This window comes from Ursus maritimus, unplaced genomic scaffold, assembly GCF_017311325.1.
Source record: "Ursus maritimus isolate PB19 unplaced genomic scaffold, ASM1731132v1 scaffold_15, whole genome shotgun sequence".
Classification (NCBI taxonomy): Eukaryota; Metazoa; Chordata; class Mammalia; order Carnivora; family Ursidae; genus Ursus; species Ursus maritimus.
The window spans coordinates 24078260-24222438 of record NW_024423897.1 but is presented as its reverse complement, the minus strand read 5'-3'; the positions used below and the strand labels follow the sequence as shown (position 1 = coordinate 24222438).

The following is a 144179-nucleotide window of genomic DNA, read 5'->3' as shown; positions in this document are numbered from 1 at the left end:
CATGGTTTTTCATGTTTGTCAAGTCAGATCTACTTGTTTACCTTTGTGATTTTCTCTCTTTTCTGCTGTGGAAGACCTTCCTTACGCATGGTTCCGATCATTGATCGTGTCTTCTCATTCTTTTATTCATTTGCTTATCTTAGCTGTTTGTTTCAGTCTGTGGGAATGAACTTAATTTTTTTATTTCAAATTGTCACTGAGTTGTTTCAGTGCTGTTTATTGGCATGCATTCTCATGTCATTATTTTGAAATGCTTTTTTATTATGTACCTTAGATAAAATAAACTTAGTTTTGTCTCTGGGTACTCTGTTCTTGTTCCAGTGTTCTGTCCTCTCTCTTTATTCTTCACAATTTCCTTGGCTAGTCAAGCATTTCTCATTTATTTTTATAATTTTTAACAATAATTTCGTCAAGCTCCAAAAGCAAATCTTGGGATTTTTTTTTTTTTTAATTCCATTACATTGATCCACTGAAAAAATAATTGTCATTTTTACAGCACGGAGTCTTCCTATTTAGGGACTGTTTTGTCTCTCATTTTGTCTTTTGTCTCTTAGTAAATGTTTGAGTTGTTACTGTTTGGGGGAGGGGGTTGTTTTGGTTTTGTTTTTAGTATAAATACTTCATATTAACCCTAGGGGGCTTTGACTTCTTTGTTGTCTTGCACTCTGCTATCCTCTTTACCATTTCCTTCTGACTTGTTTCAGGTCTAGAACTTCTCTTAGGTTAAAGAATTCTCTAGAAATTAAAAAAAAATCAATTTTACTTTTTTAGATAAATTATATCTTGCGATTTTTTTTTCAGTTGGCGATTTCTACTGTGTATGTAGCTAACTGTACAGTAGGTAAATTATTGCCTCATTTTTTCAACAATGCAAATGTCCATTTACTTTCAGTGACAACTTCTCTGGAGAGATGTCCAAGTGCTGATTTTAGTATTCTCTGGAGCTCTTGTGGAAGGAACAAGTTATTTGAATACAGCTTTCAACTTGCTATTTTTGATCTAGCATATTTTTGATATCCCTTGGCCATTCTGCTCTTTGGATTTTTCTCCTTAAAACTCTGAAGTTTAAAAGTACAAAAGCTTGATTGAGTGTTATGAATTTTTTAAAAATCACTTTTTCAAAGAAAATGTTTGAGTTTTTAATTTGGTTTTCAATTTATGGCCTTCTGTTGTGTTAAAACCCTGTTAGAAGCTAACATAGTTATCTTGTGGATTCTTATTTTGGGAATAAATACCTGTAAGTTGTTGTTTGTACCCTCATTGTATACTTTATAAAATAAATATCACAAAAATCACTAACTGGATTATCAAAGAATAGCATTTAAGATTAATATGGTATGGTTCTCATAAATACTAATCTCTTTCTCTGACACCCCAAGACTGAATTGGTTTGTTCTCTGTGTTTCTGTAGCACCTTCTACGCCAATGTTAACTATACTGTGTTGTAATTCCATGTTTTACTGTCTGTCTTTCCAATAGACTGAGCTCCATGAGGGCAGGGACAGTGTCTGCTTGTTTGCCATTTTATTCCCAGCTTCTAGCACAATGTGTTACGTGGTATGGGGCTCAGTGAATAATTGTGAACTTACTAAGTGGTAGGAACCAACATATGAGGTATGTTGATGCTGGTGGATGTATGGAATCACTAAGAATTGTCCCTAAACAAAGAGGGAGGTATAAGAAAAAAAAATGATGAATTTTTTACATCGGGAAGCCTTTGTTTTTAGTGCTTATCTACATGTAAAATGTGACTCCATTTTATAACTTCTCTTAGAAAATATGAACTGCCAATTTGGGTACTCTGGAGAGCAGGAAATTTAACTTTGAACCCCATGTTCTGATCAGTTAAGGGGGAGAGCTTTCCAGGAAGGTGAAAAGTTTGAAAATCAGATCATAAAAAGAGAATGCTGCAGAAGATTCTAATTTCAACACTGTCGTAAAGGAATGGAGGCAGACGTGTTTTTTGTTTGTTCATTTTCATTTTTCGGGTACTGGGAGACAAACCAGTTCCTCTTATTGGTTGTAACAGGTGTGTGAATTTATCTGTCACGTGAAATGTGCTGCCTTTAGCAGATTCCTTGTCAGTAAAGGTAATTCGATTTTGCATGAAGTTCCTTCAGAAATACTGTGAAAGAAGCCCTTCAGTGGGTTGGCTAGATCAATAGTTCTCATCTTTTTCCAGAACCCCAGGGTTTTGTTTGGGTTCAGGGTCTTCAGAGGAAGTTTGATGGGTAGAACTCCTAGGCTCCCTTTCAGCTTTCAACCAGAGTAGCTGCTTTCAATTGGTTTGCATAGTTAAGATTTCACAAAGGTTTCAAATTGTAGAGGAAAGGGTCTGGTGTGTAAAAAAAAAAAAAAAAAGGCACTTGAATTCGATCTCTAGAGTTCCCATCTATCTAAGCCAAGCCTTTGGGAATTTGCAGTATTTGCACCTTGTTTCCTGTCTTTCTTTCTAATCTTCATTTGAAGTTACAGAACTACCAAGTAGGATGTTTGTAATCTAGTAGTGGTGTCCGAAGGCAGTGTGATGAGATTTAATTCATAAAGATCAACCTTACTGCATTCAATAAATGCTCTGCTACGGAATGCTTGTCGAAAAATGAGGACAGTGATTTTTTAGCGTATTGTCTTAGAATGTATATGTGCTTGTTAAAGTTTTAGAGATAAATTTAGACCTTGCCTTTAAATAAAATCAACGCAGTGTTGTTTGCTCTTATAATTGAACTGTCAGGTTTGAGAACAGCACTAGTAAATGAGTTAGGGTCTTACTAACCAGGAGCTGGCCAGATAGGACTACAGGTTTTCTAACATAGTGACTGGTGCCAGATTGCCTGGCGTTGCCTCCAGGTTCCAGCACTTACCCGATGGCAAGCTGTTCTACCATTCCGTGTCTCTGTTTGCTCCTATGTAAAACTGAATAATCTCTCTCAGAGGGCTTTTTTAAGGATGAAATTATTTATTGCAAGTAAAACCCTTAAAAAAGTGCCTGGCACACAGTAAGCGCTCAGTAAATATTGGCTACTCTTGTTGCTCCATTTCCGTAGCTGTAATGCACTCATTCATTCAGTGAATGTTGAGTGCCAGCTTGTTCGGTAAATGTTCGTTTTAGATCACTGCTAGCGGCTGACACTGACACGAAGGTGAAATAAGGCAATGTTGTTGCCTCCAGGGAACTTTTCGTTTAAGTGGAGAAACAAAATAAATATACAGCGAATTACGGAACTGCTGATGAGGTTTGGGGGCCCACGTGGTTTGTTAGAGCAGGTGGTATTTGAGCTGGACTTTCCAGGAATGGGTAGAATTTCAAAAAGTGAGGTCAGGAAAGGTTCAAGGCAGGAGCTAGAATGATTTTAGTTTCAGATGGCTCTGGCGGTGGCAAATGTCTGGGACATGGTTTGGAATAAAATTGAGAATAGGTATCAGGCCTTGAAACAGATTTACTAAGCAGTAGTTAGTAATTTAAAGTTGTTCAGCAGCAAAGTGGTGAGTTTAATCCACCAAGGGTATTTAGGATGGGTTGGTAACTGGAGATAGGAATGCTAATTAGATTGTTGGTATGGCCGAGGTATGAGAAGAAATATCGTATTTGCTGTCGACCGGCTCGAGATAATGGAGGGTGACCTCGTTTTGGAGTAGTCAGCTGGAAATAGCGGTCTTATTCTGTTGGGATATAATCTGATGATACTCTGTTGGGAACCAGGCCATAGATTTGAGAGTTGCCTCGATAGAGTTTTATACGCTGTGTGCAGTTGAATGTGTTCTCATGACGGAAAGGAAGCTAAAAGCTAAAATTTGGATTTTCCTCTTGCCTTTTTCTAGAGGTTGCCAAAACAAAGCCGCGTCATGCCATGAAGCGGAAGCGGACAGCAGATAAGTCCACCAGTACCAGTGACCCTGTGATTGAGGATGACCATGTGCAGGTGAAGGAAAAAACCCCACTTAACTTTCAGTTCAGCCAAGTTCCTGAATAATGACTAAAGTTTCCATCTTTGTAATTTTTTTGCCCTAAAAGAAGAAATTGGTAACAGCTGCTTCTTAACTTGTGCCAGTGAAAACATTTAAGCTTTAAAAAAAAAAAAATCTGCAGAAAGACACATCTTTTAAAATGTTTCTTCTCGTAGGTCCTTGTATTAAAATCCAAAAATCTTGTTGGAGTCACTATGACCAACTGTGGAATCACAGATCTTGTGTTAAAGGACTGTCCCAAGATGATGTTCATCCATGGTATGTATTTAGGCCTGTGTCATACAGAAGCATCACGAGGGAGCTTAAAGCATTAAGGACTCACTCATGAGTACTACAGTAACACTTCTTAATTTTTTTCAAAGGAATCATTACGTTGGATTCTTTCTAATTCTGTCCTTGTTCTGTAGTTCTCAAGCAGTTCCTCCGTAGTGTCTGTGAGGGAGCACGTGCAGAGACTTCGTCTTTTAAAACAGCCCCTCCTTTGCTTTCCTCCAAATGGTAATTGCTACTTGATCTGACAGAGTAGATTCACAACATGGGTTGGCCTTGGAGTTACGCAGATCTCAGCTTGAATCCTGTCTCTACTGGTTGCCACGCTGTATCATGTTCATGTTTTGTGTTCGTGTTTTTGTGGGGACTGCACCTTATGTGCTTAATGGCTCTAGAATTGATTGACATCGTCGTCGATCAGAACCTCAGTTCCTGGCACATTATCCTTAGTCCAGACTTCTCCTTTCAGTCCCATTGTCCTGCGTTACCAATCCCATCAGCCCCGACCGTCTCTACTCATGCCTTTAATCTGCGTCCTTCAGTACTTTTCTACTTACATACGTATTGACCTCTGAACAAGTAAGAGGGTAGGGTATTATTTTGTGTGAGCTTTTAGAATTTCAGATCTGTGGTATGTGCATTTCTCTATTTTCACTCAAAATTATGTTTTTGATACCTATCCATGCAGAATTATGAAGATACGACATGTTTTTTGCCTTGCTCAAGTTATATATTCTCTGTGTTCCATTTTTTTCAATTTGTGAAGTGTACATAATTATGCCCACCCTATAAACACATTTTTGTGAAGAGTAAGTACAATAAGTGCGTGTGTGTCCATGTGTGTATGTACGCATATACGTAGTGGAGGGTCTGACCTCTAACTAAAAGCTTACCTTATGTTAGCTTGTATTATATTTGTACTGCAGTATTAGGGGCTTTCTTTTCTTTGCACTTCTGTGTTACTACTAGTAAGCAAAGCAAGGAAATCCTTCCCAAACAGTTTGTCATACACTAGGAGAATCCCAGAAAGAAGAGATTAAAAAAACTAAGATTGAAACACTACCTCTCTCCTGAATTCTAGAAAGTTCTAGACCCTATGTTCATCCTTAAGATGTGGTACTTTACTCCATTCCAGTCAATGAAGTCTTAAAATGTCTACTAAGTGACCATCTCCTGCTGGACTTTCCTCCTAAAACAGAATCGGGGCCCTGCAGAAGCCCAGAGGTCATAACAGCAGGAGAGCCCAACCTGGCTTAAGGCAACATATCAGCACTCTTCCCTCTGAGGTCTGAGAATCTGCCTTGCAGCCTTTCAGCTGCTTTCACTTCTATTTTCTCTGTTCATCTCTTGGAGAATCTGACTGCTTTTCACCTCTGTGCACTTGACTCTGAGGATTCATTCTCTCCATAGCTTCTCTAAACCTAAGTGATGGATCACATGGCCTCAGGCCCTGCCTTTTGTTTGCCCTTAAACCGAATTGTTTAGCTCAGCTTATTGCGAGACCAGGGATCCTAGATAAGTAGCTCCCCTAGACACCTGCTGATTGAGTTACTGGTAGGCGAGATGACTAATGAGGTCCGAACTGACCTCAGCCTTGTCTGGTTTTACAGTGCAGAGCCACTGACCCCTTATAGCCATCTGGTCCTCTCTCTTTTCCTCCTTTCTGATCGCCTGCCCTGCTTCCCCTTCCTCCTGCCAGGTCACAGAAGGAGAAAATGAGTCAGAAAGGCAGAGATTTGCTTCGCCCTCCAACATCAAGTTAGTTACAGGGCTAGATTGCTCAGGAAGGTGATGACATTGTGTCAAGGAGGTTAGAGAAGATGTCTTTATGAAATGTTGAAGAGATCAAGCATATCAGCCTTATGGTTTTATCATGTCTTCCGTCTGATTCTCCCTTGAGTTGGACCAGGTTGAAATCTATAGTAAAAATTGGATCAGAATGAACTTTGAGATTAAAAAAACAAGGAGCGGGCTATTTTTCTGAAGTTAGCATACTATTACAGTTAAGTGCATTTATCGTAGAGCAACTGTTTTTCTCTATAACCTGACACGTGTTAAGCAGGGAGCATATATAATCATGTTTCAGGCCAGCATTTTTAGTAGAACTCTCTGCGGTGACGGAAGTGTTCTGTATCAGCACTGTTTGGTATGGTAACCACTGGCCCCATGTGACTATTGAACACTTGAACTGTGGCTAATGCCTGAGGAACTAAATTGTTAATTTTAATACATTTTAGTTAGTAGAAGTTTAAAAAGCTACAGGTGGCTAGCGCCTACCACATTGGACTACACAGCTTCAGACCAAAATATCCAAAAATTTTGGGTCTTTTAAGGTTTTGCTTTTATGCTTATGATAGGAATTAAAATCAACTCTGCCCATTCGTACGGGTGACTGTGTGATCATATTTGTAAATCATTCTAGGTTTATTTGAACATTACCCATTAAAGCTGTATAATTTAATAGTTAGCATCATTCATTCTTTTCAATAAATATTTTCTAAACAGTTGCTATGTTTAGGGAAGTTATTCTCTGGAACATAGACTCCTTGCCAGTAAAATCTTAGATAGGAAAAAGTACCTTGACATTCCTTCACCATCTTTTGAACAGGACAGAATGACATTTTCTTTCTTCCTTTCTTCCTTTCTTTCTTTCTTTTCTTTCTTTCTTAACAATTTTATTTATTTGAGAGGGAGCGCACGCACACGAGCACCAACAGGTGGGGGAGAGGGAGAGAGAATCCCAAGCAGACTCCACACTGGGTGGAGAGCCCGATGTGGAGCTCAGTGTCCCAACCCAGAGATCACAACCGGAGCTGAAACCAAGAGTCGGACGCTTAACTGACTGAGCCACCCAGGCGCCCCATGACATTTTCAAATCATTTTGATAACTGTTGTACTTTGTGACAGTACTTGCCCTAGGTTAGAGATGTTCCCGTCTGCAGTATTTGTTGCTAATGTAAGTTGGCCCCGTCCTCCAAAAATGATTCCAGATGGGCTATACGCGGCTATGTTATTTTGTACAAAGTATTTGTAGAGCTCACCCTTGTTTTCGTTTTGCAGCTACCAGGTGCAGGGTACTGAAACATTTAAAAGTAGAAAATGCGCCGATCGTGAATCGCTTCGACTACGCACAGTGCAAGAAACTGAACATGGATCAAGTACTCGATCAGATTCTGAGGATGCCTCCCGAGAGGAACCGCATCATATACCTGCGCCCAATGCAGCAGGTAACCGGCTCGCTCCGCTCTTTTCGGAGGAGTAGTGCAGTGGCTTTTTTTTCTTTTTTTTAGTCTTCTACCTTTTTGGACTCAATTTATTGATTTGCTCAACGTGTAGTAATGAGTCTTTCCATTCTACACAGTGCTTTTCACCAGGCTAGACGACCTTGCCAGTCTTCGTCCTTAATGCTTCTCTGGTTGATTTGTGTGGGTTTTTAGCAAGCTAGATGATGAGGGCAGTTGTTATCTAAGTCTTTATACTTATGAAAAGTTGCCTGTGCTTAAGAGCACAGACTGGTTTCAGACTGCCTGATTCAAGTTCTCGATCACTGACCGGGAGCAGATTACTTTCACTTCTTTGTCTTATTTCTTCATCTGTAAAATTAGAATAAAGACCTACACTTATGATAGTTAATATATGTAAAGTACCAGAACAGTTGGTGGCATGTAGTAAGTCGTCCTATGATAGCTGCTGTTAATATTATTAAGAGGAAACTTTTTATCGTTATCTGCATAAGAAGATGAATATTGGCTGAACCTATTATAGTCATCATTTCACAATATATGTAAATCCGACTGTCATGCTGTATGCCTGAAACGTACACAGTGATGTATGTTGGTTACTTCTCAATAAACCTGGGAGGAAAAAAGAGCAAACGTTGTATGTAGACTCTGCTTGGTGCCAAAATAAAGTTTAAAGGAAAGAGTAATTAGTCGTTGCAATCAGTGTTTAAGCCTGGCCGCAAAAGATTCATTTCAACAAACAAATCTGTTGTCTGTTATTTTCTGGGGTTGAAGAATACATAGGGCATCATCCCTCTCTCGAGAAGTTTGCCTTTCCAGTAGGAGGTAGACATGTATGCCGCTAAGATGGTAAGATGGGATTCCCAAGTAGAGACGGGGGAGAGGACACCATGAGAAGAAGGCAAGTGAACAGAGGCTACAAGGGGGCAAGGGAATGTGTTCTGTCTTTAGGATTGGCAGTAGGCCAGTTTGAATAGAGTGTATAGAATTCTACACATTTGCAGCTCTGTAATGCAGCCGGCACTTAAACCTATGGACATACTCAGAAGGGGATCCCGGGGGTCAGTCACCTCCATCAGGATTCCCGACTTCAGTGGGTATTTATAGAACAGTGACATGTAAATCAGCAGGCTTGCTGAGAAGAATTTTACCAAGCCCCATTCCCAGCATGGCAGTCTGTGTTCGGGACTGAATGTGACTGTTTGATTTTCAGATCCGCCAAAGATTTTAAAACTGAGGTCCCAAAGAAAGATCATTCATGCTCTAAGGAGATAGATTTCCAAGGTGTTCTCTTCCGTGGTCCAAAGCCCTGTCTGTGATGTCTTCCCCAGGTGGACACACTGACCCTGGAGCAGAAGCTGTTTAGTGGTCCCTACCCCTATCACATCTGCATTATCCATGAATTCAGTAACCCTCCCAATGTCCGGAACAAGGTGCGCATCCGCAGCTGGATGGACACCATAGCGAACATCAACCAGTAAGTAATCTGCGGCCCCTGAAGGTCTTCGCCGTCATGTCCCGCAGCAGGGGTCTCGGGAACAAATCGGTTGTTGTTTGTTGGAAATGATTTTGTCTGAGCTTTTCAGGCACTGAAACATATGACATGTAAAAAAACGGAGGGAAATGAGTACTTAAAACTAAAAAGCATGCATATATATTTGTAACTTTATTTCTAAACCTAGAGAAAAATTGCAGGAACAGACCATACACGTACATGGACTTCATTCCTTTAGCCCCAGTGCTTGGAAAAGAGAAATGAAATTAAAGATCTTAAAACTTAATGTTTTACATCATCAGAAAGTTGGACTTTTTATGCATTTGTTATATAAATGCTTTATTTAGCACCTTATACACACAAGACATTTGATTAGAGAGTGGCTTGCTTTCTTTTCCTGACAGGATTTTGAAGATAGCGAGGAAAGTAATTTTGACCTGACTAGATATGTATCCTCTAGTGTTCTGCTTCTGTTAGCGATTTAATATCTTGTTTGAGATGTTCGTTAGAATCTAGGCCCAGTACAACTTTGACAGGTCCTTTCTACCCCACACCCCAACATCGTTTCCAGTTTTGTAATTTTTATGTAATTTTTCCTGTTGCCTCCAGAGAACTCATTAAGTATGAATTCTTCCCTGAAGCCACACGAAGTGAAGATGATTTAAAGAAATACCCCAAGTACCCCTGGGGTAGAGAGATCTATACTTTAGAAGGTGAGCATTGACCGGTGGTGGAGCTAGGCCGCGGGAGGGTAGGAAGGGGGCCCTACGGTTCTTCAGGGTGGTGGTGTCTTGCGTATCTGCACGTAGCACTGACCAGATAAATACTGCTCTCCCTCCGTGACTCTTCAGCGTCCCCCACATCGTCCAAAGCAGTGTTTCAACACAAAAAGTAGAGGAAAGTTGAAACCTGCTACAGTTCGTGAGTTGGAAGTAACTTTAGGGCACTGTCTCAACCTCTTTTATTGAGAGAGAGGGAGAAACCGAGGCTTACTGAAATCGAAGGGTGACCGAGAGCCCGTGACCTAATAGCGGCAGGGGTAGAGTCGGAGCCCGCCCCTCCTGGTCCAGCACTTCTTCACCCACGACGGATGCACATTTTACAGTCTGCCTACACAGTACTGCAGTGTTTGGCCCTGTTCTTTCTTCCACACCAGCAGCACTGTTAATGTGTCTTCTTCTTTTAGGGGTTGTGGACGGAGCTCCATATTCCATGATCTCGGACTTCCCTTGGTTGAGATCATTGCGGGCCGCAGAACCCAACAGCTTCGCCAGATATGATTTTGAAGATGATGAAGAAAGTAATTATGGCCTGAGTTGATTTATATTCTCTAGTTGGAGTATATCCTACTGTGTTAGATACTTAGTATTTTGTTGTGAGTTAAAAGCAGTGTAGCCTTTACATTGCTTCCTGTATAAATGTGGGATTTTTTTTATTTAAAATTTTTTTTAAATGTTATTTAAATTCAATTAACATATAACGTATTACTGGTTTCAGAGGTAGAGTTCAGCGATGCATCAGTTGCCTATAACACCCAGTGCTCATTACATCACGTGCCCTCCTTAGTGCCCATCACCCAGTGACCCTATCTCCCACCCACTTCCCCTCCAGCAACCCTCAGCTTGTTTCCTAGAGTTAAGAGTCTCTTATGGTTTGTGTCCCTCTCTGATTTCATATTTTATTTTTCCCTCACTTCCCCTATGATCCACTGTTTTCTTAAATTCCACATATCATGTGAAATCACATGATAATTGTCTTTCTCTGATTGACTTATTTCACTCAGCAATAATACCCTCTAGTTCCATCCACATCTTTGCAAATGGTAGTATTTCATTTTTTTGATGACCCATATTCCATTGTATATACATACGACATCTTCTTTATTTATCTGTCAAAAACAAACAAACAAAAATAGAGCTACCCTACAACCCAGTAATTGCACTAGTAGGTATTGACCCAAAGGCTACAAGCATAGTGATCTGAAGGGCCAACTTTATAGCAGCATGTCCACAATAGCCAAACTGTAGAGAGAGCCCAGATGCTCGTATATGTGTTTTTTTTGTTTGTTTTTTTGTTGCTATTTGGTTCTCCGCCCGCAAATAGCAGCTCTTAATTTCTCCAGTAGTAAGTTGGCTTACTGTGGATGTATAGTGATCGGTGAGCAGGAGTCCTTGAGACAGATTTTTCTACCCAGATGTTTTTATTACCTAAAAGTTTTATAATTTTCTTACTCTTTAAGAGTTTTGTCAGCTATATTGTTTTGAAATTCTTCCATTTACACGAATGATGATTATTCTCCTTATGAACCGCTTCTCATTGGCTACCATGGAGGAACTTAAAATTCAGGTGTAGATATTTGGGGAGAAACTTGAAGGATCTTTTGAGTGGACTTCTGGGTGTTGGCGCACTTGAACATCCATTTGTAGGAAGTTTTAAAAACATACTTTATGAAGAAACCGATTTGGAAAACTGCACGTACGTGAATATATGACCAGCCTGTCTGGTGGTGCATCGTCACGTTGGGCCTTTAATCGTGTGTGCTGTCCAAGGCACCAGACGTGGGCGGTAGCGTGGCACGTGTAACGGGGGGGCCAGTCCAGGAACTACACCTCATTCATCACATTACAGCAGATAGGCTTTTCTCCAGCACTAGTTTCACCAGTGACTTCCAAATGACTGTCATAATCCTACATGTTTCCCCTTTACTTTCTCATTTCCAAGGCACCATCTATGCTCCTCGAAGGAAAGGGCAGCTGTCTGCAGACATCTGCATGGAAACAATAGGAGAAGAAATCTCCGAGATGCGTCAGATGAAGAAGGGTGTGTTTCAGCGAGTAGTGGCCATTTTCATCCATTACTGTGATGTCAATGGGGAGCCGGTTGAAGATGACTACATTTGACCGGTTCTCCTACTTCCCAGGTATTCTGGCGGAAGCTGCTGGGGTGGCGCAGCTGCCCGCGAGTGCCGCAGGGATTCAGGGCATGCAGTTTGGAGGCCCTGGCACATTTTGGTATATAGGAGATGTATAAGGAACATTGAAGTTGTATACAGAGATCTGTACATAGAGGAAATATACAAAGACGATTCCTGAGGACCACCTTTATATCATATGTTTATACAGTTTAATTTAAGAATTCATTTTAATGAAGGCAGATAATTGGAAAGAGTTCATTTTGTTCATTTTTCCTGACTTAGCTCATAAAGTGTCACTTTTTGGCTGAGCCCCCATTTACTCTATTCTTAATAATCATTGTCATCCCCTTAAATCTGTGCCTTTTTCTTCTCGAGCAAAGCTGTTTGAGTAAATCTGTTGAAGAGTCTTTGTGTCTTGTGTGCTTTTTTGTGTTATTATTAAAACCAACTAAAACCTATAGGAGGCAGCTTTATGTGTGTGTAAAAATGGTGGTTCTTTTTTCTCTTGGTATTAAAGTTGCCGTATTTCTTAAAATCAAATAAAAAGATTCATGAGTTTAAAAAAAAAATTGAGTTTGAGAGGGGAAATGGAAGTTTCCAAAGCATTTCTAGTTATTTATTTCCACATTCAATTGTGTATATGCTTTATCTTGAATATAAAAATAAAAGTTTATTAAAAACTTTTTTCTTGCCTTGGACCTGAATCCCTGTTTTTAAAGAAGAGTAGCAAATACCACAGAAAAGGAATGTGTAGAGTTGTGTCTAAGTAAGATTCCAGTGCAATCCAGTCTCTAATCGCTTTTTCTCTAAAATCCTGTTGCTGCAAGGTGTTCAACTTGTAGAGCTCTTATGTGGCCAAACACGGGAGAGCAGAATTTCCCAAAATACCTGGTCACCAGGAGATGGCCTTTCTCTTTCTCAGAAGAGAAATCACCCTGATGTGATCTATGCCACACTTTAGGGCCAGGGGTCAAGAGCAAAAGCTTTGAGAGCAACACCTGTGTTTGATGGATAGCTTTGCCACTTGCTAGCTGAGTGACCTCACAAATGACTTCAACTGAAGGTCTGTGGAAAAGTCTTGTCAACCCTTCCCAAATGGAGCATGTACTTACGGTCTCTGTGAGGTGTAAGGACCCTTAGAGACTGTTTCATTTACACAGGATTAATTGAAGCCCAGAGAGGGAAGATTTCTCACTTATGGTCAAGAACTGGTCAAGGCTAGTAGGACAAGAATTCAAGTGTCCGTCTGATTCCCACTGGGCTGCCTCCGTATCATCACATCTTACCTTATTTTTAACTCGGCCAATCTCCCTTTTAACTAAGAGTGTGTTGTGCTCTCCAGGTTAGAAAAGGCAGGAAACAAATTCTAAAACAAATTATATTTAAGTTAAAGGCGGGAAACAAATTCTAAAACATTCTAGATATTTCAAAATAATACAACTCCCCCAACTCTGAAGACTCATCGAAACCTGTTCTTTCAATGTAACTGTAATAACCAAATCATGTAAACAATGCTGAGATGGGCCGCTAGAGGCCACTGCTTCCTCACTTGTTCTTCCCTCGGGCTCCGCTAACCCGCTGCTAGAACAGGTACAGCAGGGAGCGCTAAGATCATTGCAAAGATGCCCAGACCGGAACAACTGAAAAACAAAACCATGAACTTGTTAGAAGGCCGTGTGTGTGGAATGAATGGCTGCACAGCTCTGCCCGACAGCAGGGGACAGCCCACTCTCTGTACAGGGCCAGACTGCAGTCCCTTCAGGCTTCACTGCGGCCGGTCACTGGGCTGTTGAGAGTGTGACCGCAGCCACAGAGGATATGTCAACACACGGGCCTGGCTGTGTTACAGTAAAACTTTATTTATGGACACAAATTTGAATTTCACATAATTTTCACATGTCAACAAAATATCTTCCCGTTTTCCGACCACTTTAGAAAGTAACAACCGTTCTTGCAGACTGGAGGACTTGGCCCCCAGGCCGTAGTGTGCTTGCCCACACCCGCCGTAGAGAATGGAGTTGTCCTGCTTGTCCATGCAATCGTGTGTCACCAACTTGTGCGGTGTCTGGCACATTTTTAAAAGGCCTTAACTGTTTGGCGGACGGATGACTGAACAATGTGTTAGAGATAATCGCGTCTGTCTCACGGTGCTGCCAGCTGTGAGCCCAAACGGTCCCTGGAGAGCACAGCTGCCCCATGGCTCTTACGGGGACTTCGCCGTGGGAATCAAGCCCTCAGATTCTGACTTCCTGGGATGACTGCCGGGTGACCTGGGGATGGCCACAGCCTCTACTCTGGGGGCTCCGTTTCCTCATTTGTAAAATGGTAACCAGGAATAACAGCCCATCCCACAGGGCAGTTCGGGAGGTGCAGTGAGAGCCTCCATAAACGGGGAAATGGGACACAAGTGGACAGAGCACTGCTTCCACTGTAATTCCCTTTATTAGGAAAGGGGTTTTTACTGCTCTTTCCATAACCTGTTCCTTCGACCATATTCCAGGACGGTAAGAAGCAGAGAGAACTGGTGAGCTCATGAAGAGGAAGTCATGATACCATGACTTGAAAGTGCCTCCCCGGGAGCCTGGGTGGCTCAGTGGGTTGAACGGCCTGCTCTTGATTTGAGTCAGGTCGTGAGATCGAGCCCCTGTTTTGGGCTCCACGCTCAGCGGGGAATCTGCTTTTCTCTGTCTCCCTCCCCCCAACCCAATGTGTGCACGCTCTCAAATCTTTAAAAAAAGTTCCGTGAAGGGCTTTGCGTACATCCTCATACTAATACTTTAAAGTGTGTCTGATCATTCTGTCCCCCGCTTTACTGTTGGGGAAATTAGAGTTGAGCGGGTTAAGTATCTTGTCAAAGGCACACATCCGAGAAGCAGCGGTAGCAGGATGCTGTCAGTCTGCCTGCAAAGCCCGTGTCACTGGGGCCAAGCGTCTCAGTCCCCGGAAGGGAAGCCCGCTGAGGCCCATGGAGGGCAGGCCTTCTCCGCATGGCAGCTGCCCCTTAACCGTGAACCCACTCCAGCTGCCCTTCGTGTGGTTGGCACAGTCCCAGAAAAACCGAGGCCGCTGGTTTTCTGATGCGGGCCTCACGTGCCCTGCTCAGCCCGAGAACCAACACTGCAAGCGGGGCGGCCTCTGTCGCATGGCATGGAGCACAGCAACCAAACAGAACGACGAAGAGTCGCACGTGTTGACGGAAAATGACATTTACGGTGTACCGCTGAAAAAGGCAAGTTGCAGCTCGTGATAAACAGCGTTATTTATAGACAAGAACGAAACAAGACCGGGTCTTATTATATGTACATTCATACACACGGAGATACACAGAGCACATTCTTGGGTTACATGAGCCAGGAGTACGAGCAGCTGCTTCTCGGGCGGGGAGGGGGTTGAGCCGGGGTCAAGCGGTGTTTTGCTCTATCTAGAGTTAGAACTTTTTATCATGGGAACGGACTGCATCAATACATTATCTGTGTATGCACCATTTATGTGGCCTAAAAATATATAATTTGTATATTTAGAAACAAATTTAAAGAGAAGGAGGAAAGCACTCTGTTAGAATGGAGTGACCTCAAGTGTTTTCGGCCCTGACTCCTATGTCCTTGGGCAAATCACCTTCCCTGACAATGTGGGCCTCCTTTTCTAGAATATGCTGTCAGTAACCCCTCCCTGCAGGCTACCGTGAGAGGCTCAGGGACCTGTCGTTGGGAGAATAGAAACTGTGAAGTGCCCGCAGTGGTGAGCTCCTGGGCCAGAGGGGCCTATCCAGAGAGCGCTCCAGGTTCCGCCACAACACGCGGCGAAGTCCAGCTGCCTGCCCCTGCAGCCGCTCCTCGTCCGCGCCCCCACGGAGGGTCTGAGATGCAAAAGACGCTCCGCGTCCGCGCCCCCACGGAGGGTCTGAGATGCAAAAGACGCTCCGCGTCCGCGCCCCCACGGAGGGTCTGAGATGCAAAAGACGCTCCGCGTCCGCGCCCCCACGGAGGGTCTGAGATGCAAAAGACGAGCGCGCATGCTCGCCTTGGCTCACGCTGCTCATTCTCGGGGTGTGCCGCTGGTTACTCAGTAGCCCGGCGGCTGAACACTGGAAAGAGTAAGAACGACCAATGCTGGAGCGCCCTTCCTCCCGACCAGTCGTCTCCTGGATTCCTCCCTTGTTTAAAAGCCCAAAGTGAGGCTCAGAGAGTGGAAGGGAACCAAAGAAGACACTAGAACAAGGGCCGGGCAGGGCTGCGCCCTGGAATAGGCAGGTCCCGGATTCCTCCCAGGCCCCAGGCTGCGGCAGAAGGGCACGGGCCACCCCGCTTGCTCGTACTCTCCGTGCGAGCGTGGAGTAAGCGAGTCCCGGTGAGGACGGTGTGCCCACGGCTGGGACTGCGGGCTGGACGATCAGCCGCCTGCGGCCGCACTCCACACACGCTTCCCGCCCTGGGGCCTGGGCTCGTCGCCAGACCCCTCAGCTGAGGTCGGCTCTGCTGCAAAGTGGGAGAAATCTGGGCGCTTCTTTCCTAAGGGTTTTATGAGAATTAAGATAATCTACGTAAAGCATTTACCACAGCGCCTAACAGAAAGGAGGTCATTAAATGTGAGCTTCTCTTAGTATTGCTACATTATTATTACAATTATTATTATTATTATTATTATTATTATTATTATTAACTAAGGTATGTTCTGGGGTGAGCTAAAAAAAGGCAGGGAAGGGAAAGGAGAAACAATCTGCATCAAATATAACGGCAATTAAAAATATCATCAGTTTCACTTTCCTTCTCTCTATGCTTCCCAAAGGTATCGAATTCCACTAGTGATTAACCACATTCACTCAGAAAGTTTGGAAGTTCCCCTCTGGTGACTTCTCTCACAGCCCTTCGCTGCTTCAGGTGCCCCCGGTCAGGTGGGGAATGGGCCCCCCTAGTCCTCCGCCACGCGGTCAGCCCCCTTTTAGACGCATAAGCACTGGGCTTAGGTTAGAACTTAAAAACCTTGTTTTGTTTTCATTTCTTTATCTCCATGGCTGCTTTCTATTTATGGCAAGTAATACTGATTTTCTATTCTGGGATTGATAGAAATGTTTCTAAAATAAGTTTATCTAAATGAAAACCTGAATTGACTTGAAGGAAAATATTAAGTAAATCGCAGTACAGGCAGGACCCATATTTGGGGAAAATCCTAATAGTGGCCCTTGCCATGCTGGAACACTCCCAACAATCCTACCGGCTCAGAGTTTTTCCATTTTGTGGGTGAGACAAGCAAGGCAAGGGCTGGTTGAGATTCAAAGCTGCATGCCGTCCCAAACCCAAGCCTTCAAGTCCATCCCCATTTGTTTCAATTGAAGCCAAACACTCGGCCTCGATTTCCTGGACTGAATGAAGAGATTGCCAATGATGGCTTCAAAAGGTAAATGCGCTCGTCTTCTCCGCCCCCAAGACCAGCTGTTACAAGGAAGGACACTGACCAGAGCGGAGGACGGTAACAGAAAGACAAAAGCAACACTGATCTCTCCCTGGGGAAAAGTGCAACACCAAAGAGAAAAACAGGCAGACAGCACAGGACCAAGAGAACATTACTTTGTTCTTACTCGAGGACAATATCGAGGGCAGTTTAGTTACAGCCACTCCCGGCCCCTCCCCAGTTCCCCTCCCCCATCCGCCCCACGCCCACCCCCCACTGCCCAGGTGGACGGCAGTTTGCTCCAGGACGGAGCCAGCGAGTACGCGAAGCGGAAGCAGTGGTGAGATGGGAAGCTGCAATCTGGGGAAGAACGGGTTTGTCTACAAACACACACTTGGGGGTCAGCTGAAGAAGTTGCTTTTGATCTCTCTCGCTTTCCGGGTGCCGCCCAGGAGCAGGACGGGGAGTTCGGGGCTTCTACCTGCACAGTCCGGCCAGCCGGAGAGTCAAGTGGAGAAGCAGCAGAGCTGGAGCCCCTCGATCCCAGGCGTGGGGGGTCTGGTTGCCACGCCCATCACCCCCGTGATTGTCCAGCCGATCTGGCAGATGTGGCCAGAGGTGCGCACGACACCCCCGCCCCCGTCCCTTGGAAGCGTCTCTTCTTGACACCTGGGCCTTCCTGGAAGAGGGTGGTCTTCTCAGAGAAAACAGCAGAGGAAGTCTCCTCCTTCCTCGGACGAGCTCTACATGTCTTCCTCCTCAGTCGTCCATACACACGTCTATGACCTGGAGTCCCAGAAGCCAGACCTCTAAGTACTGCCGGGCCAGCAGCCGTCTACACCGAGCACCTCCGGTCCCATCCTGTCAACTTCTGATGTGGCTATAGGGTGCGTCACCCACACCATCCCAGCCCTGGTCCAACAGGACAGCGAAGTCAGCTTGGGAGCCCTTCTCTGCAAAGGAGACCATGTTCTCGACAACGGCAAGGGCTTCTAGTTCCTCCATCACAGCTACTTCAGTGGTCCAGGGTGCTTGGGACCTCTGCGGACACCAGTCAGGGGCTGGCCCACAGAAGCGTGTCCCAAGAGTCCAGAAGATAATGGCCTCAGGTTATGGTAGGATCTCGTTTTCCCACACAGGCTGTCATCTGTGGATCCCTGTTGAATTCAAGTTACCACTGAACGTGGCAGACCTACCACTGAGAAATAATATTTTATGCAAGCAGATGAGTTTGCCAAGCTCCTGGGAAAAGAAGCATTTCATAGGGAACAAATCTTACCGGATGGATGCATGTGTGTGTGCGTCCGTGTATTCACGAATAGATACTGTCAACTTTGGGGACACTCAGCAAAGTTTACCAGCTGCCTCAAAGTGCTAAGCCTATTTCTCCTCATGATGACCGGTTCTCATGATCTCTTAGTCTTTCCCTAAGAAGTTCTTTGTGCTTTGAGATCAGAGACCTCATTCAGACAGCGTGGGAAGAACTCTGGACCCTGAATTCACTCAGCTCTGTTTTTTCCATGAAAAAGCATAGAAAGAAAAAGCAACAGTGAGGAGGCTTGTTAATCCTCCCCGGGAGGGTCCCATACGTGGGATGACCAGCCAGCCTCCTTTGCCTGGAACTGAGGGGCTTCCTGGGATGTGGGACTTGCGGTGCAAAAACCAGGGTGTCTGATCATCCTTCTCACGGTTTCTGGGGATGGAGAGAAGAGGGAGAGCCAGTGGGTTCTGCTTTCATGGATAAAATAGGTGATAAGGAGGCAACTGTGGCTTCTGGGATGATTAGGGAAGTGGGGTCAACGGATCAAGGACAAAGGCAAGGAGAACTGGTGAGGCTAGAAACTTTGGGCGCATCTTTATCTTGTAACCTCCCCGCCCCCCCAGCCAGCCACAGCGCTGTCCCCTGGGCGGGTCCCGAAGGACCAGCCACCCAGCTTCGCAGGAGGAGTTTTAGCAGCAGCCAAAAGAAAGGCAAACGGAAAAAAATTTGCCCTCGAGAGAGTTTCAACCTGGGGGGATCATTCGCCCCAGGATAAAGTGATTTGCTTGTAGCTTTGACAGCAGGGGAGCCTCTCCTGAGGGGCTTGGAGGAAGTGAGGTGCTAAAAGAGATGCAGAGCAATGGAGCCCCAGCAGCTTCACAGGCAGGGAGGGGCCAGTGAATTTTCCCAGGAAAGTAAGTTGGTTCATGATTATGTCTTTGCCCCAAGGAGCAAAGCACTTGGCCTGAGACCAAGCCCTGCCTCTGCGCAGGGTCCTGAAAGCCCCTAGAAGGTGTCTTATGGGAGCAAGTTGGTGTCTTCGCCAAATCTGAGTGGCAAGACCATCGTTAATCAGCATTCTCAGTGAAGGCTCCCTTTCCCACTGTCATGGAAGGAAAACGCATCAAGATTCATTTCACATGACCTCAGAGCCAGTATGCCTAGGAGAAAAATGTCCTCTTTAAACACACACACAAATGAGACCAACAGTAAAGATGCCTTTGGGTAATGGATCCCAGATCAAAACCTGAGCAGTTTCCAAATCTATCCCCAAGAAAAAAGAAGAGAGAAATGTTCAGATCTATCAACCGGAAAATATTGATGTTTCACTTGTCTGCTCTTTAGTGCTTCTGGGCAGACATCTTGGCATTGATATCAACTTGACTTCATTACAAGAGCCTTGATTAATTTACCCACCAAAGCATGTCCCAAAGACGGCTGCAATGGAGAGGAAATTGGAGCTGTTGAGTTTGGAGAGAAGACTTAAAAGGGTGGATGGATGGGAGATCAGTGTCTTCCAATATCTAAGGGCTCTCAAAGGGACTGGGGAGCTAACTGCATGGCCCCCGATGGAAGATGGAGCAGAGACAGGATTGTCTTCCAACGAAGGGAAAAACTTTCCTATAATTAAAGCTTCCCTACAGTAGAAGGAACTGCCTTAGGAGGTAGTGAGCTCCTATCCCTGGAGGTGTGCAAGCAGAGACTGACCGACTTCCAGGAATGCTATGGAAGATGCTACTCCTGCACTGGACGGGAGGCTGGATCTGACGATGCCTGAAGTCCCTTCTCAACTCGGAGATCCTCCAGATTCTGGCCTTGGGTCCTGTCCAACACTGTGCCCCAGGTACCTTCCCTGGGCCCTCGGCCCCACTACCTCATGCCTCACTGGTGGTGATGAGGGTCAGGAGAGATGCAGGTGTCCTGTTCATGCAGACATGAATGGGAATGAGTGGCTTAATCATGAGCCATGTTCTCAATCAGAAGCATGATTCCAAGGATTCTGGGTCATTGTGTATGGGCAGTTTCTCAAGTTCCTGGTGATGTCCACTGTGCAGAACTGTGTACCTAGGAAGGAAGGAAAGAAAGCATGAGAATTCAACCGGCGTCCTTCAAATGCACAGAGCGTTCCCACTACTGTTGACTTCCTTTCTAATGTATGCTTCTGAGAGCATGCCTGGCTGGCGCTGGGCATGGGGTACATCAGAAGGGAAGTCCCAAGAACTGAATTCAAATTGCTCATTTTAAAAGTAGGAAACTGAAGGCCCGGAGGACAGGACAGGCTCAGAATTACACGAAGAGTTAGTGGCAGAGTTTGGACTAGAACCCAGATTTCTTCTTTCCTCTCAACAAAGCCTAAGGCTCTTTCGTAATCATCACAGTGGACTCTATGCACTAGCTCAAGCAGGGCCTGAATACGCAAAGTTTCCTCTACCAGGGAGCATTCTGGATTCAGCAATAGAGTGCTGAGATGAGAAAAGTACTCCGAGTCTGAAAGGCACAGTAACTGTATTTGTTTCTTTGATTCCTTTCGGTGACATTTGGGAGAGTGAATCAATTAGATGAATCAGACAGCCTGTTGACTCAAAGCATCACAGTGAAATTTACTACTTGACGACTGTTTATTGTTCGCAGCGTCACACACTTGCACTCGTATGTTAATTGCCTTTAAATCCATCTCAGGTGCAAGTGGTCTTATCATCAGTAACCCAGATTCCAGCATCCGGCAGTTATTCTTACGAAATTTCTACGGAGTTTCGGAGCAGTACCACCACTCACTCCCTAAGGCCAGTGTCAAGCCCATTCCGTAGAACAAAGAAACACACGCCAGCTGTTTGGCATCGTATACTGACAAGCGGCTTGGTGGTGGTTTCTCGTGAATTACATTGAGGCTTTGCTTTGAATTATAATGAATTATTGCTGACTTGTATGGATTCACGGGTATTTATCAGACACCGTACTAAACCCTCTCCAGCACTACCTTATTTCATCTTCACAACAGAAGGTAGTAGTATGTTCGTTTTGCAGTTGAGCAAAATGGCACAGAGCTTTACTGACTTGCCCAAGAGAATAAAGGTAATAGGTGAAGATAACGCCAGTCCAACTCTATCTGATGCCAATACCCACGTTCTCACACAACCCGTGGACCAGGCATGAACTTAGAACAGTGGGTCTCCACAGGGACAACTGGTAGACATTTTTGGTTGTTGTGGCAAGGGCATCCAGCGGGTAGGGACCAAGGGTGCTGTAAACATTGTGCAATACACAGCAAGTGTCCCACGACAGAGAGTTACCTACCCCCAAATGCTAATAGTGCCGAGATTGAGAAACCCGGATCTAGAATAAAAAGTCCTCTGAGCTGGCTAAAAGCAGATGTTAGCTGAGGAACAGAGACAAGGTGAAGGGCGTGAGTGCGAGCTGTCACAGAACTGTCCACGGCCGCTGCTGCTGGGCTTGAGGCTAGCGGAGGGGACAGGACTTGAAAAACCACAAGCACCGGCTAGACGAGTACTGAGAAGAATAGAGTGGAAGTGGCCCTAGAAAGGAAGATCGTACACTTATGATGAGGATGACCAGGGAAGGTGTCCCGAGAAGCTATGTGACTAAAGACCTCAGGGAAGTTAGTGTTCCAGCTACTGAGTCATTAACGCTCAGCCTCAAAACCCCTCTCCCACACCTGGCTTTGTAAGGATGCTACAAACAGTATCAGCTTTGTATCGGGCTCCAATCAGGCTTCTCCAACAGGGGGCCCTGCAGGTGGAGGGAAGCCTGGCAGAAGGAAGAGGGCCTTGCCGCTCCCGTGGGCACCATCCCAGCCAGGCTTCTTCAGCCCGTCCAGTCCACGGTCTTCCCAGCTCCTGCAGAGGCAGCTTTACGGCAGCCCCTCGGAGACGTCAGCGCCCGCCGGCCAGTGCCTCCTCTTCGGAGATCTAGGTTTCTGTTCTGCGGGGTCCCTCCTCTACGTTTCTGCTTTGTTTGTTTGTTGCCTTGTCCTCTTAGCCCTCGAGGTGGTAGTTGCTTCAGACACAGCCCACACTACTGAGGAAGGAAGATGTGCTCCAGGTACCATTTTCTATAATTACATACGTTGTTTCATTTGTATCATTTACTCTTCACAACTCTAAGTGGTACCTACTGTACTTAACCCTGTTTTATAGATGAGAAACCCGAGACTCAGAGAAATTACGCAACTGATATAAGGCCACAGTGTCCACGATGCCCACACTCTTGACCTCAAAACTCTTCACACTCCTGACCCCTGTTCGTGGCCAATAAGTTACTTTCGCAGGCAATCAAGGGCACCTTCTCCCACACCAAGTTCACATGAAGATGGTGTCCTGGTTTGAAAAGGCAAATGGATACATCTGATCATGTTAGAAAATGTGCTTTCATGGAATACAAGCACACCTCGACAGCAGCCTTTCCTGCATCTCCCCTAAGCGTCTGCTTCTCATGTGCCCGTGAGCAGATTGTTCAGGAAGGACCAGAGAAGAGGCGTGGGACTGAAGTGCATATTGCAAGTGGAGGTTCCCTTTACCCAGAGCACAAGTGAAGGACAGCAGGTTTTGGGAGATGGGAGCAGGCAGAAGCCCGTGCTTTCTAGTTACAACACGTGTGTGTGGGGGGGTCTCACCAAGGTGTGGTGGGTGGTTCACACGGGATGGAGGAACTGGTCTGAGACTTCAGTGGAAGGACTCTAGGAGAGGCAGCGTGTCTCCAATGGAGTCTGGCCTGCAGACAGACTCCCTGGGCTTGGGTTTGCCTTCCCAAGTCTCCATGAGATACAGATGTTTAACTCCGTGTTTTCACATTCATAGTATATGACAGGTACTGAAGCAGATCTGGGTCATCTGGATGGCCACCCTGTGAACTCCCACTGCCTGGTGAATTCAGATCACACGTTTGCATGCGGTCCACCCTGATGTCACCTTGGCAGTGGCCAACTTTATGCTGTGTTTCTTGAAGTAGGATGCATGAGCCTCCAGCAGTCTATAAGCACATTCATGGGGATCGACATGGCCTCAATTTGAGGAATAGTGGGGAAAAGAAAGCACACGATGCTTTAGACAAAGAGAAGAGCATTCAAACCCTGACTCTACCACTCTACCATCTGCTGGTTGTGTGACCTGGTCAAGGAGATCAGTTTTACCTCCTTCACAGCTTCTTTGTGATGAGAAAATTACCATCTCTAACGGGCTTAGCAAAGGGCTGGACACGTAGTAGATACTGGTATCTTCACTGTTAAGGAAACCAAGGTTCAGAAAATGTGACTTTCCCAGGGTCCGAGAAGTAGTTGCACATGGAATGGTTAAGAATACAGACTCTTGGGATGCCTGGGTGGCTCAGCTGTTAAGTGTCTGCCTTCGGCTCAGGGCATGATCCCAGGGTCCTGGGATCGAGCCCCGCATTGGGCTCCCTGCTCAGCGGGAAGCCTGCTTCTCCCTCTCACACTCCCCTTTCTTGTGTTCCCTCGCTGTCTCTCTGTCAAATAACTAATAAAATCTTAAAAAAAAAAAAAAAAGAGTACACTCTTAATGCCTGCGTAAATCCTGGCTCCGACGCTCACAAACTCTGTGCGTCACTACAAATGTTCTGGGTTGTTGCGAGCATTTGATGAGATGATGCACACAAAATGCTTATTAGAATAGTGACGGTCATGCAGTAAGCGCTCCATAAATGTTCGTGAGTATTGGTGCTACTTGACATTGGACGTGAAACTCGAAGCCACTACTTGATGGCTGATTTGGTGCAGAAATCCATTCTTTAGTAATTGGTCAGCCATTTGTTCACTTAGCAACTGATCACAGAGCTGAAAGAAAGCTTCTTGATGCCTTTACAGAGAAAGAAAGAGCCCCAGAGACAGCCTGTCACCTGTCAGAGTGGCGAAAGCCTCTCGGTTCTAAGATCTCGCTCGTCGTTTTGCAGCTGCACCTGAGGAACGCAGACCCCAGCAGCGTGGGTTTTACCCGGGCAGTTTCAAGTGCAGACGAAAAAACTCACCGCCGTTTCCCAAGCAACGGCCAGGCAGGAGGCAGCTCCCTTCAAGCTGGGTTGCTTCCCCCCTCAGCATTAATTTACTCAAACATGAAGGGAGCCACATTAGGTTTGGTAATTACCTGAGTCTACATTTCATTCACTGAGCAATTAGCATTGCACTTAGAGCAGCTTGGATGCAATAATTAGTCGCATAATAATAGCCCCCTCTGCCTGCCCAGCCTGGCATTATAAGGAAATGATTAGACTTTATTACACATCACCCCAGCCCTCCCCGGCATGGCGGTGCTCACATGGGGTGCCTGCAAGGTGTTTTAATTATTAAAATATAACGTGCACGGCTTTAAAGGGATTCAACCCTAAAGCAGAGTTTCCCGACGCTGGAGCCCCATCACCTGGGAATAGAGACCTCACACTGGGTGTTTTCTTGATGTTGGGAGGAATGAGACTTTCGAGTCCTAGGCCTTTATTCATTCAGCCACTTATTTATTTAAAACCGTATTTTCCGTGCCTACCACAGTCTAGGCACCGTGCCATGCCCTGGAGACATGAGTGTGGTGAGGAAAACCAGCACATTCTCTGTCCTCCTGGAGCTCACAATGTGACGCAGGAGACCCACGGCCAGATGCAAAGTCGTCACAGTCCCAAGTGGCGTTGGGACGGGAGGCCGCTGGGCTTGCTGTGGGAGCATGTCCCGGGGACAGAGGCGTTGGTGTGTGTCAGCGTGGCGTGGCCCGGGAAGCGGTAGAGATGAGAACCGAAGGGTAGGTAGGGGTGAGGCAGGCAAGGGGAGGGGGAGGCTGGCAAAAGTACCACCGCCATGGGGGCAGGTGGGTGCTTCGGGAGTAGAACCGGCTGAGGGGCGGTCTAAGACGAGCACAAAGACCCGGTGAGGCTCAGCACACCCTGGCTGGCTTCATTCAGCCTAAAGCCACAGAAAGCTGGCCATGGCTGCGAGCAGAGCAGGTGTGGGAGGACTTAGTGTTTGGAAGAACATCCTAGCTGTGGTGCATAGAATGGACTGGAATGAGGTTGGAGTGGGAACCCAGAGGTAAATTAAGAGGTAAATTAGCTTCCTATTGCTTCTGTACAAAGAGCCACAAACTCATTGACTTAACACAAATTAATTATCTTACAGTTCTGGTGATCAGAAGTCCAAAATGAGCTAAAGTCAAAGGATGGGGTCGAGCTGCATTCTTTCTGGAGGCTCTAGAAGAGAACCTCATTCCTTGCCTCTTGCGAAGGCTGCCTGCATGCCTTGGTTTACGGCCACATTGCCCTGCCCTCTGCTTGCATCGGCACCCCTCCTTCCACCGACGACCCTCCTGCCTCTTGACGTAAGGGTGCTTGTGAGTACGGTGGGCCCCCCGGGCAATCCAGGATAATCTCCCCCTCTCAAGATGTATAGCTCAATCTACACATACAAAGTCCCTTTTGCCATGTAAGGTGATAGATTCTCAGGATTTGGGGGATAGAACGTGGTCATCTTAGGAGAGCCATTCAGTGACACACCACTGATGATTCTCAAGGTGTCCAGAGGTGGCTCAGAGACGTCTGATGGGACCAGTGGGGGTGCTGGGAAGAAGCCAGATTCAGGATACATCTATCTTGAAGGGTCCGCTGATGCATCAGCCATGGGGGCAGTGGGGGCGTTTGGTGCTTGAGGCACAGCACGGGCAAGGCAAAGGCGTGGAGGCAGGTCAGAGCAGAGAGTGGTACGCTTTGTTTGAGGAACGGCGGATGTTCTAAGAATATATCCTACAGGTTAAGGGGGGGGTGCTGGGAAATGAGGCTTAAAGGAGGGTGAGGCAGCATTACTGGGGGTCTTAAAAGCTGAGCTAAGGAGGTTGGGCTGAATCCTTTGGCGATAGAGACTAAGATGAACACTGGCTGCGTGGTGGGAAGTGGGAGGGCTGATTAGGGCACTGAGACCAGCGTGGAGGCTCCCTCCTCCAAGAAAATGAGGTCATGAGCAAGGCTACTAGGCGCTTCTTCCCCGTCGGATGCAGCTGTGGCACCAGCCCTTACCTCCCACAGTCTGAGGAATGATCCCCACCCCTGCAGCAGGCTCTCTGGTCATAGTGGAGGCCAAAGCTAGAGCACTCTTCTTCCATCTCCAGAGAAGATGTGACGTCAAGACACTATCAGGCTCTTGCTGCTTGAATGCAGAACGCATGGGGCTGCCTGAGGGAGCCAGGTTTGGCCCATGTGTTCATGGAAGCAAAGAAAGGTGGCCCCAAAAGAGAAAAGAATGAAGTTGAAGTGCAGTGCAAAGCAGGCCGGAGATTACGGCCTCAGAGAGATGGAAAGAGGAACAGCAATCCCTGAAAGCGCCCCATTCCTTCTTTTAGCCCCAGTGAAGGCCAGCGAACTCCCTGCTCTGGAGACCCACGAGCTGTCTCTGCATCTTCCCGACTGATCGTGAACGGATCTGCAGCCTGTGGTAGACACTATGAACTATGTCCTTTACAGCATGTGCCCACACTCTCTTCTTTCTTTCTGACAGAGTGTGTCTCTTAGTAGAGGCAAAAATGCTCAATGCATTGCAGCTAAGGGCTTGGCCTGTGATCTTCTCCTGGTAGACAGGACCTGATGGTCTGCTATGGGAGTCTGCTGAAAAATGTTTTCCTCCTGAATAAAAGACAAGTGCAAGAAGAGCCTGCCTTATCTTCCAGCATTTGCTTCTGGCTATGGTTTTGTAAGGAGGATGCAGGGTTTGGAGCTATTGCAGCTATTTTGTGACCATGAGAGCATCATCCCAGAATGAAAACTAACAGGTTGAGAATGGCGGAGTGGAAAGATAAAAAGGATAAAAAGCATGTGGGTAATTCATGCTGTTGTTGACTTAATGGATTAACCAACCCTGAAACTACCCAACTCTGGACTTTCTATCTTGTGTGAATGACCTCCTTGTTTAAGTTCATTTTAGTTAGGCTTTCTAGACTGTCCTTGTGGGCCAAAGCATTCTAAATGATGTAAAGTCCACGCTCCCTGTCTTCCATGTTTACGGTCACTTCCCAAATTCTCCCACATTCAAATCCTACCCATCCTTAAAGACCCAGGTCAATGCCCACCAGGAGGCCTTCCAGAAGCCTTCTACACTACTCATCAGCATTTACTGTCTGTAGAAATACAAATTCTCTGCTAATGTCAGGTGTCTGATTGGATATATCCCCAACCTCCTAACACTCCTGAAAGGCAAGGTCCGTATATTATAAGAGGTAACAATCTTTTAGTCCTCTGTACCAGACCCTGCGTTAAGTACTTTGAAAATATTATCGCACTTAGTGCTTACAATGACTCAATGATGTTGCGCTATTATTTTATATATCTCCACCTCACAGATGAGGAAACTGAAACTTGGAGAGCTTTAGATTTGCCAGAGGTCATTCAGCCAGCAATGGGCAAAGCCAGGATTCCAATCCACATGTGTTAGAACCCTTTTTGCTGTTAGTACTTCCCAACCTTATTCCTTCTTAATCCTTGCTATAGAGCTCACGACACCTCACACAGAGTGCAGAACATCATGGAATCTAGAGAAATGGAATGGAATGAATGGATTATAGAATAAGACAATCCTCCCCGACATCGTCTGGCATTTGTATTGATCACAAAGGACAATGGCAACTCCTCTGTCCTCGGTCCTCGTGCGGCTCTGTGTGTTGTACTGTTCAGACAATCTCTGCACCTGTGATGTGCTTTCCATTCTTTTATGTTCAATGCCATAGCTTCTGGGGGTGGGGGTTCCCCTCCACATTTGGGAACGGCCCTGCCTGTGGCTGTGGGTAGTTCTGGTTCTCAATCTCTCCATGGGAAGGAGACTGAGAAAGCCACCTTAGCACGCAAATCACATCATGGGCTGGGGTCGTTCCCATGGAAACACCCTGGCAGAGAAGCTGGGAGTCTAAAGAAGAAAGGGATATTTTCCAGCTGGTAGAGGATTGAAAATGTTACGGACTAAATGCATCCCACCCCAAATATGTCCATAACCCCAACAGGATGGTATTTGGAGGTGGGGACCTTTGGGAGATAATTAGGTTTAGATGAAGTCATGAGAGTGGGGCCACCATGATGAGATTAGTGCCCTTATTAGAAGAGGAAGAGAGACCAGAGCATTTTCTCTCTCTATTTCTCCCTCTCTGGTTTTCTCTGCCATGTGAGGACTCAGTAAGAAGGTATCTGTCTGCAAGACAGGAAGAGGATTCTCACTGGGAAACGAATCTGCTGGCTCCTTGATCTAGAACTTCCCAACCCCCAAAACTGTGAGGCATCAATGTTGTTTAAGCCACCCAATCTATGATAGTTTGTTACGGCCGCCCAAGCCGACGGACACTGGAGATCTTAAGGAGCCAAAGCAAGCATGTGGGGGGGGGGGAGAAGGAAACAACAGGATACGTTGGAGAGATAGGACCTTTTGTCCAGAGAAACCCGAAGCATCAAGAGAAAATGAACTACCAGAGGGTGTGAGTTCGCGGGCGCTTCTGTGACTCTCTTACTGACCACACTTCATTTATCTAGAGGTCAAGCACCCAGGGACCTTAACCACCCAGAGACCTGACTGAGCGGTTTTTATTTGTTTGTTCTTCGTTAAGGCCTCTGAATCATCTGAGTACTTGTCACAAATGTGTCAGCTTTGCTTAGCCTTCCTCGGTTTCTCACTCAGAGAATATTTACCCTTAGTTTGTGTCTCACTCTAGAAAGCTTGGTGCTTTTCCCACACACGGCAGAGCAGAGCTCGCTAGCGGTGGACAGACTGGCTGCAGGACAAAAGGACAGTGGATGTGTGCAAAGGGCAAAGAAACATAAGAAAGTCCACAGAAGTTGACCCAGTGAAACCAACAGGGGCCGTTGGTGCAGGCGAAGGTGTTTCAATGGTCTCTCGAGGCCGTGACTGTACTGGGATGGCTTCATACAGGAAAGCCAAACCCACGACTTTGAATAAAGTGGCTCAAAGTCTGATTTGATACTGGGGGAATCTAAATAAAGTCTGTAGTTCTGTTGCTAGGAATGGGAAAATGCAAATTTTCCAGCTTTGGTCAACCATCCGTGGCTGTGTAAAATGTTAGCCTCGGGGGAAGCTGCGTGTGAAAGTACACGGGACCGTTCTTCCACGGATATAAATGTGTTTCCAAATGAAACGCTAATAAAATACTACCAAAACCCCACCTCACCCTGATGTAGTCACAGCCACTTGTTTAAGAGAGATGAAGGGGCGCCCGGGTGGCGCAGTCGGTTAAGCAGCTGACTCTTGATTTCGCGGTGGGTCGTGATCTCGGGGTTGTGGGAGGGAGCCCCGTGTCAGGCCCACGCTCAGTGAGGAGTCTGCTTGAGATTCTCCCTCCCTCTCCCTCTGCCCCTTCCCCCTCTTGAGCTCATGCTCTCTCTTTTTCTCTCAAATAGATAAATCTTTGAAAAAAAAAAAGATGAAGGAGTTCACCACTTATAGCCAAGGACAGACAGGATGACTGGGGACCTGGGACAACCAGATGACAGCAGCTCTGAGGACCATGATTCCCTGGGCTGAATCCAGCCCCGGCAGGGGCTCATCTCCCAGAGGCCTTGGGAAGGCTGTGCTCCCAGGACAGGGGAGAAGCCCCAAACAAAATCTAAAAATTGAAAAATATAAAATGAAATAAAGCTCCCAAACCATATGCATCTGTGGCCTTCAGATCAATAACGATGAAGGTCCAAAAGGCACTCTGGGCAGGGCGGGTGTCTGCCAACAGCTGTGACGTTTCCATGTCAGGTGACGTGTCCGTTGGACAAGCTGGCCCCGTGAAGACAGAGGAACAGGCAGAGACCGAAGACATTTTATAGGAAGAAGTGACGAGACAGACCCAGACAGACGCATAACACAGACAGTGACAGACTTACAGAGCGCGTGCAGTCACACAGGAGCTGGCCTACTGCAGAAGAGCAGGAGGAGGCTGGAGACAGAGGGACAGCCACTTTTAGTTGAAACAGAAAACAGCCACAGAGGAGGGAGAGCCAAGCAGACGTTGAGAAAGAAGAAGGAAAAAAAAAACACAGAAGTTAGTGAACAGGTGCTCTTAGCCTAAAGGAGGATTCCAGTAGCCTCAAAGTGCCTTTAGGGGAGCATCGTTAAACATGGTTATGTCCCACTGTTTGTCTAGAAAGCACTTTTCTAGCTGGCATGTCACGCGGGTCCCACAGAAGCCGGGGAGGGTCACTGTGCAGGTGACCGCCTGAATGTACCAAGGAAGGACACAGGCCTAGAGAGCTGAGGCTCCTGTCCCCAGGTACCCAGCAGCGAAGACGGCTGAAAGCCACGAGTTCCGAGTTACTTTGCATGGCGATGTGGCTAAGGAACGCACAGAAAGCCACCCTCCTTCCTCCTCTTCGTCATCGCCAGCTGCCATTTCCTGAGTGTTCACGCGTGCCAGGGCCCGTCCTGCTCTCCTTATGTGGTATTTGCACGTACACGCGAGACTCACCACCCCTGTGAGGCGGGGAGTACTGCCCCCATTTCCCGATGAGGAACTGAGGCTTAGAGGCAATGGGACCAAGAGAATCTGGTGAGCAAGAGGGAAAACATGACTCGACCCCCAGGCCCTCTGACTCAGAAGCACACACCTTTAAACTGTGAGCATCACGAATCTCTGAGGCTCGCTTCCAAAATCCTGGGCTTCCTGTGTCCCCACCCCCAGATTCAGGGCCAGGAAAGCAGTGAGGCTCTTTTATTAATTGAGCTCCGGGTCCCATTCCAAGAAGGAAGAGCTGTCCGTGGCTCCCTCCCGTTTCCCCGAGACACCCCACAACCCCTGTACTAGGAAACCGCACCTAAATATCTATCCCCTTCCGGGCTCTAGGCTCTAAAAGGCTCTCTTCACTTTGCCCATGTCTTCCCTTAGCAAACATCAAGTTCCTCTTCAGATGACAAGAGGCCAAGCAGGAAGCCAGGATCCTGCAATTAGGATTTTAAGGGCAATCTGATTAAAATAATTCGCCATGAGGTTAAAAAGCACAGAACGTACTCTCTTCAGCTCTCCTCTCTCTTCTTTAGCTCCTCTCCCATGATACGTCTCTGTCGAAGAATCTTGGAAAGTATCATTGGGTATATATATGGCCACTTCCTCCAGACAGCTATCTCCAACCAACTCAACAGGATAATCCCTTTCCTTCTTGTAAACAAACAGCGCTTCCTGCTTCTATAATTTATTTGACAGCCTTTGATGTAGCTTATTAAGTGCGACCTGCACGGGCATTTACGAGGTATGTTTCCAGATACATGACAAGCCTCTCGGGGAGAGGAACCACAATTTACTCATTTTATTGATCAGTATTAGCGAGGCAATGCTGATCGAGAGTCAAACATCCAGAATTTAATGTCAGCTCCACTCCTCAGTAGCCTCTCACCCTCAGACCGCCCTATGCCTCAAGTTCCTGGAGCACCTCACTGAGCAGAGCGCTGCGAGTGTTACCGGAAACAAAGCACTCTCATCACGTGCCCGGTGCCCAGTAAACATTAGCTGGCACTGCTCCACGCAAACTTTAAGTTAATGACATGATTAAATGGCAACTTGGACCCCCAGCTTTTTCTTCCTTCAACTGGTTCTCTCTAGCCCTTCATGAGCACCATGACATGCTTCTGAATCCTTCAGTAGCAAAGCTCTCTAAGGGTTACCGTCGGAACATTCTGAATATTCTATGCAATTCTTCAATTTCAATAATAGACATGTTGGCATGAAAATTTGAGAAACTCAGAAACTTCCATTAGGCCATAAATAATCAAAGACTTAAATGTCTGGGTATCTGCTTGCCTGACATGCTTCCCTGGAAGTCAGACTATCAGAACCCAACCATTCAAATACTAGAAGTCATGGTGGGTTTTATGTAAGAAGAGATGGACCCACTCCTTCACTCAGGGTCTTCCAACCCCCAGTTCTGTGCTTCCAAGCATCAGTGCAGGGCTGGGATTACCCACAGGATCATAGAACTACAGATTATTACAAATAACTAATACTTGGGGGGGTGTATATATGTGTGTATATCTCCTCAATTATTTAATTAAAATTTTAACTACTCTTACGTATTTATTTATAATTTTTCCTTTTAAATGCAAGCCACAATACTGCTTTTCTTGTCTATAACCCTTAATGAGTCCAATGAGTGAACTTTTGAGAGTGCAACGTGTGGGGAAGTTTCTAGACATGTCTGAACATAGCAGATGCTGGCCCAAAACACAAAACAAACCAGTTTTCTTGCGAACATCTTAGAATAGAATAGAATCCTTACAAACACTTTTTTGCACTGCCCTATCCTTAAAAACGGGAGATGTGATTAATTTTACATGTTGAAGTAATGTTAAAATGAAATTTAAGATACTAATAGGAAATAAACATTTAGATTTTTCAGAAATTTTATCATTTGTATTTAAAGACCTTATCGACCATCCCCCGTCCATGTCAACCTTGCTGGATTACCAGTACAGTCTTCCTGTGACCTCTCGCTATTTGCATTCTCACTGGCTGAGTGATCACATCTAATTGAATCTGTTTTTATACGCAGAGATTGTTCCTTACGTTTGTACTGCAGACCACGATCTTACAAAAGCCCCTTGACATCCCTTATTTTATTTTGTACTCACCACAAACCCAAGAGGTAATGTGAAGACTTGAATGAAAACTGGGTCCCTCGCCCCTTCCTCTGCCCAGACAGTGGAGGAGACTTTAAATGGTCACACGGGACATGCTAACTGGTCAGGCTTACCTTTCTTAAGTCCAAACATGCTCAGTCCCGACAGGGCCTTAGCCCGGCAGCTTGGGACAGACCCAGGAAGCCGCACAAGGCGAGCTGCCTTGGCTGCTGTTCGGATGGCGAGGTGAGCGGCCAGGGATTGGTTGGTGGTTAGCCAGCTGCCTGGCAGCAGGTGTGAAGAAGCTCAAAGCCAAGCAGACAAGGCTCGGTGGTAGACAGAGAGAAGAGGTCTGGCCAGGAGCTGGGGATCCTGGAATAATGGCTCGGAGCCTTTCGAAACACCTGGATAGCTCCTGCAACCCGCTTTGACGGTCTAAGAACCCTGGCTTCTCTGATTCGCTCCACTCTCGTTACTCTCAGGGGAACGCTGACTTAAAAGGTCTCATTCACAAATATTGAGCTAATACCCTACACCATTGCCATAGGCTCATATGAAAAGACTCCATCTGGCTCAACACAGTGACCCGCAGGTCTGCCTTCCCTGGGGCAGGGAGGTCGTCTCGTCCTCCTCCTCAGACTGACGGTTCTGTGTCTCCCGGACAAGGGGTGGGGAATGAGTCACACAGCTGTTTCTAAAGCAAAGCTGGCGTCACAAAGCGGAGGCAGGTCATGAGCTCTCCGTATCGGGGCAGCTCCCCTTCTGCAAGGTGCACTTCCGAGTCTTCCGCCCCATGTGTCAGGGGCAATGCTGAAGCTTCTTAAGGGTCATTTCCATGACCTCTGCATGGATAGCATCAGGAAGCATGACTTCACACATGTCCAACAACAGAGTCTATTTGAATCTATGGCCTTAAAGAGAACGTGAGCTAACTAACGCTGATTTACAGCTAACGTTGGTTGGAAATGACAGGGGCTCTCTCCATGAACGGGCGTTGAAATGTTACCTATTTTTATAGTCAAGCACTCACTCTCATGCTATATACCACTACGATCTTAACAGCCTGCTTTAAACATCACTCCGAGGGCGCACTTTGCTCAAACGTGTTTTGGCTTTTGGCCAAAACCAAATAAAATACAGCACTCATCTGACCACACCAGCTCTGTTGTCAAGAATGTCCTGGCTCCTCCTCTCGTGCTTCCCCACTGCAGGTACGTCCAGGCTGGTCCCTAGTGGCAGACTGAAGTCTGGTACATTCTGAAGCCATCTCTGTCCCGACTGGAACTATTGGGAGAATGCGGGCTGCTGTTGATGAGTTTCACTCTCCGCAGCATAAACAATGAGGTCCTAAAAGGGGGGTTGTGTTTGTTTGCTCAGGGCTTTTTCCATTAGGCTTGGTCATCAGCAGTTGGCCGGTTACATGTGCAGTCCTAAGATCAAATGGCTGGAATCCAATTATCCTAGCTTCCTGTCTGCAGAGCCCTGCCAGGGAAGAACACGGTCATGTTTGCCTGTCTTGTCAGGCTCCCAGGACTCAAAGTATATCATTTGGAGAAAACTAACAAACAACAGATCCTCAGATGTTTTATGGGAGAGGCAGCATGGTGTCCAGAGAGGACAGACTGGTCCAGAACGCAAAATCTACACTCGTCCGTCCTTATTCCGCCTCTTCCTGGCTCAGCGTCTATCCCTTCGCTTTCCTGAGCTTCAGTTTCTTACGTCTTAGCAGGGGATTGTAACACCAACTGCTGGGTTCTTGGGTGCTTCTGGTAAGATGGTGTATGCGAAAGAGCTTTGAAAACGGTGACAGTGATGGGGATGATGGTGACGAGGGTAGCTGACATTTACTGAGTGCCTTCGGTGAGAAGGGAACCGTGCCAGGTGTTCGAGAGACGCTGTCTCATTTAATTCTCGCAAAGGCCTTTGGAAGAGTTGGTGATGACGGTCATAACTATTTTAATAGCAATGGCTAACATTTCTTCAGTGTTTACCATGGACCAGCCTCCAGTCTCAGCTTCGTATGTAATCCCCCATCACGAGCAAGAAATGCTATTATCACTCCTTCCCGGCAGGTGAGGAAAGTTAGAGACAGGAGTTGGCGAGTTTGCTCAAGATCGTGCTGCTGGCAAGAGGCCACAAGGAATCAAACACAGGCATCCTGATTCTAGAACAGGAGTCGTAGACTTCTAGAGACATCTCTAGACATTTCTAGACATCTCTAGACATCTAGAGAGCTAGATGTATTTTAGGTCATCTCAGTATTATAGGGCTGGCTTCCTCGGGCAGGGAGGTCCTACCATCCTCATACAGTCTCTGTTGCACACCCTTCTTCTCCTCCTTTTTTGTTTTGTTCTTTTTCTGTCTATTTAGTTTTATGTTGTTGTTGGTTTTTGCTGGTTTTTATACCCTTTGCAAAGGTAAAAACCACTCCTGTCGCTCAAGGCGATAAGAAAGAAGCTGATGGCTAACGTGGCCCACAGTAGTTTGTCGACACTTGCTTTAGAAGTAAGTTTACTTTTACAAATAAAAAAAACCCCAAAGCTCAAGTGTTTAAGTTCCTGAAATTAGTTAGTTTGTCTGCTTCCATAAACTGTCAACAGCGTTCACGGGTGCTGTTAAAATGGAAGGTCTTCTCACTGAGCTAGGGATGCTGTACTCATCCCAGTCAATTTCCAAAGAGAACAGGCTTTTTCCTCTTGGCACAGGCTTGGGAGCAAGCTAGCAAGCTGAGACTTGGCAGACCCAGAGACAAGTACAGTGCCCGACACACAGATCTCCAGTGAGGGAAGAATTTCTGACTTGGGAGTGGATTCAGTGACCCCACAAGGTCTCAGGCATTTGCTCAGACTCTCCTGGACCTTGCACTACAGTCAGTAAACGAAGGCAATGACATCCTTTATCGCGCTCAGGGGGAGTCTGTGGCAGTTTATGAGATAACTTGCCACAGAGCTATTTGGGGGAAAGAAAGATGTTACAAGAAGAAATATGATCTTTACGACAAATCACTCGACAGACAACAGTGGCACTAGAGGCTGTATTTACGGCTTTGAAATAAATATGTCACCAACCAGAGGCAGGAGAGGAGAGAAGACTCTGTGACGTCATCAAGTCAATATTGTCATATCCACCAAACAGCCTCACATGAAGCAGGGATTTTCATCTTGACCTTGGGTTTCTACTTCAGAGAATAAATGAGCTTCTTGGAAATGTATCTGACAATCTGCGCTTACATCCAGGTCTTTAGCGGAAAGTTCAGAGATTTTATCTGGCTCTCAGAGAGTTTTATTGTGCCCTAAATGTTAGAGCTATAATACATTTTTGCAGTGTAGTTTACATGTGAGGAGGAGAAGGGAAAGAAGAATCTTTCTGGTGTGTAGTGAGCAGCAGTGGGTTTTGCAGGTGCCCTTGTCAATATGATGCTTCGTTAAGCTCTCAAGAGACCCACTTCGGGTCCTTCCCCGAGCAGCTCCCCAGTCCTCCACTGGCGCTGGTGTGTGGGTCTGCACGTCCAGCCGGAGGGTCAATCACCAGTCCAGGCTGGCTGCAGTGAACAGCACTTAGGGTAAAGCAGACCCTCGACGCAGCAAGAGAGTCCCCTCCACTTTCTATTCTGCCCCAGGATGGGGCCCCCAGAGACCGCCATAACAAGCCCTGAGGCTTTTCTCCCCATTATTAGCACCTCGCAGAATTTTATTAAACAGCAGGTGTTTTATAAAAGCCTATCTGAATGAACTTCAGGATGATAATGAAATTGATAGCAATTACTCCTTACATTCCTAGGATGATTAATAAGGTTGTTTCCTTTCCTATCTCTTGAGATACTGTCTCAAGTACACTGTCTATATGCACTAGTCGGTCTTTGCCAATTAGAGGGTGTTTTTACTCGGCGTTGTTTGTTGCTGTTGGTGGTTTTACACTGAGATGCCTGGTTTGGAGGTTTCTGTTTTGTGTGTGGGCCTGAGAGCATCCTTCCTCGGGGACTGTGGTTGTAGCCCCAGGGAATTAGGTCCTATGGACTGAGACCGGGGTGGGCTGGATTAGGCTTCCCAGACAGGGTGGCCCATGAACTTGGCCTTGGCTTTCACTGGCATGTGGTGGGAGAAGAGTGGGCTGCAGCAGAGCAGGGGACAGCCACGTAAGGACCTGACCATTGGAGAAGGAAGTGGGACTTGGCCTATTTGCACTCGTGCTGCTCTGAGGTGGGATTGTATTGTGGGCACGGGCGACATATCAATGAGCACCTGGGAGCCACTTTAAGTGTCTCGGTAGCGTTGTTGAATAGGGAAAATTTTCAGCATATGGAAAATTGGGGGGATGTTACTTTATTTTTTATTTGTTAGTTATTGTGTGTGTGTGTGTGTGTGTGTAATTTAAAAAATACATTAACCTAGACAGATGTACAGCGAAAAAAATTAGAAAACAGTGTAGTTATCTGGTATGAGGGAACGGGGAACGAGCCCCGACAGGTGACAGTGAAACTAAAAAGGAAAGACGACATAAAAGACTTTTCAAAGGATGAGAATTTGGAAACTGAATGTAGGGGCATGGAAGGTAAAGAAATCAGGAGTGACTTCCCACCGAGAGTACTGGAATAAGGATGATGATGATAATGGTGATGGTACTTGGCGTTGTTGCCCACTTCCATACATCTTAGCATACGGTTTCTTAACCTCACTGGACTTCTGACTTTTCACCTGGCTTTCTAGTTTGGGGGATCATATCTTTTCCCACCTACTAACATGGAAGCCGTCAAAGTCCAGTGGACATTACTTTATTTCTCTCGCCTCTGGAAGGCAAAAAACCTTTGTCAAGCGAATAAAAAATATCTGGTATCTGTGAAATAGGCTAGAGCACTTGTTGTGTGAGGAATTTGAGGCTCAGAGGGGGAAGGGGCTGGCCAGAAGGCACTCACCTGGTGGCTGAAGTCAAGGGCGAGTCAGAATCCGTGTTTTTTTCCATCGCACAGCCTACCGCAAGTGAAACCATCAGCCACAATAGGAAGGTTTGAATAGCAAATAAATGCCAGGAAATTGGAAAATAAATAGAGACTGCTCTCCACTGAGGGGGCTACTATTAGATGAGACAGAATTCTGGAATGACTTTGGCCTTTTACTTTTATAAGCTCAATGTTTCCGGAAGGCTCTGTGTTTAGGAGAGGAGATGCAATAATAAGGGTGACCCCGATAAGACTACTCTTTCCTGGTTCCTTCCATTGACTCACATCCCCTTGACCAACTGCCCACTCTCTGGCTGGCTGGGACAAGAAGTCCCACCAGAAATGGTGCCTTGGCTCAAGCAGCCAAGGGCTTTTCACTTGAAATTAGAAAGCCCTAGGTCAGCTTCCCTTTCACAAAGCCTTAGTAATGGATGACTCATAGGCTCTTCCGTGGCAAGTTCCTGAGGATGATAAAGAGACATAGCTAGAGGCTTTAGGAGGAATGTGGGGTGAAGAGGGGGACCGTCTGTATTCTGGCCAAGAACTTCATCATTAAGCAATGGCATATGGGCCCTCATTTGGACCCTGTTGATGAGAAGACCATATACGAATGATTACCATGTTAATTCAGGGGACCGAGGCTGGAATGCAATGACGTAACCCCCTAATGTCATTCAATACTGAGAAGGACTCAATCGAAATTAAATGATCTGGTCTCAACCAAGTTTTTTTAAAAACACAGATAATGTCTGACCTTTCATCCAAGGCTCCAGACCAATTTAAACGACTATCCATCCAGGCTACATGTTACCCACACATGTTATAAAATGTCTTCTGATTTCGGAGGGAGTGTCTCTTCAAATATGATGGCCTTGCTTCTGTCTCTTACCTTCTACACAGGCAGGAAAATAGAGTAACGATCCTCAGGACAGGCAAATCTAGGTTTGTGTCCAGGCTCGGCTCATTGTTATTTGTATGACCTCGGTTCAGGAGCTCAGGGTCTTTGGGCCTCGTTTTATTTATCCACAAAATGGGGGTTATCACATTAAATAACCATGAACATAATAATAGTAAAAATCACCAATTTCTGCCTGGGGGTGTTCTCATTGCTGGCATATACATAGTTTGATTTAAATTATACCACCTCATAAGTTAGGTACCATTAATGCCTCTGTTTTACTCCTGAAGAAACTGAGGCTCAGAGAAGTTAATTAACTTGCCCAAACAAGCTGGCAAGTTGGGAAGCCAAGATTCAATCCAGCCAATACTTTTTTTGAAGGCGAAATAAGATATGTAAGGGGCCAAGGAAGCACTACCATATCTTAGGTGCTCAACAGAGTTGAGTCCCTTTACCTCTCGGCAGGTAGAGTGTGACTATTGCTAAGGAAACTTCTGAGCTGGAGCAGGTAAGAGACATTCAGGTGTTCCATAATAAGGCAACTGAGTGACAGCTCGGCTTCCTGTCCCTGCTTGTCACATTGTACGTTCTGCGATTCTGCAACCAAACCCCACATCATCCGCATCTTCTCCTGCATGGGGGTCACAGCCTGTCCCTTTCCGGGTCACACGACTGACACGGACACAACCAGCACCCGCCACTCTCACCACTGCCCTGGCTCTGGTGTCTCAACACCCTTTCTACAGGACTCTCCATGTGGCTTCAGAATTTCAGAGTAACCAGTGAGCACTTCCTGCATGCCTGTACTCCACTGTCCATGAGCTTGCCCCCTCCCAAGGCTCACGACACCACTCGGGGGCATGCACCATCATTATCTCTGTGCGAGTTAGAAGGAGAGGCTCAGATCGTCAGCAACTTGCCCGAAATCACACACGGTCAGCAGTTGGTTGAGCCTGACTCCAAACTCATGTCTACCTAATGGCAAAGCCCAATGCTTCTCAAAACTTAAGCCAGAAAGGGGCAGGGACACATGCCGAGCCAGCCACGCAGCAGGTTAGTCAGAAAACCGAGGGAAGAGGACACACAGCCTGCTCTCTCTTGAGCTCGCCCTGCCACACCTTAGCCTGAGCCATCGCACAGGGTCCATGCCACACCCACGGTCCAGCCCAGCCATCAATCACTCTGTGCCCAGTGCTGTCTCAGGAAACGTCACTGTTGCTGAAATGGTGGCCAGTGTTCTCCAGCAGGTCACACCGCTCTAGCGACTGCAGTCTGATTCCCCACTGCACTCGGCAAATACAAAACTTGAAGCTTAACTTCTTTTTCGGGAGACAGACACGAACCAAAAGAGAAAAAGGAAACCTTGCCATGAATCAGGGAAATAATGGTATTTTAAAACCCTCATCCTTTTGCTCCTTGCGAGGAACATGATAAACATCTTGATTTTATTCAAGACTGCCACAGAAAATTCTGCTCTTATCAGAAGGCTGCAGCTTTGCCGCGGGCGGAGCCTTACACGGCAGAGCCCGGGGAGATTTGGAGGGCGCAGTGCGGGCTCCGCAGAGAAGGGAGAGCTCCAGATTCTCTCCAGGGAGCAAATTCAGTGAATTTATTGGACAGCTCCAGGGCACAAAAACCTGGGTTGGGTGCAAGAACAAAAAAATGACCCATAAGAATTGGCCACTGTCCTCAAGGAGCTCAGAATCTGGTAGGGAAGCTCAGAGTGTACATAATTAATGAACCACAGGAAAAAAGCATAGGAGAGGAACACAAAGCGCTTTGGGGGTTGGAATAGGTCAAAAACCTCATGCTGTTCTGGAGGCTGGAAAAGACTTCAAGTAGAAGGTGTCCTCTGAGAGGGAGCATGTAAAGGAGTTTGGGGGCCATGTGCTCAGAGGACAGAACAGCGGGACCAACAGCCTGGCCGTGAGATGCAAAGGGGAACACACAACATACTGTTTGCTTTGCAGGGATGCAGAGGAATGACTGGAGGTAAAACTAGACAGTAGGCTTGGAAAAATGATGTGGGGCCCAGCTTCTGGTAGAGTGTGGAGAATCCTTGCGGGGTTCTGATCAGGGAAACAGCATGATCCAACGTGTGTTTCGGAGCCGAACGCCCGGTCCAGATGAAGATAACATCACTTGTAGAAGGAGGACGTCAGGAAGGATGGAGATAAGGAAATGCAGGAGAAAAAAATCTGATTATATAACCAGATCGAATTTCCTCTTATTTCGGATATAATGAATAGTTTTCATAGGAAACCTCTTTCTGGCTGGCCAAGAATTGGTTTTTACTTCTAATTAGATGGTATTTGGAATTAGCTTATTTAAAATCAATGAAGAATCACTGTATAAATGCATCTTTATTTGTTTGGATGCAAACGCTCCATGGAGAAAGAAGGGAGGCAAAAGACAAAAGGCGAACAAGAGAAGGATTTGTCTATTTCAGGGATGGTTCTTGCTGCTAAAGAGAACAGGGCTTGGGTGGGTCAGGCTCCCTCAGCAAGTGACTTGGGGGAGAAAGACTAGCCTGGGCAGGGTCTGGGTCCCATTTCCAGCTCCCAGTAATCTCTGCGTCCTTTGGAAAATTCCAGGTTAACTTCTCAGCTCTGCTTCTTCATCAATGCAATGGGAAAATGATACCTACCCCACAGGGCTTCCTATAAAGCGCTTCCCACCACGCCAGTTCCTAGTAAGTAACTGACGAATGCCATCTAAAACTGCTGAATCACTATCAGCTTTCAAGTCCTCCTCTGACCCCATCTCCTATCATGTTCCCCACATTCACTGAGCACCAGCCACACACGCCAAGCTCATTTCTGTCTCAGAGTCTTCGCACGTGCCGTTCCCTCTGCCTGACATCATATTCCCCCAGATCAACACGTGACCGACTCCTCTTCGGTATTCTTGTCCTGCATCACAGGGCTGACCTCCCTGAAGTTTTCCCTGACTCCTCCAGATAATGTACATACCCCTACCCCATCTCTATTTTTTATGTTCTTTATGGCACTGGTGAGTATCTAAACTTGTCTAACTCATGTACTTTTGTCCCCTTGTTTATTTTCTGGCTCCCAACGGGAGAGCAGACACGTTGTCAGTGGTATTTATTAATGGGCCTCTGGCAACAGACCCCTGGCACATAGTAGGTTGTTGAGAATTTTCTGTTTCTCTAAAGATTGTAGCTCTGTTGGAAGAATCAATCTATAGAACACATAGAAACCACGTTAGACATAGTGAGTCCTTAATCAATGGCAGTTCCACTTCCTTGCACGGTGCAGAGAATGGCTGGCTCCAAAGTGAGGAAGGACTATTTGGAAAGACAGCAAGGAAGGGGACTTAGTCCAAGGCTAAGTTAGTCGGGTTTCTGAGGTTTGTTCTTTGCCTGGACACAGTGGATGCCTCACAGGGAGGGGAGTCTCAGATCTTCTTTAGGATAGAAGTTTCAGGCAATGGGACATTTTCTGTGCAGAGGAAGAGGTTTTGAAAGTAAGTGGACAGGCGTGAGTCTGAGACAAATCATCTGGAGAAACAATTCACAGGAGTCTTATGAATGCTTTATAAAAACTAAGGAGTGGGGAAAACTAAGCACCATCGTAGAAATTGTAGAAGAAAAAGCCCAGCCCAGGGTGCCTGGCTGCCTCAGTTATTAAGCGTCTGCCTTCAGCTCAGGTCATGATCCCAGAATCCTGGGATCGAGCCCCCCATTGCGGGGGGGGGGGTCCTGCTCAGTGGAGAGTCTGCTTCTCACTCTGGCCCCCTGCCCCTGCCTCATGCTTGTGCACTCACTCGCTCCCTCACTCTCCCTCTGAAATAAATAAATAAAAATCTTTAAAAAAAAAAAAGAAAAGAAAAAGCCTGGCCCATCTGCTTAGGGTTTTAGGCTGCAAAGAAGGCTCCTTCCAGGGATACAATTATTATATTAGAATGAATAACGTATTACATCATAACATTATAATATTATATATTATAATCATTATATAGTCATCATTATATTATAATATTAATGAGCAGAGATGGGAAATCCCAATCTACCTGTTCCCCATCCTACTTTGACGTATATGCAATGGGGTTCGCAGGAAATTTGTGTATGAAGAAAGGATTTTGATTTGAAAACCTAATTCTTGTCCATTCTTTGTATTTTATATGGGAGATGATGGCGGCGCCAAGGACTAAATAGAAGAGTTGAGGGGAGTACCGTGTCCTGCATGCTGACGGCATCTTTCCATTGCCCCATACTCAGAAGAGATTGAGCCTGGATTTCACAAACACCTACTCTAGGCCTAACATTCTAGGGGCTCCAGGGTAAGGGAGCAGGACTCCAGACTCCTGGATGATTCATGACATCAAAAAAGGTTTCAGTCAGGAAGCACACGTTTAATAATCTCAATCCAAGACTTCTGCATATGCACCTGTCCGGCTGCCTTGAATGGCTCCTATAGTGTGTGCCCTGAGAGTGGCTGGGCCGGATCCTTCCCCATCCTCTGCTCTCAGGAGGACCGTGTCAGGGGCATCTGTCCTAGGGCATGAGGCCTTAACAAAGGTGGCAGACAGGCATACAGGTAGAAGCACATTCTCTAGGGGTCCTGGGCTTCTGGCTCTACCCTTAGGAGAACCTGATGCTGGAAATAGAAAATTCTCCAGCTTCAAGCACCAAAGCTTCTAAGAGATGGACTGGGCTACCAGAGTTACAGAGAAGCTCCACAAAACTGAGGCATGGGCTTGACTTTGGCATTTTATTGTGTATTCAAAATTCAGTTATTAGTTTTGAGACTTAAGATTTCCCTCAAGATATAATTTATATAAACATGGACACAATGCGTAAATATAAACAGATGTGTAACTTATCAATATTTATCAATAAATAGAGAGAATTTATCTATTACAAAAACAAGTCTATTTCAGTTCCTGTTTTTCCCAGAATGCACTCCTGGGAACTGCATCAAAAGCAGATCATTATAAAGCCAAGGGTGTTTTCCATAGAGACAAATTAGAATGAGGGCTCCCAGTACCTTCAAAGTTTCAGCCTCAAATAAACCATAGGTATAACTAATAATTTCATAAAACCAAAGACACAACCATCCATTAATACTTGCAATCCTTTGAAATTATATAATTAAGTTCCATGTTGTATATAACAGGCACACATGTAGATTACATGTTGATTACACAGGACACTCAGTGCATTATAAACTGTAGGAGTGGCCCCACTCTAATTCTACTTTACTGAAAATGTAAACAAAATTTAGGTGGTGGCTAAACAGCATTAAACCATAATTAACAATAATTTACACTGGCTATCAGATTAGAAAAAAATTTTAAAATTATCTGATTCAGTAGCTCAGTAGATTCTTTATGTAACAGTCTTGTCAGCTGCTCGTTCATAATTAATCCATGTTTGAGTTTTTTATTTTCACAGAATGTATATATATATATAACATTTACAGAGTGGGGATAATTTTGGTGACCCAGGTCTTTTTTCTCCAAATGAGTGTTTTCATGGTGAAAAGGCATTTGAATTTTTGCCATGTGACTTTGAAGTTTCATGAAAGCGAAGCTCATTCTTACCAAAATTAGCCTGTGGTCACCATCTCCCTCCGCCGACTCCTTTACTTTAAGAACAACAGTATCCCTTCAAATGAGAATGTTTCTGCTATATAAATTTGCAGTGTGGGTGTGTGCAGTAACCAAATGAGGAGGGGTGGATTTGGAAGAAAAAAAACCCCAAAAAGTGCTCCCTTGGTATTGTTGTCCAACATGGAACGCTCATTCTCTAAATCGGTTTATATCTTAGTGAGGAAATTCTTCGTCCTTCGGAGCCCAGGAGCTTCCAAAGTAATCCAAAGTAATAATAAGCATACAGAATGGCATTTTAGGATTTACAGGATGTTTTCACAAAACTTATCTTATTTATCTCCACAACAACTTTGCGAAGTAGGCAAGAGGGAGTTCTTCAGAGGCCAGAGAGGTTGAGGGTCACACAGCGAGTCAGCAATGATTCCCTGCCCATGATGTTTCTCTCCCACATCCATCGCTCCCTCGTGCTCACAGAGGCAATGGCTAGCATGTAAAGCCAAGCAAAGAGTTTGGGGGTCATCACCGGGTTTAGGGCCTTGGGACTCAGAACTTTGCTGCTCCCTCCTTTGTATTAAGAAAGGACCGTCCTCGAGACTGTGTTTGCCCCCTAAGCCTGAATGTAGTTGGCAGAGAACAGAGACCTGAAAAAGCAAAGATCAGTCCAGCCAGAGTCAAGCTGCCAGTTAGAACTTACATAAACTGTCTCCATCCTGGATGAGACTAGATCCCGTGATCGGCGAGACTTCAGCCTAGATGGGGAACACTTCAGCGTGGTGCAGTATTTCTCAACAGCTTTCAGGAGTACTCAATAACATTTCTCTTTAGAGGCTTTTCCCCTTCCCTAAGGCATGAGTTTCTCCCCAATAAAATTAAGCCTCCACAGGACAAAGAATTTTTTTTTTTTTTGGCATTTAGATGGTTTGGGGGCAATCTTTTCTTCCTAATTCCAGGCTCTTTCCTATCCGGTTCAATTCCAGAACTAAAGTCAACATCTGTGGAAACGGTAACTGACATCTCTTAAGCAGTAGGAACAATGAGTATGATAAAGTCCTGAGATGTTATCAAATCACAGTCAAGATCACTGGTAGAAACTCAACATGGCTCCAGGACACAGCAGTGTTTACTTCCCTGGGACTTTTACTCTGGGGCATTTGGTAAGAGCCAAGGGCTCAGCTTTGAATAAAAGACATCCAGGTTAATCTGAAGGGCAAAGTTGGCAAGATCAAGAGTCTAGAAGGCCCAAGTGAGGAGGGTAGTTCCTTTGAAACAAAGTCAAAAGGCAGGCAAGCCATGGCTTTTCGAGGTAGCTGAGGGATGTAGCAGCATCCTGTGGTCCTAGAAACGGAGAGGGATCTTGGAGACCCCGAGTCTGAATTGCAGTTCACAATGTAGAAAGTGAGGTCCAGGAATGGAAGGGCATGGTACCAAGATCTCACAGCATTTAGGAGCAGAGCCAGGGCTGGAATCGGGGTCCTGACGTCAAGTCAAGCACTGTTTTCCCACCCCAGCCCTGCTTAGTCTGCCCTCCTCCACCTGCAGTGAGGGTCACGTCTCCGCAGTGTGAGCTGCCAATGGTTCTCTCCTTTGGGAGCAACAAGGCTAGATTCAAGGCTTTTAAGCTGCTAGTGTGGGCTCTGCCACAGGTTCAAGGGAAAGATTCCAAAGTCTTTAATAAGCACTACAATGTTGTTGGCCCTGCCCAAGGCTCTTTAGCAGAAGATGCCCGGTTCTAGTCCAAGAGGGAAGCAAGCATGTCGGAGCAGCAGGGCCTGAGGCCACGGCACTGGGGGCAAGCTGTCTTTGGCCAAGCTCCAAGGGTGCCGCAGAGGCTGTTCTCCTCCGATAGATCTCTGCTCCCATTTCTTCCACGGTAAATAAATGGAGCGTGTCCTGAAGAGGACTGACACTGGCCTCAAGGAAGAGTGAGTGGAAGTCTGCAGCTGACACGGGGGCTGGCCAGGAGGACACATGTTTGGACCCAGACACTTGGAAGAAAGTGTATTAGTGTCTGGCCCAGAACAGGATGGAGATGAGACAGCGAGCACTTTGAACATGGCTGTAACAGGCGTGAACAAGCAAGAAATGCGTGCTTTTGGAACACGGCTCTGACCAAGACAGGCGCCAGGAGGATGTGTTTTGACAATGTCTGTGAGCAGACACAGCAAAGAAGGCATATTTGGAGACATCTATGACTGAGATAGGACACAGTGAACGATTGTGTTTGGAACATGAGAGAGACAAACCAGGAACAGTAAGGGGACATATTGGGGACAACAGAGAGTGTGAGGCAAGGGCGAGACGCCAGGAAGAGGGAGTGCTGGAAAATGAAAAATATCCCTTTGGAGGGGATCTCTGGAAGAAAAACCTTCCCCGGGAACAAGGAGGCCTCCTGTCCCCTGAGTCCCTCCAGCGCCACCTGCTGGAGCCCCAGAGAAAATCCCCGTTGGGCGCGGCTGCCTGGTGGTGGGCGTGGCTGCCTGGCGGAAGGCGTGCTGGAGAGAAGGCAGGAGCGGTCCCACACAAGCAGCAGCTTAGAACCTGCCCTCTCTCGGAGGGATGGCTGTCTTCTGAGTCACTGCCCCGGGGCCTAACGGTCACTGGGCTGAGCAGCCATCAAGGAAGAAGTTGCTGGAGGGTGGCAGTGACTCTCCCATTGGCCACCACACTCCACCGCATCCCTGGAGAGGGGAGATCATAGCACCTTAGAATCGGAATGGGCCTCCCCGATGATCTCAGGAAATGGCCCACCCAGTGCAGACAAGCCCCTCGTGCCATGCAGATGGGTGGTCGTTTAGACCCAACTTGGGAATCTCCAGTGACCCACAGGCCTTTATTATTTTTGAGCAGCTTTAGTTATTAGAAGAACTTATTAATGTTCAGCCAAAATCTGCCTTCCTCTGATTTCAACCCAGTGGAACTACCGGGCCTTCTGGGCCCACTCAAAATTCTTCCCTCTGCTAATTATATTCTCCAAGTTTTCTCTTCTCCAGGCTACACATTCCCATTTTCTTTAATGGTTCATTATATACTATGGTTTCCGGATTATTGCCCATAATGATCACTGTCCTCTGCAAACAATCCTTATTATGATTACCCCTTGAAACACAGTACCTGGAAAGAACACAAATCTACACAGTGAGCCTGACTTGTATGTATCATGCACTTTCCATCAATTTGGTTTACTTCTATGAATGTGGTCAACACTGAATTCATTCCCGGTAATGGCAACATGCTCTTGGCTTACACTGAGTTTGTAGCCAATTTGTATCTTCTTGACACAAACAGCTGTCGATTCTTTATTACACTGGTGCAGCCTATAGTGTTGTATTTATGCCAAAAATACGGGCCATTACATTAGTCTCAGATAAATTTCATTTTATAGGCTTGGTATCATTTTAGTCAACTGAGATCATTCTAAATCATAATGACTGTTACATTCCAGATATGATTATTTAGCACCCATGCAAACTAGACTTCAAGGGTTTCACAAGCACACAGAAGATCAGATAATTTATTGCTACCTAGATCTTTCAGTTTGGTGCCATCTGCCTGCTAGGTTTTCAGCCTTCGGTCAGGATAAAAACAAACAAAACAACAACAAAAAAGCCCTGTTGATTAGGACAAGGCTAAAACCAAGAATTGTTTTAGGCACAGACTGCCTTCCCAGCAAACAGCTACCATTCAGTGTGCCTGAGAATAAACCCACCCATGGAAGGTTTTATCCAGTGCCTTGCTGAAATGTCTCTGCCACGCAGTAAATCTGCCCTGATAATGAGATTAGTTGGCATGAATTTTTTTTTTTAAATGACACAACATTGTTGACTCTTGCTCACAAATGATTTGTGTAATAGCTGTCCTAGAGTTTTGGTAAGGTCTATTTCAAGCTATGAGTCTACAGTTTCTGGAGTCTAGCTTTAGTCTTTTTTAAGAACTGGGGCAATATTTCCTGGTCTCCAGGCTGCCCTCATTTCCCCCACCCTCGAAGGAGTACCAGTCAGAGATCTTATCAACCAGTTCCTTTAGTCCCCTGAGATAATACGTCTTGGCTCAGAGACAGTTAAATACTTTTCATGAATCTTGGACAGCAACCTTCTCCCTGTAATATTCCCATCTTTCGGGTTGGAAGACTATTCTTATTGCAATAGAATATGCAAGATTTCTTCCCTAAATATTGAGATCTGACTATTTCTGGGTTTGCTACTTGCTCTGAACATAGCTTTTCATTCATTCTTGGCTATATATTCCTTCTTCCACGCTATTTTCAAGTATAAGCTCTCTAGATAACTCAAGATGCAGCCTTGAGTCTTTCCATACCTCCCCCCATTTTTATGTCTTAATCATTGAACGTTTTGGTCATTTTTGATACCCAAATCTGTGCTCTTAGTTGTCCTGATATATGTGTCGCTCACGGTCTTGAGAACTGCCCCAGAGAAGCCCAGGGTTCAGGAGCGGCTCGATCTCTAGCATTTCCTTGTCCCACCGCGACACATTCCCAGGTAAAAGAGGGATGTGCAGGGCTTCACACTATGTCTGTTCCACCTGCAGGAAGCCCGCAGGGTGACGTGGCTCCTCCTTTACTGAAGCACGACGTGCCTGGCATGTTACGGCGGGACTTGTTCCTGCGGACCCCTCTGCTCACTTAGAGAATCTTTGCCAAGTGGCACATATATTTTGGGTGATGTGGAACTGGGGAGATGAAGATGAAAAGGGAAAAAGCCCCACAAAAGGCAGGAGAAAAGTTGGGAGATGAGTCGGAGAGAGGGGTTGGGTGAATACACATAGCAAAGGAGGAGGAAGGAGGGTGGGCAACAAGGCAGGATGATGAAGGCTGAGGACAGCCACGGAGTCGGCTATGTGGAAGGCTCCAGAGCAGTCGGAGAGAATGAAGGAGGTGCTTTGAGAAGTGCTTCCAAAGGCTACATGGGCTCTCTCACACAATCCTGCCAGGGAGTCACGTAAAGATCGAGACGACCACAGAACCACCACTGGACGTCCACGCCCCTCCAGCTCAGGCTGCACGAATGCGCAGACTACAGCGACGAGAACCGTAAGCCAGAACACGGGGACCCGGGAACGAATGCCCTTTTGGCTTTCGTCCACACGTGCCTCTGATGACTTACTCCCTTTCGTGTGCCTCACCTTCCCCATTTGCTAAGCGAGGAGGAGGCTATCAGAAGACCCTCTGCAGCTCTGACATTCTGATTCCAGGAGCAGCAGAGCCGGTGGGTGACAGACACAGACCTTCTGATTGGGCACCAGCTGTGTGGGGGACTGTTCTCCAAAGCTGTGGGTAATTGCCTGAATTTGGCTTTTAATATTCTATTGTTAGTATCTGATACTTTATATTCTGTAGGGAGGGAAGAGGTTTCGCTGGAAACACAGAGAGGGTAATTTTTGGATTTGTATTAAAGCATCTGAAAGACCTCAATTTCTGAATCTGTGAAATTACATTGCAAAGCTGTTAAATGGATCTGGGTAGGATAGGATAGGACAGCCGAGATGCCACAACTTAAAATGCAGTGAGACCACAACTGTCTCTCCTTAGACATATGCTCGAGCAGAAACATTGGCAGAGCCGCTCGAAATCCCTGATGCAAAACATCACTGAGAAAGAACCTCCGACATTTTAACACATGAGCTTTTCAGGTGCAGTTTCTTGATGTAATGATGTTAGTAAAATCTTCTACAATTTACAAAGCATTTTTGTATCTTTTTCTATATTTAATCTTAAACCCAAATCCCTAAGGAAGGAGGGCACAGAGTATCATTTGAATTTCAGAAGAGGAAGAAGGTCCATGCAGGGACATGGAGTGACTGATGGGAAGTGGTGGGGCCAGTGCTCTAAGTCAGCCATTCTGCCTCCCAAACCAGGAATTCTGTCCACTAGGGAATGTGGAAGTCGTCTGTGAGGAGGGAAGAGTCTTGTGGTGAAGTTTAATATTAACAGTTCGTAAAACAGACCTACCATTACCTGTGTTCCAGAAGGAGGAGGAGGAGGAGAAGAGGAGGGTCTAGAGGTTATGCGTGTCAGAATTATCTTGGGAACCTACAATAAATTCAGATTCCCAGGACCACACCTCACCTCTGTCAGTGGGGGCGAGAAGGCAGGGGTCAGGTGCAGACAGCAGATATCTTCATGTTTTAAAAATATTTTATTTATTTACTTGAGAGAGAGAGAGAGAGAGACCATAAGTGGGGGGAAGGGCAGAGGGAGAGGGACAAGCAGACTGCTTGCTGAGCAGGGAGCCCGATGTGGGACTCAATCCCAGGACCCCCGAGATCATGACCTGAGCTGAAGGCAGACGCTTAACCAACTGAGCTACCCAGGCGCCCCCGACATTTGCATTTTTAGAAAATGCTCTCAGATAATTCCCATGCACATAGGAGTAAAGATTGCCCAAGCAGGTGAGTATCCAGTTATCGTACTCACACCTGAAGCCGCGCTTCGGGCCAGAGACTTAGGGGGCTGCAAAGAGGAAGTACAGGTGAGCGGGAAGGGTAGCAGGAAGGCAGTCAGTGATACTTCACAGGGGATCAGAGTGGACGCACAGAGGTGCAAACAAACAGCGTATTTTAGCAAAGCAGACGGGGGATAGTTAGTGGTTTTTATGACACTGATGCTGAAATAAGACTGGACGGTCTGAATCATATATATGAGAACTTAAAAACATAAAGTGATACACAAAGCAATTTTTGGTAAGTGTTATTTAAGCGATGAAAAAATAGAATGCTTGGGCACAAATAGCTGATAAAAATTAATTGAACTGTCTAGAAACAGTAAGCACACAGACGTGTACTAAATCTTCAGGAAGTTCAGTCACATGTCAAAAGGCAATGTCCTAGGTCAATTTCTTCATTTGTCTTTAGATTCACTATCAACCAGAATAGACTACGGACTCTGAAAGATCCAGTATTTCCCAAACGTGGGATGTGTTGCACAGGCGATATGTCAAACAACGGGCACAGCATTAAATAATTCGAATCCCAGTAAGGGTATCTGATCCTTTTCCGATTCATTCTGCTTATTTTAAAGAGGAAGACTCAGTTGCTCCCCACCCTGGCTTAAGCAACCTTCTGATACCTAACAAATGGAGAGCAGGCCTTCGGCTCAGAGCCTTTGGCAAGCAGTGGGATCAAGTTATATTTTAGCAATAATAATTTATATAAATCATAACTTGTTTTGTTTTCATTGCATTTATATTAAAAGGAAGCTTCTCTACATGATTTTGCATTCAAGGTCATGATACAGTTTCCTTTACAAATACATTTCTTTAGATTAAAAATGTATTTAGAGGCACCTGGGTGTCTCAGTCGGTTCGGCGTCCGACTCTTAATTTCGTTTCAGGTCATGACCCCAGGGTTGTAAGATCGAGCCCCACATTGGGCTCTGCACTGGGTGTGAAGCCTACTTAAGATTCTCTCTCCCCTTTGTCCTCTGCCCCTCCCCGTTTAAAAATAAATAAATAAATAAATAAATAAATAAATAAATAAATAATAAAGACTCGCCTCCCCTGTTACTATTAAAAAAAAATGCAACATTTAAAAAAAAGAAAAGAAAAAATCGCATTTAAAGGTGAATAGTAAATAAACAATAGCACGAGTAGAATGCTGATATGGTAAAAGTTGTGAAAGTTGCAAGCAAGCGACAGAAGTCCCTATCAGACAGATGAGGAAACTGACTTGCAGGGAACAGAGTCCCAGCAGGTAGAACTCAGCGCGTCCACAGGGCGGAAGCTCTATAGTCACAGTCAGCAGGCGTTCGGCTATTTTGTGCTACTTGTGGAAAAGACCCAAAGAGCTGAGTCTGTGCAGTTTGAGATGCCTACCCTCTGGCCTCTGGACAAAATGTATTCCCAGAGCTTTTGAGTTCCATCGCTAGCCTCGGACATGTCCGTGTTTCAGTCCTGCCAAGGGCAAGGTCAAGTCGGTGGGCATGGCTTGTTCCAATCCTCTTACCCTACTTCTCGGTATGCACATAGAACTGAGGTCACACCACTCTCCTGTGAGATTTTGTTTCCCATCGTCTACCACAATTCCTAAAGGACAAATACAAGGATTGGAACTTTGAGCCTTGAGGGAATCAGACCGACTGCCCGCTTTTTCCGCTGAACTGTTTCAATATGACTGAACCTAAAAATATCTAGGAGAAGATGCTTGACAAGTGTGGACCCATAAGAAGAACAGCCAACATTTATTACGTGTCATTCACTGTGAGACACAAATCATGGAATTACCAGATATAATTTTCACAACAATCCCCCGATGTAGGCTTTCTTTTTCTTTTTCTTTTTTTTAAAGATTTTATTTATTTGACAGAGAGACAGCCAGCGAGAGAGGAACAGAAGCAGGGGGAGTGGGAGAGGAAGAAGCAGGCTCCCAGCAGAGGAGCCTGATGCGGGGCTCGATCCCAGAATGCTGAGATCACACCCTGAGCCGAAGGCAGACGCTTAACGACTACGCTACCCAGGCGCCCCTATCCGATGTAGGTTTTCTTACTTGCAGGTTCTGGTGGAGTGGCATGAAGCCTGGTAACTTGTCCCAGTCAAACATGTGTCACGAGGGGAGCCAGGATCCGAACTGGGCAACCCGATGGGAGTCTCACTACACCAGCACGCACCTCCCAATGTCGCCTTCACTGGACGGGCACCCTTGGCTCCCAGCCACTTGGGGAAGAAAATGGTCTGCTCTTGACAAGCTGCCCAGGTGAGGAGAGAGTGTGTCAGGTGCATAAGAGTACTAAAGATCCCTCGTGATGAACTAAGTTTCCAAGAGAAGGAGAAGCAGGTGGTAAGGGAGCCCAGAGGGGGAAGTGATTGGTTCTTGCTCAGAGATTGAGGGGGCGGGGATCAGGGAAGTTTAGAGAGCTCATGCTGGAACTGCGCCTTGAAGGATGAGTAGGCTTGTGCCAGGCAGAAAAGCGAGAAAGAGCATTTAAGGCAGCGGAAGTAATCCAGAGGCAGGAGAACTCACTATTTATTTGGGGAAAACTGATCAGTCTTGCATGCACGTTGCACAGGGAGTTAGGTCGGGCAAGAGTTGAGGGCAATGAGCTGGACAACCAGATTGGGTCCGGCAAGAAGGCCTTTATATGCCCTCACTCTCTGTCCACCGCGAGTCCCACTATGTTGCTCAAGGTTTTTCTATAACTCAATCCAGCTGGCATTTACAGTTTAAAATCCTACATGCCTGAACGGCCTTTCCATCCTCTTGAATGATATACACGAAAAAGGTTGTCTCGGCATGGATATATGCCACACATATACCAAAAGAAAATCACAGGCAGAAAAACTAAACTATAATTTGCAATACTGTCAAGAAAAGGTCACCCTAAAATTCCAAATATGTGCACAGCCTTGAGTTGAATCCTAGCACCCATTCTTCTGGAAAGTCATGGACAAACTGGACTGAACGCAGAGGAAGTTACCCAGGATGGTTTGACTGTGTGTACGTGTGCGTGCTCCCGTGTGTGTGTGTTTGTGTGTGTGTGTGTGTGTGTGTGTTGTTTCCAAGGGCTCAAACCATCAAAAAGAAATGGGATGCTAAAATCTCGACTGTGAGCTCCTTAATGGCAGGGATCTTGCCTGTCTAGATCTCTGCCATGTTCCCACTGCCTACAACAGTGCCTGGTCTGTATTAGTCGTGCAAACAGAGGCAAGCGATGTATGAATAAGTGAGAATGAGCTGAGAGTTCTGAGCCTCAGATTTAGATTTAGTCCTGCGGATACAGTAGCATTCTCCTAAGCAAACATCTGAAGTCTTCAAGCCTCAATTTTCTTGTCTGTAAAATATTGGGTTCATCCGTCTATTTCAGGTTATTCTCTTAATAAGACTAACAAATATCTCCATGGAGTGGCCACAGGAGACACCTGACGGCCCGGTGCACACACACCCTAACGAGCATCTGTTTTGATCAAAGCAGCTTCAGTTTCACTGTTCACAATTCCAAGGAAGAGTCCATTTGAACAAAAGATTTCCACACCTTAAAAAAGGTGTTTAAAAGCTGCTGGACTCCTTGAGCTCTGTTATCGCTGCCAGCTATAAAACCGTAAGTTTTTATAATGCTATGATATAGAGAAGTGAAATCTGACCAAAATCTGCAATGGCGAGGGTTGTCCAAACACTAGAATGTCCTACTTTGGATAATAAGGAGCTGCCTCTCCTCAGGAGAGGAGATAGACGGCTATCAGATAAGTTACAGAAGAGATCACTGCCCTAGCTGGTATATGCGACCAGATCACTTCTGAAGCCTTCCTCGAGTCTAAGAACCAACGTTCTATATTCTTTCAAGAGTTTTCAGTTAACAAGTATGGAGCATAGCTTAGTGGTTTTACAAGCAAGGGCTTTGAAGTCAGATGAACATGTGTGAGAACCCTGGTCCTAACCCTCCCCACCTGTAAGACACTGGCCAAATTAATCTCTCTGAGTCTCAGTCTCTTCATCAGTAAAATGGGAATAATAATAATACCTGCTCCGTAGAGTTTATTAAGGATTCAATAAGATGGCGCATGTAACACACTTAGCTCAATACCTGGCATAAAAAGCAATGTACTATATGTTGGCTAATTGAACATAATAATAACAAAATAAAGCAATGTTCAGTAAGTGGTAGATGCTACAATGATGATGATAGAGAAGGAGGAGGAGGGGAGGAGGGAGGAGGAGAAGGAGGGAGGGGGAAAGGAGGGGTGAGGAGGAGGGGAAAAGGGAGGACGAGGGGATGTCTGGACCAGGAAACCAAATTATTCCTGAAGCAACTAATTATTATACACAACAATCCCATCTACCCATACACACTCCTTTCCCCAAAGCCAGAAACTTAAAAGCAGCCAATGCCGATTCACAAAGAGAGGAAGAAATGACATTAAACCAGCCAGCAAAGGAAATAGAAGTCTGGAAAGAATAAAGGAACAGGAGCAGGCACCCAATATATTTGTTTGTCAGGTTTATCAAAATACAGATTCACTCATTTCTTAGAGAATAAAAGGCTCTCCAAGAACAATTCTAACTGTGAAATGTTTCTAAGAATCTTGTTAAAAATAACCTGAAATAGGCATGGAAACAAGAAAAGACATTCAGAAATCATTTTGTGAAAAGTAGGTTCTTGGCTCTTTGCTTGAATATAACCCAGAGCGCACACAATTGTTTGTTTCTATAACCAGAAGCCGTTCACTGGGTTTCCTCACTCAGGGCTTGGAGACGATTTCACAGCATTTCTAGTAGAACAGCAGCTAGAACTTTCTGCATGCCTCCTTTCCCCACAGTGCCCCTGTCCCTGCAGGCGAAATACCTCTGAACCCAGTGCTCAGAAACTACCCTGCCCCTTATCAGGAGGATAGTATGGTGACTTGCGCACCAAACCATTTCCCTTCACCACCCGTTCCGACAAGGAACCAGTGTTCCAGCAATAGGAGCCTTGTTCTATGAACCTGTGTTCCTGACTTTTTGCCTCAAAAGATGATGATTATGATAACAAGAACACAATTTATCAGTAACTTACACGTTCTAAGATCGATACGTACAGGATCTCACACAAGCCTCACAACAGACTTATGAGGCAAGAACCATTTCGCACTGGAAGAAACCGAGGCACAGAGAGGTCAAGCAACTTGCCCAGAGTCACACAGCTTCAAGGTGGCAGGACCCGAAGTCAAACTGAGGTCCATCGAATACCACATCCTATGCTTTTAGCCATGACACTAAACTGCTCTACCTGGACTCTGCTTCCTCGTAGGTTGGGATCCCGCCTTATTATTTCCTGAGCCTGAAGTCCTGGGCCTGACATCTCTATGTGAAAAAGGAAGACCATGAAGACCAGATGCAGGGGGATGTCTCTTTAAACCCAGCCTCAGGGTCCTTGTCCATATTTAAATAGTAATTGTGTTCCTATGAAGGGCTCAGACGATAGAAATTTATCCTGACGGGTGGGTGGCAATGTTTTCTTCCAATGGAGTCTCAGGCACCCAATCAGCTATGCAGCACTGAGTATCTATGGAGCCTGGGGAGCCATTCTCTTCCTTAGATATGTCTAAATTTCCTACCGTCCACAGACTGCCAGGGGAACCGTAAACCAAAACAACATGCCCCCTGAAATTAACAATATTACCTCTGGCACATTTCTTCCCACTGGCAATCCTTCCAGAAGGTCTCCAGCTTCAACTAAAGGAAATATTATGCTGGTTGAAGGAGGTTAGGCTCCGTCTTCAGTTTAAGGGCACCGAGGGAGGCCTTCTTGTGGTTCTGTAACTCACACAACCACAAAGGAAGGGTCTCAGGGTGTCTCCTTAGACATCCCACAGCCTCCTGGGCCATGCTGACTAATGCAGTCAATGCTTCCAGTGACCAATGTCCATCACCACTTTGACGTGGCCAGTGGTCATCCAATTTTTTCCTTCAGTTTTATTCTACTTATTCTCTACTTGATTCTCCTTATTAGGAACTCCCTAGTTAGGCAGTGCCTTTCATTCTGTGCTGAAATACATACTCTTAAAACTTCAATTTTTTGTCCCTCCTTCTCTCCCCTGGGACCTTGCAGAACGAGCCAGACCCCTTTTTCCTGTAACAGTCCTTAGATAAATAAAAACAATGCATATGACCTGAATCTTCTTTATGCTCTAAGCTTAGCATCTCTTGCTCCTGACATGGTTGCTCACGGGTCATTAATACTTCAAGAAAAATCACGGCGCTTGCCCTCTTCTGGACACACTCTAGTTTGTCGACACCCAGGTAAGATGGAGCTTCACTGCCTCCATGAGCCAGGGACCTGCATCCGGACGCTGTGGACCGAACACACGTTTACAAGGAGTGTGGCTTTCCGGTGGGTCTCTCGTATGCTCTGGAGGCGATTCCTTCCTGAACAGCTGCTCTGACTAAATGCGGAGGGCTGTATCCCGGCCAAGTACATGCTGTAAGGGAAGAGAGCCTGCCTGCTGGAAAGGGCTTGTCTGCAAGGTGACTGCCGGCACGCTAACCTCAGAGGTTCAGGGCCCTTCTTCACAGCAATAACACCGACTGCCTTCTACAAAAAAACTACAGGCTGTTATTTATTTATTTATTTATTTATTTATTTATTTATTTATTTATTTATTTATTGGACCTGTCTTGTCTTGGTAGCGGATGTGAATTAAGAGGAGCCACATGGCGCAGGGGCCGCGCTGACGTGGGCAGGTAAAGCACCTACCCCCTCCTGGCGCTGAGAAGAGACCCCTCTTGCTGGCCCTTGGCTGTGGTAAGGAGATTCTATGTTGCAAAGCCCAGAGGATTCGTTTAAAGCAGGGTTTCTCCACCTTGACACTGTTTAGAAATCTGGGGCCAGACCGTTCTTTGTTGGGGTGGGGGCAGGGGGCCCCCCACGCGATGTCGGCGGCTGAGCAGCATCCCCGGCCTATAGCTACTGGGTGTCTGCAGCACCCACCGGTTGCAGAAACCCAAAATGCTCTCAGACATTGCCGCATATCCCCTGACGTAGAAAATGGTTCCCAATGGAGAACAAACCTACACTACCTCAGTAGTCTAAGACGCGGGGCGAGCCCTGACCTTGAAGCATTACCTACAACTGCCCTGTTTCATTGGTGCCGGAAGATGCTGGCTGCTTGGTGATCAACACAGGCTTCCTGCTCTCTCCGCTGTACCGATGGTTCTCACTACCGCCGTACATCAAAGCTCCTAACACCTGTGCATTTCTGGTCCCCGAGTGGACCCATTCAACAGACTCTCTACAAGTGGAAGCCAGGTTCAGCTATTAAAAGTTCCTAATGCCTCTAGCATGATACAGGGTCAAGGGTCAGAACAGCACACCACACGGCCTCCATTCGTGACCTCGGCCCACCTCGGGCATCTCTGGAGCCGGGTGTGGCTTGGGAGTCTGCCCTGCTGAGTGGCACACACGGTCCCTCTTTGCTGCGGGCACCGATCCCAGAGGGCTGGTACCCAGAACCCTAACACCCTAGCAACAAGCGCGGCTGCAGAGCAAAAGGGGAAAAACAAATAACACAGAGAACATACCCACCTTGTTCCACATGGTTACCATGTTTTCGTTTGGGTCAGAGACATGCCTACAGGTAATTTAAAAGCCAGAGGCATATTCAAAATAGCAGCCCCAACTGTTCAGCACAGGGCACGATGTACCCAGGAAACAAGTCTCATCTCATGTTGCTTAAACAATTATTTAGAAACAGCGTGATTAATTTAATTTAATTCATCTCTGGTTTTTCTTCTGGCAGAGGGAGCTCTGCATTCCTTGTCTGAGGGTAGTGTTTAGAACACAGAGATTTCTACTATTGACTCGTTTCTGAAGAAATGCTTATCAGGAAGCTGAGAAAATAACTGGAGAAGTTTGTTTAACCAAGATACGAATGATGTTATATATACAATTATGAGAACGGCAATCGCACCAGCTTCCGTTTGGGGAGCACTTTCTGCATAACAGGAGTTGAACTCGGCTCTGCACGTATATGATATTTCACCTTAGCAAAAGCCCTAGGAGATGGGTCCTAATAGTATTCCCATTTTACAGATGAAGGAACGGGGACCCAGAAACGCCTGGGTTACACGTTGAAGGCTATATCAAGAGTAAGTGACAAGTCTCGGGACTAAAACCCAGTTGTGCCAACCCCCAGCCCTTCGGCCATGATGCTTTTGGTTACATACCAAAGTTCACCTTCTTCCAAGTCAGAGGTGGAAACTTTTCCTTGAAAAATGTCTCAGTGGAGGAAATAATGCTGAGGGCTCAGCCCTTCCGCCCAGAAGAGGGCATCCTGGAAGGCAGCTTAAGCCACTTGATTACTAAACTTAAGGCAAGGGGAGCTCTTCTGATGTTATTCTGCCTGTGTTCCTGGTGCGGTCCCAACAAACAACGTTTCCTGAGAGACTGCTTTAGGTTGTGACTGGGAAGGACGGGGACAGGCCAGCTTCATGTTTGTGTGACCAGCGCAGCCAGACAGAAACCCAGATCTTGGTTTAATGCTCTGCTGGGCGCCATCTTGAAATTCTTAAGAAGTTTATCTTTGAACCTGTGATGTCTGAAGGGACAATGGAACATGGCCTGGTGATAGGTGGGCACCAGTGGGCACAGGCTATGTGTGCGTATGTGTGTACGCCATAGCTCCTTGCTGCCTCAAAACATTCATGATAGATTCACCATGCAAAGAGTTTAGTGAGACTCCAAGCAAGTACAAGGTGAAGACATTATATACAGAAAGCGTTTTCCTTTTTTCCATGGTTTCTCTGTCAGCAACTCTACAACGTGTTTACCACTGAGTCTTACTGAATTCCCACAGATCGTGGGTCAGCCAGAATCCTGCACTCATGCTTCTTATCAACACATCTATGACTGAATGAACTGGGAATGCAGACAGCCCTGAGAAGCCACAGTTTCTATTTGACCAGAACTTGTCCATTGCAGGAGGAAGGCAGTGCTGTGCTACGATGGAGAAACCAACAAAAAAACCCGATCACGTCTTTCCTCACTCCTGTTGCTCCCCTGTATTAGCCAACCACTTCGGCTGAAAATATCAACACAGAAAGAAAGGATAAGATATGGCCAACCATGGCTCTTTTCCCTTCCAGTGCTTCCTTACCGATCAGGAAGCTGAAGGAGGCAGAGCGTTAGTAGAATGTGTGTGTTATCAAGAGGTGAAGTAAAAACAAATTGCATTAGTCTTGTGCACTGTCTGATAAACACAAAATACATACACACGCTTGAATCGCAAAATACGATCTGCGTGATTTGTCTCACTTTGGTGATTCCATATAAACAAAATGCTCTCGTATTTGCACTGAAAACTGGCATTGCACAATATACAGATGAATAGTAAATTTTTGCTAATAATTTAAAATTATACTCTATTTTTCTCCTGGAGGACAGGTGAATAGCAAAAAAAATACACCACGACAAGGTGAGAGAAAAACTGCAGATGAAAGAAAAAGCTTTACATTTTAATACTTTCCATTGAAGTTTTTACCTGCCCTTTGCCCAAGGGGCCCTGCATTTGCATTCTGTGTGGGGCCTGCAAATTCTGTAGCCAGCCCTGGAGGAGGCTGGGGGAGATAAGGCAAGGTCATCCTCACCCACCCCTGATTCACCCAGATTAAGTATCGCATTGGCTCAATACAATGAGGTAAATGTTGAATCCATTTGTAACCTCCGAAGTTCAAGGCAAAGGCCACAAAATAGCTTTTAAATGTCAAACAACTTTCCAACATTAGCAGAAACCTCTAAGCATCCAAAGTAAAATCAAACCTAAATTATTGTCTCATCCATGGGTAATCTTCCAACCCACAGTGTGAAAATCTCTGTTTAAAAGGGTAATTCTGGTGTGTTGATATCGAAAATCAGCAAGTGATGTCACCGTTAAAAAAAAAACAATGATTCTGGCTATGGAATTAATAAATATTTGTTTAAAGTGGTCAAAACTTATTTGAGTATACACATTCCAGGTGAGTGGCAGAGTCTGCTAAGAGCGTCCATCCATTCGACCACTAAGTACATGGATTGAGCCATGTGCTCTACCCTGGGGGAACCTCTGGGAATAAAATAGACGTGTTCCCTGCCCTCATGTATGGACAGTCTGGCTGAGGAGACAGATAATAAACAAAAAATAAACCAGTGATAAATTCTGATAACTCTTATTTATAAAGGAAACAACAAAGAGCAATAGCCTAGAAAATTTTTTTTCTCCTACTGTTTTTAGTGGAACCCTCATTCTCTTTGCCTCTTTCTCACTTTCAATTTCTCTCTATCCCCGTATTTTCCACCTCGATTAATTCCATATTTAAACCTGAGCATCCTAATCTTGTACATGGAAGTGTCAAAGACTTCTACAGTACATCCATTAGAATTGGCTTATTTATTATTGAGCTTTGGTTGGTAAGAGGAAGTCTGAGGAAAAGCATATACCGCCTCATTCCAGAGAGAAGGCTCTAGATGTTTTGTCCAATAGAACTTTTTACAGTAACGAAAATTTTCTACTTATAATATATGGCTACTGAATCCTTGGAATGTGGTTAATGGCTATCCTATGGGATAGCACAGCTCTGGAGATCCCCAAGTCAACAAAAAAAACCTGTTTATTGGTGGGGGGATTGAGGTTGGGTAATGGAGGATAGTAACCAAGAGCCAAGTTAGATAGACAAGAAGTTCTTTGGGAAGTTCTTGCAGAAGTTCTCAGCCTTCTGAGGAACTGAGTGAGTGTCCTAGGTTTGGGCAAGGTCTAAACTTGGAGAGCCACGGGAGATATCTAAGCCTGGCCTGAGAGCAGAGAAATCCATCCCCAAAGCTAAACTCTGCGTGCCATCTCTGCATTGCTAAGCATGCAATCTTAGCTATTTACCTAACTTATAAATAGTCTGTTCTCATAACATAATTATCTCTCCCCTGAGGATGGAGCTTTGCAGTTAGCAAAGCAATTTCACCTCCATTACCTCGTTTGATTTCCACAATGAGGTAGTGAGACAGGCAGGGCAGGGATTATTTACCCAAGAAGCCCAAACCTGGAATCCTCAGTGGATTTCATGTAGAGAAAAATCTCTGTTCTAAGGTTTCTGTCAGTGCCACAAATCCTTGCTCTACTTTGGATCATCGGGGCTAATCTTCATAAAGACAGTTAACAGAAGAGAAGCGAGACCAGGGAAAGGCGACAGAAGCACTCCTTTACTCCTTGTCAAGTCTCACAATGCACCAGGCACTTTACTAGGCTCTGAAGACCTAGCAGAGATCGGCACTGGCAAGATCCTTGACATTTATCCAAGGAAAATGGACAAAGAACTCCAGAATCAAACCCCCAATGAACTCCAAATCACATCAGCATGGCTTATTCGAATCTCCTGTCACATTATGTGGTCACAGACTATGTGATCACACTTCACCTCCCAAGTGGCCAGAGTCACTTGGCTTGAAGAATGGCTGAGCTGAGGCAACTTCCAAAGGAATTTTACTAGTTAAATCACATATAATTATTACCCTTTAAGAGACTCTAAAAGGACCCAAGAATTATAATATGTGTCATCACCTGGAAGCACTATCAATGCCAGCACACAATGACCCTTCCGATCCACTGGAGTCCGAGTCAGCAGTTCTCAAAGTTTAGCACACGTAAGAATCTTCTTGGCAAAAATTTCATTTTCCCTACCTTGCTCCAATTCCAGGAATGGGGTCCAGGAATCTGTGTTTTTACTAAGCTCCAGGTGATTTTAATGAGAGTGGTCTACTGACCATAGTTTGAAGGAAAAATGATAAAAAAAAAATAATGAAGGTTACAAATTAGGGGAGAGGATCATGTTCTCCCAACCTTTAACAGTATTGCATGGACAGTAATGGAAGAATGAAGAAAAGCCTCAGAAGGGACACAGAACTAGGGCCAGCGGGCAGAAGTCTTAGAGATGAAGCTTTCAACTCAATAGAAGGAAGACCTTCTGTACTCTAGAGTCACCCAACCATTGAGCAGGCTCATCAAGTAGTACGATCCTCTCCTTGCAGGAATTCGAGCAGAGACTGAATGACCCTCGTCAGTGACGATGGAACCGGTGGTTAGGTAGCAGTCCCTCCAGCTCCCATTAAACCTTGTGCACAGCCCCGGTGATGTCATTATTTACTTAGGTGTCTCTTTCTTCAGTTAGGCTGTGAGCTCTGGGAGACTCCGGCTCTCATTTGTCTATCTACCACCTCATACACAGTGCCCGGCACATTAGGGGCTTAGTGAACAGTTACAGTGAATCAAACCTTAGAACCTAACGACTCAACTTCCAGAACCGGCAAACCTGGACTTCTGATGAGTTTCCGATAACGTCCAAAGAAAATTTTGGATTTTTTTTAGTATTCTCTTCTGCTGGCCACAGTGACGCCTTGGCAATATCTCTGATTTCTCCTTCAGTGAAATTTTAAAAGTTCCCTTCAATGTATGTCGTATATTTTCATCTTGTACTTTTTTAGTAACTTTAGCTACTGCGTCTGTGGATGATGGTATTTTTCCTAATCCACATTCTAATTGGTGATTTCTAATGTGTAGGAGTCACTGAATGTTGGACTATTTGGACATCCTTGTTGGAATGTCTTAGTTTTCATGGTTTATAGAGGATTTTCCTGGTAAAAAATCATATTGCTTATAAATAGTTGCAGTTTTGCTCTTTTTTCTCATTTTTGTATTTCACATTTCTCCTTTCTGTCATTTGGATTTTGTATGCAATGTTGAACAGCAGAGGTGACAAGGCAACCTTGTCTTGTCCTGGACTAGAGTGGGAATGTACCAATGTCTTCTCACTAGGTTATTTCTTCCCTTCTCTGCCATTATCTCTGATGGGAGTTTCCTAGAGTAGGAAAGGTGACTCCTATAAGACTAAGAGAGAGACTGGTGGATGGGGAAAACAGCTACAGAGCCAGGTTAAAGATGTGACAAGAAGAGAGAGCTGGCTCCAAATCTGCTAAGAATCAGTTCACACCCATGATGAACCGCCTAGAATCCATTGCCCACATGCTGGCATTATATGCCTCCTTCTAACATATGTGGGCATACAAATTAAAACTGCCCAAGAAACATATATGACAATAATTCATGTTTGGAAACTATTTTTAAAAGGCTATGTAACGTACATACCTTAACAAACTACTTCATCAGCCAACCATGGTATGTTCACTTCTATTTTCATCATGAGCTGTATATTCCAAAGAAGATGTTAATCTCACAGAAAACCAAACACGACTGCAGACGTCTCTGCTACATTCTACATTAGTTTGTTCAATTTGAGTGGTCAAAGTCCATTAAGACTGCCTGACAAAAACATATTTTATTTCATTGGCTGCCCATATGTTTGTTCAATAATGAGATGTTGCAAATAAATCTTTAAAAAAAGGAGGGTGGAGGTGCCTACGTGGCTCAATTAAGTGGCCAACTCTTGGTTTTGGTTGAGGTCATGATCTCAGGGTCCTGGGATCCAGCCCCTCATGGGGCTCTAAGCTCAGAGGGGAATCTGCTTGTGGATTCTCTCTCTTCCTCTGCCTCTGCCCCTCCCCCGGCTCATGCACTCTCTCTCTCTCTCAAATAAATACATAAATCTAAATAAATAAATAAATAAAATAAAATGTTGCGTAAGTCAAAAGACTATAAGAATAGGACCAAGATTGGAAGGCCTACTATTCCAAACCACTGAGGCACACTATCCTATTTTTAGTTCAACACGGAAAAGTAAAATTCTATTCTCCCAAAAAGACTTTAAAAGAAAAAGGCCCTACAGTTTCACTGTGTTGTCATTACCTGGCTCTGACCAGTGTGGTTCTTGGGTTGCAGACTAAGTCCTCTATATATTATAGATTTTCAGGGAAGACTTTTTTTTTTTTTTTAAGGCAAGATAATTATCAATTTTGAGTGTTTAATCTTTCATTAACCTGAAGACAATCATGAAGGCTTTGTGTGACCTCGGGTCAGTTCTATACCCTCTTTAAAACCCTCGGTTTTCTCATTGTTAAAATCATGATAATTACAATAGCAACCTATTTGGTTGTTGTAAACATTCAATGCAACAGTGCATTCAAAGTTCTTAAATACAGTAACTGGCACATTTTCCTGGAATTATGTTGGGCTTCATAATCTTTATTATTAATAACATAGAATGACATAAATTTGTCAATGAGTGCTTTGCATGAGGAAAATGAAGTTGCACTTACCAAATTCCAAATTTTATTTTATTCTATTTTATTTTATTTTTTAAAATAATCTCTACCCTCAACATGAGGCTCAAACTCATGATCTCAAGATCGAGAATTGCATACTCTACTGACTGAGCCGGCCAGGTGCCCCTCAAATTCCAAATTTTAAACATGCAGCAGAATGTTCAGGCATCATCCTATACTTCCGTGATTTACATTTTGTCCCTGTGGTTGAAATTCGCATTTATTTAGCTTGAACTCCATATTTTCAATATCAGCTGATTGGTTCTTCTTTTTTAAAGCTCTAAGTCTGCAGTTTAATATGGTGGTTCTCCCTGAGAGTGACAAAGTGTCCAGATTTAGTAACATGGTAGACGACAGTTCCATTTATGGAGATACAGGAGACTCTGGAAGCTTGGAGTAGTGGGTGGGTGGGGTATATAAGAGAATTCTGTTTAAGGTACATTAAATGTGAGATTCCTGAGAGGCACCTATATAAGGCTGTCAAGAAAGCAAATTGGATTTTGTGGTCTGGAGTTTAGAGGACAGCTATGATCTAGAGCTATTAATTAAAGAGAGATTGATGGCACAAAAGCTGTGGGTGGTCAAATCGCATTAAGTGAGAATGCCATTTGAGAAGAGTATGAAGAACCAAGCCCTGAAGAACTCTAACATTTAGAGGCCAGAGAGAGTAGGAAGAACCCATATGATTTCACTCCTATACGGATTTCAAGAAACTAAACAAATGAGCAAAGGGAAAAAAAGAGAGAGAGGATCCACGAAACAGACTCTTAACTCCAGAGAACAAACTGCTGGTTACCAGACGGGAGGTGGGGAGGAGATGGGTGAAATAGGGGATGGGGACTAAGGAGTGCACTTATGATGATGAAAAAATAAAATAAAATAAAATAAAATGAATAAAGGGAGAGAAATCTATGAACGTGTATGGTTTTATGAATGTTTGTAGATGCATTTAAAAAAATCACCAGACTAGTTCTAATTGTCTCTGAGGTGAAGGGTAGGATCAACAGGATAAAAGCTGATTTTACTTTTGATTGCTTGGGTTTTATATATCTTGCCTGCTTACAAGATTTTTTTTTTTTTTTAAAGATTTTATTTATTTGACACAGAGACAGCCAGCGAGAGAGACAGCCAGTGAGAGAGAGATAAGCAGGGGGGAGTGGGAGAGGAAGAAGCAGGCTCCCAGCAGAGGAGCCTGATGTGGGGCTCGATCCCAGAACGCTGGGATCACGCCCTGAGCTGAAGGCAGACGCTTAACGACTGAGCCACCCAGGCGCCCCTGCTTACAAGATTTTTAAGAAAAACATAAATTGTTCTTAAGTGGTGCTCGTACCATTGATCTAGGGAATTAATTGTTTGCTTTATTAATTTATTCATCAAGAGTTCAAGTTCCTGTTGTACATCAGGCAATCTACTGGGCATCTGGGATGGAGCCGTGAACGAAAGAGGCAGGATTCCTGTCCTTGCAAAGCTTACACTGTAGTGGATGCAGGCTCCAAACAGTCTTCTCTGTGTCGGCTCCCCCACTCTTACCAGATTCCTCACCTCCCCCAGGAAAGTATCTCAGACCAACGTCCTGCACTTTTCATTACCCCATGCAGAACTACGAACACTAGAGTACGGAGAGTTCACCCGCAAGCCTCCTCGGAACTACCACCTCTGTTTGTCACCCACTGCAGGCTTCCAAATGCAGCAGGGACAAAACACGGTGTCAGTAAAATAGGTCTCTTGGGCTGCCCTTGAAACCCCCAAACACCTTCTGTGACTGTTTCTATGGGAAAAAGGCCCCTCCAGTTCTAACCAACTGACTTAGCAAAGGCACCGCTAGAGCAGACTCTGTAAGCAGGTGACAGCCTGGACTCAGGCAACAGCGAACTCAAGCAGCGTCTAGGCCCCCACACAGAAGTTCCTGAGCACACACTTTACGGCTGGGTTCTTCCTATGACCCTCGCTTAAGGCGCAATAATCAGGAGTAGTCTTGGTGGCCCTTCCACCCGCGGGACACTCAACCCCAGACGAGGCTTTAACTACAAGTCTGCCCACACTAGTGGCAGTAAATTGAATTCAGGCTTCCGAGCAGCCTCTGAGGCAAAGGGTTTATATTTCACGGCAAACCCTATTTTCTCTTCTTCATTTCTTACACATGCAAATGAAAATTCCCCAATTTTCAGTTGCCAGGACAGCTGAATACTGTCATCACAAAAATTAAATGCTTGTGTCAAAGAAGGAACTGCTTTTTAGAAATTCTTGTGCATCTTGAGGCAAAGAAAAAAAGTGCTGCTGACAATTTATCTTTGCTACAGGATGAATGTACTTATTTAACACATGGTTTTCATGGCTGAGAATGACTCTAGCCCAGGGGAGCCAGAAAATTCTCAGAGTTTAGAGCGAGGCATCGTGACTGCTCACTGAACATTCAGCTCCAAGTTACTCTCCCCTCCATCAACCCAGGTGACCTTGGGTACACCACTTGACCTTCCACGCGCTTTCACATTCCACTTCTTTCCATATGCTGTTCTATTTGCTAGAATGGCTTCCTGACCTCTCCTCCAAGTCTCAAATTCTTAACAAATGCTGTCCTCTGAAGCCTTTCCTGATTTTCTCAAGCCAAATCAGCTTCTTTCCTCCTCAAATTCCCTTCCTCAGTTATCTATGCCTCCATTATACCATTTATCACGTGATATTACTGTTGCACATTTAACCTATTTATTTCATTTATCATGTTATTTTGTGGCCATCTTAGGGTATCAGGCCATATGTTATTACTACTGCTCTGACTAATCATATTAATAACATTGTTAGGAATATTATGAGTGCTTACTATGTGTCAGGCCCTAAAAGAATACATTATCTCTAGCTGTCACAAAAGCCTTATGAGATGGACGTTATTACTTTTCTTTTTCACAGTTGAGTAAAATAAACCAAAACAGATTATACAAATGGCTGGTAGTGGCACTAAGAGTCAAATAAAGTCTATTTTACCTTAAAGCCCATGCTTTTAACCACACTGCAAAACATGACCTATAAATGATAGTAGATAATATTTACTAAGTGCTTACTAGGTGTTGGGATCTGTACTACACGCATTAGCTAATTTGATCTTCACATAAACCCTATGACATAGATTCCGCGATTGGGATCTCAGGTTTTTTTTAAAAATGAAATTGAAGTTCAGAGTGGTTAAATGACTTGCTCAAGGTCACAGAAATGTGGAGGCTGGATCTGAATATAGGCCAGTCTCCCCCAGAGCCTGAGTCCTTATCCGCTATTCTACTTCATGACCAGAGAGTAGAATGTTCTTTAATCTTCATAAACACTGCACAGTTTTTCAAGAACAACCCCTCTGGAAACAAAAAACTGGAGAGGTACCCATTCTGAGTCACGCAAATACAGAAAATCTCCCAAGCCCCTAAGCACTCACCTTAGCACATGTGTGGATCCATTAATGGTTGTGGTTGAACAGGGGACAGTCTGGCCCAGGATGGAGGGTCTTCGGTAGCGCTCATCATCACAGCAGAGGATGATGAGGAAGGCACGTCGAAAAGACTTATTCAAGAAGGCGTAGAGAAAGGGGTTCAACCCAGAGTTGATGTAGCCAAGCCAGAGGAAAGCCGTCCATACCTGCCCAGGAACGGTGTAGTCTATGAATGGATCCACGATATTGGTGACAAAGAATGGAGCCCAGCAGAGGCAGAAGCAACCCATGATGATGCACAGGGTCTTGGCTGCTTTGGTCTCTGTCCTCATGCGATGAGTGCTGTGCTGGTCGGCGGGCTGGGGCCTGCCTTCTGAGGGGGCTCCTGCCCGTTGTAACATCTGGATTTGGTGGGCATGCTCCTTCGCTGTGACATAGATGCGGTAATAGGCCAGCACCATGAGGAGAAACGGGATGTAGAAGGCCACCACGGAGCAGGTGATGGCGTAGGGCTTGTTGACCATGAAGATACAGTAGGTAGAGTTAGAGTTCTGGTTGAACTTCCTTTTTTCTATCTGAGAGTTGGAGGGAGAGAAGAAATGAGGAAAGAAGGGAGAATGGGAAGGGAAAAGTGAAGAGAAAGAAGGAGACAAAGGAGGAAAATTGTGAGAAAAGAAAAAGGATGAAAAAGCAAAAGAGGAATTGGAAGGGAGAGAGAAAAGGAGGGGAACAGGGAAGGGCAGGGAAGGAACAGGGAAACACAAGAGGAAAGAGAGGAGGAAAGAGAGAAGAAGTTTTATCAGCCAAGTTCTCTTTTCCTAATAAGCCTATAGCACAGACCCACAAAGGTAGAAAGGAATATGATTGCGTCCCGGAGCGCAGAGGGACTGTCTCTGCACAAGGGGCTGAAGGCCCCAGGAAAGAGGAGAAATAAGATAGGGACAAAATCATCCTTCAATCTCCCTACCCAACCAAGAGCGGAGTTAGCGTCTCCTCCCTTCCCCGTCTGCCTGCACGCAATAGATCTGGTAGTAGAAGTCTTTAAACTGTGGCCTGTCTCCTTCAAGACTGTTCTTATGTCTCAGCAATTCCTATATAAAATTTAGAATTAGCTTATTAATTTCCATACAGATCTTTGGGGATTTTGATTGGAGATAGAGCAGAATGATTGAGGAAAACGGACTTCTTTGCCACAGTAAGCCTTCCATTTCACAAACATGGTCATTCTTTCCTTTACTTAAATCTCTTAAAATGTATTTCAATAACATTTTACAATTTTTTTCTGTAAATGTCTTGCACACCTTTATTCAGATGTATTCCTAAGTATTTGATTTGTTATCCTATTGCAAATGATGCCACCTTAAAGTCCTTAATCCGAATTGTTGCTGGTATGTAGAATCCGGTGAAAATTTTTTGCATGGCAATGTATCCAGCAACTTTATCAAATTTGTTATTATTATGTCATCTCTAAATTCTTATGAATTTTCTTCATAAGTACCCATATGATCTGCACATAATAAAAATTTCACTTCCGCTTTTCCAATCTTAGTCCCATTTTTCTTGCATTATTGAACTTGCTAAGACGTCCAGTGTAATCCTGAATAGAAGAGGTAATAGTGGACACCATTTCACATTCTCAGTTTTAGGAGGGGAGTTTCAATGTTTTAACTATTAAGTATGATAGTTGCTGGAAGTTTTTTATGGAAGCTTTCTTCTTTTTTTAGTTTGATGAGAATTTTTTAAAATCATGAATAGATACCGAATTTTGTTAATGAATTTTGGGCGGGAAAAAGATGATCCTGAGGGTTTTCCCTCTCTTTTATTAATATGGTGAATTACAGTGACTGTGCTACATTCCTGGAACAAACCTCACTAGCGTTAGAGACTCTGATGCACTGGTTCTCTTTTAAGGATTGAAAGACTTTTCTCCCTACTATAAACTCTGTCTGCTGACAGCTCTGAGTTATCAGCCTTGTCTAGGAATAGCCCTTGGCTGAAGAGAGCTGTGTAATCCAATGACACCTCCTTGTCTGAGGTCAGCCTGCAACCAGTGTGAACATACACATGAACAAATGTATGAATAACATCTATGATACACACATACGTTATTTTATTTGTGTTATTTAGTGTCTTGTCTCATAGCATATCATAAGATTATAATATACCTTCCTATCGAATTGACCTTTTTCTCATAATGAAATATTTCTCTTTACCTCAAACAGGGTGACTTGCCTTCAGTGTATTTTATCACTGATAATAGTACAGCTACGCCAGCTTTCTTCTGATTAGTGTTTGCCTACTATATTTTCCATTATTTTATATCAACCTTACTGTCACCTTACATTTCATGGGCCTCTCTCACAAGCAGTATGTATTATGTATTGATTGGTTGATGAAAATATTGTGACCAGAACCTGCAGGGACCTAACCCTGTATTTCCCCTAGGAGCAAAGATTCAGTATTTGCTAATTCAGCGCTTGTGGCAACTTCCTAGAACCTACTTGCAGCGAATGGTGAGAATCAACTGCATTTGTATTGTGGATACATGGGTTGTGCTAGCTTCTCTCTAGGCCAGTGCAATGTGCAGATGAGTGGAAAGATACGCAATGCAATCACAGCATCATGGAGCAAATACTAGGCAAATACTAGGCTCTCTGTTCACAGAGAGCACATGCCCCATTCCCTAGCTGCACAAAGTAAATTGGGGATGCTGCTATCTCACTCTCAAAATGGACAGCAATTCTCTAAATCATTTCCCCTAGAAACTCTATATCCGAAGGTAAGAGTGTTGCACTCTTTTTAAAAGTTCTGATGCACAAAAGCTTATGCTTCCAAATGTCTTCTCCACTAGGGAGTAAGTTTAGCACAGAGATTAAGAGCATAGTCTCTGGAGTGCCTAGCTATAGTCCCTGCCAATCGGACTTCAGCTAATAACTTAACCGCTCTGATGCTCCGTTTCCCGAGGCCAATGATAGGATCTACCTCATGGCATTGTTGTGAGGCCTGAGTGAGGTTCACAGAAATGATGACTGATTGAACATGGACTCAGCGAACAGTAAGTGTTCAACATTGGTTGGCCATAATTACTACTCTACAGGTCATCGGAAACTTGAATTTCATTTCCCTTGAGAATGGTGAAACTGGAAGTTTGAAAGAAGAAGGATAGGATTCAAGAAAATATCCATACAGTCTCCCTGGTATGAATCCCCTTTTACTTCTCCACTCCTTGTCCCCAGCATTTCTTTCAGAAGCCCAAGGAACTCTTGTTCTGACATACCACATGCAAATCCTGGCCCAGCCTTGGCTTGGATATCCTTTCCTGGACAAAGAACAAGGCAAGATTAGGGGCTGGGGATGTGCTGGAAAGAAGAACAGGTAGCTGCTACTCTCATCTCGTTGGGCTGGAGCCTCTCTCGCTCGCTCCTCTCCAGTTCCCTTCCTATCTCAACACGGTCCCCACTGCAGAGTGACTGCCTGCAAACTTCCTTAGGGGATATATATCGCTACCAGTGAACCCCCACCGGAACTTCGGATCTTCATTGCAAGTTTGGCACTATCCACATAGTGTGTCAGAGCTGGAAGACTCTTGAAGATCATCTGGACAGGGGTTGGCAAACGCCTGGCATGCATGCCACGTGCTGCTCTCCTACACCCCTGCAGGACACACTCCTCCACTGAAGACCAATGCCCCTTCTCATTGTAGTCCTTCAGGGTCAGGGACAGAACTGGGCTCAGGGTCCAGTTCTCTTGACTCCTGGCCCAGAGTTCTCTTCATTCCCGGGACGCCTCCACCCATGTGACGTGTTTTCTGCTGGTCACTGGAAGCCACGAAGTGGGATGAAGGCCTCTTGGGGCACCTCACATACCTCAGGCTCTACAGTCTGAACGCTAAGCTTTGAGTATCTGTTCTGCTATTTACTGGGCATGTTGCTTCACCTTTTTGAGCCTGACTTTTCTCATCTGGATGAGATGAGAGAAGGATGTTGTCAGGATTCTATGTAAAGTCGGAGCATACTTTCAGGCATACAGCAAACATTCCAAAAGGTTAGCTTGTATTTTTTTGTTGTTACTGTTGTCGCTCAGACCACTATCAGAATCTTTCTTAGAATAGCCACCCAACCTGATAGTGTTTGTTTATTTAGAATCCCAAGCACATAAAGTTCATCAGAGAGTAAACCAGCAGGGTCTGCACAGGTACTCACCAAATCAATTATGCCAATATTATTCCAGCCTTGCATTATAGGGAGAAAAGAGATAAACATAGGGATGACCCAGCAGCCTCCCAGCATTAATGCGATGCGCAGAGGGGTCATCTTGTTCCTATAGACCAGAGGCTGGCAGCAGATGGCATAATACCTGGAGAGAGAAGAGAAGGCATGAGTGCCACAGGGAAAGAGGAATGAGAGGGAAAAGGAGGGAAGAATGATTGAGGAGAAAGAAGAGGGGAGAAGGAGCAGAGAGGAGAAGGAGTGTAAGAAGAGGAAATACTGGGAAGGAGGAAAATCAGAGGGGGAAGTAAAGAATAAAAATAAGGAAGAAAAGAGAAAATAAGGGGGGGAAGGCAGTGAGAGTGGGTAGTAGAGGAAGGAAAGATGACACCAGAAAAGGACAGAGGAAAGAAACAAGCAATTACATAATGGAATGGGATATTGGCCCATGAGTTCTGTGGACATAAATATCAACCTTAGATCACATCTGAGAGTCACCGCTGGAGTTGGCCCCACATCCCTCTTCCTCTCCCTGTCTCTGAGAAGCTTGATACACACCTGAGGGTTTGCTGTCTCAGGCATGGTTCCAACACTTACCTTCATGCCTGAGCACTTTGGAAGCTTCTGTCCAGCCCTCTGGACCACAGCATCCAGGCATCCGTGGCCTCCTTTGATAATAAAGTGAAGTCTCCCAGGCTCGGCCCTACATCTGAGTTCTAAGAACTGGATCTCAGATTTGCCCCCATCCTCTTGATCACCTGGCTATCCTGAGGTGAAATTCTAAGTCAGTGTTCCAGAGATCCCATTCTTCTCCCCGCTGCATCAAACTCACCTGAGGAGGCCCATTTAAAATGCAGAATCCAAGGATCTCCTGAATCAGAGTCTGTTGGGGAGGGAGTTTGCCATCTGACAAGTGGAAGTCATTGCTGCTGTTTGCTAAATATGTCCAGCTCCCCCTTCTGGGCCTCCTTATGGTTGGATGAGGCCAAGTGATTGGTCTGGCCAAGAAGTTGTGAACAGAGTTGACATGCACTACTTCTGGACTGGCCATTTAATTGTTTCTCTGATGCCAAGAATGTAAAATTTCAAATATTCCCTGCTCCATCAGGTCCTACCTAGTGGTAGAGACCACCTCGCCCTCCTTTTATTAGGGTCTGCTCTCCCTCACGGGACTCACTGCTTACCGGTGTTTGAGTCCATGTTCTGTCAGTGTACTAGCTTCCTTCTTTCCTCCAGAGAGAGAGGCAACCTGCTCCACTCAGTGATCTGGTCTCTGACTCCCAGACTGCTTCTTGCATGTTAGTCCAGTCTTGGAGATCAGCACCTTCAGGCCCAGGCAGGTCAGAGAATTTGACAAGAGGCAAAGTACTCCAGTGGGTCTATCAGCTATTTGTCTTTGGAAGTGTCAAAGAGTAAGTGCAAACAGAAAGCCTGGGGGATAAGTCTATTCTTTAAGATTTTGTACCATTTAATGATGAGACACCCCCTTATATTCCTCATTTTATGCAATTCACTTTAATTTTTCCCACCTCTTCTTTTCTTTTCTTAATTCAAAGCATAACTAACATAACAATGGGTATATTCTTTGAAGAGGTGGTGGTAGGATGAGTTGGGAGAGAGGGTGGAATAAGGAGGGCCCCCTCGGTGTTGGAACATGAGAAGTGGGTGCCTCAGGAGCTGAGAGGGGAGAATTATACTTTTCCCTCCAAGGCGTTCAGGGAGCAGCTGACCATACCACGCCAGGAGGCTTCCTGTGGCCAGCAACACAGTGGGTGGCTGACCTGGATCAGAGTACAAGGAACAACAGACCAAAGAATGGGAGAAAGGCTCACTTGGGAGCTCACTCTATCTATAAAACTGACATGGTAGCAAAATATAAGTAAAGATAATGCAGTAAAAGAATCATGTTTAGCTGGAATTCCCTCCATGATTTTGACTTATAAGAAAGGCAAATCATATCAGACTGACAAATTTTTCTGAATGGCTGTATTAAAAATCATCAGAGATTTATTACGAATATAGAATTAATCATGAATTTGGAGTATATGAAAGTATTTTTTTCCCCAAATTGTCCTCCCTTCCTCCTTTCCTGCTGGAGGGTCTAGATTAGACATTTGGTGTTTATCCATTTAGCATCGTTTTCCTTTCCTTTGGTAATAGCATCCCAAAGCCCTTGGGAATTGTCTCTTCTCTGTTGCTTTCGTGTTGTTTGGAGAGATAGTGACCCAATCAGACCTTCTCCTGGGACTCTGAATGCCATGTGGAGTGATGCAAAGATGGGGAAGTGAGTGGAGGTCCCTTGATACAGCAGCCTCCTAGTGGGGCTGGGAGTAGGTCCTGCTCCTTGGATCACTGGGCAACCATGCTCTTGCCTCTTTAGGTCTTCTTGTGTTAGCTCTTCCTTCAATTAAGTAAGTCACCACGTATCTTTCCAATAAATTCCTTTTTTGCTTAAGCTAGTGTCACAGATTGAGTTGTGTCCTCTCTCCCTTTCCTAACAGATATGTTGAAGTCCTAACCCTCAGTCCCTTGGAATATGACTTTATTTGGATATAGAGTCTTCACAGAGGTAATAAAATAAAAATAAGGCTGTTAGTGTGGGCCTTGATCCAATATGGCTGATGTCCTTAGAAAAAGGGAAATTTGGACATAGATTCAGAAATGCTCAGAGACTGAGGTTTGGAATGATGCTTCTGCAGGCCAAGGAACACCAAAGACTGCCAGCAAACCACCAGCAAACACCAAAGACTGTCAGCAAACCACTGCCAGCAAACCTCGGCTAAGAAGAGCCGAGGAAAAAATCCCTCCCCTACAGGTTTCAGAGGGAGTGTGGCTCTGCTGACACCTTGACTTCAGACTTCTAGCTTCCAGAACTGTGAGACAATACATTTCCTGTTCCAAGCCCCTAGTTTGTGGTACTCATTATGACAGCTCCAGGAAACTAACAAAGTTGGCTAAAGTCAGTCTCTTGCCAACAAAGTTTCCTGCCTCAGTAAAAATGATTTTGAATGTCAGACATATCCTTCATAGATACTTTGCTCTAGGTAAGAATCTCTTTGTTTGAGTCAATATACTTCCTGATGATAGCTCAAAGTTATAACATCCCTTCACTACCATCCCAAAGAAGGCAATCGAGGGCTAAGTGAAGAACGGATGTTGCCCTATCTCTGCTGTATAATGTATGATTTTTGAGGCTTGGAACAGATGTTAAGTGAAGACAAGATTTCGGGAATTTTGGTTGGATCTCCAATGTTACAGAAATCCAAAAGTTCAAAAGACAAGGCAAAATTAAGTATCTTGTGGAATAAAAGGTAAGTTTGAGGAAGCAGGATATTCTAGCTGCAGAGTCTTTAAACTTCCACATGTGGATAGAGATATTTAGAGGATCATACAGATGTTTAGACAACAGAATTTACAGAAGAAGACTTTAGAATATATATTTATATTAGTGCTCAGAATATTTTTGTGAAAGTCTTTCTTTCTAAGTCTTGCTTGGCCAGGGTGATTGCCTGATTCCCACGGCATGATGAATATCCTTGTTGCACAACAAAATATCTTCATGTTCGAAGTGGGTGGGAGAATGGGCAAAATAGGTGAAGAAGATTACGGGATACAAACTTCCAATTATAAAAAAAATAAGTCATGGGGATGTAAAGTATAGCCTAGGGAATATGGTCAATAATATTGCAATAACCATGTATGGTGACCAATAGGGGCACCTGCGTGGCTCAGTCGTTAAGCGTCTGCCTTCAGCTCAGGGAGTGATCCCAGCGTTCTGGGATCGAGCCCCACATCAGGCTCCTCCGCTGGGAGTCTGCTTCTTCCTCTCCCACTCCCCCTGCTTGTGTTCCCTCTCTCCCTGGCTGTCTCTCTCTCTGTCAAATAAATAAATAAAATCTTTAAAAAAAAATAACCACGTATGGTGACCAATGGCAACTAGACTTATTGTGATCATTTCATAAACTATGTAAGTGTCAAATCACTATGTTGTACATCTGAAAGTAATATAACATCATATGTCAACTATACTTCAATAAAAAAGAGTTAATTAGATTTAATATTTTTAAAAAAATGATCTCTCCATGGTCCAATGTTCTCACTTTATTTGCATTACCCTAGGTTACTAGGAGCTACTGCAACAGAGAAGTAAATAGTGGTGGCACATTTCCTTTTGAAGTACAACTTCAAGGGGGATACTGTGGATGTCATACACATTTTACCAATCTTTCCCCATTTGACCTATGCAGTCAGTACGCTGGACGACGGATGCCTGAAAGAAAGTTGCTTGGACAGCTCATTCCCTAGGAGCTCAGGGGGGGAATCCACCTGTGGTCTTCTGCACAGACAGCTGTAGAAAGTTACTCTTGCATGATGTGGGGAGGTTGGGTAAGCCTGAGAAAAGTCCTTCATCTCCTACTTTAAAAATCAGCAATCAGTAAAAGGAAAAAAAAAATTATTTTTATTTGAACTGGATTGCCTAAGTTGCAAGTGATATGTAAGGATGAATAAGAAAAATGCCAAATTGTGTCTAGGTATCTGTTTGACTTGTATCTTCCCCTCGACAGCATATTCAGCCTGATGCTGTCTTAAGATTGACATATTTGATTTTCAAGTGGCATGTAGTAGAAAATATGAGGTTTTTATTTGGAGCTCAGATCACAGAGGCCACTTGACTGATGGGTTCAAGATTCTTACTGAGGCTTTGACACTCTTGAGGCAGCTGCCCTGAATAAGCCACATCATATCCTTTTATCTTTCCTGATAACTTTTTAATCTTTGCTTTCTAGCAATGAATCGAGAAAAATAAACATCCTCTTGAAGTCTGCATTCAAGAATCTAAATTAAGTAGGTGAAAATAAACATCACTGAATAAAATGATTAATAAAACTTGAGTCCGAGTGTTAACTAACTAATGGAGTTTCCTTGAAATTTTTAACCTTTGTCTATGGATCAAGGACCAGACAGAAATCTGATAACTTGACTGTTACCTTTCGTGGTTGCTATTTAATTCCTATATTTGAATTATATTACCCCTGCAAGTAACGAAATTATTTACCCTATCGTGAACTGCCCCCAAAACACATATAAAATACCACTAGGCAGAAGTAGCTTAATTTGCAAGCTCTTTGGAGATCAGGCAAAGTGCTTTGGCTGACTGAACGGTTACTATACAATTACTTACCAAGGGCTCTCCCTGTATTATCTCATTTAGTCCTCAAAACTACTCCTGAGACAGGAACTATAAAGGCACCCACTTCGTAGATGAGGAAACAAACACACAGCTGTGTCAGGCTGTGCCCATGGCGAGAGCGGAGCCGGGATCTGGTCCAGGCAGTTGGAGACAAGGACCAGAACATCAACTCATCACTATCACTTCACTCTGCCACCTTCCCTATGTCCTCAAGGAATTATTCTAATTCTTGAAAAGCCACTTTAGAAACAATCAAAACACTGAATCTCAGAACTTGTAGGATCTTCAGAATCCTGCAATCCCCAAATCCTCTTTAAAACGAAGTGTATCCAGGCCTGTCTGAATGCACGAGGGCCTGGGAATTCACCACAGCCCACTGCACTACTTCCTAAACTTAAGAATATCCTGAAGTTAAAGAGAGCTTTTACATTTTTCTGAAGTCTTAGTTTCTGTAGGAAACATATACCCAGTTGGATTCGAACCAGGTTGATTTTGCTCACCAACGGGTACTTGCCAATGTCTGGAGACATCTGTTGTTGTCACAACTGGGAAGGGTGATGCTACTGGCAACCAGTGGGTAGAGGTCAGAGATGCTACATGTCTCACAATGGACAAGACAGCCCCGCACTCCCCAACAAAGAATCATCTAATTTACAATGTCCACAGTGGTGAGGTTAAGAACGCTTGGTTTGGAGGAGGTGATATGCACCAATAGTGGGGTTCCGTGTCCTCTGCATACGCTACGGTGTGCCATTACCTCCTAAGTGTGGCTGTACAATGACAGCACAAGACTCCACTGCATTCTCTACAGACCAGAGAAGACTAGAACATCGCCTTCCACCCTGCTCACGGTAACTTAATACAGCCTGGGAGACAGCCAGCAGTACAAGACACCTGTACTCCCTCAAAGAGCTAAGGTCTACTACAGGAGGTGAGCAAAGTCCACCTCGCTTGATTTATAAGTTCCAGAAATGTTTGGCTCATTTACCACTATATCCCCAATGCTTTGTACAACGCTAGATAGAGGGGATGCTCACAGAATGGGTTGAATAAATAATAAACCCTTAGTCACTACCATTTAAAATAAATTCCATTACAATGTGGGACCAAGTTTTGGGGATGTAAAGGTCATAGTTAGTAGAGGGGTGGAAAGGTTTTCTCCAATAAGTGTCTTTTAAGGTGGACACCAGAGCCTCGGTAAGGATGGTAGAGGAGAACGTGTAATCCATGTACTGTAAACAGTATGGACAAAGTCCAGAAGACAGAAATCCTGTATGTAAAATAAATCCATAAATCTATATCCACATAGCCACATAGCCATATAAACATAAAACGACTACAAGTTAGGTGGACCACAAAGTGTTTGCAAGGAAGTAGAAAAAAATACGTCTAAAAAGGCCAGCTGAAGGGCAGTGGTTCTCAAATTGTAGCATGCACCAGAACCACCTGGAGCGTTGGCTCAAACACAGGCCGCTGGAAAACCTGGAATGGGGCCAAGAATTCACATTTCTGATATGTTCCTGGGTGACGCTGCTGCCGGTGGTTTGGGGACTCTGAGAACCACTGTGTCAGAGTTTTTGCATGTTATGCCAGGATGAGTCACCAAAAGATTTCTGAACTGGAAAACATCCATTGCGATCAACACTGCCATGCTCTCTGCTGAAGAAGATGAATTACAACAAATTCAAGATAAAGGATTGTGGGTTCGCAAGCGAGGTGGACAGTGTTCATCACGGAAAGCAGTTTTGTCTCATCTTTGGAATAGATTTAGCTACAAGATCTGTTCTCTAGACTTCCTTTGGACAAGTCCCATTCCTCTTTAATTAGAAAACTTTTACAAAGTGGTTAAATGAATGCTCAATCCAGATGGCCAGGATTAACTAAGATGTGGCATGGGTTTTTGCAAAGAAACATCTTATGCAAAAACATTTCAAACTATTGCTTATCAAACTCCATTAAAACCCCCGTTGATAGACCAGCCACTAGCTTCCCCAACTGCAGCCATGTGTAAATGTGTGATCAAATTGCTTTTAAATATCTCTGGGGACACAATTTACTTTGACAACTCTTAGAAGATAGTCATGTATTTTAAGCTCCATGCTAATCTCTTCCCCACTCGTCCTGCAATTAAGGAAAATTCTTCCTCCTCACTTCCTGCCATCCAACCACAGGGAAAGCAGAAGGAGCAAGGAGAGTAACTTGGAACCTTAGATTCTCAGAATTAGAGAAGATTTTAGTAGTCAACTTTATGTCTTGATCTGGGTATCAAGTCTCCCTGTCTTCCCCATTCATCAGCTCTGTGGTCTCAGGATTAGTTATGGGACCTCTTCATGATGCAGTTTCCTCATGTGTAACGTGGGAATCATTATGTCCACCTCCCTGAATGATGGTGAGAGCCGATGAAATAATGTTTTTAAAATAGAAAGTTCGTGGCACATAAAAATTAATAAATAATAGTTATTATTTTTACCTCTATTCCTTCTGATCTTTTATGTAGATATCTAAGCATATAAATATATATATATATATGTAAGAATTCATATATATATGTAAGAATTCATATATATATGTAAGAATTCACACACACACACACACACACACACACACACACACATATATATATATATATATATAAATTCAAATAGATTCAAATACATTTTGGAATCAGGGGCTCTAAATTATTTAACAAATAAAATGGAATTCACCTGGTTCAACATCTTTCCTAGTACTCAGTTATAAGAAAAAAATGGTGAGTGAGTTGGTCCCTAAAGGTGAATGGAATAATAACACACTGCTGTTTAAGCCATTAAGTTTTGGGGCAGATGTTATATAGATAACCACAATAAGTAAACAAGTAATATATAGTCTGGGGTAACTGTGGGGTTCACTGGCTGGATAGCAGTCCTCCCTCCAGTAGGGGGATCTAGCCACATTTTGTGGCAGAGCTCTGGAAAAAGAGATTTATCTTTCTGCTTGTAGTAACTGGTTTTGTAATATTCTGGTTCTCCTTTGAAGAGATGGAGAAGCAGTAGCAGCTTCGAGAAAAGCTAAAGGGCTTTTGCTCCCCGAGGGGCTTGGCAAGCAGCCAGTCACCTAGAGGATCAATGAAGAAGACCTCAGCAGGGATATCCATCAGGAGCCCAGGACATGAAGGGGGGCCGAGAATGTAGCCAAGAGCAGAGGTAGAACTTGGGTTCCAGGAAGAAAAAGTTGTGGGGGCAGGGGGCAGGGAGAGATGCCTTTCCATCAGAGATCTGAAGGGCATCCGACTGAGCCTCTGCAGGAGCCACAATCCCACGTGCAATCTGCAGATTTAATGCTTATTATGCTCCTCTCTGTTAAATATTCATCTGTACCTTTAAGATCAGAAAACTTGCAAGAAAGGGAGTATCAGCTATCTAGGAAGGGGTCTCCTTGAGTTATTATAGACTAAAGAAAAGGGATAATCTGCCAAAACTGTCATCTAAAAACATCGTGGCAGGGCTTACTGGACACACACAAAGGTGTCCAAGGTATATGTTAGGACATGTGTGAACTGATCGAGCTGCCAGCAGACACTGGATGACTGCCCCCTCTACCCTTCCAGACTCAGCTCAAGGGTCCTATCACCTTGAAAGTTCTTTGTGCCCCCCTCCAAAAAAAAAAAAGAAAAAAGAAAGAAAAGAAAAACACTAGGAGAGTACTCTTTCTGGATTGGTTCCCCATCTCTGTCCTGTTTTTTCACAGTAGTTTGCATATGCCCGTGACACAGCACCTCTCCAGTTGCACCGTAATTATCTGTTCTCTCTGCTACAACCACCACTATTCCTACTATACGTGCCACCCACTCACTGAGGGCACACTATGTGGCAGGAGGTGTATTCTACATTGTATCTAATTCCTATAGCAACTCTGCAAGGGAGCTCTCATTAGCTACACTTTTCCCCCTTTACTTTTCTTTTTTTGGGGGGGGTTGGAAGGGGAAGAGGGAGAAGAGCGCAGAGCCTGGTAGGAGCCTCAATAACACGACCCTGAGATCATGATCTGAGCCAAAATCAAGAACAACCCAGGCACCCTTCATTATCCACATTTTAAACACGAGGAAACTGAACCCCAGAGAGTTCAATCCACTTGTCTAATATCATACGGCCAGGATACAGTAAAACTGGGACTTAAACCCGTATCTGCCGAAGTCCATGCTCTGGTAATGCTGGTAAATAAAGGGGCCAGTTTAGATCAAAGCAACCCTATTTAAGAAGAAGAAGGAGAATATGCAGCCCGCCCAAAAGCTTTTTGAGCTTAGGACACGAGGAAAAAATTTAAATATATTTAAATAATTTAAAGATACATACCTGATAGATAAGATAATATACAGGAATAATAGCTAAAAACCTACTGCAACAATCAAGAAATGGGACTGGGAAAAGGAGTGAAGAGGAAGAAGATGGACTGGAAAGATATTTACGAAAACACATCTACAATTTGGCATCCCCCTGGTCATGATGGATAAGTCAAAGATGACCTCAAAGAACCGCATGTAAATGACTAAAAGATGACTAAGAGACGCACCTTTGATGTACAAAGTAGTAGCGGGCATTAGTTTATGATGGAAATTTCCACTTTGGGCACACTGGAATTAAGAAGACAGACAGAAGCTTAAGGCAAGATGCTGAAGAGGCAGGTAGAGATGGGAGCCCTGAGTCCAGCACGGGACAAGACTGCAGGAGAGATGAGAGCGTGGTGCAGGTGAAGCCACTAAATGGGTGAGCTCTCTGAAGGAAAAGGGAGAGATGCCCAGTGCTGGCAGGCTGAGGGGCTAACCTTGAAGAACTGAGTGTCATTCAACAGAAAGAAAAAGAAGCAGCTACCAGTGCCTGGGAAGGCACCCACAACAACCAGTAGAAATTTGCATTTGGAAGGGAAAACAATAATGGAACGATACTGTGGCTAACATTTACTGAATGCTTACTATGCACCATGCACAGATTCGTGTTCTCGGCAGGCACTCAGTTATTTATTCTTCATAAACTCCCAAGAGATGGTACTATTATTAATATAATGTTACAACTGAGAAGATAAAACCCAGAAAATTTAGGTAACTTCTCAAGATTACACAACTAATAACTGCTGAAGGAGGGGCTGAATCCAGGCAGCCTAGCACCCCAGGCCTCTTCCTTAACTACTTGTTACATTGCATGTTCTAGAAGGGTAGAAAAATGAACACCAAAGTCTGCCCAAGCAACCACAAGTCGCATCTCAGAGCATCAGCTAAATGTGCCTGGAGCAGCTACAGGGGACCGATTGGAAGAGCACAGGGACAGGTGAGTTGAAGGCTGACTCTCAAGGAGCTTCTAGTCCAGGGTGAGAAGGACATAAACCAATGATTAAGATAAGTAATAACTGATATTTAACATTCTCTGGGCACTCAGAGGAGGAAGAAACAACAAATCTTTGGAAGCCTGGCCAGTTGGTAGAGAAGGTGACACAACTTGTCTGAATATTGAAAGGTGAATGTTCATCAGGAAAAGAAAAGGAACGCAAGACACAGGTAGCAACACGTGGCTCTGAGGAAACATATCATGCCCAGGATATGAGAACAGATCACTCATGGGTGGGAGCTGAGGTAGGAAAAACAAACTGAGGACATGCTGGGAAAAGCGCTGAAAGACAAGGTAAGAATTTAGTCTATAGTTTATAAGGTGTCACTGAGAAACCTCTGGGACTTTGCACATGCTGTTTTCTGGAATCTTCTTTCCCCTTGCCTCCTCTTCTTCCCCTTTACCTACTGACATCTGCATATTCCACAGATCCCAGCCTCACCGTTACTTCCTCCCAGAGCTTCCCCTGCTGTGGAGGCCAAGTGCTCCTTGATTTCAATGGCCACCATTTTACCATAATTCCTTATTTACTACCTGTATGCCCCACTAGACTAAAAGCTCTGTGATTCAGAGCTTTTTCTGGTTGTTCGCCACTGCACGTCCACAGCTCCGGTCAGCTCTTAGCAATTAGTAAGTGCTCCAATACATATTTGATGCAATGAATATAAAAATAAGAGTTCATATCCTCTAGCATGAGATTCACTCAACAAATATTACAATTATGTACAAAACATGAAGCAGGCCTCAAAGAGTATGTGAGAAGGGGAAACATAATATGTTTCCTTGCAGAAACACATTTCAATCCCATTGGGAAGACAAATGTAACTGTGTGACACAAGTTCACAATGACAGACACTTTTCACATATACGTTACAAAACTGAGCGGTGCCGCAGGGAGATCATTAAGAAGTGCAGACACGTTTATCTCTAGCATAGGATGAAATATGCAACCTTTGAGTCAGAATCATATGTTTAACAAGTAAACCTGTTTTAAAAGAAAATCTGCGACTGAGACATGGTTGGAAGAGTTTTTGCAGATAAAACACATCACGTTCTAGGGCTGCCAAGGGAAAGGGTGGCAATTTGGTATCAATGACGAAAACTTGCAATGCCGTAGAGAAGGGTATACTGAGTGAAGTGAAACATTTTAAAGGGGATTGCATTTGGTGCCAAATACAGGACAAAGTACAGCAGTGATGAGGGACAGGGGATCAAAATGGTTAAAAGTCTAAAAAGTTTGGCCTATGAAGCCAGTGGAAGGATCTAGGGATGTTTGGCCTAAAACAAGAAGAGGTAGGAATAGCAAACCTTTGTCTTGTTGTGGAGGCTCGAGATAGCCATAAAGATATCTGCACGTCCCTCAGCCACCCTAAAAGTAGCTGATGTCTGCTGTTCTTGTCTGCCCAACATCCTTCTTCCAGAGGCAACTGCTGTTCTCCCATGCCATACGCTGTCATGGCACCTCACCTCTGTCCAGCAACCACGATGTGTCATCCCTCCATGGTGACTGGTCAAGACAAAAGTGACTCAAGCAAAGGTAGACAAAGTTTTTCCACGAGAAAGAGTATCTAGGTTTCTTCTCCGGTGGACTCATGAGTTAAGGATGGCTTAAGACCCATTTTTCTTTTTTTTTTTTTTAATGTTTTTTTATTACATTATGTTAGTCACCATACAGTACATCCCTGGTTTCTGATGCAAGGTTCAATGATTCATTAGTTGTGTATAACACCCAGTGCACCATGCAATACGTGCCCTCCTTACTACCCATCACCAGTCTATCCCATTCCCCCACCCCCCTCCCCTCTGAAGCCCTCAGTTTGTTTCTCAAGACCCATTTTTCTAACCCCAGCCTGAGACTGACTCCAATAAGAACACAGCATAGGGACAGAAAGATCAGATATAAAGAGAGGAACACAGAGAAATGTACAGAGACAGAGAGAGAGACGGACAGAAAGAGAAGGAAGAGGCAGAGGAAGAAGAAAAGGCAGAGACAAGAAGGAGAGGGAGACAGAGACCGAGGGAGAGAGCGAGCCTAGATGGCATTGTTTAAACCATGCCGAGAGCCATGTCTGCAGCCAGGCTTTTTAGCTAACTGAACCAACCAATTTATTTTCTGTCACACGCTGCTGAAAAAGATCTTGCTAATACATCATCTGAGAAGCAAGTTGGTCAAAACACTACATTCAGGAAATTCATTGGGATATATACAGGGAAAGCCCTTTTCTAAGGCTTATTTTGAACATATATCCATTTGTGTAAACTAAAAATACATTCACTGAAGTTTGCTTCTTGCACATAAAGTGACCGGAACTGGCAGGGAGTTACTATTTCCGGTGGTCACCTCTAAGGTTTGCAGCTGTGGAGGGGCAAAGGGGAATGAAGACCTTTTTAGGTTCTACTTGTAAACTGATGGCATTTTTTTTTTTTTTTACAATGCTCAGGTATTACTCTCATGCTTGTTAAAAACTGTGATGATTAGGGGCGCCTGGGTGGCACAGCGGTTAGGCGTCTGCTTTCGGCTCGAGGCGTGATCCCGGCGTTACAGGATCGAGCCCCACGTCAGGCTCCTCCACTATGAGCCTGCTTCTTCCTCTCCCACTCCCCCTGCTTGTGTTCCCTCTCTCGCTGGCTGTCTCTATCTCTGTCAAATAAATAAATAAAATCTTAAAAAAAAAAAAAAACTGTGATGATTAGAGGAGAGGCTGCTGCAGTGGGTCAGGTGGAAGGTCATGACCTGGGGCTGGACCAAGGAAGATGGATGGGAGGGTCAGGGGCAGGAAGAGTGTGCTGACCCTAGGAGATGGTGAGGGCTCCCACCGGGGGTGAATCCAGGGCATCCTGTGAGAAAGCAGAGGGGACATGGCCAGAAAGATGTCTGTGCTCTCTGCCTTGCTCAGCCCTCAGACGGAACTCGTAGGCTAATGTCAAAATGTTCTCAGTGACTTGAGAATGTGCTGGTCTAAGGAGCACTTTCAGCCAAAGGCTGTCATGGATATTCCTACGTTCAAGAAGTGTCAACATCTAGCCAAGGGAAAACTGAAGTTTCAAACTTATATTTTAGAAGTTAGTGATGTCTCCCAACCCCAATCCAACGGATTGTCCAGGCTTGCTAGGACCGCTCCCAACTGCCCCCACATATAACGGTCTGGTGCAATTTCATTCATAATCAATCCTTCTCTCTCTTTCTGTCTCTGCCTATCTCACACTCACTCATGTATGCCTAGATACAAACATCTCTATATTTATTTTACAAAAGTGGAATTATTCTGAACATTAAAATCTGACACTTGTTCTTTTGTTTTTTTCCAAATAACACACCACTTAGATATCTTTCTAGGACAATGCACCTAACTATTTCTCGTGGTTTTTAGTGGCTGCATTAAAGCAGTACTCTGTGACAAGACACTTGGTTGGTTTTCATTCACCACAGAACCTTAGATTCAAAATAATCAACTGTACTATAATGCTTTTAATGCAGTTTTCGGTCTCCCATGACCCATACTATGTGATGCATGTAGTTTAATTATGCTTTGGAAATGATTTTTAACAAGGCAATAAACTTTCATTAATAGGATTCAATTCTCAAAGCGCCAGGAAGCACAGTGGATGGAGCACTGCAGTTGGGGAAAAGCATTTTATAATATTAATGGAGTCCTACATCTTGCTTTGATCCAGAGGTCTGCCATCCGGGCGGAATTAAGAATCTCAGTGAGTGCTCTTGCCTGGGGAGCACTACCCTAGATCAGTTGTCCCCACAGACTCATGGTAGCTCCCGAGAGGAAGACAAAACATCTTGTCAGGAATCACATGATGAGCCGTGGCAGCTCACGTCACTGACACACTCGCTCTGTGCTCTGGCCCAGCCCAGCCCAGCCCCACTGTCAGGCGGGGAGGGACACAGCAAAGCAGAAGCTAGATGATAAATAAAAGCACACTCTTCCAGGCTAAGGTGCTGTGTTGTCATGTTCAGGTGGACCTTCCACCCCAATGAGGATATCACCGTAGGGACAGGAGATGCTAGGGACAACTGGCAAATTTCCCAGGCTCCCTGAGGAAAGCAAACCAAATGAAACCATCTGACTCCATCTTATTTATGGTATCAGAGGTTTTGATGTCCACTGTCAGAGAAGGAAATGGAACTAGTGGTGGCACAGAAAGAGAATTTTTGAGAGAATTCCCTCAAAAAGGGAGTGTACTGAACACTCCATTTGTTGCACAGCGTTTACCAAATACCTAAATCAGTATTTATGTAATTACTGGTTAATTGTTAATTTCCCCATTAAAAAGGTAAATTCCATGAGGGCGGGACCCTGTCCTTATTCATATCTTCGCACTTTCTCCCATCAGGAGAGATATTCCACATATGAGTGGGATATAAGAAACAAAACAAATGAACAAACAAACAAACAAAAGAGGCAAAAAAACCCAGACTCTTAAATACAGAGAACAAACATGGAGTTGCCAGAGGGAAGTGGGGGGGGATGGGTGAAATAGATAAAGAAGAATAAGAAGTACAAACTTCCAGTTACAAAATGAACAAATCACAGAGATGGAAAGTACGGCATAGGGAATACAGTCAATAAAATTGTAACAACGTTGTACGGTGACAGATGGTCCCTGCACTTATCGCGGCAACCATTAAGTAATATATAGAATTGTCGAAGCACTGTGTGTACACCTGAAAGTAATATAACACGGCATGTTAATCATACTTCAATAAAAAGACTATAAATGGAAAAAAATGTTAAAGAATCGATTTAAATCGCAATTGTACTAAATTTTACGAAGCAGAATTGGTTTGATGGGGTCAGAGACAGCTTCTGGAAAGAGGAAAGGATTGAGCTAAAATCTGAAAGACAAGCAGGAGAGGAGGGGGCAAAGGAGCCTTCCAGGCAGAGGGAGGAGGTAAGGTCCTGGGATGGCTGAGCACAGAGCACTGGAGAGAGAAAGAAGGCCACGACAGCTTGCAGCCGAGGGAGTGAGGCTGGCAAAGGGCATCAAGTGAGGCTGGGGACACAGACAGGAGACAGATGGCACAACACCCTACAGGCCAAGGAGTCTGGTCCTGTCCTCAGTACGATGACAGCCATTGAAGGGTTTCAGGCAAAGGAGCAAGATCAGAGTTGCATGGTTGGCTCTGGCAATGAGACCTTGTAAGGGACGAGCAGATTGGAGGAGGATAAAGTAGATGTGGGGAGAAAAATTAGGAGGTTGCAGAGGTGGCTTATGCAAGAGATGACATTAGTTTGGACCAGGATAATAAAGATGGAGAGTTGGCTCTGTTTAGGAAGGAAAATCAGTAGGACTTACTGTTGAAATGCAGGGGGTAAGGAAAGACCACAGTAAGAATAACTACCTGATTTCTGGATAATGCATCTGCTTAGAGAAGCTAGTCACTGAGGAGGTCCAAGTTCCATAAGAAGGATCATGAGGTGCATGGATAGTTGTGGAAAACTGAAATTAACATCCACTAGCACTGGCGTACGGTGCCTACACCAGACCAATGCTATGCCTTCAATGGACTATCTAACTTAATCCTAACTGCAATCCTATAAAATAGATGCTATTGCCCCCATTTTTAGAGATGAGAAACCTGAGCTCGGAAAAGCTTAGTAACTTACCACCAATCTCAGAGCTAAACATTGGCAGAGCTGGGATTTGAACCCAAATCTCTTCCGTTCTAAAGCAGATGGTTCCTAAGGACCAGCCCATCCTGCTTCATGACAGCTCCCACCTACTCTGGGCAAATGTCATGATTTCGAAAGAACCTGAGAGTTAATCTGGAACTCTGAAGCCAAATCCCCCTAGGGAACCCTCAGTCCTTCCTCCAGGACAGCTCAGAGTAAATTTTCCACATCAGGAAGACGATTCTACACGTCCCCCCATTCTTCACTCCCTATTCAGCTCATTTTCTTCCCCTTGCTATTGCTCAAAACTGAAGGTTACCTCCAGTTGCCATGACCCCCTCAACTTTGTCTTCTCCAAGTTCCTGTAATACTTTCAGTCTTGGCACTCATTTTTGGGCAATAATCACATGCAGGCTACCCTGCAAGATTTCCGTGCGTTTTCTACTCCCTGACATTTGATTTCTTCTCATGCGAACTTTCATTCAGTATATAATGACTGTCTTCAAGTCTTTCATGCACTGAAGTCAGATTGTTGTAAATAAGCTAATAAACACACATTTCAAACTATGACATGCTATGGGTCCGGCTGCCAACCAACAGCTCAGTTTTACCCATGTCACTATCTGTGGCTATAGAGTCTCATTCTACGTGCATTTCACTTCAGCACATTCAACTACGTGTTCTTGGTAGAACAAGAGAAAGAACGAGCACAATGTAAACAGAGCCAGCCATTACGCCTGCCGTTCCAATCAGGAAGCCCCTGTCCCATGGGACAGATGAATCCGCTGTTCCTGCAGCTGGTTTCAAGCCCTCAGGACCTTCCCCAGTGTGAGTAACTCTCTGGACAGACTCTGATTTTCATGTTTAAAGACACATATTTTAGAAACAACACAATCTCTAATTTTAGTCAACTGCTTTTCCTATCCCACAATTAAAGAAACAGTGACCTGTCCCTAGACTGGGGGAAAAACTGGGTCTATTGGACTCTTCCAGAGACAGGAAAAGTTTGTCTCTGCTCATTCTGATAACATGTGACTTGCACACCGCACTTTCTTTTGGGAAGTACCCCCTAAGATATGAATACCGTGATGGCGGCTTATGATCCGATAATCATAGGACCTTTAAATTGCATTCTGCTTTTACTACTGAATACAAACGAGCAGGAACTGGAAAATAAAAAGTCCCAATACAACTGATAAATGTACATCTCAAACAAATAAGGCGAAGATGGAAATCATTAGGTCTTCTGAAGTGAAATGTGAAGAAAAAGAACAAAATTCTGCAAAAGAATTACCCCGCATCCCTCAGACAAGCAATTACTGGAGATTTTATAATTAACTTTCTGGAGAAGATTCTCCAAGTTGCCTGCACATAAAATCATGACACGGACACATTATTCGGGAGGAGGTCATGTGTAAACATCAGACTATCATTCTGGACCAGCCCTTCTACCTACGGGACAGGTGTTTTAATTCTTACTCCCTCAGAGTTTTGTTCATGCCGTCGGTATAAAATCTAGAGCTCTACAGGACATCTGATTGCCGCTACCTGTCACGGTCCCGACTGTGAGCTCCCAGCAGGCAGGTTCTAAGCCTTACAAACCTCTGTGTCTACAGGACCTCAGAGAGGGCCTTACTAAAAAAGAGCCCTCTGCAGAGACTGGAAAGTGGGGGAACCAGTGAGTAACCAGATCTATCCCTCTGAGATTCACCGCTTCTAACGAACTAGGGAAGAAAGAAAGGCGTGGCCCAACAGCCATCAGGTCCTTGTCCCCAGCATGGAGTTCCGTGGTGCACATTTCTCTGTCCTTACCTATCCAGAGAAATGCAGCACAGGTGAAAAATCGATGCCGTCGTGAGCAGGACGTCTAGAGATGTCCGGACGAGGCAAAACATCTCCCCGTAAATCCAGATGTCCTGAACCAGCTCGATGGCGCCAAAGGGCATCACCAGCACCGAAACCAGCAGATCCACAAAGGCGAGAGATACAATGAAATAATTGGTTTTTATCTTCCTGTGAGTGAAAACGCAGAAGGGAGAAGGCAGGGGGAGGGACAAAGGAAAGAAAAGTCAAGTGCGCAATGCATTCTGTGAGATTCCCTTTCCCTTCTGTCACACGGCGGCGTGCACGGTCCAGCCACGCCTGACTTCTCCATACCCCCTGGCACCCTAATCCCTCCCATCTTCTTCCCCGAGGCCACATGGGCCTGCTTTGAGCCCCCATGCGTGGAACCCCTCCTGGGGGCCTAACGAGGAGGAGGCTGCTGTCTCTCCCCACCTGCCCTTCCCTTCAGGCCTTGGTTTATTCTCAGGGGACCCTCCCAAGGGGCCCTCCTCACAAATAGTGTCAAATTCCGCTGTTTCCTCTCTGAGACTGACTACTGTGTGCCTCACATTTGTGACACTGGTCAGAATTGTGCTTTCACACTTTCTTTGCATCATCCCTGGATTCTTGCACGCCTTGCTTAGAGAGGAAGGCCACAGATCAGGCAGCACTGGATCTTTTATGCCCCTTTATGGCCTGGTGGCTCTTGATCCAGGCTGAACCCTCGAATCACCTGGTGGATTTTTATAAATATTAATGCCCATGTCTCTCCCCAGATCAATGAGTTCAGAGACTTTGGGTGATTAACCCACCTACCCACCCCCCAGGGTTTCAGATAAAATAGAGGACTCCTAGTTAAATTTCAATTTCAAATAAACAACGAATAACTATTTAGCATAAGTATGTTCCAAATACTACATGGGACATACTTATACTACACATTAGCAATTTTCAAAAGGTCTTCAGGTGATTTTAACTGCAGCTGGGTTGAGACTCATGAAGTGGAAAGAGAAGAAGACACAGGTTTAAATCCTAGATCAGTCACTGGGCAACCACCCCTTCTCTGAACCACTGATTAAGAGGGGAGGTTAGATTAGATATGCCCTCAACCTATTATCAAACTCGCCCCCCAAAAACCCGAAGTTAAACACAAGAAAAAAGACGGGACAGAGATGCGCGTAAGGGCTTAATGTTAGTCATGGGGACTCATGTGTGATCTTTTCCCTGCTCTATTTCACAACCTCATTTCCCTTTCATGATTACAAATTATAATGGAATTCATAGTTCAGACCCCAACTGTCCAGGGAGAGCCTGGAACTCTACCCCGGTTTCCTACCGAGGTCTCCTCCTGCTACTCACCTGAGCTGCCTGTCCCTGCACACAGCCGCCATCACCAGCAGGTTCCCCAAGATGGCCGTTAGGATAACCGCTGAGAGAAACGCGAGCAGCACGGCCTTCTCCACTGACCCAAAACCCTCCTTGGAACTGGAAGACACACACGCACACACACGCACACACACACACAGAATTAAAGGAAACTCTGAGACACAGGAAAGAAAATTAATTTTTTCCCTCATATATCTTTAGGAAGGTAACTTCAGCATCAGCAGCTGTAGTGCACATTTATTGTGCACCCAGTGTATGCCAATGTCTGTACCTGTCACTTTACCTGTTATCCTAGTTAACTCCCACATAATGAGCAGGAGGCTCAGAGAGGGGAGTTAACTACCCTGAAACTGCAGTTATTCTCCATCAGAGAGCTTGTGACTCTCCTTCAGAGCCCTTACCTCAGCTCGTGCTCAGAAATGTATTTGGTGGATTCCTGTTCTGTGCCCTCCCCAGCTAGAATGTAAGTTCCACGAGGCAGAGACCGTGTCTGTTTTATCCACTGATGCATTCAATTTCAATGCATCACTCAAATTTGTCGGATGAAGGAAAGATGGCGTTGGATGAATGAATGACAGTAACCTGAACCAGGGTCAGCATGAACACAAGGGCCACCCTGTCTCTAGAACCCTATCCCTGCCCATGTGGAAGCAGCTGTGTACAGGTGGGCTGTCCAAAGGAGAGGTCGTGGCTTGAAGGTTTTTCTAACAAAGGTGACCTGAATTAACTCATCTCAGATTCTGTGAAGTCCATTGCAAAGACAGTGCCAATAAATATGCTCAGGGGCTCCTTTCACTGCCCTGAATCCTATTTCTTTTGGTCCCCAACATCACAGCTCAAATCTGTGTTCTTGTCAATTTCAGCATCTGATTTCGTCCTATAAACCCTGCCTTCTCAGTGCAAACTCAGCATTTTGTTTTATTAATTTGGAAGCAAGTGTCCCATCGATGAAAGCATAAGATCTGCAGGTTATTAAGAAGCTACAAGAAAAAGTTTTATTTTTAATACGGTAGTAATAAAATTTTCTTTTTAAAAGAAGTTTCAAAGGATCTCGAAACTCTCAGACTCAAACCCTACATTACAATATGGAGAAACTGAGGCGCAGAGGGGAGAACTGAATGGTCAAAGTATATTAGTGTCTGGTCTGGGAGAAGCTGCTTGTCCTATGAGCCCACCACTGGAAACACAGGGTCCCAAGAAGCAAGAAACAGCCGTCTTTACTGAGCTACCTCGACTGAATACCAAGATGGCTGCTGGCCCCAAATAGCAGCAGCCCACCACGTTCTAGCTCTGGCCTCATCCAAAATTTTTTCCATTGGGCATGGAAGACAAGGTGCCAACTGGAATAAGGAACCAGTATCACAGTGATTGGAAAACCAGCAAGTTCTTCCACTCTGCTGACAAGTGTTTTGATTGATTGATTGATTGAAGTCGTTATGGCTAAGAGTTCATGAAAAGAAATTCAACTTATGTTCATCCAAATCACTCTTCCACACCTAAATTCCAACTACCAACATGTTACAAATATTGGATGGGGAAGATTTAATTCAGGAGGAAAAGGCTTCAACAGGGTGATATGGCTATCCCGAACTAATTTGATCCTGGGCCGTGTGAATGCGGGTAAAGTGTCTAACAAAGGAGGTGACAGTGGTTTTTCTCCTTGTCCTTCTCAGAGGCTCTGACTGAGAGCCCTTCTGAAACATGCCCGTCCCCTGCTCAAAGCCTCTGTACTTGCTGGGCCTTACTCCTGGGATGCTGCTTTAATGGCCGGCTTCTTCTTGTCATTCAGGTCTCAGATTAAAGTTAATCCCCATTTAACGTGCCACGGCCAACAAAACATTTTGCATTTTCTTTATAGCACTTGTTATCTGAAATGACTTCTGTTGTGGATTATTGTCTGTGTCCCACTCCCACAGAATGCCTTTGGTTCTCTTTTTCACTGCAATTCCCAGCTCCTGGCACAGGGTCTCATCTGCAATATGTGTGTACAGGTATGTGTAGTACATGGGAAGTACTCGATTATTTTCTAATTTAGTGAAAGAAAGACAATGTATTCATAACGGTGAGGTTTATTCTTCAATGTCTTCGAAGACTGGCTGAAGGTACAAAGAAGATTTTACCTAGAGAAGAGAAGACCCACAGATAAGACACAAAAGCTATTTTTAACTCTCTGAAGCACTGTCATTTGAAATAAGAGTAGATCTGTGCATTCATTCATTCAACACTATTTTCCGAGGACCTACTCTGCATTAGGCATTGTTGTATGTCTTCCAGAAGCAGAGATAAGTGAAACAAAGAACAGACAATGAATAGATAAATGAGAAACTACGTAAAGTATCAGCTGGTAAAAAAATCTAGGAGGGAGAGGAGGACAGGGTTGCCAGAGGAGGATGAAGGGCTGGCTATTTAATAGGAGCTGTCAGAGAAGGCACTGTGATAGGGTTGTCGCAACTGATGCCCTCCAAGCCGCGGAACTAAGTGGGACCAGTGGTCAGACTGGAAGCAGTGGTTCCTAACTTCGGTTACCTATTAAGACAAATACCATATGATTTCATTCACATGTGGAATTTAAGAAACAAAACATAGGAGAAGGGAAGGAAAAAGAAAATAAGATAAAAATTGAGAGGGAGGCAAACCAGAAGAGACTCTTATGAGGGTTGCTGGAGGGGAGGTGGGTGGAGGGATGGGGTCACTGGGTGATGGGCATTAAGGAGGACACTTGATGTAATGAGCACTGGGTGTTATGTGAAACCGATGAATTGCTAGATTCTACCCCTGAAACTAATGATACACTATATGTTAACTAAATGAAATTCAAATAAAAAATTTTTAAAAAGCACCTAAGGAGATTTCACAAATGCTGATGTACGGGTTCCAATCTCAAAGATGCTGATTGAATTGGTCTGGGTTTTGCAGCCTAAATATTGGAATTTTTAAAATCTCTCAATAGATTCTGATCTGCAACCGAAGTTGAAAATCACTGCTAGAGAAAGGTAAGATTTAGTAACAGAGAGTAAGAACTTTCTAACAACTAAAAATGGTCCGCAACAGCTTCCTGGCATTGTTTTGAACTCCCCGGCTTGGAGATGGAAATGTTTAAGAATACCTAATGTATTCTTATGTCAATAAGCTACCCGTTAAGATGGCTATTATAAAAATAAAACAAAACTGAGAAGTAACGAGTGTCGAAAACTATGTGGACAAAGTGGAACCCTTGTGCATTCTGCTGGAAATGTAAAATCGTGCAGCCACTGTGGAAAACCATTTCTCAGAAGAAACTTTCTCAAAAGTGTCTCGAAAGACTAACCACAGAATGACCAGATGATCCAGGAATTCCGGTCCTGGCATATACCCCAAAGAACTGAAAGCAGGGGCTTAAATAAATACTTGTATATCTATGTTTATAGCAACATTAGTCACAATAGCCAAAACTCCTGTGTTGGAGGCAGGTTGAACTGGCTGATTTTTGGTTGTTTCTTATCTATGGACAATGATCTGAACATATCGTTAGAACATGGATTCTCCATAAACCACATCCTCATGATCAGAACCATCTCCCCTGTACTGCCTTTTTCTCTTGCAGGAGAAAAAAACAGATTCAGGAGATGTGGTGAACACTTCTGGCACCAGAGAATGTATATTTCAAATCAAAAGGGTATGTCAGGGTCAGAGATTCCCAAGTTCTGTGTTATGGTTCATTTGCGGCTGCCAATCAGGAGCTAGAAATAGTTAGACTTTAAACTGTGAGGGACAAGCAAAATTTAAATCATGGAAGGAGCTTTTCTAATTAAACAGAACTGTCCACTGAACTAAATGTAAGTCCAGGAATGATAATTAAAATAAATCAGGAACCACTTCAGCAAAATCCACGTTAGATCCTTGGCTTACCTTTGATAGCCCCCAACCACTCCGTCAACCGTGACCAGGCAGTCCTCATCTGGCCAAAGAGCTGTCCACTCCCCGAAATTCGTTCTTTGACAATTATTCTTATGAGAAATTTTCCTTTCTCTTCTTTTTTTAATATTTATTTATTTTAGAGGTGGGGGGACAGAGGGGCAGAGGGAGAAGACGAGAGAGAATCTCAAGCAGACTTTGTGCTAAGCAAGGAGCTCAATATTGGGCTTGATCTCATGACCCTGAGATCATGACCTGAGCTGAAACCAAGAGTCAGATACTTAACCAGCTGTGCCATTCGGGCACCCCTCCTTTCTCTTCTTTTTTGCTTTTTTCAATGATCTCTTGATCTATTAATAAAGAAACACCACAAACTTGTTGGGTCTGCATACCATTTTCTCTGCTCTTAATAGAAGAAAATGTATGACAATAATTCTGGTTAAATTTCCACATAGGTTAGTGTATGTGAAAATGGATTATAAATGACAAAATATAATATAAATAAGTCGTCATTGTTATTAGTATCAGAAGCCCATATAGGGACAACAGCTAAGGAAGTTTTAGGTTTGTTACATCATCTAGAACAATTGGTTTCAAGGTCACATACACACAGAATACACTTTCTTAGGAGTCAAGAATACTCTTCTCTTTTTTTGCCCTGGGCATGTTAATAACAGCTATGTGACTTCAAAGAAGTCACTAGCCTTCTCTGAGCCTTAGTTTCTTCATGGATCAATTGAGAAAGATTAAATCTCTCATTTATCAAATATGTACTGATTTCCAACCATATGCCAAGCATTATGCTAAGCACTGGGATACAAGAGCAAAGAAGGTGACCAAGACCCTCCCTTCACGGAGTTCACACTATTAACGGACAAAGGCAATAAGCAAGTGCAAGCTGAAGATCAGTACTCCGAAGTGACACTCTCAAACTTTAGTGTTCACGTGACTCTACTGCGGATCTTGTGAAAATGCAGATTCTGGTTCTTTTGGCCTGAGGTGGGAGCTGGGGTTCTGCATTTCTCACAAGCACCAAGGCTCACAAGGAACATCACAGGTGCCCACGCTGCTGGTTCATGAATCACACCGGCGGCAGTAAAACTACCAGGGGCCTGACAGGATCGTGGATAGAGAACAGCTAACTGAATTGGAGGGAAACTCGAGGTAATCAGGGAACATGGGAAGTGACGTTTAGCTGAACTCTGATACACGCGGAGAATCCATGAGTTAGAGGAGCGAGGAGAAGACCAGGAGCAAAGGACCTAAGACAGGAAAGACATTTTGTATTCACTTGTAGGAAGGGAATGAGCAAGAAATAAAGAATCTGGGTAAGCTCTGCAAAGTAGCCAGGAGCCAAATTCCTTGGCTTTGTATGCACTGCTGAGAAGTTTATCTTCTATCAGACAATAAAAGAGAATGCAATGAAGTAAGCAGAAAAGCGGCCCTGGGGATACACATGGGAGAAGAAAGTCAGCCTGTCAGGGGCCCTTGCCCTGAGGACAGTGGCTTTGAGTAGGGTTGTGACCATGTGTGGAATAAAGCCACATTTGAGAAGTCAAGGGAGAGGTAAAAACAATAGATCCGTGCATAGATAAGAAGAAGAAATGGAAGTTCCATTTCTGAATTGCTTATCTGGGTAATGAGATAGAAATTTCATGAGATGGGAAAAACAGGTTGTGGGAGATACCTGTAGACATTTACATGAAGAGGGGCCTGGCTGGCTCAGCTGGAAGAGCACAGAACTCCATCTCAGAGGTCATGGGTTCAAGCTCTACACTGGGTGTACTAGAAACCACTAAAAAAAATTTTTTTTTAATACATTCAGGTGAAGATGTCAAGGACGCAATTGGATATGTGTGTCTGGAGTTCAGAAGGGATGGTTGGTTAGGAGATACACTTGGGATTTCCAGCGTTCTATGTGATTTAGATCCCTGGGGGAGGGATGCAATCACCCAAGAAGAGGGCCAGGGCTTCATGAACTCTAATACCAAGCCATGCAGGACGGAAGGAGGAGCCAGCAGACGAGAATGAGAAAAAATGCCCGGGGCTATCTGAGGAACCTCAGGTGAGTGCGGTACCGTGGAAGCCAAGAGTGAAGGAAATGTCAAGTGGGGGGAAAAAAGCATCCCTTGACAGCTCCCCAGAAATACCCCGGACCACTTCTGGGAATGAGGAGAGACAAAGAGGTAGGGCAACTAGAGCAGTTCTTCTTTTTCTTTTTATGTATTGAATTGTGCAGTAAAATTATGTCTGATCAGTGGGCTCCAGCCCTGGACCAATGATCTTTGGAGAATGTGCCTCGTCTCCCACTCCCGGTAAGTCCCGGTCACATAGGAAACATCTTTCTTGAGAATACACACAGCACATCCACACGGGATCCCAGGCAGTTCAAAACACGCCCTATGTAAAGCTTCCTTCACGCATCCTGATCGCCCCTGCCCGGCCCTCTGAAAGAACTGCAGGTAAATTACAGAAGACACTAGTTCTTTTCTTGCCCATCAACAGTCAGCGCAAAGGATGCCAAGGCACTCTGACTTAAAAGGGAGACCTACTAAAATTGGATTGTTTTTCTAGTGTGGATTTTATTAACCTTAAATGTAAGGTCCCTGGTGTTGTCAGTAAAGATAAAAGATTTGACCAAAGTATTGGTCAAGGGTCTTGACCTTGGTATTGACCAAGGGGGCCTTAACTATCTGCTCACCTTGGCTAGATTTTAGACAGACTTCCCCCTACTCTAGGTTCTGGCCTCCCTTTTTTTAGAGCATTTGTTCTATTTTTAAAAAATTGAAACACAGTCGACATCAATATTATATTAGTCTTAGGTGTACCACATAGTGATTCAAAATTTATGTACATTATGCAATGCTCACCACCATAGGTGTTGTTCTAATCCGTTACCATACAAAATTACTGCAATATTATTGGCTCTATGCCTTACGCTGTACTTTACATCCCTGTGACTTATCTATTTTTTAGTTGGAAGTTTGTACCTCTCAATCCTCTTCACTTATTTCACGCACTCCCCCTACCCCTGCTCTGGCAAACACCAGTTTGTTCTCTGTACTTATGAGTCTGCTTCTGACTTGGCTTTTTTGTTCATTTATTTTGTATTTCAGATTCCACATACAAATGAGATCATACGATATTTGTCTTTCTCTGTCTGGCTTATTTCACTTAGCATAATACCCTCTAGGTCCATCCATGTTGTCACAAATGGCAATATTTCATTCTTTTTTATGGCCGAATAATACCCCGTGGCATATATATGCCACATCTTCTTTACCCATTCACCTATCCGTGGACACGGGCTGCTTCCATATCTGGGCTATTGTAAACAATGTTGCAATAAACATAGAGGTACATGTATTTTTTCAAATTAGTGTGCTCATTTTCTTTGGGTAAATACCCAGAAGTGAAATTACTGGATCATATGGCATTTCTATTTGTAATTTTTTGAGGATCCGCCATACTGTTTTGCATAGTGGCCTCACTAGTTTTACACTCCCACCCACGGGGCGCCAGGGTTCCCTTTTCTCTACAAGCTCTTGTTAGTTCTTGCCTTTTTGATGCTAGCCATTCTGACAGGTATGATCTTAGAGCATTTACTTTAGAGAACTTGTAATTATAAATTCTTTCTCTGGCCCTTTGGGATAGAAATATTTTTAAAAGCCTTTTTCCAGTTTTACAAGCTAGAACTGTCTTTCTCACGGACCTAGCAGTCATCCCTCTGAAATGTTATCATTAAGGAAGACAGAACCCCTACCTCCCAGTTTCTGTGGGAGGGTAGGAGCCTGACTTCCATGGACACATTGCTCCAAATTGTAAAACTACCTCCTGTTTCCTTTGGCTAAGGCCAAATAGCAAACACAGATGGCCTGTGAGCCCCACCCCCACTCCATTCCTGGAAACCTCTCCTGTCCTTTGTTTCAGCGAAATTGAGTTCAGACTGCATTCTGCTTTCTCTCCCCAATAGCAACAGCTTTGAAAAAGTCGTCCTTATCTGTTTAATTTTGTCCAGTGCAATTTTTGCTCTGACAGTATACTTCACTTTTACGACTAGTTATGTCGTGTGTGTACTGTCTTCATTACATTTATCAGTTGCCATGAACAAAACCCACGACAGTGAGTACATACAGGAGGCTTAAGCTCAGATAATGTTTGTGTTGGTAATATTTCTTATGTAACTTAATTTTTAAATGCCTTTTTAGGTAAAGTAGAAATAGTAGAGTCCGTGGGTATGTTAACTGTTTTCCTCTATACCAATAAATTCAGAAATATTGTAACTATGACCTTTTTAAAGCATACGTCATTTCCTGTAAATATATATGCACATGTTTTCTGGGCTTCTTGAGAGACTCATGTACAAACAATGGCCAGACCCTATACAACAATAAAACTCCAACAGGCAAAGTCTGCCGCAACCAGCCCAGAAAAGTCAGGCCTTATTCAATGATGGCCAACCTCTATGTTTTCCTACCTACCTGCTTCCAACTCAAGACCAACCACAGAAAGACAAATACGTCCCCAAACCGATTACACGAGAGGCTCCCCTTCTTGTTAGCTAACCTCTTGCTTCCCTGTGCCAACAACCTCCAGAGAACAGTTGAAGCCCTGGTGTCTTCACTATAAGCTTTCCTACTGTCATGCCGGAGACTCTGAGTCTTTGCAAACTGCAAATGATGATGGCTGACCCCAATCGCCTTGCCTCTGCAGAATGCCCCTGTTCTCATTCCTGCAGTCTTCATTTATTCCCACGTTCTAGATCTGTTCTAGGTGTTCCACGTACTTGGAATCCTATTATTTGCAAATACTCTGGGGGAGTATTTCTAATTATTTGCTTTATGTTACTTTGGGGTCTTAATGTTAAGTTTTCAGGTCTTCCAGCTAGCTTTTTTTTTTAAGTATGTATTTTTTTCCCTTAAAAAACCTTTTTTTTTTAATGGAAAGACAAATATGATAATTCATATAAAACTGTTTCATCATAAGAGCATCAGAGCAGTGGTGCCCCCAAATCACCAGGGAGTATCAAAGCTTGGTTAAAACAGAGATTGCTGGGTCCACCTACACAATTTCTAATTCAGTACATGTGGAGTGGGGTCCCACGTCTGCATTTCTAACAAGTTCCTGGGTGATGCTGATGCCGTGGGTCTGGGGACCACACTTTGGAGACCACTGACCTAGAGCACTGAAACAGGATGCCTTCACCCCACCCTCATTTCTCCACTGCAAGTTACTTTGTTCTGCTCCTAGGTGGGGAACTTCCTGCTTGGGAGTGGGGAATTTCTGACATTGATTTCTTGAGCACCTACTACATGGCAAACAATGCCCTAGGGAGGTTTTCGATGCTGCCTCATTCATCCTCATAATTACCATGTAATCTAGTATCACAATGTCCTTTGTCGGAAGAGACTGGTGCTCAGCATGGTCGGGAAACTCAAGATCCCACAGCTATCAAGTGGTGCACGTGGGACTTGAACCTACGCACTCTGATTGCAAGCCCAGTGCTCTTCCCACCAGATTTTAAATACGCTCATTGGAAATTGAATAAAATCCTTTAAAAAAAAAAAAAAAAAGGTCCTGCTAAAATTTTACTTTTTGTCTACAAACTTAGTATCCAACCTATTGATAATGACCGCTAATAGGCCTTATGAAAATATGCTGGCTATAGAAAATGGTAGGGATAAAAAAATCTTTACGGGAAGAAGATGATGCAAAATGGAGTTTCTGCACAATTCTAAAAAACAAAACAAAACAAAAAACAAAAACACCTCGTTTTGATTGTTTTTGAAGACCCTGCAGAGGAGGGTGGGAGGCTGGTGGTGGTGGTTGATAAACGGCTGATGAACCTCAGGTATTTTTCAAATGCAAACTTGTGGAGGAAGATTCTAGTGGCAAGCTTTTAATAGGCTCTTCGAGGTCCTCAAAGATCACACATTCGGGGCATGAGAAAAACTTCAAAGCCCTAAGAAGCTCTGTCTGCAGAGAGTATAATGGGAGTTCAAAGCTGCAAGGAATACAAAGGATATCAGGATCAAAGACACTGCGTTCTGAGGCCATGCCTGAATGCAAAGCCACGCCAGGACTGACGTGACCAGGTGAGACCCACATTTGGGAAGATTCTCCCTGCTGCACAGCATGTTAACTACTGGGGCTTCCATTCTTTTTGGAAATAAAATGCTAAATGACAGTGCCAGTCAATTATACCTGAGAGGTGAGTCTCACTTTAAGAAAATTCAGTCTTTCAAAATTGGAACTGAGAAAACAGCTTAAGAGATTTTTTTTTTGTTTACAATGTATTTTTTATCTATGTGCAAATTCAATGTAGGGTCTCTGGTCTGTTTTGCAAACACCTGTTTGCCCACAGTTGTTGAGGGTACCTAACGCCCATCAGGTCCAGAAATATGTTCCTTTGGAAGAAGACGAGTGGCATGTGTTCGGTATTTGGCTGATTATTCCCCTGAAATTATTCTTGTGGTTATAAGAAATCCAGCCCAGGGGGAAAAAAAAAATGTGGGCCACATGAGGCCTCTCCCCTGTAGTCAATCATTTACCCCAAGGATAAGGGCTCAAGGAAAAGCGGAATTTCCCATACTCTGATAACAACCTGCTCCCCATCCCTCTGCTGGTGTGGGCCCCCGTCACGGGGCCCAGCTGCTGATGAAGCCAGCTCTGCATATTTTGCCAGGGTTCAGACTCACTGTCGCTAAGTATTCTGATTTCTCACCTCACTTCTGCTCTGACAGCATAAAACTTTTCTGCTCAGATGAAAGAAGAAACTGCTTGGTGCTTCTCTGCTATAAGGACAGCCGAACAATGGCCAGTGGGTCAAATCCTGCCCACTGCCTGTATTTGTAAATAAAATGTCATTGGAACACGGTCACCTTTAATCACCGATGCATTTTCTATGGCTGCTTTCCACGGCAAAGGCAGAGTTGAGGAATTATGATGGAGACTGTGTGGACTGCAGAAGCTTAAATGACTTGTTCTGATCCTTTCTGAAATGAGTTTGATGACCCCTGTTCTTCTGGAACCCAAAATGAGTTTGGCCTAAAGAAGAATATGGTATGGAGACCCTAGGATCTATGAAAACCTATTAAAAGAAACCTATTTCACTGGGAGTCATTCATTCCTCTGGAGTTTTTCACTAAGTGGGAAGAAGCATCATTCCACTTGACCACGCCAGGAACCAGGCATCTCACTCCATTTCTCCTCCTTTACCTAAGCCACTACCTACTTTGAGTAGCTCTTAAAACTCTTCACTCCTCTCCAGTCTGCTGTCCATTCCCTGATGAAGGCCCTTCTGTTATCTTTGCAGAGACTACTACAGCCGCTCATGTCCCACTGCCTGCTGTGTCTTCAGTTACCCGTCTATAATTGAACTCTTCATGGCCCTCACCTCAACCCCGCTTCCCATCTCAAAAAAGCAGCCTATTTTCCCATTGCTTGGGCCACACATCTTAGAGTAATTCTTAGTAAGCCTCTTTTTCTCATATCTCACACACATCAGCAAACCCTGGTAGCTCTGCCTTAAAAATGTCTCCTGCTTCTGACCCTTTCTCCGTTCTTTAGACTATTACCACCCTAGTTTAAACCACATCGTGCCTCACCTGGGTGATGGCAAAGCGCTCCCAACTGGTGTTCCTGCTTCCACTCTTTTCTATACACAGTCCACTCTTCACCCAGTAGACAGAGTGAGCTTTGTAAAACGTTTCAGTTTGAACATGTCACTTCCCTAACCACCGCCCTTGAGATGGCTTTCATGACACTGATGGTAATGCCCAGACCCTTACTAGGGCCTACACGCCTCCACAAGGCTGGCTCTTGGCTGTTCTGCGATCTCCACCTTTACCCCATTCTCCTTTTCTATGCTGCTCCAGCTATAAAGGCCTCCTCATTATTCCCAGAAGGAGCCACACAGGCTCCCCCTTCAGGGTCTCTCATTGGGCGCTGCCTCCATCTGGATCTTTCTATCCCAAGGGATCAAAACTACTCACTCCCTCATTCAAGTCTCTGCTCAGATTCACCTTGGAAGAGACAGCTTTCCAGACCACCAGATTTAACACAGGACCTCTCCTCTCACTCTTTATTCCCCTTGTTTGCATGATTGATCTTCATAGCTGTTAGCCAGTATCCCCTCCTACACACCAGAATGTCTTGAATGTAATCCCACTGAATTGGTCTGTTATGTCACTGATGGTATTTCTAGCCCCTAAAACAGTGCCTGGCACATACAAGTACTCAAAAAGATGAAGGAATAAATGAACAATTGGATGAATACATGAATGAATCATCTTTTAATTGGTCATCGGCCTTGACTCTACCTCTTCCCAACCATCAGCAGCACTGAAGTTAAAATGTGTCACTTTGTTTTTTCCAGAAGGAACTAACTCATGTCCCCCTATTTGTCTAAAATCTTGTAATGTCCTCACCCATTGCAATGTTGGTAAAATACCAAATTTGACCTGATTTAACCTGAGCCCTACTTAGTGCTCCATCTCTATTTCTGACACTATTCCATAACCAACTCTATCACAGAGAAGTGCCCAAATCCCCACTCAAGGAGGTGGGACACACTCACCATGCCCCTTTCTGTCCCTCCACTTCTTTCCCCAGGAAGCCCTTGCATGTCCTTTGGGGCTCAGTTAAGCATCTTCCTCTCTGGGAAGCTCCGAGAACTTCCTCTTCCTATATGTTTTACAGCCCCTCTAACTACACATCATAGCTTTCAGCACACTATATTTTAATTATTCACTTAAATATACGTGTCATCTCAACCATACTGTCTTACTCACTTTGGTATCTGCAGTGCCTAGCACAACAAATATATATGAAACAAATAAAAAAAAATGTGTAAGTTAACCCATGACTGAAAGATGGTCAAGCCCTAGCAATCAACATAAAGATGTGTTTGGTTTTGTTTTTCTTTCTTCAACTCAGTATTTCTACTTAAGCTGTATCTAAACCACTGGCTGAGTCAGGTGTATTGGGCCACCAATCACCTCTCTGAGTTACAACTTACATAATTGTGGATGGCATACGCAGACTACCAACAGTTAGCTAATTTCCCTAGACAGTACCAGAAGCCTTTCCCACATTCTCTGAAGGCTGACAATGCTTTTAAATCTATTTTCTAGTCATCTCCTGGGCACTGAAGTTGTTGTGAGGATTAATTAAGGAAATAACAGGTAAAACACTTGGGATATTGCCTGGCATATACTACATGCTCAATAAATGCTAGCTCTTATTACTCATCTTTTCTCTTTATTTTAAATATACACACATGACATTCACATGCGTCCTGGTCCTCTAAGTCATAGCATAGCCAGACACGCAGCCTGGTCGATGACTGATCATTATGACAGCATGTTGTAATTTGGTTGGGGGCTTTTGAAATAACAACTAAAAATAAAGTCCAGAGAAAAGAGATAATGAGTAAGAATACGCTGGAATTTTTCCAGACGCAGCTAGGAGAAAAGCAAATGCGATAGAGCAGAGAACGAAGAAAACCTGCTGCAAGTTCACAGGAGTGGGGATGGACTTTGGAAGGAGGTGTGCAAATGTGAGAACCGGGGAGCCTATCGAGGCGCCACAAGGCTAAGAGGAGTGAAGGGTATCTAATATCTTGATGGGGCACAGGGTTTTGAAGAGAAAGACTCCACATTCAAGTTTACCATCATGTCCACACCCACTCACACCTATACGCCCTGTCAGGTACAGAGTCCATTAAGAGCAAGCTGGGGAGTGATGGGAATAAGGGAAGGCAGGTGGAGATTAACTGCGGGGTCACCTGGATTCTCTACCTGGACGCTAGCAGGCATCCCTGGAACAGAATCATAGAAAGTAAGCTTGCTTAAAAATGACCGCTCGGCATTCCAATCTGCCAAACCTAAGAACTATACTACGGTCCATAAATGTGTGTCCAGACTATGCGCATGACAAATGTAGAAAGAGCCTTAAAAATTCGTGCTCCAATAATTGCACTTCTAAAAATTCATCCTAAAAAAATACATGACTAGAGCTGCTCTTAAAGACTTCGGTATATCATGGGGGCGCCTGGGGGGCTCAGTTGGTTGGACTTTCCGACTCTTGGTTTTGGCTCCGGTCGTGATCTCAGGGTTGTTAGATAGAGCCCAGCATCAGGCTCCGCACTCAGCATGGTGTCTGCTTGAGATTCTCTGCCTCTCCTTTTCCTTTTGCCCCTCTTCCCATTTCTCTCTCTCTCTCAAGTAAATGAGATCTTTAAAAAAAAAAAAAGACTTGGTACATTATGACTCACAATCATATTGCTTATAATTGGAAACACTGAAAAAACCTGAATGTCTAAATTTGAGTATCAGTTACATAAGCAATTTCTTGTTTATTTAATATTTACACAGCCATTATAATCCGGGTTTGAAAAGAATATGTTAACAACAGGGGAAAGTTTTCATAAATATTGTTCAGGGCTAAAAGCAGGTATGACACCATAAAGCACAAGTTCAATTTTCTATAAAAATGTTGTTTTACATATGGGTCCAGAACAATAACTATTGAGAGATTAACTTGTGACTCTTTTCTTAAAATCACAAAAAAAGACTGGAAAGAATGAGTGGTTATCTTCCTCCTCTATCCCAATAAGATAACTAAAATTTGTGTTTTATCAGCAATGTTGGTTATAGGTTTTTCAAGTTTCAGGACTGAAGGCAGAAATTTCTGGCATCAGACGATAATCACCTGACCTAAAGGCAGAAACAGGCAATTAAGGAAGGAGGGAGGTTTCAAGAGCTGTGACATGGAGAAGCCAGAGGTTTGCAGACTCCAAAAGCAGCAAGAAGGAACAGAGCAGTCCCTCTCAGGACTCATAGACACCAACCACTAGGATCAGAAACCCCAGGGTCAAGGTTGACATAGAAGCAGCAGGTCCCTTCCAGGGATCCAGTAGAGGTGGACAGATATTCCGGCAGTGGTGACCACAGTGGACCGGAATGCAAAAGGCCCAGCTTGGCCCAGAGAGAAGAAGATACACACAAAATGTCTGAGATTCAATTTCCCCTCAAGATCCATTTTGAAGGGTTCATTAAATTCACAGATTAAAAGAAATGGGGCATTTCTTACAGGTTGGTTTTTGTAGAGTAAAATCCAAATGCAAGCCTGGTAAGTATACGTGAAATACAAACACATAATATACATACTTGCATATACACACATATTACAAGGAAGTGATCCATATACAGTACCTAATATTTATATACGAAATAATCTATAGATTATTGATATTGATATAGATATTGGAAGTATATACACATATAACAGTTTTCTCTAGATAATGACACTCTAGAACAACTTGAATTACTTCTTTATACTTTTCTACCATTTACAATTTTTCACATCGAATGTGTAATATGTCCCTAATGCACAAAAGTTTTTTTTTTTCCAAAACTCAGTGCCTATATCTAGCTCTGCAGCTAAAATTTCCTTGATTAGTATATTGCTTTGACAAGTATTGTTTCTCCAGCCAATTATTCAACTTACTAACTGGTATGCTTAATTAATTAATTTATTTATTTTTAAAAGATTTTATTTATTTATTTGACAGAGATAAAGACAGCCAGCGAGAGAGGGAACACAAGCAGGGGGAGTGGGAGAGAAAGAAGCAGACTCATAGTGGAGGAGCCTGATGTGAGGCTCGATCCCATAACGCGGGATCATGCCCTGAGCTGAAGGCAGACGCTTAACCGCTGTGCCACCCAGGCGCCCCCGGTGTGCTTAATTTAAAAAGTTATTAATTGCAAATGTAGTTGTAAGCTGGAGCTTACTTAAAGGAATCGATTCTTTCTTAGTTTTTGCCCATCCATCTGAAGCGCTGTAAAGAAAGAATAACCTTAATACTTTTTACAAATTTTCCTCCCCTCTTCCATAAATGTTTGGGTGTCTCCAATTTCCTCCTGAATCGGACCACTTCCCACCAGTGGCACCACTAATAATAGTCTAAGCCACCATCATCTCCAACGTAAGTCTCTTTCAAAAAACCCTCGGTCTTTGATCCCCAGCCCCTATGGTCTATTTTCAACACACAAGTCAGAGTTACAGCCCTGAAACTTAAGCAGACAGTGTGTGCTCTCTGCCCCAAATTTGTCAATGGCTTCCCAGCTCATGAAGAATACCTGAGGTTTCTACCGGGACCACCTCATAAGAGCCTTCTCACTATTTCTTCAATATGTCAAGTGCACTCTGACCTTTGCACCTGTTGTGTTTTTTCCCAGAAACTCACCCCCAGATATCCACTGGGTTTCCTCCTGGCTTTCAGTTAGGTCTCTACTCAAAGCAGCCTCATCAAAGAGGACTTTCCTGACTATCCTAGCTGATGGGACACACTCTGGCATCTCAGATTCCTTCCATTGCTTTATTTTCCTCCATGTTTTTTTGGAGTCTATTGACTGCTTCGCCGTCAACAGATGGAAAGCGCTGTGAAGGCAGAGGTGTTGTCTATTTTCTTGGCACACAGAGGTACAACAGTCCCCTCTTATCTGTGGTTTCATTTTCTGTGGTTTTGGCTACCTGCAGGCAACTGCACTAGGAACAGACGATCCTCCTGCTGATGTGCGGACCTAGGTCAACAGTAGCCGTCACAATGCCTACATCATTCACCTGACTTCATCCTGTTAGGGAGACATTTTATCATCTCACAGCATCACAAGGAGGGTGAGCGCTGTACAGTAAGATATTTTGAGAGAGAAACCACATTCACGTAACTTTTATTACAGTAGATTGTTGTAACTGTTCTATTTTATTTTTAGTTATTGTTGTTAATCTCTTACGTTGCCTAAAATAAATTAAACTTTATCACAGGTATCTACGTATAGGAAAAAGCATAGTACATATAGGGTTTGGTACTATCCGTGATGTCAGACATCCACTGGGGGAATCCATCCCCCGTGGATAAGGGAGGATGACTGTACTCAACAAATACAGGTTGTTGGGAAAACGTCATTTAAAATGGTGAGGGATAATTTTCTCCCATCAGATTGGGAGAACGCTAAGTTTGCAATCATCTGAGCTGGTAAGGATGTGCCGAAAGGGCACTCACGGGACTAGTTGGGGGGAAATACATTGACAAAACTTCGTGGATGTTACTTTGGCAAAATCTTTGAAAATTCTGAATGCACATTTCCCACGTATCTATTCTAGGGAAATGCTTGAACACTTGTTTAGGTGTAGAAGGACCTGTGTCACTGTATTGTTTGTTAGGAATGAACACCTGGGGCGCCTGGGTGGTGCAGTCGGTTGAGCGTTTGACTCTTGGTTTCAGCTCAGGTCGTGATCTCGGAGTCATGGGATCGAGCCCCGGCGCAGGCTCTGTGCTCAGTGTGGAGTTTGCTTAAGATTCTCTGCCCCTCTCACTCATCCCCCCTCTCTCTAAAATAAATAAATAAATTTTTAAGGAATGAGCACTTGAAAATAGTATAAATGTCCACCATTCCAGGAATGATTAATTCAATCACAGCACTTTGATACCCTTAAATATTATGCAGATGTTAAAAAGAATATGAAGGAATCCACATACATGCAATGAAAAGTATGAAGACATGCACTGGGTTGATAAACAGTGGAACCAGCGCAGGGATTGTGGGGTGGGGGCAGGAAGAGGCAGGTATTTTATCAGGAGATTTTGATTGTATTTTATACCTTAAGCTCAGTCACAGGCACACAGGTATTCTTTCATTTTTTTCAGTAGTTTTTGCTATATTTGAGATATTTTATTTTTAAGATGAAAAAGATATACAGATATATATATGTACTCCTATATCATTTCATATATAAACAATAAAATCATAAATAAAATATTAATGAAATAATATCTACCAGACACATGGTTAAGTGAAAAAAATCATAGACCAATACACCTGATACCACAAGAGTCTGAAGGAAAATAAAAACAGGGAGAGAAGGAGAGATACATACGCATCTATGTAAATTCAGAGGTTATGGCCATTAGATTGTACAACCAACTGTTAATCATAAAAATTTTGGGGGTGTCTGGGTGGCTCAGTTGGTTACACGACCAATTCTTGATTTCGGGTCAGGTCATGATCTCAGGCCCATGGCATCAAGCCTCATGTCAGGCTCTGCACTAGAGGGTGGAGCGTGCTTGCCATTCTCTCCCTCTGACCCTCTCCCCCCTCGCAAAAAAAAATTAATTAAATAAATAGACAAACAAACAAATATTTTGGGCAGGGAGGTAGAAGGTATTGGGATACTTTTCTATTTGGGGCATTATTGGAATTTTAAACTACAAGAATATGTTTATGTTTTGTTCAGCTGGAGAATAAGGAAGTACTACCCCCTCTCTTATGAATCCCATCTTCTCTTGCACTTCTAGCAAACTCACAACTTTGTCACTTCACACTAGAAGGTGAAGGTGCTGCTCCTGCCAAACAGGTCATACATGAGAGCGTTAATTTCTCTCAGCAGTTGGGCGTGAGCTCTGTTCTAACTAGAAAACAAATAAACTCGCTGACTCGTTGATGCCTCGCAAAGGAATGTCAGCTTAGCCATAGGCTTATGTTTGTTCACGTGTTCATTCAGCCATCCCTCTGTCTACTTGGCCACTTGTACATATGCACTCTACGGAATATTTGAGGGTCTCCTCTATTTCAGTCACTGAGAAGAAAAAGGAGGCCTGGCTTCTTCCATCAGGGAGCTCGAAAGCTACTGGAGTCAATAGACAGGAATCCAGTAAGTGCATGTATGTAAGATTACAGCTGTTATGGAAGCTATGAGAAGAGGTACACAAGGTGCTATTGACCCCGGTGGGAGATCAGAAAACACTTTCCTGAGGGAATGATAACAGAGCTGTGATTTGAAGAAGGAACAGAAGTTGACTGAAAAAAGGCAGGGAATGCCAGGGCCCTGGGTTGGATGTGCAGCAGTGAGAATGACATGGTTTCCTCCAGCTGCTGAAGGAAGACCAACATAATGGGAATGCAGGGAGCCAGAAAGGCACCATCAGATGAGACCGACAGGGGCAGACTGGGAGGGGACTGGACACCGGGCTAAGTACTTAGGCCTTCATATTGACTTCAGTGGGGAGTTACAAACTGTTTGTAGAAGGTTGGCATGGGGGTGACCTGTTCAGAGTTGAATTTTGACGTGTCTGAAGTACAGACGGACAACAGTAGTTTGGCAGGCTTTTTTGTTTGTTTGCTGTTTGTTTGTTTTTGAGGGTGGCCTTTGGTAATTTAAAAGCCTCTTCCTTGCAAGTACGTCAGTCAACCCATCTAGAACATGGTTCTTAACAAAAGAGGGGCCACCCAGTAGAGGCTGTTTGAGAGATTTGTGGGGCATGAGGTTGTGGTTATGACTGAGGAGTACTAGAGGGGGAGGATGGGTGACACTACAATAGGAGAGACAGTCTCTCATTAAAAAAATCATTCCACGTTTTCCATGATTTTAGAATGTCCTACCAGCCGTTTGTGTAAGACAAAATTTTGTTTCTAATTATCTAATCTAGAATTAAACTCCTTTTCCATATAAACACAAATAACTTTTTGCATCTTAATTTACATGCACTCAATGAAGGGAAGATCATGCTTTCATTTTGTTCAGAACAAGTATTGTCTACGTGTCACCAACAGCAATGCCACTCCTGGTACTAGAGTGGCCAGCACAACATGCCTGGGCTTTGTTGGTCGTTGTTGCATTCACGATGATTTAACACACAAGTGCAAGTGTCTGACTGCTTTATTATATTTTCTACTGTCAATGAACCTGAGCATTTATATAATGAAATACATAGTCTTTCATCATAAATCACTTTTGTTTTATTGCTTTTTTATATAATTTGTAAAATCGTGTCTAGACTATATTAATCATGGATTTCATCTCAGCATAATCAAGGGGTATTATAAAATTGTTATTTAAAAAAGGGCAGGGTAGGGGTGCCTGGGTGGCTTAAGTCAGTTAAGTGGCCGGCTCTTGATTTCAGCCCTGGTCATGATCTCAGGGTCCTAGGATCAATCCCCAAATTGGGCTCTGCACAGCAGGGAGTCTGGGGAATCTGCTTGAGATTCATTCTCTCTCTGTGTGTGTGTCTCTCTAAAATAAATGAATAAATCTTTTAAATAAATAAAAATTAAAAAGGGCAGGATAGTGGTTGATCTGATATGACTGGGAATCACTGGTCTAAAAACGTAAAGTAACTTTCAAGAGATTGACTGTTTTTTCTTCTTGAACTTCAGACATCTTGTCTCAGATGAATGCACTGAAGTGTTCCAGATTTATCAATCCTGGACATATGTGGTTAAAGATGAGTGAAGGTCAAAGGCTGGAAGTAACGGGGCAGAGGCAGCATACTATGTCTCTCAAGAAAATTAGAAAGATCTGCTGTAGCTTCAAGCTTTTCTCATTCACAGCCCAGAAGGATTTTAACAGCTATAATACACGTTTTCCATGAAAAGCTGTATTTCATTCTCTTATGAATATCTAATTTGACAATATTGGCAAATCAAGTTTGTGGAATTCTGCATGTGTGTGTGTGTGTGTGTGTGTATATGTTATTCTTTCTCAGAATAATTTATGGGGTAGAAATGCTTCTATGCACTAGAAACTGCTGAGAGAGAAAAATTAATTTTGTGGTAGCTTGAAAATAAATGCTAGGCTGCAACATGTAAGGTAATGTAATATAATGTAATGTGATCTAATATAATTAGGGTAACCCCTTAGGGCTGACACTGGCAGCTTTCCAATCCTTCAGGTCTCTTTGGCCTCTCTGCTTTAATAATAATGGGGTAAAGAAGAGTTATCACTACCTGAGTGCCGCCATGTGCCAGAAAGAATGCTGTTTTTGAAGCATTCACTCATTCAATTGTCACAACAAGCCTATGGAGATAGGTGTTACTACTGCATCCAATTTTCAGATGGAGAAACTGAGGCTCCAACATTTGAACTCATGTTCCCAAAGTCACACAACTAGTAAGTAGTAAATTCAGGATTTGAACCAAGGTGTCACTCGCTCTAGAACCTATGATGTACTAAGATGAATGCTCTAAAATGTTAAAGAAAATTTAATAACCAGTGGCATAACTTCTGAAGATAATCTGAAAGTTCAAACAGGTCATCTGGATTACAGATGAATGTAAATGCTTACCTCTTAAAAATGTTCTGATGACTCCTTTGAGATCTACCTGTTCCTAAACCTGTTCTCCTCCAGTGAGCTTGTCTTCCATACTCCCTCATTACTCACTTCAATGCTCAATTCTTGAACTTTTCATTACTGATAACTCTAACTCCCAACAAATGTGCTTTCAAATACCTCACTTTCCAACCATTTCCTGTCTTGAGAACTCATCCCGTTAGCACTCTGACTCCAGCGATGCTCTGACTCTCTCAGGACATTCAATCCATTGACCCAAACCTTTCTCACTATCCCTCACCCTTCTCTCCTTCGAACATGGCACACCCTAACCAGGTTATACAATCTTAAAGATATGGATGCTAAAGTTTCTAGAAGTCTGAGGATAACCTGCAAATTGTCCTGGATAATGATTAACCACAGACACTTGAGAATACCTAGATAGGATTAACCAGAATTTAAAAAAAAAAAAAAAAGGCCTTTGAATTAATTCCTGTATCACCAGTAGTTGAGGAAGTGGGGATTTCACCCTGGAGGGACCTGGAGGTGCTGGGGTGATTAACTCCAATCTCTAAAAACCAGAAGGTATAGCTCTAAAGAGTGTGACTGGGTCCGGTGAGTGAGAAATATGGGAAAGTAGAATTTACCCCGAACAAAGAAAATAACAAATACTTTTCTTCTCATTTTATAAATTCAATTCACTTGTATAGTTGCAATGCTATATTGAGAAGGTTTCTGAGAATGGGTTCTCAATCGTTGTGTCAGTCAGAATGGGCTGGATCATACTCTGATAACAACTTCTCATCTTCAGGAGTTTAGAAGAACAAAGGTTTATTTTCACTCACTATACATATCCATTGTGGGTAGTCAGGGAGGCTTTATTCACCATGTTCGCCCATGAACCCAACTGATGGAGTAGCCACCATTTTAAATGTTGCCAGTTGCCATGCCAGAGGGAAAGAGGACCCCGGTGTGGGAGGGTGCACATGTGTGTCACAAGCTGGGAATGAAGTGCTCCTGCCTGGAAATGACTCACCTCATTTCCATTCGACAACTCATTGATCAGAATGAGTCACATGGCCCTATCCAGCCATAAGGGAGGTAGGCTACTCGAACCTACGATGTGCCCAGAAGGAGGTGAGCAACATAATGAGCACAAGCAGCACATGAGCAGTGGCATTCCTCATGGATCCAACCAAGACACTGTGACATTTAAGTACGGTACTTTTCATTCCTGCTCTAGTCTCCACAGCTGCCCTGCAACGCCTCCCAACGTAGTCAGTTTCCCAACACCCAACACCAGAGGGAAAGGTTAGAAGACTTGTTGAATCACTACATTGTACACCTGTGTGTCAGTAAGAAAAAAAACACACACTAAAATGTAGCATTAAGTATAAGAACATTCAATAAATGTCCTAGTTTTTCATTTAAAAAAATAGAAAAGGTTAGAGGACTACAGGTCAATGACACCGGTAGAAGCTATTGCTTTATCTAATAGACTAGAGGAACGATAAGAAAGCCACAATGCTAAGTTTCTACAGGGATCCCTTACCACACCGAAACACACAGAACTTGGCACTGTGGCACCCTTCACCAAGGGCAGCCAGATCTTTAGAGAGAAAGAACTAGTTGTCAAACCAGTTACATGGCCCAGCACTGAATTTTATTAAACTAAAACAGACCCAAACATGGGCTGACTGTTACTGTTCATCACAAAAAAAGTCATTACATTATCTCCCTCCCTAAGGACAGACAATGATCAGATCAATCAAACAGAAAGCGAAGCAAAGAGTTTCCACTGGGAGAAACCCTGATAGCAAGATATGTAGTGCTACTAAGATTTCTTTACCAAAACCGAGCCTGACTAGCAGCCGCCCCGGTTAGGAAAGAAAATGATTTGCTATTCACCATGAGCCCATTAGCCACAGACTAATCAATGATAGATACAGCATCTGAGGAAAAGCAAGTATGCATTCCAGTCCCTCCCTCTCTCTCTCTCTCTCTCTCTCTCTCTCTCTCACACACACACACACACACACACACACATGATAGATTTTAAAAATCAACATCTGAGTTTAGCCTTCAGTTAGCAAAAGCTGTCCTGGCTAGTCCTGTTTAATCCACACAATTCAGAGAGATCAGGATTATTACTACAATCAATACTTTTACAGAAGGAAACTCACATTCAAAAAGATTGATTTCATTCTGCTCACTCTTATCTAAGTTGGTCTATAAATGTGGTGCCCAGGAAAGCACCTGAATGGGTGTGGTCCAAAACTGACTTTCTAATCTATCAAAGTTGACATAATGGGGAAGGAAGCACCTCAACAACCCATCAACACTTCCCCATCGCCAGAGCTGATAATGGAATGTTGGGCTTGAGGGACTATGAGTCCTGTAATTTATGGAACTTCTTGCATTCTCAAGGAAATTATTTGTCTTTGACATTCTCCATTAAGTCACATTTCCACCCACCACAGAATTCATTTTATTTTTCATAAATCACCAAGTGACATAAAATAATTTTCTCTGGTTTCTGCTGTTAAAATATCCCCATGGTGAAGCTGATGATAACATCCCAAGAGAAAGCGGGCACTAAAGGATAACTAACGAGTTTGTCCCCATGAGAGTTAATCACCAGGCATCCTAGAAAATGAGCCAAATCATCTGTAGAAACAATGGCTGCCTAGCTGATGGAGCTGTGGCTCACTGGTCGGGTCAAGAGAAGAGTTGCACCACTGGTCTGGGTGCAACTCCTCTCTCTCTTCCTGCCTCTATCTGTCTCTTCTCACCAACTTGGAGCCACTACAGGCTCCTCTAAACCTCCAATTCTGGGATTAGTGTTGCCTTTAATAAAAGGAGAGGTAGGTAACCCTAGGTCAATTACATAGAGGTCTAAACCTCAACTCAGGCTGCCTGTGACTCCAGTTGGCTCTCTCCAAACACCAAAGTTGTGCACTAGTTCACCAACTGGATTCCTTTCTTTTACGGTGTCTGATTTCTTTCTTCTGTCTCCCTCTCTCTTTCTCCCTCTACTCTGTCTCTGTCTCTCTCTTTCCTCCCAATGCCCTCTTTCTTCTTTAATTATGTGGGTAAAACATAAACACATTCTTCAGTTAACAAAATTGGATTAGCAATAATTAATCATGGCCATGTGTTGACAGAGATCAGGAACAATGGGGCTTCTTATGAACTGCTGGAAGGAGTATAGCCACGTTGGAGAGGATTTTGGCACAACCTAGTAAAGTCAAGGTGTTTACACCCTACAAACCACTCCTAGATACAGAACCTAAAGAAATTCACACAGATATCCAAGTGACATCATTACTTATGGGATAGTTTTCTGTAATTGCAAAACACTGGAAATGATCTAAGTGTTCAACAACAGAAGAACCATAAAAATTTGTAATCATAGAGTAGCTGCCTATGCAGGAGTGAAAAACATTAAACTAAACGTGTCACTATTGATACATTTTGCACATATAATGTTAAGTTTTAAAAAACCAAGTTGCAAAATAATACACGCAGTATATTATTTATATAAAGTTAAATACATGAAACATTAATATCTTACTAACATATTAATGATATTATTAGGGAATTCATGCTTATATACTAAAAAGTATAAAGAAATGTATCAGAACAACAGACTTCAAATCCTGGGGGGCAATTATTTCTGTAGGGGCAAATGTGGAGGAGTCAACTTACTTGTCATGCTTTATTTCCTAAGCTGGATGATGGTACATGGAAATTTGTTCCATGATACTGTGTGCTATTTTGTTAGTTTCACCTACTTCATCATAAATTCTAAGCACACCAGAAAAAAAAAATCAAACATTTCAAATAAACTGAAAACTCATTTTGACTGCTACCCAACACCTAATCCCCAACACACTCCAGAGGTATCTACTATTATTATTAGTTCTTTTCTACCCTATATATATATAGCATTGTTTGAACAAGTGGGTCTTTCTTTTTCTATAAGTGATAATATAACGTGTATACTTTCATTTAACATCATGTCTTTGGCACATAAATGTATGTCCCTCATTAACAAAAACACACTTTCCTAGAAATTTCGCATTTTTTTTTCCAGGACGAAGGATATAATAACTAAGAAAATAGCCTTTGGAGACATGCCTGAGTTCTAGTTAACACTTACTATTTACCTGGGGCAAGGTATTCACGTTTTCTGTGTTTCAGGGTTCTCATCTTTGGAACAGAAATAATGTTAAGTACCAGTCTCTCAGGACTGTTTGAGGATTAGATAAAGAAATTGATGCAGAGCACTTAGAACAGTTTCTGGCACATAATTGGCCCTTGATAAATACTATTATCATTATTATTAATTTATAGCTACAGCCTATGCCTTATGAGGAAGGGTCGTTATGACGGCATCTGTACGTGAAGTTCAGTTCACGGCCCCTCTCTAGAAGAATTGGGATGTCCCTCGCCCACCCCTGCTGTTTGTGCTCACCTTCGGAAATCAGTTGCCTTTCAAAATACTGTAGAACCCATGGAGATATCCAGTCTTCCGTTCCTGCACACCAAGTTCTATTTGTCCAGATTCTAGGCATTCTTTTCTTACAGAGGAATTTCTTTTTAAAGATTGATTGATTGATTTGAGAGAGCAGCACAAGCAGAAGGGATAGAGGGAGAAAGAGAGAATCTCAAGCAGACTCCGTGCTGAGCGCAGTGCCCGACAGGGTGCTTAATATCAAAATCCTGAGATCACAACCTGAGCCAAAACCAAGAGTTGGACGCTTAACCAACTGAGCCACCTGGACGCCCCTCTTATAGAAGAATTTCTTCACCTCACTCCTAGCTCTCAGTTCCTGCCAAGTTTACCCAGGAACTAGAGAAATACACTTAACAACTTAAATGTCACCATTCTTTCTTTAAACCTGGAGGCATGGACATGGCCAACCTTTCTTTCTCACATTCATCCTCATAATACTTTATGTTATAGAATATGTAACTTTCAAGCTATTTATTTTCTCATAGTTCTTACCAATTTGCTTCAAATTCATCACATCATTTATGTGCATTTTATACTTGCACTTAGTAATTTAAAATATCTATTTCTTGCCTAATATAAAATCTGGGAATTTGCATATTTCCCCAGTATAAGGGAGATTCAGAACAAAAGCTATCAAGTCAGCCATGCTGGAGTTCGAATTCTAGGTCTGCCCTAGGCTGGTCATGCACCCCAAGGGAAGCACGTCAGTTTTCTATAGCTACGTAACTACTTCACACTTAATGGCTAAAAACCACACTTATTCTTCAGCTCACAGTTTTGTAGGTCAAAAATCTAGGCATGGTGTGACTGAGTTCTCCGCTCAGGATCCCACAGGCTGAAAACAAGACGTAAGTGGAGCTCACTGCTTGTCTCTTCGAGATTTCAGGGTTCTCTTTCAAGCTCCCGGTGGTTGTTGGCAGAATTCAGATCCCTGCAGTAGAAGAACTGAGGCCCGCAGGATTGCTGCCATCAGCTGGGGTCACTCCCAGCTCCTAGCCACCGCCTACATTCTGTGCCACGCCCATCTTCAAAGCCCTCAGGGAATTTTCCCTCACATCAAAATCCTCTCACATTTCAAATCTCTGATTTCCCTGCCCCTTACCGAGATTTAAAGGGCTCATGTGATTGGGTCAGGCCTCCCGGGATAATCTCCCTATTTTAGGGTCAGCTGACTGGGGACTCTAATCACATCTGCAAAAGCTTTCACAAAGTGTACCTGGATTAGTGTTCCATTGAATACGTAGGAGGAAATCCCGGAGGGCATCTTCGAATTCTGCCACTCACAGAAAGCCAGTTTGGCTCCCTGAGCCTCAGGCAAACAAGGGGGCACTGGTGCTCCGTAGGTAAGAAAAGTCAGCTGGATACAAAGAAACGATGATGAAAGCTTCCAAGTACTGACTATACTGATTACGCTCTCTGTTTTCACCACTTCACCTTCGGAGCAGCCATTTTGAAATGAGTGAGCCCAGTACACTCTTTGGGCGAATGCTCCTAGTTGGGCCCCCAATAACTATTCATTATATGAAAGAATAAGGGAAAGACTGCTATTACCACATTTTACAGATGAAGACACTCAGGCTGAGAGAGGTTATCTATACAGCAGTTATCACAGGATCTGGCGCATTCTGAGCGTTCATAAACGCTAGAGTGCTGCCACTGTCGCTTTTATACTAGAAAGGAGAACCCCAAAGCCTACAATAGCACCTACCACACCTCCACTCTTCACGAAGGCCACGTAAAGACCATGGAAATGTTGAACACCTTACGAGGCATGTCTGAGGAGCCACTGTTCCCTGGGAAGATGCTTGGCCATTTTTTTGGCTGCCTCTGTAATACCCCAGGGAGAGCAGCTGTTGACCACACCAGAATCCATAAGATCCCAGTACCTTAACAGCAGGCTGATGGTGGAATTTGCATTCCCTGGTGTAAAATGTATCCCTTCTAACATTTGCATTTGGTCTTTGTTTTCTGGTTATACAACTCCCTTTATCTAATTTTACCTGTTATTTATTTTAAAGCTTTTCACCGCATCTTACCTAACTTTCAGTGGAGACAAGTAGTATTTGAAAGCTCTCTCAAACCTGTAACAGCATATAAAACATTTTGTGCCTATCAAACACCCTTCATTCTTTTCAAATGTCAATCCATAATCAACACAAATAAGGTCAGCAGACAGTGGTACCCAAAGAGGCTTTAGATTTCATCTGGTTCAAATTCTTCATTCTACCAATGAAAAAACTGATGGAGAGATTTTGTTTTCTTTTTTCTTTTTTAAGGGGTGCAGAGGGAGAGGGACAGAGAGAATCCCAAGCAGGCTCCATGCCTAGCACAGAGCCCTATGTGGGGCTCAGTCTCATGACCCTGACAACATGACGTGAGCTGAAATCAAGAGTTGGATGCCTAACTGACTGAGTCACCCAGGCAACCCAAAGATTTTCTTAAAGTCATGAAAGAGTGGCAGAATCAGGGCTAGATGGGCATCAGGGGTCCACTTACCCAGTGCCACACCCTTTCCAAAGATGTGGCTCCACTTGGCATTTGGTTTATAGTCTCCAAAGCACTGCTTAGTGATTGGCTTCTTCATTGCGTGTGTGTGTGTGTGTGTGTGTGTGTGTGTGTTTATATAAAAACCTAAATAAATCATTACAAAGTGAAAATAGCTCATCAAAGCTTACAAGTACTAGTGAACAAGCAAAGATTCTTGTCAAAATTCAATGGGCAGGCTGCTCTACACAGGTACTGCAGACACTGACAACTACCCTCCCTGTTGCCATCCCCTCCTTCCTCAGTGGCAGAACCTCAGTCTTCTTTGGGGCCACCACTATGCCCTGCTCCATGAAGCTACCGTCTTTTCCAACCTCCCCTATTGCCAGGGGTGACAAGATACAATTTTGACCAATAAGCAGAAGGCAGCCGGGGGATGGGGAAGAAGGCGTTTGCTTTCCCAAACAAAAGGATGGACATTGCTGGCTTCGTCCCCTTCCCTCTTCCCCTTGAACTTGAATATGATGTCTGCAGCAATCGCAGCCATACATACATAAGGGACAACAAAATGGAAAGCTGAAAGGAACATGGATGCTTGATATTACTGACCTCCTTCGCCAGCCCTGAACCACTTGTATTTTTATTCAGGACAAGAAACAACAATTCAGAAAGCAAACAGAAGGGGGAATGAACCACTAGAGACTATGGACTCTGGGAAACAAACTAAGGGTTTCAGAGGGGAGGAGGGTGGGGGATTGGGATAGGCCGGTGATGGGTATTAAGGAGGGCATGTATTGCATGGTGCACTGGGTGTTATACGCAAGTAATGAATCATGGAACTTTACATCAAAAACTAGGGATGTACTGTATGGTGACTAACATAACATAATAAAAAGTTAAAAAAATAAAGAAATAAAAAAAGAAAGCAATGTGTGATCATACCTAAAGGCACGGCCTGAAACAGATTTAGGTTTGGGTCCTGGATAGCTGCCTGGCATTGGGGAAATTACCTGACTTTTATGAGTGTCAGTCTTCCCAACTCAGGATTGTTTTAAGATTAAAAAAAAAATAATGCATATAAAGTGCTTATAATGGTACCAAGGCACATTACTAGCTTTCAGTATATATGGTAGCCTGGTTAAATCCAGGAATTGATTCCAAAATTATTTTATTATATGAGGTATAACCAGGAGATATATGCAGAACCAATCTAATTGGTCAGCAAACACTATGTATTACACTCACAACTTCATATCTTAGATTGCTGTGGAAGGCACAATTATCGAAATAAGACTAATGAATATTCATCAAAGATTGCCTCGAAACCCAAGAATGCTAAAGCCAGAAAGACTGTTCAGTGTTTATCCAGCAAATATTTATTGAGTGCCAAATATATGTTCAACACCATCCTAGTCGCTGTAGATGTATCAGTAAGTAAGTGAAATAAGACCCCTGTTCTTATGGTGCTTATACTCCAGTGAGGGCTTTCCTCCCCTGGTGTATCTGCTATGACCAGGTCATTCTGCAGTGGAGAAAACTGAAGCCCAGAGAGGTGAAGTGACTTGTGGACTTACCTAATCACACGGCAGTTAGTGGCAGATGTTGGAGTAGAACTCCAGCCTGCTGACTCCTACTGCATTGATCTTTTGTCTACAGCAGGATCCTCCTGGATCTAAACTTTTTTATACCATCACAAGGCAGGCTTTGCCGCCTATCATGATGACCAATAAACAGAACCTGATCTCTGTGTTCTCTTCAATTCCTGCACCCCCTCTCATTCTCTCTCTGTTCCATGAACTGTGGTCTTGGTTGTAATTCCTCAAGCTTGTCAAACTCATTCCAGTTGTAGGATTTTACACTAGCTGTCCCCTCTGCCTGGTTGCTCTAACTCCCTAGTTTTATTTGGATAGTATTCTTTCCTTATTCAGGTCTCGATCTGAATGCTGCTTTGTTGACCATCTCTTTTTAAAAGATATTGCTCCTGCACGACCATTTTGAAATTATCTTGCGATTTTTTTTTCTCACATGCTTGGTCTGCATAAGAATAGAGACCTGGTCTGCTTTGCTCACTTCTGCATTCCAGGAGCCAGAACAATGCCTAGAACAGAACTGGCATCAAAGAAATGTCTGCCAAACATTAAATAATGCCTTAAACCCTAGAATTCTAGGTTCTCGAGGCAATCTTCATCTGTGAGCTGTGCTGGGCAATTTATGTTAAATGAATGAAAGAACGAATCCTGAAGCCATTTCATCATTAGCTTCATAGAATATAAAATGCAGATGAGATTTCCGAACAAAGCTTCTCCAACTCTTTCATGTGAAATGGGAGGAAAGTGAAGTCAGGGCTTGCCACAAGAGCCAACTGATTGAATTCAGTCGAGGTGTAAGGGGGGTAAGGATAGAGGTGAAAGCTATCACAGGCCACCTATCTAAATAGTTAGATGAATGCGGGATGAGGGAGCAAATGATCACCTACTATTATGTGCTCCTACCTCTCTCACTTCTTCACTCACTGCTGTCCCCAGTCCTCTTAAACCTGTGATTGATGCCTGAAATTCCATCACCAATTTTCCCTCTCTTTTCTCAGGGGCTGCACACTAGTGACTCCTGGCCCAAATCCAGCCCCAGAAGATTTTTGTTTGTTCAGCACAGTGTTTATGAAACATTTGCACGTGAATGCCTTTGGGTAAGCAGACACTCTCCAGTTCCCCGACACCCACACTGTTCTCGATAATGTTACACCTGCCTGCTTCAGAAATTTATGCAACCTCCCTGGTCCCTGGAGACATCTGAGTTTGCCAGCTTTGTATCACGGCTCAAATGTAATTTCCCCAGCTGTCAGCGGTAGCTGACATTTGACTGTGTAATCCAAAGTTAATTTTGTGGCATGGAGAACAATATCTTAAAGACATTCAGAGTTGCGTAGGATTATCAGAGGTAGAAGAAATTTGGAAATGGTCTGGTTCTACTTCTCTCATTTGAGAATGAGGAAAAACTGAAGTTTAGAAAAGGCAGGTGACTGGTTTAAGGTCACAGAGCAAGGCAGTGGGAGATCTGGGATGGGAACTCGAACTCGATTGTATCACACTGGGCGGGCCTGGTACAGGGCAGGGACGCTTTGAGGCGCTGGGGGTGGGAGAGAGCTGGGCGGTGGGTGTGGGTTTTCAGAACATCGTCAAGATTCTGCCTGGGCTGAGCCCCACCTTTTCCAGGCTTTTCCTCCCAGCAGAGCTCTGAAAGGTGGGATGCTCGTTCCTCCTGCATAATGATACATTTGTGCCTTCATCCTCCTTCACTAATTTGTATCTGTATCTTTTCTGTCACTTTATATAACTAATTACTGTTTACTCTTCCCGAGCAGGTTATGTGGGGATCCAAACTGTGGGAGAGAATGATGTTCCTTTAATGAAGACTTTGAAGAAATAAGACAGTCTGGGACAGGGGGAAACTCGGGCTGCAGAGCCCTCTTCTCTTCTCTTGCCCTGCCTCCCATCTGGGCTCCAGGAAAATCCTATCAAGGAGTGAGCATCAGTAACACAACCTCAGCATCTCTCAGCAGATATCAAAACTGTGCTTGGAAAGCAGCCCCTCACCTCTCACCCCTACACTTCCTCTGCTGACCACACCCACCGCTGCAAGGGAATGACTGCCCTGGGTTTTCCGACCTCGCACCTTTCACTCTTAGCCTCTCTCTGCTACCTTTCCGACTAGATTTAAGGACCTGTGGAGTAATTTTAACCACATAAGGAAGCAGTGTGATAGGTAGAAGAAATTTGAAAACCCAAACTCTTAAGACTTGGAGCTAGCTCTTTTGCTGCCACCAACCAGCTCTGGGTCTCCCCTGCTAAACCATCAATCAGCTGTGGGATTGTAACACCAACAGACTTTTCTCAGCATCTGTCTGATGTAACCACTGCACCACTAAGCATTGTTGATGAAGCTCTTCTTTAAAATTAAAAAAAAATTCTGATTATGAAACATTTCAAACATTCTAAAAAACAGGGAAACTAATACACTGACGTGAGCTCACAAGGATGGAATGACCAGATGCCCAGGACTGAGCAACGTTCACTGGGGGAAAGTTCTCGATTCTAGGAGCAAGCATGAGGGCAGGGTTCTAGCAAAGCTGCCTGAAGGTTAAACTCTAGGACAATGTTGGACTTTGATGATGGGGAAAAACCAGGTAGAGCTAAAGTCTTCATTCCTTTACCCTCCCTCACCAGAAGTTACCTGTACACTAAAAGTTAGTACACACCATTCACATTTATGTGTTAGTCCTTTTATTATATATGTGCACAGACAAAACCAAAATACACTAGTTTTTACATTTTCCTACATTTTATGTGTTTTTCTATGTTCATAATATGTAATGGTATCATGTTGATTGTATCTTTTTTACTCAGTGTCATGCTTTGGAGATTTACCTGTAGAATTCACACCAACCAAGTCAATTCATCTTAATTGGTACGCCAACATGAATAAGCCACAGGTTATCCATTCTCCTATGAAGGACAGATCATTTGTTTCCACTGTGTTGCTATCATAAGCAAGGTGCTATTAACATCCTTGCGCCCAAGTTCAAAAGATTCTCTAGGGCAGAAATCTAGAAGGAGAATTTCTAAGTTATTGGGTGTGTACTTCTTCATTCTGCAGCTTTCCAAAGTTATATCAAAGTTTTGAAAAACACATAGGTGAAAATTTTGCCAGATGGTCCTTCAAAATCATTATACCATTTCATCTTCCCATAAATAAACTTTTTGTTTCTCTACATTCTGCCAATACTTGGTGTCTTTGATTCATTACTTTTTGCCAATACGACGGTTATCTGTTGGCATCTCATTGTATGATAGTTAGCATTTCCCTGCTTTCTTGTGAGAGCATGTAGCTTTCTGTTTATTTATTGATCATTCAGTTTTCTTTGAAGAACTGCCTCGTTTCTTATTTTCTGCTCATGTTGTTTGTTTTTTCTCTTATTGTTTTGTAAGGACTCTATATTCTTGGTACTAATACTTTGTTAGCTATATGGTTTATAAATAACTTCTCTTGTTTGGCTTGTTTTTTTTACTTTGCTTTTGGTATGTCTACCATGTAGATGCTTGGACTTTTATATAGTCAAATAGAATAATCTTTTATTGTTGAATTATGATTTTTGTGTTTCAGTAAAGATGTTATTCCTATCCTAATACCATGCTAGGTCTTTGTAATACTTCCAATCTAAAATGCTTTTTTTCTCAGGATTTTGTCCTACCTTGTTTTTTATTACTGCAAATCATTACTGTTATTCTCACTTTATTTTTATAGAACAGCAGAATAAAGATTTGTTTAGCATTATCCATATGTTCATCAGATTATTTGCTTAATATTGCTTTTTGTATTTCTACTTGATGGTTCAGTTTCCTTCTTCCAAAATTTCACCCTTAATACTTAAGTAATGGACTGCTATATGACAGCTCTCAGTCTTTTTTGAAAAATGTGTTTATTTCAAAAATGGTATTGAGAGATTTTTCACTGGATACAGATGCCCAATTAATACTTATTTTTGCTCAGCTCTTTGAAGAGAACAGTCCTGTGTCTTCTGGCCTCTGTTGTTGCTGAAAGTTTGCTCCTGCTCTGCACGTACTTATTCTCCCTTCTGATAGCTTTTACTCTTCTGGATGTCTTTGATATAACACAGCTTCATGGAAATATGTTTATAAATAGATTTACTTACATTTTTTTTCTACTTAGGACTCATTATGATTCCTATACATTAATATTCATCTCTCTTTCATCAATTCTGGAAAAATCGCAGCCATAATTTCTTTGAATATTGCTTTTCCCTCATTCCACCTATTTGCTTCTGTGCCTCTTCTAAAAGTCCATTAATTATTTCTTCTGTTCTCCATGGTTTTTAGATTTTCAGGTATTCTCTATCACTGTGCTACAACTGTACTAATTTCTTCACTTCTGTCTTTCAGTTCATTAATTCTCTCTTCAGCTATAACTTATCTCACATTTATTTTTTCCCCTGAGGATTTTTTTTTTAAAGATTTTATTTATTTATTAGATAGAGATAGAGACAGCCAGCGAGAGAGGGAACACAAGCAGGGGGAGTGGGAGAGGAAGAAGCAGGCTCATAGCGGAGGAGCCTGACGTGGGGCTCGATCCCATAATGTCGGGATCACGCCCTGAGCCGAAGGCAGACACTTAACCGCTGTGCCACCCAGGCGCCCCTCCCCTGAGGATTTTTAATTTGAATTACTGCATTACTGAATAGAACAAACAGAAGTTCTATTTGTTAGTTTGACTTACACAACAAAGGAAACAATCAACAGAACTAAAAGGCAATGTACTGAATGGGAGAAAATACTCACAAATGACATATCCAATAAAGGATTAGTATACAGAATATATAAAGAACTTATAAAAGTCAACACCCCAAAAATGAATAATCCAATTAAAAAATGGGCAAAAGACATGAGTAGATATTTTTCCAAAGAAGATATACAGATGGCCAAAAGATACATGAAAAGATGCTCAACATCACTCATCATCGGGAAATTGCAAATCAAAACTACAATGAGTTACCACTTCATACCTGTCAGAATGGCTAAAATCAATAATAAAAGAAATAAGTGTTGGTGAACATGTGGAGAAAGGAGCATGTGGTTGGTGGGAATGCAAACTGGCACAGTCACTCTGGAAAACAGTATGGAGTTTCCTCAAAAAGCCAAAAATAAAACTATCCTATGATCTAGCAATTATACTACTAGGTATTTACCCAAAGAATACAAAAATACTAATTCAATGAGATATATGCACCCCAATGTTTATAACAGCATTATCTACAACAGCCAAAATATGGAAATAGCCCAAGTGTCCATCGACTGATGAAGGGTTAAGAAGATACACACACACACACACACACACACACACACACACACACACACACGATAGAATATTACTCAGCCATAAAATAGAATGAAATGTTGCCATCTGTAACAACATGGATGGAGCTACAGAGTATTATGCTAAGCAAAATAAGTCAGGTCTCAGAGAAAGACAAATACTTTATGATTTCACTTATATGTGGAATTTAAGAAACAAAACAAACGAGCAAAGGAGGTTAGAAAGAGAAAGAAAGGCAAACCAAGAAACAGCCTCTTAACTATAGAGAACAAAGTGTTGGTTATCAGAGGGTGGTAGGTAGGGGATGGGTTAAACAGGTGATGGGGATTAAGGAGTGTACTTGACGTGATGGGCTCCGGATGTTGTACGGAAGTGCTGAATCACTACATTGTACACTTGAAATTAATATTACACTGTATGTTAACTAACTGGAATTTAAGTAAAAACTTAAAAAAAAATATTCTTTTTTTTTTTTTAAATAGAAACTCCAGTGCAAAAGTAAATTGGTACAACTACTTTGGAAATCAATTTGATACATTTTTAAAATTTAAGTACAGCTGCAGGTGCCTGGGTGGCTCAGCTGGTTAGGCATCTGCCTTCAGTTCAGGTCATGATCCTAGAGTCCCAGGATAGAGCCCTGCACTGGGCTCCTCGCTCAGCGGGGAGTCTGCTTCCCTCTCTCCCTCTGCTCCTCCCCCACTCGTGCTTGCTCTCTCTCGCTCACTCTCTCTCAAATAAATTTTTAAAAAATTTAAGTATAGCTGACATACAATAATATATTAGTTTCAGGTATACAAAATAATGATTCAACAATTATGAAATGACCACCATGGTAAGTGTCTTACCATCTGTTGTATAAATTCTTTATATATTTTGCATATTAACTCCTTATTGGATATATTGTTTGCAAATATCTTCTCCCATTCAGTAGATTGTCTTTTTATTTAATAGATGGGTTTCCTTCATTGTGCAAAAACTTTTTAGTTTGATGTAGTCCTGATTGCTTCTTTTTGTTTTTGTTTCCCCTGCCTAGAGAGGCAAATCCAGAAAAATACTGCCAATGTCCCAGAGATTACTGCCTATGTTTTCTTTTAGGAGTTTTATGGTTTGAGGTTGTACACTTAGGTTGTTAACCCATTTTGAGTTTATTTTTATGATGGTATAAGAAAGTGGTTCGGTTTCTTTCTTTGAATGTACCTATCCAGTTTTCCCAAAACCATTTATTGAAGAGACTGTCTTTTCCCATTGCATAGTTTTTCCTCCTTTGTTATAGATCAATTGATCCTAATAAGCATGGGTTTATTTCTGGACTCTCTCTTTTGTTCCATTGATTTATGTATCTATTTTCATGCCAGTACCATACTGGTTTGACTACTATAGCCTTGTAGTACATCTTGAAATCCGGGATTGTGACACCTCTAGCTATGTTCTTCTTTCTCACGACTGCTTTGGCTATTTGGGGGTCTTTGGGGATTCCACACAAATTTTAGGATAATTTGTTCTAGTTCTGTGAAAAATACTATTTGTATATTGATAGGGATTGCATTGAATCTATAGATTGGGTAATACAGATATTTTAACAATATTAATTCTTCCAATCCGTCATCATAGTTTGTCTTTCCATTTATTTCTGTTGTCTTCAATTTCTTTCATCAATGTCTTATAGTTTTCAGAGTACAGATCTTTCACTTCCTTGGATAAATTTATTCCTAGATATTTTAGTCTTTTTGGTGCAATTGTAAATAGAATTCTTTTCCTAATTTCTTTCTGTTATTTCATTACTAGTGTACAAAAACAGATTTCTGTATATTAATTTCTTATCCTGCAACTTTACTGAAGTCATTTATTCTAATAGTTTTTTGGTGGAGTCTTTAGGTTTTCTATATAGAGTATCATGTCATCTGCAAATAGGTACAGTTTGACTTCTTCCTCACCAGTTTGGATGCCTTTTATTTCTTTTACTTGTCTGACTATTTTAGCTAGGATTTCCAGTAATATGTTGAATACAAGTGGTGAGAGTGGACATCCTTACCTTGCTACCAATCTTCCCCCTTGTCTTGCTCCCCATATTCAATGGGGAAAAGCTGAAAGTTTTTTTAACATTGAAAATGACCTTAGCTGTGGGTTTGTCATATATGGCCTTTATTATGTTGATGTCTGTTCCTTTCACACCCACTTTGTTGAGAATTTTTATCATGAATGGTGGTTCGATTTTGTCAAATGCCTTTTCTGCATCTATTTAAATGATCATATAATTTTTATCCTTCCTTTTTTTTTTTTAAAGATTTATTTATTTATTTGAGAGAGCAAGAGCTTGTGCAGGTGAGGAGAGGGAGAGGGAGAGAGAATCCAAGCAGACTCTCTGTCGAGAATGGAGACCCACACAGGGCTCAATTCCAGGACCCTGAGATCACGACCTGAGCCAAAATCAAGAGTTGGATGCTTACCCGACTGAGCCAGCCAGGCACCCCATCCTTCCTTTTCTTAATGTGGTGTATCATGCTGATTGATTTGCAGATATTGAGTCACCCTTACATCCTTAGAATAAATCCCACTTGACTATGGTCAGTGATCCTTTTAATGTATTATTGAATTCAGCTGGCTAATATTTGCATTTATGTTCATCAGTGATATTGGTCTGTAACTTTATTTTTTTTTAAGATTTTATTTCTTTGAGAGAGAGAGAGAGAGAGAGAGAGAGACCAAACAAGAGAGAGAGAGCACGAGCAGTGGGGAGGGGCAGAGGGAGAGGGAGAAGCAGACTCCGCACTGAGCAGGGAACATGACACAGGGCTCGATCCCAGCACTCTGGGATCAAGAGTTGAGCTGCAGGCAGATGCTTAACAGACTTAGTCACCCAGGCACCCCAACTTTCTTTTTTTTTGTAGTATGTTGGTCTCATTTTGGTATCAGGGTAATGCTGCCTCATAGAATAAATTTGGAAGCTTTCCTTCCTCTTACATTTTTTGAAATAATTTGAGAATGCTAGGTATTAACTCTTCTTTAAATTTTGGTAGAATTCACCTGTGAAGCCATCTGGCTCTGGGCATCTGTTTGTTGGGACTTTTTTGATTACTGATTCCATTTTGTTACTGGTAATTGGTCTGTTCAGATTTTTTCTATTACCTCTTGGTTCAGTCCTGGAAGAGTGTATGCTTCTAGGAATTTATTCATTTCTTCTAGGTTGTCCAATCTGTTTACATATAATTTTTCTTAATAGTTTTATAATTATGTCTATTTCTGTGATGTCAGTTATAACTTCTCTTTCATGTCTGATTTTATTTGAATCCTCTTTTTTTTCTTGATGAGTCTGGCTCAAGGTTTATCAGTTTTGTTTATTTCTCAAAGAACCAGCTCTTAGTTTCATTGAGCTTTTCTACTTTGTAAATTTATTCTACTCTGATCTTTATTATTCTCTTCCTTCTACTAACTTTGAGCTTTGTTTGTTATTTTTCTAGTTCCTTCAGGTTAGAGGTTAGATTGTTTGTTTGAGATTTTTCTTGTTTCTTTAGGTAAGGCTACATGTATTTTAGATTATTCTTTATCACGGTGTCTCATAATTTTCTTACCATTTTGCTTCCTATTTTAAATCCTTATTGATCTTAAACAATTATTTTGTGTTTGTATCAAATTGGTCTGCTATTTGAAGTTCCCAAAGTTAAAATCTTGCTGATTTGAGGGTCTGCTGAAGCACTGAAAGCAACTTTTTCTCTCACATACTTTGTAGTTTTGGATGGCAAGCTCATCTTTGGTGGGACTTTATCTGGGATAATTCTAGACCTCCTACATTCAGTATATGTCTGTCCAGAGAAGTTCTGAATTTTCTTCAGGCAGGAGACCTCCTAGGGCCAATTTTATGACATTTTCTTGGCTTGCCAGTTCCCAGACCATGAGAATAGTAGGAATTTGAACCCCACGTCCACATTACAAAATTCGACTTTTATCACTTATTCCCAAATCTATTTTTCCTTCAGATTTTGTTCTAGTCAACTGGTGAAGAAACTAACATAGCACCATCCTTAATGCCTCATATTTTCTTATTCTTTCATCCAAATATGTAAATCCTATGGCTTCTCTTTACTTTTTCTGGAAAACATATACTTCTGTCCATTTCTAATGAAACTAATTTAGTTTTTTAATCTCATACGTGAAATAAGTCTCTTAGTCACTCCCTCTGCCTTAAGATTTGACTTACTCTAATTCATTATCTACACTGCAGCAGGTCTGGTCTTTCTAAAATTCAAATCGAATCATGTCCATTGCCACCTTCAAAACAAAATCCAAAATCTAAGATGAAATTCAAGGCCATTGATAGTCTGATCTGCTTTAGGCTTTATCTCTTACCAGTTTCCCCTCAATACCTCCAAATGACCAATGCCTCAGTCATACTAAATTTTTAACCCACTGCAATTCCCCAGAATATATTTTGAATATCCTAGAAACATTATAAGCTGAGCCATAAAGTTCAGGTGCAAACTTCTCAGCATGAATTATTTATCACACCTTTCCTGACGATGAAACTGTTTTTCTTCATTATGCTTAGTAGTTAAAGCATATTAAGAAATAGACAGCAATAATTGTCTACTTTTTAAGTATTAGTGGAATTATTTTCATTTGTTTATATTCCAGTCACAACATAATATATATTCCTAATACTAATATGTTTTATGTCCTATAAACATACTGTCAATGACCAATATAATAATAGAATCCTTAAAGCAGATAAATACTTGTCTTAAGGGTAGTGAACTCTTCAAGGAGAACTAGCTTCTTAGATAATATAATTAGAAATTATAAGAGTAATAAGTTGAGGTTAAAAAGGTCTTTTCCAGCTCAAATTTCTGTAACTCTGTGGGGTGTGTGTGTGTGTGTGTATGAAACTACCTGGTACAACAGTAGGGCCAATTCAGTGGGAAAACTAATGAAATCATAGAATATCGGAGCTGAAAGGGACCTTAAAGATAATTTAGCTCCATAGAATCTCAAACTTGTTACTAGTCGGGAAACTTTTTCAAGGAAAACTCAGAAATCCAGTATTTAAGACAGATATATGTGAATCTCCTTTGGCTTATTTTAAGGTGTAGGATCCTGCAGCCCTAGGTACATGTAATCCTTCTCGCCTTCACCAGGAACAAAAAGGCTACACAGAGGCAAGTTTAAACATCATTGAGCTACCCCAACCAAATCACTGTGCAAATGAAAGAATTTGGAAACCCAAAAAGGCAATCGTATTCCCAAGGTCACACAATCAGTTAGAGGCAAACCTGGCATGGACCCTGATCTCCTAAGTCTCCCTGAAGTGCTATGGATATAGCCCTTATCTCTACCCAATAATTTCAACCCAATCTCAGAAAACTAATAGAATTTCTCATTTCTCATGTTCCACGAATGGACTAATGCTATAAAGTAACAAGTTTTCTCATGGATGCTCCCCAGAAGCTGTGACATAAGAAATAGTTGCTCACTGTAGAAAATTACAAAACTAAAGAAAAGCAAACACAAAAAAGACTGAAATCTCCAGAAATCCCACCCAGCAGAAATAATCAATGTTATGTGTTCTCTGTACAAACGATTTATTTAAACCAATGGGATCATACAGAAGGTATTAATCAGTATTTCTAGTAGCAAATAGCAAAAATCTTCTTTACCTAATTTAGGCAGAGAAGACATTTATTAAAGGACATTAGGAAGTTCTAGACTCTCTAAGAAGGTCAGAGAGTCAAAGTTGAAGTCAACCCGACCAGAAAAACACTCAAACAACATTATGGGACCGCTCCAGAGAAAATTCTATCACCACCACCACCACCACCACCACCGGGCACAGATGCCACAGCTCACAGTCTGGACTCTGGCGTAGGCATCAGAGCCAATACCACCTCGACTGTCCTCCAAAGCCAGATTCTCTGCTGTCTCCAAAGCCAAAGCCAGAAAATGGATTTCCCACGGCATCTGCATCATCACATTCCTCTCTTCCAAACACGCCACTGACACAAACCTGAACAGCCCCAGGACACGAGACAAATCCAACCCACAGAAGCAAAAAAATGCCCCAAACACAGGAAAGGTGTTCAAAGATCCTACAATACAGTGACATAATGTTTGAATCAGCTGGAATCTCCATATACGGGTTTCCCTCACTATCCAAAAGTAGAGCATTCTTATGAAAACTTTCGTAAGTTCAGATGGTCTTGGTGGTGCCACTCTCACTGCTGTCAGTGCATGCTGCCTCTCTATAGGACTTGCTGCAAAGCCAAGACGGAACGCTATTTTTGCTATTTGCCTTTTTTCATAAAAACCTAAATCCTCTTTGGATTTCTTCTGGTTAGTGAAAACTAATGTAGGTCTTCTGTGAAAGTGAAGTGGCATCACACCAACTTTAAAAAAGCAAGGCATACCTGTATTTTTGTTGCTTTAATTTGTAATGATATCATTATGTTAATTACTGGCCTGACAAGATTGACACATTGGCCATTCTATATGAATTAGCTCACTGAAAGCAATTACTATTAATTCTCAATGTAATGAATAATTCAATTTGTCCTTTCCTGTCCCTTTATGTGAGATGTGAGAGATAATTTCTAGATTTTCCATGACCCCTCTCCACCCTCTGACATCCTCACAAAATTGTTTTCCAAATATTTTCCAATTTAAATGATATAAATTCTAAAAATGATGCAACCTATTCATAAGGATGAAAATCCATAAAACTGTGGGCTGCATGAGGAGTCAGAATAGTGACACACTTATTTACCGCCATGACTAATAGTTATTGCAACATCGTGTTTTTATCTCTTCATGATAGTTAAAAATATAGTACAGAAGATCAGTTGCCTCAGACACCAATCAGCAGCCCACAGACTTCCGATCAGAGTCTGTGGCTGCAAATCAATTGCAACATATGGTATCTGTGCTTCTATTAAAACCCAGAGCAGCAACTGAGGACATAGAAGTTAAGCAAATGCTAGTCAGCAGTCTAACAGTGCAATGTATAGACTGTAGCTATCCAATGCCCATTTTAAGTGACAAGCACAACATGTGTGAAAAGCCTTAAGATGTGATTAAAAACAGCCTACTAGTCTCAGAATATGTCCCAAGAAATCTTTCCTCTTTTTTTTATTAACATGGTATAATTACCACTAACTCATTAACAAGTAATCCTGCCTCATCTTCCTGAAGCAAACTTCAAATTCAATCCCTCCCCAATTTCAAGCCTTGATTGGTTTTCATTGTATACTATTCGAAGTCCAGCTCTCACCCAGGCATTCAAAGCTCTCTAATAAACGTCACTGGAGTCAGAGGAAGATTCAGATGAGCGTATCCATCAGGTCAAGTCCAGCACACTTCTAAGATTAAGAGGAAGCAGTAGAACCAAGACAAGTGTAGGTGGGATCGGTCAGTCAGAAAGAATGAGGAGAAAATGAAAGAAAGATACATTGGAGTAGGATGGAACGGGGTGGGGTGGTGGGGTACAGAAACGGGACAGGAAGTTAATGCACAGAAGGCCAGGAGTTGAGATTAAAATAAATGAAAGCTGTGAAGGTGAGTGGTTGTGAAAACCATTACGCCATGCAGCTTAGCACTTAAAAATCACCTTGGTACATAGTAGGTACTACAGAAACATTTGTTAAATAGATTCTGACCACATCCCCTTCTGCTTAAAATAAACCTACTCTTTGGAGTATGGCAGATTTCTTGGGATTGCCTGCCTAGTAGTCTTCCTTCTGGTAACAAAACCCATGTTGAATGGTAGAACGGATCACTGGTGGGTCATCCAGACACTGCAGTTATTATAAGACACAGGCTTTAAATGACTATAGTTAACATGTTCAAAAAAAGAGATGACAAGATGGACAGAATTTCACAAGAAAACATTAAAATACTTTAAGAACCAAAATGAAAAATTCTAGAACATTAAAATACAATTTTTGAAATTAAGAATTTAATAGATGGATTTAATAGCAGATAGCATATGGACAAAGAAAGCTTCAAAACAGGTAGATAGGGAAGAAGAATGCACACTGACTTAATCACAGAGGTAACACCAGAATGGAACACACAAAAATTAGCAAGGTAGATAGAGAGGACACACTGAAAAGGGCTACCATAAATGCAACCACTACCTGAGAAAGGTGAAGAAAAGAGGCAAAAGTGGTATTTAAAGAAATTTCTAAAACTACCGAAATACATCAAACCCAAGATTTAAGAAATCCGATGAATCCAACCAAGACGAGTACAAAGTAAAAGCACACGTAGGCACAGAAGAATGAATGCAAGCTGCTTATAACTCCAACAAAATAGGAAGTTTTAAAAGTGGTCAGAGGAGCAAACAGACAAATTCCTTCACAGGAGCAAGAAGACTTTCACCTGACTTCCCAACAGTACTTATGGAAGTCAAAAGACAATGAAATTATATCTTTGCAGTACTGATAGAAAACAAAACTGTCAACCTAGAAATTTCATATCCAGTAAAAATATCTTTCAAACATGAAAGAAAAATAAAACACTTCCAGAGAAATTCCAGAGAATTTATTATCAACAGTCCTGCACTAAAGTTGATGTTAAAGAGAGTTCTCTTTGTGAAGGAAAAATGAGCCCAGAGAAAAACACGGGGTTGCAAGTAGGAATGACGAGCAATGGGAAGGGTGAACCTATGAGGAAAGGTAAATTGTGCTGTACAAACAGTATATTATGTCCTGTGGTGTTGAAGTTATATGCAAAGTTAATAGCAAAACATAAAATAAAAAGAAGAAGAAGATAAATAGAGACAGCGTTTAAGGACTTCAGATTGTCTGAGAAATGGTAAAAGTACAAATTTATATTAAACTCTAATAACATATGGATGCATATTTTAATCTCTAAGGCAACCACTAAAAGAATACACATCTAACAAGCTAATTAAGGAGAAAATGCAATAATAAAAAATAAATTATCAGTCTTACTTTAGTAAGGCAAGAAAGGCATAGAAAATAATCATAAAACAGGTGGGACAACTGTAAAGTAAAAATTAATATATAACAGACATAAACCCAAATATATTAGAATGTTGTTTAAATATGTCAATAAAAAGGGAAAATTGTCAGAATGGATTAAAATATATAAGCTGCTTATATACAGATAGTTTAAATATAAGGACACAAGTAAAATATGAATGTATGTATATATAACATGAATGCTAACTATAAGAAAACTGGTGTTATTATTATAACATATAACCAGGTAACCTTAGGACCAGAACTAATGTGTCAGCAGTAAAAAGGGATATATAAAATGGCAAAAGTGTCAATACATCAGGAAGATATAGTCATTACAAATTTCTATATATTTAATAACATATTTTTAAAACATAAAGAAAAAAATAGACAAAACTAAAAGGCAAAATATCCACAATCAGAGTGGGAAACATTAACACACATTCTCAGGAACTGACAGAAAAAGCAGACAAAAAAATCAATAAGGGTAGAGAATCTGGATTAACAGATGTGACCTGACACACAGAACAATCACAGAATTTTTTTTTCCAAGTATACATGGAAATTTACCAAACTGGACCATATGCTGTCCAAAAGTATATGTCAAAAAACTGGGCATTAAGGAGAGGGCACGTGATGTGATGAGAACTGGGTGTTAACGTGCAACTAATGAATCACTGAACACTACATCAAAAACTATTGATGTACTATATGTTGGCTAATCGAATTTAAATAAAAAATATATATATAATTAAAAAATGAAATGATTCAGAACAATTAAACTAGAAATTTGTAATAAAATAACTCAGAAATTTTTTAATATTTAGAAATTAAGCTATAGGCCTCTAAATAAACCACAGCTCACAGAAGGAACCAACATGAGAATTGAAAGTATTCTGAACGGAATAATAATTAAAATATGAAGTATTAAGCCTGTGCAATGTAAACAAAACAGTGTTTAAAGGGAAATCCATAACCTTAAATGCATATATTATAAAAATTTGTTGATAACATAATGAGAAATAAAATCTTCTTTAAAAAACTTAGAAAAATAAAGGCAAGTTAAACCCAAGGAAAGAATGAAGAAAATAGGAAAGGCTAAAGCAGAAATTAATTTAAAACAAACAATATAGAAAATTAACAAACCCAAGCTTCCTTCCTTGAAAAGACTAATAAAATTGACCCTACCCAGACTTGTTATTTAAAAAAATTTTAAGAGAGAGATAAGGCTTAAATTACTAAGTGTCGGGAAGAACAAAGGAGCAAAGCAGAGCATATATAAACACTACCAAGGCAATAAAAGGATAGTATGAACAACTTAATGCTAATACTTAAAATTTAGATAAAATAGACAAATGCCTAGAAAACCATAATTTGTCTAATCTACTCAATAAGAAATTTAACAAATCTAAATAGTCTATGTCTATTCAAGAAAATTTCATCCATAACCAAAAACTTTTCCACCAAATCTCCAGGCCCAGCCAATTTCACTGGTGAACTCTTCCAAACATTTAAGAAAAGAATAACACCAATCTTATACAAAAACTTTTAGAGAACAAAAACCAGAATGCCCTTGGTAGCAAAATCTAAAAGGACATTATAAGAAGGATGATTATAGACTAACAGATCTCATAAGTATAGATTCAAAAATCCTAAACAACATATTAGCAAATGGAATGCAACAATATCTAAAACAACAAATGAAAGTTATATATTGTTCTACATACATACATAGGTATGTTCTTCATATCTATTGCTCTAGTAATGTATGGTTAGTTTAACACTGAAACATAAATCAATGTAATTCTCCACATATAAAAGAGAATACTCATATCATCTCAGAAAAAAAAGCATTTTTAAAGATCTGACACCCATTCAGGATTAAAAAATAAAAATTCTTAGCAAACCAGGGATAGAGGGGAACTTTCTTGACCTAAAATTACATCTTATAAAGATATTGCACACCATTATGCTTAATAGAAAAACAGTGAAAGGTTTTCCATGAGAGCAAGAAGAAGGCAAGGATGTCCACTCTCACCACTTCTATTCAACAGTGCACTGGAGGTCCCAGCTGGTAGAATAAGGCAAGAAGATAAAGCACAAAGATTAGAATGAAAGAAGCAAAACTGCTATTAATTGCAAAGAAACCTGGTTGTACATGCACAAAATAAGAAATAATCTGAAAACAAATAGCTTGAACTAAACAAAGAATTTAGCAAATTTGCTGGATACAAAGGCATTTTAAAAATCAGTTCTATTTCTATGTAACACCAAATAGCTTGAACTACACTAATTATTATACTGTGGTATCAGCGTAAGAGTAGACTAACAAGCCAAAGGAACAGAACAGGGTCCAGAAACAGACCCTCACATAACCATCCCTGATTTAGAAGACTGAATACAATGTAAGAAAGTGGCTTTTTCAATGGATGGTGTTGGATCAATTAGATAACTATATTGGGGGGAAAAAATCATCCTAACCTTTACCACATACTATATAAAAACTCAATTACAAATGGATTATAAATCTAAATATAAACTATAAAGTAATAAAGTTTCTAGGAGAAAACTTAGGAGTATATATCTTTGACCTTGAAGTAACCAAAGATTTCTTAAATAGGATATAAAAAATTACTAACCATAAAAAAGCCACTGATAGATTGGATTACATATTACATTTTGAAGAGCTTCTATTCATCAAAAGTCACCTTTAGAAGAGTAGCAGAAGATATTTACAATAATATATTGGGGGGAAAAGGGACTTTAATCCAGAATGTAGAAAGAGACCCTTGAACATAAACTTCATTAGGAAAGAATATCAAAATTGCCAATAATACGAAATTCTAAACTAATCTATGATGTCAGGCATTGGGATAATTGTTTCCTTTGCTGGAGAGGGGTCGTGACTAGGTGTTTGGGGTGTTAGTAACATTCTTGATCTGGATATTGGTTATGTAAGTCTTCTCAGTTTGGGGGAATTTATCAAGGTATATTCCTATCTGGGCACTTTTCTCAGTGTATTTTATACTTCAATAAAAAATTTCATTAAAAATAATTAATTAACCACATATGCTTTTCTCATCAGGCTCTTCCTCCAATTCGTCTTCTCTAATGTCACTGCTTAGTCCTCCTGACGTTTCTTTGACTCTATAATGCAATTTTCATTTGAAGGGGTCCAAAAACATCTTTATCAAAGCTGACATCTTAACAAGATGATAATGCCACTTACACAATATAGAAGGCTACAAATACAAAATACTTCATCACACAGATAGCTGCAACTATTGCAAAAACAGTGGTATCACAGGCACAGCTGTTCCAAAAATAATATTTCTTCCACCACATCCCTGGGACAGCTGGGTAGGAACATAGGGGAGAAGATGGCTGGTTATCTAGAATATTAAATTAGATGATGGAAGGAAAGCATTTGATAAACTCTAAACCATTATGTGAAATAAGGTTTCACTATACTGATTCCATTTTATAGCTCAGACAATATAGAAACTCATTGAAATTTCTCACATAATTACAATAAAGGGTGTTGGTTCAGCTGGGTATCAGAGTCAAGTGGACCCAGGGAATCCAATATGGCCGGGATGCTCTCCCATGTGTTCTCTTGGGTCTCTGCTTCTGGAGATGGAGCGTGTGGCACAGTCTGGCCAGTCAGAGAACCAAATTTCTCTGGCCACAGTGACTGATTCATCTAAGATGGTCCAGTCATAGTAAGGACACTTGTGTAGGCAGTACCAGGAAAAGATTCTCTTTTCTCTTTTCTCTACTGGGTTTGAAGTTAGAATCTAAAACATAATTTAAGCCCATGGATTAAGCCCCACACTTTACAAAGTGACTAGAGCTTTTAGGAGAGTTAATGTGGAAATGAAGACACCCTGGAAATTCTTTATTTAGACTTCTGAAGTTAACTTGGCAAAGTCTTATCTTGCGAAGTCTGTGATTCCTAGTGGATTCCAGTCAGAATCCTGGGGGGTGAAAGCTAAGATGAGAAATGTTCCAGAATCCCACACCATTACTCTGGACTGTCTAACTGCAACCGCAAAGTTATGTAGTTTGGACTATACCCCAAGATCTACAGTCTGTCCACAAGTCTATATAGTCTTGTATGGATGAAGAGCTATCTTACCAAGAGGCAAGTAAGGCTGTGTTGGAGCCCAAAGCATAAACCTGGCTTATCTGGCATTCATATTTATTGAGCATACGCTGTGCTAAAAATTGGTGAAATAAGACAGTGTCTGCCTTCATATATCTTAAGGCCTTGTGAAGAAAAACCCAAAACAGACGATTATATAATATCATAAATGCTATAATGAAATATTATGGGGACACCTTCCAGGGGTATCCAATCCAGGCTTCGGTGGTCCACCAAAGCTTCCTGGAGAAAGAGACATCTAAGCAGAGACCTGGAGGTTGTGACATAACCCACCGGGTGAAGACGTGGAGAAGAATGCTCTCAGTAACAAGGAAAATGCCGTAAGAGAAAAACAGAAATCCCGCCAGGGGACTGAAGTGCAAGCAACAAAGTGGAGAGTGGGACGATGTGGCAGAGACAGCCCCGGGGGCAAATCGCAGAAATCCTTTGCAGCCACGTTAAGAAGTTTGGATTTTAATCCGAGAACAATAGGAAACTGCTCAAGGCTTTCAAGGAGGGAAGTGGCTTAACAAGCTGCACATTTTAGAAACTTCACTCCGGATCTAGTACGCAGACTGGATGGAGGGGACGCAGGAGGGGAGAGTGTTTCCTTCTGTCCCTCAACGTGAGCGGTGACAAGGCTGTTACAATCACCCAGGTGACAAATGACGGTGTTCTGAATCAAGCCATTGTCAGAAAGATATAAAAGGATTTCACAAGGATCAAGGAGACAGAAGCAGTAGACTTAATATTTTATTGGTTCTTGAGCTTGCCTGATATTCAACCTTATCAGCTTCCAGGTGGCTGCATAATCAAGATGATATATTCTATTAAGGATGTTAATACAGAAGGGACTCTTAGGTCAGGTAGGGGACTGGTTCATATTACTCGGGATTCCTTTCAAGTTTGTAGTACTTTGGTTTTGTACTGCAGACAGAAAGTAAGAGTGAATATTTATTTCCTGATTCCTTGACTATAGAAGTAGAGAGCCCTTGTTGCCTAAATATTGGTTAAGATATCGGACATAAAACTAAAGCACTGCTTATAATGGAGTTTCACTGCACACTCTTCTCACCTAGTCTGAGACAGAAAGAGAGGACCAACTGAATATTGCAGGCAACTCTGCTCACCACTCCCCTGAACGATCACAGACCCCCCCATATAAGAATGAGAAAGGAGGGGCGCCTGGGTAGCGCAGTCGTTAAAGTGTCTGCCTTCGGCTCAGGGCGTGATCCCGGCGTACCGGGATCGAGTCCCACATCGGGCTCCTCCGCTATGAGCCTGCTTCTTCCTCTCTCACTCCCCCTGCTGTGTTCCCTCTCTCGCTGGCTGTCTCTCTGTTAAATAAATAAATAAAATCTTAAAAAAAAAAAAAAAGAAAACAAAGCTTATTAAAAAAAAAAAAAAAAAGAGAATGAGAAAGGAGCTGGTTACCTGCGATCCCTTCAATCGACACAGCTCCCCCTGTCCCTCACTGGGTACAAAACTTGCCACTCTGCTTGTAATTCTGGTGAACAAGAAGATGAGCATTTTTGAATTTTCAAACCTCATGCTTCCCTCAAATATAAGCCAACTGCTTCATTCAGTTCTCAAGAGAAAAAAAAAGTGATCTGTTCTAACACTATAAAAATGGTGATGTGGGCTTATTGAGAAAGTGCATATTAGCCCCTATTTTTATATTCTGTACTTTGTGCATACAGTTTAAAGAATTTTTTGAATGATTTTATTTATTTATTTATTTGACAGAGAGAGAGAAAGATGGCAAGAGAGAGCTTGAGCAGGGGGGTAGGGGCAGAGGGAGAGGGAGAAGACTCCCTGCTGAGCAGAAAGCCCCGACATGGGGCTCGATCCCAGGACCCTGAGATCATGACCTGAGCTGAAGCCAGATGCTTAACCAACTGAGCCACCTGGGCGCCCCCAGTTCAAGGAATTTTTAAGGGTGATTTTTTTACTACATGAAAATCACCTTAGGTACTGGTGTAGAAACTGTTGAGTAAGATTTGACTCCAGGAAAAGTAAATTAATGGAATTCACTATCCCAGAAGTCATGAAACCTAAAAATACAAATTTTATAAATTCCAAGAGGACTACAAGGGAAACTAGAGGGGTTTCAGAACAACCCTAATTTGATATTGTCCTTCCAACAAAACATGGCTTATCACAACTATCCAAGAGAAAGAGCAAATGGGGGATTCATGGCCCTGTAGATGGAAAGATTCCGAATCACTATGTTCCCGGGACCTCCTTTCATGCAGACTGCTCAGGTCAAATGCTGACTCAGTACTCTCATCTGTTAATCAATTCCTCGGGTGGGCCCAAAAATACTTCTGAAAAACGTTCCCCTGCCTGAATTACTCAGATACTATGATTTAAGATACAGTCTGGACATTTTCTTTTTCACCTCACTTTCCATAGTCTTGTTCTCCTTCGGCCCTTTCTATTTTTTGATATAAAATAAAGGACAAGACTTTACAGTGATTAAGAAGCACACATAGCAATTCCACTAATGTTGCTAGGCAACAAGGGCCATGTATGAGCTCGATGAATGACTTCTGAGCATCTGCATGAAAGAGAAATCGAAGGAGCCAGTTAGTGAACTGTCTTGATAACTATAGAGGTTAGGACTTTTTGACATACGTGCTCCTGAGTTTGCCTGAGTAGGGAAAGGCATACTTATTTTCAATCTTTCTGGTATGCTCTGGTCCAAAATGTATTTAAAATTCTCCTCCGTGGAAAACTGATAGAGTATGCTATCATGATCACCAGCTCAAGAAGGGAAAGGAGGTAAAAATGGCTTCTGTGTGTTTTCCTCGTTCAGGCCTGTGTTGCCGATAGCTTGGGCTATTTCTAACAGTCTCCAGCCTGATCTGGGCATGTTTTCTCCCCTCCTCCTCCAGTGCAGCTCAACTAGCTGATTAATTACAAGGGTATTTTCTATCTCCTAGTCAGCAACTCCCATCCCCTACAATCAGCATTTACCCTCTTCAGTTGCAGTGAAAAATATAATTGTTGACTATAATTAAGTCTGTTTTATTTTGTTCTTATTACAAAGCAATGCATGATCATTAACAAAAAAGCAGAACAATACAGACACACAAATGAACATTAACATCCGTTATCCTGTTTGTGAGACAAGCAATGTAAATATCTTGGTGCATAGCATCCTAGATGATTTTCTGTGCATACATAAACAGATTTTTTTCCTACAGAACTGTATTCCTGTATACGTGAAATCATAAGTAGCCCTATATATTCAACAGCCAACATAATTTTCAATGGCTTCTACACTGTACCATAATTATTTAAACATTCCCATGAAATTTGGAATAATTAACAGAATAAACAACCAATTACAAGGTAACTTGACTAATCTTATTGCAGCTTCCTGCTTCTCCCCTGACCTAACCATAGCTAGCTTTATTAATTCCCCAGTCTTGCCCCACTATTTTCTTTCCATTTCTACTGGTATCACCCTACTTCAAGTCTCTTACCTAGCTGCTTGCAGTGATTAATTCATTAGGATTCTTAGTTTTAAATGTCAGAAACCCCAACTCACAGTGATTTAAGCAAAAGTGAAAGTATCACTGCCTGGCTGAAAGTTTCAGGGCAGGGGCTAGCTGAATGCATAGTGGGATCGGGGGACTCAAATAAGGTCGTTGGGACTTGGCCTCACCGCCTCCACATCCCAGAAATTCCCTCTTCGGTAATGGTTTCATTCTTGGGCAGGCTTTCCCCAAAGGTGACCAGACAGCTGTCGGCATCTCTGGGCCTCTGTGTTCTCAGGAACTCCAGGGGAAAGAGCATTCCTCTGATTTCGTCCTGAGAGCCACTGACTGTACCCACCTGAACCAGTCATCATGGCCAGGGGTCAGGCACTCTGAGTGGAGCCAGGCCTAGAGTGCGTGCCCACTCTGGAGCCTGGGGACACAACTCACTCAACCCAAGACACAAGAACCCAAGAGTCACGGATGGGCCA

The 144179-nt window shown here is 43.1% G+C and overlaps 2 protein-coding genes across 2 annotated transcripts in view; one reads left to right on the top strand and one right to left on the bottom strand.

Annotated features, from left to right (window-relative positions):
• The window catches only part of FBXO38 (F-box protein 38), a 47738-nt gene extending 35444 nt beyond the window's left edge, over window positions 1-12294 (top strand). The window contains 7 exon segments of the mRNA XM_040630435.1: window positions 3820-3920; window positions 4122-4224; window positions 7297-7463; window positions 8810-8955; window positions 9583-9686; window positions 10160-10273; window positions 11695-12294. Of these exon segments, the coding sequence (XP_040486369.1) occupies window positions 3820-3920; window positions 4122-4224; window positions 7297-7463; window positions 8810-8955; window positions 9583-9686; window positions 10160-10273; window positions 11695-11873 (914 nt within the window). The 3' untranslated portion in view covers window positions 11874-12294.
• Window positions 12295-47006: 34712 nt separating this feature from the next.
• Window positions 47007-92706, bottom strand: HTR4 (5-hydroxytryptamine receptor 4). The gene is made up of 7 exons (XM_040630619.1): window positions 92597-92706; window positions 92169-92294; window positions 90798-90998; window positions 72805-72958; window positions 71880-71921; window positions 68609-69177; window positions 47007-47209 (listed from the first exon to the last, which is right to left on the bottom strand). Exons 1-7 carry the CDS (start codon window positions 92704-92706, stop codon window positions 47119-47121), a joined length of 1293 nt encoding a protein of 430 aa, XP_040486553.1. The 3' UTR covers window positions 47007-47118.
• Between the last annotated feature and the right edge of the window lie 51473 nt (window positions 92707-144179).

Excerpts from the sequence above, each read along its gene's own strand:
- HTR4 (XM_040630619.1), bottom strand. The coding sequence starts at position 92,706 with ATGCATCAGTGGATAAAACAGACACGGTCTCTGCCTCGTGGAACTTAC. Across the intron at positions 71,922-72,804 it reads ATATTGGCATAATTGATTTG|GAAAGGATATCCAAGCCAAG; the intron begins GTGAGTACCTGT and ends TTCTTTGTCCAG. Across the intron at positions 47,210-68,608 it reads GGATCCACACATGTGCTAAG|GGATGCGGTGGAGTGTGGTG; the intron begins GTGAGTGCTTAG and ends TCCCCTCTCCAG.